This window comes from Chenopodium quinoa, unplaced genomic scaffold, assembly GCF_001683475.1.
Source record: "Chenopodium quinoa cultivar QQ74 unplaced genomic scaffold, ASM168347v1, whole genome shotgun sequence".
Taxonomy (NCBI): domain Eukaryota; kingdom Viridiplantae; phylum Streptophyta; class Magnoliopsida; order Caryophyllales; family Amaranthaceae; genus Chenopodium; species Chenopodium quinoa.
The window spans coordinates 5707300-5851478 of NW_018743212.1; the positions used below are offsets into that span (position 1 = coordinate 5707300).

A 144179-nucleotide genomic window follows, 5' to 3' on the forward strand; every position below is an offset into this window, starting at 1 on the left:
GTATAACAAAATGTCCTTGATCGAAGAAGAGAGAAGAAACAATTGAAGAGCCAAATATCTGAGGGTGCTTCACTAGTGCAAGAATCTTTGTCCCATTTTATGTGGGGTTTTGTGGTGTCCGACACCGCGCGGAAATTAAACAAAACTCCTAAAGGATCACATGCATAATTAATACAACTAAACAACCTAACATGCAATAATTAAAAGCAAAAAACACATAAACACACAAAGAGGGGGAGAGAGAAAGTAAGGACAAGACTTCCTTACCCTAGAATTGTGCTTCTCACAAACCCTGAGCACGAACACGAAAAGCTCTAGACACGCTAGTGCAAATCCTCCTTCTTTGCACACCCACGTGCCCGAACGGGTCCCTACCTCGTATCTTAGACGAGGCTAGACAAAAAAAAACTAGAGTATAACGAACGTAAAGGCTTGCTCACTCTTTTGGGAGATACCTTATTGAGTTCAACTCAAGTGAATAATCCCAACTCCCAAAGTTGGTATTTATAGGCAAAGGCTCCCAAAAACCTCAATCATATTTCCATGTGGGAGAAATGATAAGGTGAGAAAATTAGGTAATTAATTTAATTCTAAATTAAACTAAATTAAACTAAACACAAATCAATTAGCAAACAACAAGTGACAAGAGGAGAGGGAGGGTAGGTGAGGACCACAAGAGGAGGACCACACCTTCCCTGCTCCTTAAGGCAAATCCCCTTTCACAAAATAGGGTCCAACAAGCATGCGCCAGCTGGCGCTCAGCCTTACGCACCAAGGCACGCCTTGCTGGCGGCCCGGTGCTTGGCTGGGCCTGCCAGCAGGCCCATCGCTCGCAAGCGCCCGCAAGTAGGCCTTGCGCGCTGGCAGGCTGTTGCGAGCTGCTTGCTTGCGGCAAGGCCAGCCAACCCAGCAACGTGTGGTGCCTGATGTGCGAGCGGCTGGGCACACCAGCCCGTAAGCATGCCCGACCAGCAGGCCTAGCACGCATATGCATGCTGGCTTGCGGCACAGCCATGCCTTGCCACAGGTGGCCTTGGCTAGCCTAGCCCTTGCATGGCTAGGCTAAGGCGAGCTCAACGTAGATCCCAATATGAAGCTAGTGAAGAAGAAAATAAGAAAATTCGCATTGGAGCGAAACCAGATTATAAACGAAGAAGTGCAAAAGCTGCTAGATACAGGAAAAATAAGAGAAGTCAAGTATTTAAATTGGCTAGCTAACGTGGTTGTCGTTAGCAAGAAGAATGGAACATGGAGAGTCTGCATCGACTTCACAAATTTAAATAAGGCATGCCCCAAAGACCTGTTCCCCCTGCCTTATATTGATTCAATGGTAGATGCTACAGCTGGGCATGAGTTGTTCACATTCATGGACGCGTATTCAGGCTACAACCAGATCCTAATGCATCCAATTGATCAAGAGAAGACCGCCTTCATGATAGATAAAGGAATCTACTGTTACAAGGTGATGTCGTTCGGGTTGAAGAATGCTGGTTCCACCTACCACGAATTAGTCAACAAGATGATCAAAGACCAGCTGGGGGACACCATGGAAGTCTACATCGACGACATGTTGGTGAAGTTCAAGTAAGTAGCTGATCATGTAGACCACCTGAACCAAGCCTTTGACGTGTTGATAAAATACGAGATGAAGCTGAATCCATCTAAGTGCTCGTTTGGAGTATCTATAGGTAAGTTCCTGGGCCATGTAGTAACGCAAAGAGGAATCGAAGCTAGCCCAGACCAGGTTTGTGCTATTGTTAATCTTTAATCACCTAGAAATATCAAAGAAGTTCATAAATTAATAGGCAGAGTAGCTGCATTAAATAGGTTCATCTCGAGGTCATCAGATAAATGTCATCTGTTTTACAATGTTTTAAGGAAGAATAGAGGTTTTGATTGGACTGATGACCATGAGAAGGCCCTCTAGGACTTGAAACTCTATTTAATGTTGCCCCCTCTATTATCTAAACTTGCTGAAGGAGAGTCTTTACAGCTTTATCTTGCAGTTAGCACCTAAGCTGTAAGTGCTGTCTTGGCAAGAGAAGCTGAAAGTTAGAAGTTGCCTGTCTATTATGTTAGTAAAAATCTCCTTAGTGCTGAAACCAAATACTCATCACTTTAAAAACTGGTGTTAGCACTAATAGTAGCTTCACAGAAATTACGTCACTATTTGAAACTTACCCAATAGTGGTGAAAACTAACTATCGTATCAAGGTTGTGCTGCGTAGACCAAAATTGACAGGTCGAATAAGCAAATGGGCTATCGAACTAAGTGGATTTGACATCAAATATGAACCCAGAACAATAATAAAGTCACAAGTCCTAGCTGACTTTGTGAATGACTTCAACCCTGACCTAGAGCAGCAAGCAGAGCAAGAACTAAAGAAGGTTACCCAAGTTACAAATCCAGAAACCTGGAGTATGTACATAGATGGATCATCCAACTTTCGAGGTGCAGGTCTAGGTGTAGTGCTGAAGTTGCCACAGGGGACATGATGGTACAATCTATTTGTTGTGAATTCAAAGCTACTAACAATGAAGTAGAATATGAGGCTTTGATTGCAGGAATGAACCTAGCAAAAGATCTTGGAGCTTCCAGATTGCAGGTGTTCTGTGATTCTTTCCTAGTTGCAAGTCAGATGAACGAAGAACTTGCAGCTAAAGACTCCAAGATGATTCTGTACCTAGACTTAGCCAAATCCTTACCAACCAAATTCGCTACTTTCTCTATTAAACAAATACCTAGAGCCTAGAACACGCAAGGAGATGCCCTAACTAACCTTGGATCAGCTCTAAAGAAGTCCAAATTCTCCTCTATTCCCTTAATCCATCTGCTAGCACCTATCATTAACATAGAAACACATATGCCAAAACCTATCAACCCAAATTTCGCTAAGTCTAAATCCAGCAGTTCAAGCACCCCCAAACCTGTTCAGCCTAAACTTGTCAATGATGAACCTATCGAACCTAACATTGTTGCCTCCATAGTAAAACAAACTAGTTGCATTCAACCTATCTTTAATTACCTAGAGCACAATACCCTACCTTAAAACAAGGCTAAAGCAAGAGCACTCAGATTCAAAGCATCCAAATACATGATCATCCAGGGTGTTCAGTTCAAAAAATCAACCAGGGACGTTCTACAATGCTGCATTGAAAAAGATAAATGCGAGCAGATACTTAAAGATTTTAACGATGGTAAATGCGGAGCCCATTTAGGCGGAAGAACTCTAGCTAACATAATACTAACCTATGGTTACTATTAGCCAACATTGCGCAAATACGCACACAGGTATATAAGTAAGTGTGACAGCTGCGAGCTAACGTCACTCAAGTATCACTCATAGTCTCTTTGAATCTTTGTATCCTACTTTGACTCTATGGCTTTTTAGGAGATGGGGCATGGACATAGTTGGCAAATTGCCACCTGACCCAAGTCAAAAGGTCTATATGTTAGCTTTAACAGATTACTTTTCTAAGTGGATAGAAGCAGATTCATTTCAACAGGTGATAAACAAAGAAGTGATCAACTTCATCTGGACAAATATAAATCTGTAGATTCGGTGTGCCATCTGAAATTGTCTACGACAATGGATCCCAGTTCTTAAGTGCTCCAACCAAACATTTCTGTGATAAATGGAACATCACTCTCATTACTCCAACACCCAGATATACACAAGCAAATGGATAAGCTGAATCTAGCAACAAAGTAATCATTGGTTCTTTGAAGAAAAAGCTGAAAGCAAAGAAAGGCAAGTGGGCAAAGAGATGCCCAGGATCCTATGTGCCAACAGAACTACACCAAGGATAGCTACAGGTCAAAACCCTTTCTCCCTGGTGTATGGGTGCGAAGCTGTATTAACTGCAGAAGTCACCAGTCCAACAACTAGATATGGTCTGCTAACCCTAGAGCGAAACACCGAGGAGCTGTCACATGACCTAGATACAATTGAAGAACGAAGAGACTTGTCATACATAAGGATGGCCACTTATCAGCAAACAGTGGCAAGAAACTTTACCAAGAATGTGAAAGCAAAGATGTTCAAAGTAGGAGACTGGTTTCTTAGAAAAGTATTCCAAAATACAAAAGAGCTCAACGTAGGTAAGATGGGGGAAAACTGGGAAGGTCCATACCAGATAGACAAGGTAATTAACAAAGGAGCCTACAGGTTGGTCACACTAGAAGGTAAGCTGGTACTTAGAAGCTAGAACGCAACGCATCTGAAACCTTATATATATATATATATATATATATATATATATATATATATATATATATATATATATATATATATATAGGGGAGGGATCTAGTTAGGATTAGGTTGAGATGAACGGTTAGGATTAAAACAAAACAAAAACCAATAAAATCTTTTTTAAAAAAAACCAACCCTAACTTTATCTCTCTTCAATAAACGTACGTTCATGACTTTCTCTCTCCTAAAATTAAACTCCCAAAAATCTCCATAGAAGCTGCTGTTGGAGTTTTTGGTAATCCTTGTAATGCAAATCAGAGTGTTGCTAAATGAGTGTGGCTACCTTTGGTGCCAATGTGTGCAAGGATCTAGAAAGAAATAGGTGTAGCAAGCAAGATTAGTGAGCCAAGCAAGGCCGAGCTAGCAAGGGAGCTAGAGCTCGTTGCTAGCAATGGCTTGCGGTAGGTTCGAGCTATAGCTCGCATGCGAGAGAGCTAGAGCTCGCTGCCAGAAAGCCTACGGCAGAGCCGAGTAAGAGCTCTCATGTGAGAGAGGTATAGCTTGCTACCACAAAGCCTACGGTAGGGTCGAGCGAGAGCTCTCATGCGAGCTATAGAGCACTGCCAACAATGCCTGCGGTAGGGCTGAGTAAGAGCTCTCATGCAAGAGAGCTATAGCTTGCTGCCCACAATGCCTGCGGCAAGGCCGAGCGAGAGCTGACATGAGAGTGAGCTATAGCTCGCTGCCCATAATGCCTGCGGCAAGGCTGAGCGATAGCTCACTCGACAGCGAGCGATAACTCTCTCGACCATGGGTTTGGGCTTTGCGTGGAATGCTACCTGCTTTGTTTCTTTTTATTTCTTCTCCCATAAATACTACTCCTTAACTCTTATTTCATACTTACGTTATTTTCATCATTGAAAAGACCTAAACACACAAACACAAACTTACCCTTTGAGGATCTGAACAATTCTTGAGTAATTCCACTCTTCGGGTTTGGGTGCACGAATTACAAGGAGATTTGCGTTAAACTTGCGGGTGTGCGTCACTAGGAAACTTGTACCGGTGGTGGCGTATTTCGCTTCTAAGGCAGTGGATTCTGTTCTGCGTTGCGACTGTGAGTTTGAGATCTTCAATTCAGGAAAGCTCTAATAGTTTACTTATTATTGATTTCAATAGTTATTATACCAAGAATTTAGAAGCGAAATAGTATTTTTTTACTTTTGATAACATGACTAGCAATTCTCAAACTCGTTTATATTTAGATCTGTCTAAGTTGAGTCTCTTGATGGAATTAATTACAAGAGATGGTCACAAAGAATGTTGATTACTTTTGAACAAGTAGAAGTTGATTATGTTTTGTTTAAGGATGCCCCAAAATCTATTGTTCAAACCAATGCTATTATTGAAATTCCTAGTACATCTGTTGCTGGGAATAAGAAATCTGAACCTAGCCAAATTAAAGCACCTCTTCTGTTGTTGTTAATGAATCTGAAATCAAGAAATTAGATCATGATAATAAGTTTATTATGGGTCATCTTTTGAACCACATGAAAAACAACATATTTGATTTGTATGACAATATGAAATCTTGTAAGGAGATGTTGGTGTATTTAGAAAAGAAATTTGATGCTGATGATGCCGGGAAAAAGAAGTATGTGATTGGAAACTGGTTGAACTTTAAGTTGGTTGATTCGAAGCCTATCATAGACCAAGTCCATGTGTATGAAAATTATGTTGCTGAAATTCATGCTCAAGGTATTAAGATGTGTGAGATCGTGCAGGCTAATGTTCTAATTGAGAAATCACCTGATTCCTAGTCTAATTATCAAAATCATCTCAAGCATAAAAAGAAAGACTTAAACCTAGGAGCCACATGAAGATTGAGGAAGCAAACAAGCTTAAGGATGTCTCCTCTAAGCCAAAGAATGAATTAGCAGTTAAAGCTAACCTTGTTGAATCTAATTCTGACTCTGACAAGAAATCAGGTGACAATCGAGCTAAGAAGAGGAATTGAGAAGAAGGGAAGTCTCAAAGCTAAGGGCAAGAATGAAAAGAAGAACTTAGTGCAAGAACAAGAAGAAGAAAAATCTGAAGTCGAATGGAGGGAACAAAAATCAGACTCATCTTGCTGAGAATGAGGATGAAGATGTCATACTTGCGGTTGTCTCTAAAGTTAACTTAGTTGAGAACAACACTAAATGGATTGTGGACACTAGTGCATCTAAACACTTCTGTGCTAACAAAGATTTGTTTGTCAGTATGGAAGAGGCAAAGGAAGGTGCACAAGTCTACATGGGTAATTCAAGCTACTTTAAGGTACATAGGAAAGGTAAGGTGGTTCTGAAGCTGACTTTAGGGAAGACAATGACTCTCCACAATGTGTTGTATGTTCCTTCTCTTCGTAGGAATTTAATTTCTGGTGCTTTGTTGAACAAAGTAGGAGTTAAGTTAGTTTTTGATGATAATAAACTTGTGTTAACCTGTAATGGGGAAATGTTGGAAAATGTTACCTTAGTGGGGCCTATTTGTCTTTGAGATTGTAACCGTTTCTTCAATGAATAAGATTTCTACTTCTGCTTATATTGTTGAGTCCTTTAAATTATATATGGCATTGTAGATTGGTTCATGTTGGTGCAACAAAATTGAAACAAATGAAGAATTTGAATTTCCTCTCAAACATGTCATTAGATGGACTTGAAAAATGTGAAGTGTGTGTGGAGTCTAAATTTGTGAAGAAACTTTACAAAACTTTCACAAAGAGAGAGACCACACCACTTGAGCTGATTCACACAGATTTAGCAGACTTTAAGAAGTTGTAAAGTAGAGGCGGGAAACGCTACTACATCACTTTCGTTGATGATTGTTCGAGGTATAGCAGAGTGTATTTTTTGAGGACAAAGGATGAAGCTGAATCCAAGTTTCTTGTGTATAAGACAGAAGTAGAAAATCAATTGGATCGAAAAATAAAGAGAGTTCGTTCCGATACGGGTGGAGAGTATGGCTCCGATTTCCTCAAAAATCTGTGTTGAAGTGAGGGAATCATTCATGAAGTATCTGCCCTGTTTACTCCACAACACAATGGTGTGGGAGAGAGGAAAAACAGGAATCAAGGAAATGATGAATGCAATGCTCTTGAGTTCTAGGTTGCCAGACAATTTGTGGGGTGAAGGCGGTTTTATAAAAAAACTATGTACAAAACAAAGTGACTCACAAGAAGTTAGATAAGACGCCATATGAGATATGGAAGGGTTATGCTTCAAACTTAAGTTATATGAAAGTGTGGGGGTGTCTAGCAAAGGTGGGTTATCCATCATTTAAGCGTTTAACGATAGGTTCTAGGACCTATGACACAGTGTTCATTGGTTATGCTGAGAATAGTGCCGCATATAGATTTATGAGTGTAGAAACCTGATTGCGTCTCCCCAAAAACCAAACCTGTGATGAGTACCTTTCACGTCTTTGATCATCGAGTTAGGTGAAGAGTTGAGGAATCTTGTGAATTTCCTCTAAATCTTGACCATATTATAACATTTCTTAAAGCATTTTAGACCAAAATCATTCATTTTGTGTCCTTAAAAATCATTCATTTCGTGTCCTCTTTATAAAAAAACGTCCAAACCAGTCCATTTTCGTCCATAATATCGGTCCAATTATTACGTAGCTGGATGGGTCTGAAAAGAGCTTTCCAGCGATATATTATAAGCCCAAATCTGACTTATAACGAAGAAGTTATGGCCAAAACACTAAACTGAACCTTACCTGCGACCCAATGATCATGTGGAGGGTCCATGAACCTTAATCCCATTCCTAAACCAATTAGGATTTATTACAAGCTTCTAGAATCATCTAGAAGGTTGTTTTCAATCTTAATTCCATTAGGATTTATTATGAGCTTCTAGAAATCTTTAGAAGGTTCTAATTTATTCTGTTTTCAAAAAGATAGATTTAAGAATTTTACATCAGATAAAACATCTGTTTTTCAATGATCCTAATCCCGGTTAAATAAGAATACATACGGATATTTGGTTAACCCAATTCGATTGAGAGTCAAAATCCGTACGGATTCTATCCTTTCAAAACCATCGCTGAGCGACAGCACCATCGCGTCGTAGCAAAACTATTGCGCCGCGATGAGGAGAGTTTTACTTTGATTGAAATTCCTTCTCCTTTTCTGATCCTTCGACCCTTTTTTCCCTATAAATAAAGGTTGTATCACCCCGTTTTCATTCACCAACAATCATCATCTAATCCCCTGTCTAATATTCTCTCTCTCCTCTCTCTCTTAATTCTTTTCTTAGCCTAGCCTAAACACATCCCAACAAATCCTTGATACTTTTCCAAACAATCACCATACCTCATTCACGAGCTTTGAATACTCCTAGCCAACCTAGAAGTTGCCTTAGATCTCGACATGAAAGGTTGATAGTTCTGAGGGTTTGGTCCTAAATCTATATTTTAATTATTATTTCATCGGTTTGATTTAATCGTTCTTGAAGTTTACTAACGTGTGTATTGTTTTGATAGAAAGAAGTACAAGGCATCAAAATGAGTAGTGCGATTATTTAATTGTTTTCTTGATAGAGAAGTCATGTTTAGAATGTTATATTAATTCCTAGTATCATGTTAGGATGTTGATTTTGATTCCTAGTATCATGTTTAGGGTGTCAACTAATATTTCTAATATCATGTTTCTAGTATCGTGTTTAGGATAAAGCTTTAATATTGATTACTAGTGACATGCTAGGGTTTGTTATTAATCCGTTTAGTATCATGCCTAGGATCTTGCTAAATATATTTTGATGATATTATTATGACGATTATTGTTGTGTCCATTATGCATTGCTTGATTATTCATAATTGATTGTTATTTCTTGACCACGCTATCTCTTACAAGATTAAAGGGAACTTGTACTTAAAATCACGCCTAATAAGATAATTAATAACTTGAATTCAGGCTAATATAATTTTAATTCAAGTGATCACCAATAATAGATTTGATTGTGCATTAATAATCAACCAACATAGATTAAATATGCTTAGGATTAATTTGATGTATGTATGTTAATAGAAATGCTCACATGAATATCATAAGCATTAAGTCGAGGTCGATTTAGGGCGGGTTCAATCTCTTTTAGGTTGGATTCGTATCATCATCCTCGAACATCCAGTCATGGTTCCGGCCCACTATGGAGTTAGCAATCTCCGTGATTGTGAATTATGGGGTGTAACCTTCACACCCGTGAACGGTTTTTAGGGTTTCATAGTGACCCTCACTACGCGGAATGAAACCCGCCAAGACCTGCCCCCATAATAAATGCAATTAACTAGAAAAACATAATTTAAAGCATAAGAAAGGATAAAATATTATACCTTTGACGCGTGCTTCGCTCAACTATGAGCTCTTACTTGAACCCCGATAATGCGAGGCCTCCGACGGGATCTTACCCTCGAACCCGACCCGATCGTCCTAAGCCTCGAAGGTTAGTCGAGGCCCGGACAAAATAAACTTAGAGTTTTACGAATTTCAAGGTATACTCAACAAGGGAGTTTCCTTTACTTTTCCACTCAAGTGTGTTCTTTCCCAAATACCCAAGCCTTGGTATTTATAGGGAAATGAACCCTTGGATTTCATTCCCCAACCAATGTGGGAGAATGAATAAAATTGATAATTAATTTAATTCTAAATTAAATAATTAATCAACTCAATCACAATGCAACAGTGTCAAGGGGAGAGAGAGAGTTAGGTGAGGACCAAAAGTAAGGGGGGGACCATTGCCTTGCTCCCCAAGGCTTTGCCCAAGGGATTAGTCCCCACTCTCCCAAACCGGCTCCAAGCAATGCTGGGCTGGCAGCCAGCCTTGCTGGCCAGCATGCACTGCCAGGCTGTGCGCAGCTAGCATGGCCAGCACGCACCAGCCAGCACACACCAGCCAGCACAGCTAGCGCATGCGTGCTGCTAGCGAGCCATGCATGCTGCTGGATGTTGGGCGCTGCTAGTGCTGCTGCTGCCTAGCCAACGCACATGCTTGGCTGCTGGGCGCTGCTGCCTGGCCATCGCAAACACACGCACAGCCTTGCTGGCTGGTGCGTAGTGTTGCTGAGCGTGGGCTAGCATTGTGCTGGCGCCTAGGCCACGCACATGCGCATTGCACAGCGTGCTGCTTGGTGCTGCCATGTGAAGGCTAACACGCAAACTAGCACGTATGCTGCTGCGATGCAAGGCAAGCATGCATGCCAGTACTCGGTGCTAGCGATGGTGCTGCCATGCTAGGCACGCACGCATGCTAGCACCTAGTGCTAGCGATGGTGCGCCTAGCACACCTAGTGTGTCTAGGCTTGCGCCTAGCCATGCTAGGTGCATGCTAGCTCGAGCTAGCCTAGCATCCATATGCTTAGACCAATGTGGTGCTACGGCTATGCTCGTACTTGTTGCTTTTGATTTTGCGTCGCTCGGCCTCGACGCCCTAGGCTCGATATCCGACGTCTGTGTTCGTAAAACTTCGACGACTCATTAAATCCTTCGGATTAATTCATCCTCTCGGATCGGTTGTTCGATTGGGTTTGACCCGAAGGGTTCAGTTAAGATTGAGCTGTAATATTAATTGTACCTTAATATTACTGATCGGAAGCGGCCTCCACCTAGGCATTCCAATCACTTGACCTTACTGAAGAATTAGCTCTGTAATAATTCTGAACCCTCTATCGGAATAATACACTTGTTGGAAGGACACCATTCCTTTCAATCTCCCACTTGTCCTTCCGGACAAGTGTGCATATAGTGTATAGCCCATTTCCTATGTCGCTTAATGTTTCTTCGTGAACTATAAGGTAAGATTCATCGTCATCCTTATCACGTTTAGAAGTGTTTCTCGATCTCCGAGTTCGACTGTCAATTAGTAGATGATTTCTAAAATCCATCTGAGCACGACCATGCATTTTCACAGTCTCGCTCTTCGAGCGGCCTTATAAACAACAAAACATCTTCTGTATTGTCAATAGGGGACATTCCTAGTCTTGCATTGTAAGTTTCTCTTACTAAGAGGACTTAGTCTCCCGAGTGTTCCCGTTATGATCCCTAGTTACGACAGACGTTAGGCAACATCAAAGAGACTAGTACTCAAACAAGAAAACTTTACAACACTCATGGTTGAGGAAACAGGTTCCGATAGCTATAATGAGAAATGTACTTATGACAATTTTAAATCTCTTAAAGTACTCTCATAGGTCTTTCCAGTGCAGTTCCAAACTGGCACCTGTGCAAATGATTTATGACTATTACGTCCTTGCAGCACAAGAAACGGTGCTGTAAATCATACTACACACTAATCTCTGGTGGTCATCAATCGTCCATCACTTAGATGACCTCGATTAGGGACAATTTTCGATTCAAATATTCAATGTTTACTTAACAGGTGTTTCTTTATCCAAGACATGGTCTTGATACCCTGTTTTGAATATTTCCATAAATCGAATGGACTCATTATTTAATTCTAAACCACAATTAAATAGCAATGGAGTGAATGATAATTTTGCATAAAAAATTAATTACTCCATAAATGAATGGTTTCAATACAATGTTTTACATTAAAGTATCTAGTTTAATTAAAACACATGTACAGGGAGTTTCAAAGCCAATCTCCAACGTGATTGATTCCCATTGCCTCAAAGTGCTTGTTGTGTTTCACTTGAGGCAGAGGTTTAGTCAAAGGATCAGCCACATTATAATCCTTGCCGATCTTGCAAATTCTGATTTCACCTTCGGATTTCCATTCCCTTATCATGTGAAATCGCCTTTGGACATGTTTGACCTTCTGGTGCTCTCTTGGCTCTCTAGCCTGAGCGATAGCTCCATTGTTGTCACAGTAGAGATCTATCGGACCCTTAATGGAGGGTACAACACCAAGTTCACTAATGAACTTGCGAATCCAAATAGCCTCCTTAGCAGCTTCTGAAGCAGCCAAGTATTCGGCTTCAGTTGTAGAATCTGCAGTGGTGCTCTACTTGACACTCTTCCAGCTAAACGCTCCTCCATTCAGACTGAATATGTATCTTGACTGTGACTTCGAGTCGTCTCTGTCAGTCTGGAAGCTAGCGTCGGTGTAACCTTCAACAACCAAGTCTTTGTGGCCTCCATATACCAGGAATTTATCCTTGTTCCTTTTCAGGTACTTCAGGATATTCTTGGCCGCAGTCCAATGGGCCTCTCCTGCGTCCGATTGGTATCGGCTCGTAGCACTCAGGGCATACGATACATCTGGCCTGGTACATATCATGGCATACATGAGCGATCCAATTAGCGAAGCATATGGGATCTAATTCATTCTCTCTCGCTCAACAGGTGTCTGTGGATATTGTTTCTTGCTGAGAGTTACACCATGGGTCATGGGTAAATGCCCTCTCTTGGCATTCTCCATGTGGAATCATGCCAGTACCTTATCAATGTAAGTACTCTGGCTCAATCCAATCATCCTCATAGATCTATCCCTGTAGATCTTGATGCCCAATATGTACTGTGCCTCTCCTAAGTCCTTCATTGAAAAGCACTTTCCCAACCAGCCCTTTACGGACTCCAGTAATTTTGTGCTGTTTCCAATGAGCAGTATGTCATCGACATATAGGACTAGGAATGCGATGTCACTCCCACTGACCTTCTTGTACACACAAGATTCATTTGGATTTTTGATAAAACCAAACTTGCTGATGGCTTCATCAAATCGCAGATTCCAACTCCTGCTGGCTTGCTTTAGTCCATAAATGGACTTCTTAAGCTTGCAAAGCTTTCCAGCGTTGCTCGGATCGACAAAACCTTCTGGCTGTGTCATGTACACAGTTTCTTCCAAAATCCCATTTAGGAAGGAGGTTTTGACATCCATCTGCCATATTTCATAATCGTAATATGTAGCAATCGCTAGGATAATCCGGACAGATTTTAGCATTGCAACTGGTGAAAAAGTTTCATCATAGTTAATCCCGTGGATTTGTCTATAACCTTTTGCCACCAGTCTAGCCTTGTATATCGATACATTTCCATCCTTGTCCGTCTTCAATTTGAAGATCATTTGCAACCAATGGGCGTGTAACCCTCGGGGAAATTCACCAAGTCCCACACTTGATTTTCAGACATGGAGTCCATCTCGGATCTCATGGCTTCTTGCCATTTAGTAGAGTCGGGGCTCGTCATAGCTTGTTTGTAAGTCGCTGGCTCATCGCCATCGATGACTAGGATATCCTGATCATCAGTTAAGACAATACCGAGGTATCTGTCTGGTTGAGATCTTGACCGTTGCGATCTACGTAGGGTAATAGATTGAGCATTTACATTGTCTGTTTAATCCTGACCAATCTTCACAGCTGCTTCCAAAGCATTTAGATTGTCAGTTTTATCAGGTTGACATTGTTGCTCGTCCTCTCGAACTTCGTCAAGTTTGATTTTCCTCCCACTTGTCATTTTGGAAAGGTGTTCCTTCTCCAAAAAGACACCATCACGAGCAACAAATACTTTGTTCTCGGATTTATTGTAGAAGTAATACCCTTTGGTTTCTTTTGGGTATCCCACAAAGAAACACTTATCCGATTTGGGGTGAAGTTTGTCGAAAATTAATCGTTTGACATATGCTTCGCATCCCCAAATCTTAAGAAAAGACAACCTAGGAGGTTTCTTAGTCCATAATTCATATGGAGTCTTTTCAACAGCTTTTGACGGAGCTCGGTTCAGTGTTAGTGCCGCGGTTTGTAGCGCATGTCCCCAGAAGGAGATAGGAAGTTCACTAAGACCCATCATTGATCGAACCATGTCTAACAAGGTTCGATTCCTCCGTTCGGATACTCCATTCCATTGAGGAGTTCCAGGAGGTGTCAACTCTGAAAGAATACCATTTTCTTTCAAGTGATCTTCGAATTCATGGCTCAAATATTCGTCACCTCGATCCGATCGAAGTGCTTTAATTTTCTTGCCAAGTTGATTCTCAACTTCTTTCTGAAATTCTTTGAATTTGTCAAAAGATTCAGATTTATTCGACATTAAGTAGACATAACCATATCTACAAAAATCGTCAGTGAAAGTGATGAAATATTGGTAACCTTGTCTTGCGGGTGTACTCATTGGTCCACATACATCTGTGTGTATTAGACCTAATAAGTCACTATCCCTTTCTCCCAATTTGGAGAATGGTTGTTTTATCATCTTGCCTAGTAGACATCCTTCGCAATTTTCAAACGACTCTAAGTCGAATGAATCAAGGACACCTTCTTGAAGAAGTTTCTTGATGCGTTTGATGCTAATATGGCCAAGACGACAATGCCACAAGTAGGTTTGATTCGACTCGATGGTCTTAGCCCTTTTTGCTGTATTATCAATGTTATAAACCTGTTTGTCTAGAGAAAGCACATAAAGACCATTTTCTGAATGCGCCTTACCATAAAAAACATTATCAAAATAAATCAAACAACTATTGTTTTTTATTTGAAATTCAAATCCTTTGGCGTCCAACGCCGATATTGAAATAATGTTTTTGGTCACTCTAGGAACATGATAGCAGTTTTCAAGTTCTAGAATAAGCCCTGAGGGCAAAGACAAACTGAAAGTTCCAACGGAGACGGCAGACATCTTTGCTCCATTGCCGACCCGAAGCTCGACCTCTCCCTTCTCTAGCCTCCTACTTATCCTTAGTCCTTGAGAATTGGAACAAAGGTGTGAGCCACATCCGGTATCTAATACCCATGATGTTTTGCTAGCGAAGTTTAAGTCTATAACATAAATACCTGATGAAGAAGCAATGTTGTCGTTCTTCTTATCTTCCTTGAATTTGAGGCAGTCCCGTTTCCAATGTCCCTTCTTCTTGCAGTAGAATCATTCGGAGTCGGATTTGGAAGAGGCTACCTTTTTGTCCTTGCTGCCCTTGGCAGTGTTTGACTTAAGCGGAAAATTTTTCTTTTTCCCTTTAAAGCTCTTCTTCTTGCCCGGCCGCTTGAATGGTTTGCCCTTTCTCACCATGAGCATATCATGCTTTCCCTGATCCTTGAGGGTTTTCTCGGCTTGCTTCAACATACCATGAAGCTCGGTGAGAGTTTTCTCCATGTTGTGCATATTATAGTTCATTTTGAACTGATCATAGCCTTTAAGCAGCGAGTGGAGAATGATGTCAATTGCCATCTCGGTTAAATACCCAGCATCTAGCCTTTCCATGTTCTCAAATAATCCAATCATTTTAAGAACATGTGGGCTAACCGGCTCTCCTTTCTTGAGCTTGCTCTCAAGGATTTGCCTGTGGGTTTCGAACCTCTCAGTTCGGGCCTGCTCTTGAAACATATTCTGAAGCTCGGAAATAATTTCAAAAGTCGTCTCCTTATGAAAGAAGGTATTTTGAAGGTCCGGAGACATGGTGGCCAACATGATGCATTTGACATCCTGATTGGCACTTTGCCATCGGTTAAGGGCAGCCTGGGTGACCTCCTCATTTGGAGCGTCGGGCATTTCCTCATCAAGGACATATTCTTTTTTCTCTTGCATGAGAACAATGCGCAAATTTCTTTGCCAATCAAGAAAATTTGGCCTGCTTAATTTCTCTTTGTCGAGAATTGAGCGTAAAGAGAATTGGTTGTTGTTTGAGTTACTTGCATACATTGTTCTACAATTGAAAGAATTTGAAATGAAAAACCATTCATATAACTAATAACTTTAAATTTAAAAGCGTTCATACATGTTTTCAAACTTATTGAGCATTTTATTCACGCATTAATAAATGTCCCTTTTAGGCGAGAATAAAATGATTCCGAGATCCCAAAGATCAAGAAATGGTTAAGCATGCTTTGGCTTGTCTTAACATTAAATATCTTAAGGTAAGCAATCCAATTGCTAATAGGTCTAAGCTACTCTCGGTTTGATAAAATGCCGCATCTAATGCATTCTTGACATTTTATCTCTTTTGCCACGACATCTAAGGACTCCTTACTGATATCGTTGAGCTTAACCAAGACAACTTGTATACCTAGTATACCTTACGTTCCTAGGGAAGTAGTGATGCTTCGCTTTGGCGTAGCCCATCACATACGCGCATTAGTTCGGTAAGTGTTGTTCTTGGAACGACAAATTTTAGCTCAATATTATTAAGGGACCTAGGGTTTCTATGTTGGTTGATCATTTAAGTGAACTTAACTAATCGTCGCAACATATGAAATCCTAGACATGCATCTAACATTCATATATAACAATAATATATATAAAGCATAAATTGATGCATTTGGCAACTAGCATGACCCCTTGAAATCTTCAAATCTTCAAGGGTCTTCATCATGGCTCGTCTTCATCGAAACGCCGTCTTGAGACATCTTTGCCAAAATAAAATAACTAGCTAGTACGACTAAGATTAATTTAAAGTACAAAAATACTTAACGGTTCGCAGACCGTATTTAGATTTACAAAAATACACAACGGAACGCAGTCTGTATTTTCTATCCTAGTCGGGCCCTACTAGTTGCCTTTTTTCAATAACCTGTTTTGAAAACAATCTTCCATTCACCCATTCACTATTTGTGAATGGCCCATGCATATTACGAAATACACAATTAAACACGCAAAACTAGTAACTAACTTAGGTGGTTAATCCGATTAACGCGCCTAATTAAAACTAGTCAAAGTTGTTTAATTTATTATTTCTAAAATGCAAATTGCTCACGCAATCAAATAAGCTCCCACTAAATTCCGCATCCATACTTAATTAATCCGATTAATTAAGTTGGCTTAACCCTTAATTTGTCAAAATTTTGCAAAAACCGAAAAACGAGGTTTTTACCTTATTAAAATAATTACATAAATATTTTAAAACGGCTAAATTTTGCAAAATACATAGCTCAAGTTTTAAGCAAAATAGCCACCACCATGCATGGTGCATTGCGCACCATGGCTGCTAGGCCGCAGTGGGCTGGCTGGCTGGGGCTTGCTGCCTCGCTACCTAGCAGCAGCACAAGCACGCCAATAGCCTACGCCACACACGCAGCAGCAGCACAATGGCGCTTGGTGCTAGTATGCTGCGCCCAGCACAGCACACTACACTGGCCAGCACCAGCTGCTTGCTACGCATGCTAGCGCCTGCCAGCAAGTGGTGGGCTGGCTGGTGCTTGCTACCACGTTGCCAAGCAGCATCCCAAGCATCCAGCAGCCAACGCCACTGCCCAAGCCTAGTGCACTAGCACCCCTCGCCACACAGCCACGCACCTTCGATGCTCAGCCCATGCGCGCACCATAGGCAGCCTACATGCAGGTTGCTGGGCAGCCCGGCTAGCCTTGGTGACGCTTGCGGTTTTGCATCGATTTGCGAATATATATAGTAAATAGAAAATATATACAAAAGGAAAATAAATTAATTATATACCTGCAACTAAATAAGAAAAAGAAAAATAAAGGTTAGAAATAAAAAAAAAATATGATCGGTTCTGCTTATCAAACACAAAGAAGAGTTAGTAATAACAAAATAAAAATAAAAATAAAAATAAAGAAAGTAATTAAATATGATTTATTTATGTACATGATTAATATCTAATTACTTAAAAAATTATATTAACATGGTTAAAAATCAAATATTTATATGATTAAAGGTTTGAATTATTTACATAATTATAATAATGAATTAAAAAGAATCAAAATAAAGGAAAGAAGGGGAATTATGAGTTATGACCTCATAATTATACATTTGCGCGCAATACCTTTTTTATATCTTGAGCCAAAGAGCCAAAAGTAAGAAAGAAAATGTGTTTTAAGTGGTTTGTGTTTTGTTTTTAAGTGGAAATGAGAGAAAGAATGTGAGTACGAGAGTAAGTACGGAAGTAGAAGGACAATAGAATGTCAAAATTTAGCCAAAATGCTCGTGGGTGGCCTCCTATTTATAACTAGTTTTTCAGTCCGTTCATTTCATGGCCAATATAGTCTTAATAGACCACACCATCGAGGTAAAATACATATTTTAAACTACTACTCGCTATGTTTAGTTTCATGAAATATTATACATTTACAATTTATATGCTTTATAGTTTACATTTTACATCATTTATATCTATAATATTATTATCTGTAAAAATTATAAATATTGAATATTATGATTTACTCAAAAAGACAACCCTAACATGACCCTAGTTTAAAAAATTATCTTTACTCGTATATTGTAAAACCAAAAAAAAAAACAAAAAAAAATAAAAAATAAAGCAATTGGAAATTTCAAGCATAACTCATCACTAATTTTGTTTACATATAGATTTTAATATATAGTATGTGTGCACGAAGCAAAGAAATGAGTTTTAAGAAGAAATAAATTCTTCTCAACAACGGAAGAAAAGACTCATTGTTAGCTGCCTCCAATTTTGCACTTATGCTCTTAGAGGTATAGCTAGGATTGCATGTCCCAGTAGTAGAATTAACTTTCAATTGGAAAAATAAGTCAAATATTTTCAAATTAATAGATTATGATATATGTACTCGTAGTAGAGTCATAGAAAGTAGTTAATAGGTAAAGTTAGACTATATTTAGTTCAATATATGCTTAAATACAACCGAAAAGAAGGAATACAAAGGGATAATAGATTAGTAGATGATGGAAGGTGTAATGATGGTGTGTAATGAAAGAATAGGGCTTGATGAGGGAGGTGGAATGAATGGGGAAAAACATCAAACTTTAGAAAAGACTATTGAGTAGCACTTGAAAAAAGAGGAACAACAAATACGAAATTTAGGTCTGTTTATATAGGTAAATGCAATTAGACATGATATGATATGATGATGCCAAGTTCCTACGCCCCAAATTTTGATCATAATGTAGTTTGATTATGATTTTCATGAAAAATTATGAAGTATGTTATTTAGGAAAATGTACAGTAGGATGTTGATTAATAATGTTTGTATGAAAGAGTAGATGAAGCATCCAAATAAGATAGTCATAAAATGTTAAAAATTTGTAAGTAATGATTGAAGGTTAGCTTACCAATTTTGATGGGAGTAGTAACTTTGGTTCTTGGCTTTTAAATAAGAGTTGTAGGCATTTGCTCCAAATATGATTTATTGTGTGCATTAAGTTGATGAAGTGAATGGGGAAAAATGAAAGGTTGAATATATGTAAGGTAAGATCATATGATTTTGTAACAGCTAGTGGGAAATTGGAGAGACACCGGTAGAAGAAGGTAGATCATTTTTGGTTGTTAGGAATAAATTGTAGCGCCACGTGTCAACCAACAAAAGCATTTAGGAATCATGAGAGATTGAAGGAGAGTATGACACATATGCTTTTAGGGGCCTATTTTTATATTCTAGGTATAGATAGGGAACCCAAGAATAAGCGCCATGGCGTCTAACGAGCACTATAGCGCTCACCAGGGGTAGCGCTATAGCGCGCCTTGGTTGAGCGCTATGGCGCTCGTTGAGCGTCTTGGTGCTCCCTCCTGGATGTTAGCCTTCGCCTCGAATTTTTTGTGGCCTTATCCAAATGAGCGCTATGACGCTCATCTGGATGATTGTCACGTTTGTTGGATAAATTGCGTGTTGGTGACTCACACGCTTATCCTCGTACGCTTGAGAATATTCCAGAATTTTCCATCGATAGTCTTCATCGTGTAACTACGATTATGCCCTGATCATGTTTTTTAAATTATTTTTATAGTAGAAAATTAAACGATTATTGTAGAAAATCCACATCAAATTGGTATCAGAGCCATATGTGGATTTTATTCCACAAATTAGTGTTATAGTTTGATTGTAAAACGAATTGGGAAAGAATAGGATTCCACAAATCCCTTGTGAAGCAACGCTACACTTGTGAAACTTTCGTTCCAGATTTTTGATTGAATAAACAAGATTGATTTTATTGATTATTTCGACCATTATTTATAATACAGCTTATTAGGCTAAAACTAACTTAGGATAAGATATACAAGCCATATCTTATCTAATAACAAACTATATCTAAATCTAACAAACTAAATCTAGATATAACAAACTAAATCTAATTTCGACATAATTAAACTAACTAATAATCTTATTTTATTCGATCATAAATAAAATAATAAAAATAACATCCTAATCTTAATCCATATCAAAAATTGATGAAAACATTAAAGAAGCACGCAAAACTAATAAAGAAACTCAAGAAAGTTTGATAAGCTTGCAAGAACTACAAGAAAGTTTCAAGAAACCTTCCTTGAAGTCTTGAACCTCATCAAAATCAACTTTAATTAATTCTAGAATAAGCTAATTTTGTATTCATTTAAGGTTTTAGTAGGTTGGCTTACTGATCATTGCTAAACCAGTAAATTTAATGTAAAAAAAAAAACCCTTAACCCCCATTTTAACCTTTTGAGTTCTCCTAAACTAATTTCTTTTTTGTGAGAAACAACCTTTTAAATTTCTTTTGGCATCTGACAACTTAAAACAGTTTTTTTCAATTTTTTTTTTTTTTTTTTTTTTGCGAGATTAGACCATGTAACTTATTTTCTGATGTTAATTCTCATTTCTAGGCGTTGATCATGGTATTTTTTTTATGTTTGATCTTTGCATTTAAAGGTGTTGAATGCCTTGACAAACGCTTGTGATCTAAATTTAACGTTGAAATTCTGACCTCGCCAAAATAAATAAAAAAAACAAAAAAAATTGTTTAAGGTTGTTATTGAATGCCAAAAGAAATTTAAAAGGTTGTTTCACATAAAAAGGTGCTTATAAATTGTTGTTTCTCGCATATTTTTCTAAATTATTTTCAAGTCTAATAAGTTCATACAATTCACATCAGGTTGTAAAATTTTATAATTAGGTCCAAAAGAGCCTCATACAGTACCCCAAAATATGTTGAATAAGGACTAATCAAATAAGTTCATATCTACTAAGATGCATGGTCTCCCAACAAAGGTAGTTGCAGAAGATAGCGCTGACAAAAGTTGACACGACACGAACACGACCTGAAAAAAGCGGGTTAGGTTTGAAATTTTTGACACGAAAAGTTAAATGGGTTGACACGAACACGGCCTGAAATTAAATGGGTCAAGTTCAGGTTGAACTTCTCGACACGAAACCGACCTGAAATGACACGAAGCTTAAAAATCCAAAAATAAAAAATATTACTTGGGCTAAAAAACTCAAGCCCAAATAAAAAATAGTGGAAAAAAAAATTGTAGCGCTAGCAAAAGTTGACATGACACAAAAAACACGACACGAACACGACTTGAAAAAAGCATGTTAGGGTTGAGATTTTCGACACGAAAAGTTAAATGGATTGACACGAACACAACCTGAAATTAAAGGGTCAGGTTCAGGTCGGGGGTTTTTGACCCTAAAAAATATGACCCGAACACGACACGACCCGACCCATTTGTAGCGCTAGTTGCAGACTTGCAGTAACATTTTTCTACCAGCTCTTTTTTTTTTTTTTTTTTTTAATTTTTTCATTAACTCTTATCATATTTTGGAATGCACTTCACATCATTTTTCCTCAATGAACGTAAATCATTTAGTGTACAATCGTAAAAATGATAAGATAAGCCAAGAAATGACCACTTGAGCAGCTTAACAATCGAAACAAGTTAGTGTTGGTATAACAGGCCTAACAGTAATACATCTGTTATCTTTCTTTCCAGTGCAAAACAGAACTACAACATCTTACACATATATTCCGAGTCTGACATTACATCATACAAGAACAAAGTGTGAAACAATCAGTGTGATTTGCAAACTCGGGAAATGAACAAATTTAATACCAATGTTTTAGTCATGTTATATAAACTATATTTGCTATCAATCTGTTCCTCAACATCCGTGCAAAATCGTTCATCCTCCAACATATAAATGTGCTATGTAACAATATGGATCAAGCTTTAAAGAGCATGGGGTAGAATGGTTTGCTCAGCAATATCTTCAGAACCATGACTGCAGAAGGGCATAGGAAGAATTAGAACTAGTGGAAAAGCAATATGCAGAAAGAAAATTTGATGGACTCTCATTACCTCAAGTGACTCAGAGCAGACATCCTGTATAGACAAGTGAAAACTAAGACAAGTGAAAACTATGTTGGTGCCGACTAGAAGAAGTAAACATTAAATTTATCGAGTTAGGGAATCATTGTTAGTATGTTTATCCACAAATATATGAAATGGCAATCTAATGTTTGAGAATCGTTGTCAGTATGTTTACAAGTAATGGCAATCTAATGTTTGAAACCAAAAAGATACATACTCATTAAGCAAAATCATTAGCAAATCCCATTATTAATCAAACCCTACATGTCTTCAGAAATCATAAAAGATAGAATTACCTTTTCTAACTTTCAAACTAGAGCAAAAGAGGGTTTTAAGACCCAAGGATAACAATTATGTCATAGTTTGCCATAAACTTTGAAAAAAAAAAAAAAAAAAAAAAAAAAAAACAGTTACAGTTCATTACATTGTTTGTCTAATGTAGTCTAGAACCACGCCTTCAACTTTTTCACACCCTCAACACGTTCCTCCAGCTCCTTTACTGTGGCCTCAGCAAGATACATATATCTATCCTGAAAGAAAACAAACAAACATAAGAACAACATTCCATTTTGGATCTCATCTTAAACTAAATAGAAAGTTGGATGAAGTTGTGTTTTGCAAAAAATTACTTACTTCAGCAGTTTTGAGGTCCACAACATAGTGCCTACCATTGGACTTCCCAGTCTTTGATGAATATTAATATAAGAATGAAACTCATTAACAAATTGATGCTTAAAACAAAACGAAAACCAAAAAAACAAAAAACAGAGGTTTTTCTTACATTCTTCCGACATTCTGCTTTTACGGCATCATTGTAAAGTTGACAAGCCTTGCCCTCCAGCCGGAAGTTATCAAGGAAGTCAATATTCGATTTTTTTTTTTTTTGCTACCCTTTTGGCTGCCACAGCTTTGTCTTCTATGGTATTTCTAAACAATATACTACCTCCATTTCAAGTTAGGCCTCTGATCTGATCTGATCTGAACTTATATTTTCTGATCTGATCTGAACCTATATTTTCTGATCTGATCTGATCTGAACTTATTTTTTCTGATCTGATCTGCTCTGAACTTATTTTTTCTGATCTGATTTAATCTGAATTTATTTTTTCTGATCTGAACTTATTTTTTCTGATCTGATCTAATCTGAACTTATTTTTTCTCATCTGATCTAATTTGAACTTATTTTTTCTGATTTGAACTTATTTTAATTATTTCAATATTCTACTTTTAATGTTAATCAATATTAATGTTTAATTATTATTGTTATGATTATTATTACTATTATTATTATTATTATTATTATTATTATTACTATTATTACTATTATTATTATTATTATTATTATTATTACAGATATTTTAAAGAAACCTATAAGTATTAAAATTACTAGATAGTATAAGATAATAGAATTGGAATAAATGAATTTTTTTTATAAGAAAGTATTAAAATGGGGATCCTAAAAAAACTAAATTACAGATTAAATTTATCATAGCTTTTTTCTACATAGAAAAAAGGAGATTTGACTTGTTTTTAAATACCTTAATTCTTAAATAATAATATGGATTTATGATGTATCGGATTTGATTTTATCGTTTGTTTGAACTAGCAACATTTTCTATGTTACTTTGTACTAATTTTAATTGTAGTAATGCGTAGCTATTATTATTGAAAACCTTGTACGTATACTCCCTTCAATTTTAAATACCTTCTCCATTTTTACATGTAGGGAGTTTTAGGAGAAATTGGTAAACGTAATAATATATGGATGGGGTAAGTGGAAGAATAAAAAATTGTATAAAGCAAAAGTATTTGACAAAATAGGAGGAAAGAAAAAATGGAATTTTAAAAAAATTATTTATGGGAAACGTTAGGCTTGTTATCAAAAATATGAAATTAAAAAACATTAAAATATACATAATATGTTGTACGAAGATATTCATTTTTTTGTATAGGAAACGTTAGGCTTGTTTATTATTGCTTTTTTCTTTTTTTTTGGTAGGAAAAAAAGTAATATTTTGTAAGAAGATATTCAAATATTTTTGTTAAAACCACTTGATCAAGTGCTATTGTTTTGATCTGAAGAGGGTGTTTCTAGAAAAAAGCAAAGTATTATGTTTTCCCTCCGTCCCTTATTGATAGTCCTTTTTGGCTAAATTTTAGTCTCAAAATGTTCATCCCATTTGTTATTTCCCTCCGTCTACTTTTTTTCATATCCAATGTAAATTTATCTTTCCAATGTACTTTACTACTTATTTTTGCTTATTACTTCCCGTGAAAATTTGCATACTTGAACTTTTTAATTATCTTCACTCTTCACTTCGAACAACGATCGAGAGATGTTTTGGACAATTAAAATCTCGATAGAAAATATTGACAATGATGCCAAATATGGACACTAAACATCAATTGGCAATTATGGTTGCTACATTCAAACTTCACAATTTTATTCGATTACATGAGTTGGATATACCCATTGATAGTGGTATAGAAATCGAACCAAGAGCATATTATGATTTCTTTATCGTTTGTGCTATTTATTATTAATAATAATAATAATAATAATAATAATAATAATAATAATAACCATAATAATAATAATAACCATAATAATAATAATAATAATAATAATAATTTTTATAATAATAATAATAATAATAATTTTTATAATAATAATAATAATAATAATAATAATAATAATAATTTCTTATTAGGGATTATAATGAAATTTTAATTATTATCGTTTATAATGAAAATTTAATTATTATCGTTTATCGTTTGGCCCTTTGCTTTTTGCTTTGGTGCTCCATCCGTTGGTTTGTCGTATTAGGGATTCTTTTGACTTATGTTTGCAGGCTTGGTATTTGGATGATGACACTATTATTGGTGACACCTTGGTGGTAGGGAAGGTTATGGAGTTGATTTTGGTGGAGGGACCTCGTCTCGGCCTCCATGTTAACGTTGCGAAAACGGAAGTTTTCTGGCCCTCGGAGGACCCTCGTAGTCGGCTGGCCGGTGTCTTTTCTCCAGATATTGCTCGTCCTGCTCATGGGGTTAAGTTGCTTGGTGGTCCTGTCAGTGCGGATGCCTCTTTCTGTGGTGAGCTTGTTTCGCAGAGAGTGTCGAAGACCATTGTGCTCATGGATGCTGTTGTTAAGCTTGAGGATCCCCAGTGTGAGTTGTTACTACTTCGTGCGTGTACTGGAGTTTCAAAACTCTACTTTTCTATGCGCACTTGTCCTCCTCGTCTTTTTGAAGCGGCCCAGATTTCTTTTGATGTGGCCCTTCGAGGTTCTTTGGAGCGCGTTGTAACTGCTTCGGGGCTAGGTTTTGGTGATTGGCAATGGCGACTTGCCACCTTACCTTTTTCTTATGGAGGGTTGGGTGTCTATTCAGCGGGTGATGTTCGACACTATGTTTTTCTTGCGTCGCGTTTGCAGTCTTCTGGTCTTCAGACTTTGCTTCTTCGCAATTCTAGTATTGTTGGTCCAGGTCCGGCCTTCGACGGCGCTCTTAATCTTTTTAATAGGACTGTGGAGACTGACGTTTTGTGTAACCCTAGTGAGATCGTTGCCCCCAAACTCATGAAGAAATTGGCAGATATATATTTCACGAAGGTCACTGCATCTGCAGAATCCACTTTCTCCTTATCTCTGCGTCAGGTTGCCTTATGGAAGTCCCAGCAGGAGGCACTACTAGAAAACAGTTAATTAACGACGGAAAAAATTCGTCGGAAAACCCAGAAATTCCGTCGGAAAGCGTTGTCGGAAGACCCTTTGTAGGTATTTTACGATATTCCGTCGGAAATTCCGTCGGAAGAGACCTTTCCGACGGAATTTCCGACGGATTTTGTTCTGTCGGCGCTTTTGTTGACTTTAAGTTAAATTCCGTCACAAGGTTCCGACGGAATTTCCCGTCGGACTGGGATATTTTCCGACGGAAATCTCCGTCGGTGGGGAAATGTTCCGACGGAATTTTCCGTCGGAAGAGGTAAATTCCGTCGGAAAAGTGAATAAAAAAAAAAACCACCACAATCCCCACCCAGAACCACCCTGGCCACCAGCCCACACCACCCACCACGTCCTAAACACCCCCACCCCACCCCTGACCTACCTAGAACCAGACCCACCCCACCCCACCCCTAACCCTCCCCCACCCCTGACCCACCCAGAACCAGACCCACCCCCACCCCACCCCTGACCCACCCAGAACCAGACCCACCCCCACCCACACACCCTACCCCCGCCACCACCCACCCACCCATCCCACACAGATCTACAAACCATCCAAACCACCCACCACCCACCTCGCCATTCCACACCCTCCCAAACCACCACCGAATTCGACCCAAAAAACCTAAAAAATCAACCCAAAAAAACCCGAAAATTTCAAAACTAGAAAACCCATAAATTCGAACCACAAAAAATCCAGAAATTAAAAAAAAAAGCGAAAAAATTCGACCCAAAAAATCCCACAAATTCGACCCAAAAAACCCCGAAAATTTCAAAACAAGAAAACCCAGAAATTCGAACCACAAAAAAGCCAGAAATTAAAAAAAACGAACAAATTCGACCCAAAAAACCCCAAAATTTTCAAAACAAAAAAACCCAGAAATTCGAACCACAAAAAACCCAGAAATTAAAAAAAAAACGAACAAATTCGACCCAAAAAACCCTGAAAGTTTCAAAACAAAAAAACCCAGAAATTAAAAAAAATCGAAAAAATTCGACAACTTACCTTAAATTTCATCAAAACCCCTAAATTAGCTTGAATTTGGGTTTTAAAGGTCAAATTCGACCATGAAAACTCTAGATCAAGGGTTTTCATGGTCGAATTCGACATGAAAAACCTTGAGAAGGCGGTGGTAGTGTGGTGGTTGCACAGCGACGGTGGTGCTTGGCGTTGGTTGCGCAAAGGAGGAAGGAGAAACAAAGGAAGGAGAAGGAGAAGAGAGAGAAAGAGAGGGCGAAGGAGAGAGAAATGAAGGAAAGAGAAGGAGAAGGAGAAGAGAGAGAAAGAGAGGCGGATCTAAGAGAAGGAGGGAGGTTAGAGAAGGAGAAGAGAGAGAAAGAGCAGAGGAGAAAGTTCATCAAAGTTCCGGCTTTTTTTTATATATTATAAAGTTATGACGGATAAAAAATCCGTCGGAATGTATGGGTTTTCTGAGGGATTATTCCGCAGGAAAATTCCGACGGATATAAATTCCATAGGAAAACTAACGTTCTGACGGAAAATTCCGTCGGAAGCCTAATATTCCGAGGGAATTAATTTCCGTCGCAAGAATTCCGAGGGATTTTTCCGTCGTAACGACCCGTTTTCGACGGAATGTTCCGACAGACCCGAATTCCGTCAAAAAATACGGATTTTTCGATGGAATTTAGTTCCGTCGGAACGATTCCCTCGGAAAACGACCTATTTCTAGTAGTGAGGATCATACTTCTGCCTGGTTGCGAGCGGTCCCTATATCCGGTCTGGGTCAGACTATGAATGGCAAGACTTACCGTTGTGTTCTTTGCTAACGGTTGGGTGTTCCCTTGTTCTCCGTATCGGCTCCTTGTTCTGCTTGCTCAAGGGTTTTTGATAGGGATATTTTTGGGGATCATGCAGTGTCTTGTGCTGGGATGGTGGGTATTAAACATCGGCAAAACGTTGTTCGTGATACCCTTGTTGATGTTTGTTTCCATTCTGGGATTTCTGCACGAAAGGAGGTCAACGTTGGGTTGTCTGGAGGGGACGACGGGGCTCTTCGGCCAGCAGATGTGTTGCTTTACTCTTAGGATAGAGGCCTAGATGTTTGTGTTGACTTGACGGGGTCTTCTCCATTGACACAATCTGGGTTGTCTGACTTCGTTCCTGGTCGTGTCGTGTCGGCTGCGGCTCAGCGGAAGCGGGACAAGTATGGGGCGCGTTGCAGGGCTATTGGCTATGGTTTTCTTTCTTTCTCCTTTTCTTCATTGGGGCAATTAGAGAAGGATGTTGTTGCATTGCTGAAGCGGGTTCCGGCGTTCGCTAGGACTCAGGATATTGGTGCTCGTGCGGCGGCTCACATCTTCAACAGGATTGGGTTCGCTATAGCTAGAGGGGTGGGGGCCCAGATTGTATCTCGGCTCCCCACTAATTTCTTGTAAATTGTTTGACTTTGTAGGTTTTTGATTATAATAATAATAATAATAATAATAATAATAATAATAATAATAATTTGTATTTGATCTGAACTTTTCTGATCTGATCTGAACTTATTTTTTCTGATCTGATCTGATCTGATCTGAACTTATTTTTTCTGATCTAATCCGATCTGAACTTATTTTTTCTTAACTGATCTGATCTGAACTTATTTTTTCTGATCTGATCTGATCTGAACTTATTTTTTCTGATCTGATTTGAACTTATTTTTTCTGATTTGAACTTATTTTTTCTGAAATAAGTAAAAATAAGGTGAACTAAACAAGGCCTTAGTTGCAACTTTGAGGTCGACATGGATTTTAAGACAAAAATTGATAATGGTTGATTAATGAATTAAAGAATAGTAAATTAAGGGTAGGAGAGAGAAAGGTAAGGTAATTAAATACTAAACCACCACCACCGACAATACCCAACCCACCAACACCGCCAAACAGCAGCCACCCCGAAACCACCCACTCTCAACCCACACACCCCCCGAACAACCATTAAACCACCTCTTCTCAGGTCAAACAACCGTAAAACCACTCTTTCTCAGCCTGAATCACCTCTGAAATCACACCCTCTTAGTTGGAACCACCCCAAAACAACCCTAAAACCACCACCTCTCAACTCGAACCAGCTCGATACCTTCCCCTCTCAGCCCAAACTCGAACAAGCACTAAGCAATATACATAGCTTGTTCTGCAAGAATGTGAAACAAAAAAAACAAACATTTGAGTTTTGGTCTTTACTACTACCTCTTGTAACACCCCATATTTTTGAAACGCATTTCTAATTAATTATTAATTATTTTCTTAAAAAAGGGTATTTAGTAATTTATTTTACTATTTGAATTTTGGACTCAAAATGATATTTGAATTTTGGCGCCAAAAGCATTTTAAAAACTTAAGTATTATTTTTGGATTTTGGATAAGATTTATTATTAATTATTTTATTTAAAAACCGGATTATATAATATATATATTATATATATTTCGAATATTTTAATTAAGCAAAATTATATTTTATTATTTAATCAAGAGGGCCGAAAAGTCCTAATTAGTTAACTATGAATTTCGGATTTTCCTAGTGTGGAAAATATGATTTTATTAGTTAATTTATTTAGTGGATAATTAGTATTTTCTTAATTAATTATTTTATACAATATATATTATTTACACAATCATTTTTATTCCTTAAAAACTAGCAAAGTAATTGCCTAAATATTGAAAGTGAGGTCCGAAAATATGAGCTAAGGAAGACTCAAATTTTGGCCACCATATGACATATTTGAGCAATTTATTTTGGTAATTTTTGTATTTTAATTATCTTCCTTAATTCTATTATTTTCCCTAATTCTTATTTTCCATCTCCCAAATATTTGAGCATCTTATTTCCTTACCTTAAACCATTATTGATTATTCCCCAAGAAAAGTCATTTGTCATATTATTTTTCATGACAACATACTTTCCATAATTAATTATTCCTTAATCACCATAAAACTAAACTTTCCTTAATTCTTTAGCTCTCTTCTCTAAGTAATTCCTTAAACCAAATTACCATAATTCTTCCTACATTTTTCCTACCATAATTCTTGCATGAGCTAGCCTATAAATACCCCTTCAATCATAGCTAAACACTCACACCAAAACTTTATAAATTTCTCTCTTAATTCCTCTCTAAATCTCTTCTCTTTCTCTCAGTTTTTGCACGACCACCACCACCAAACACCACCTCCACCGCCGGCTGCCACCTTCTCCGGCTAGTCGCCGACGCCAGCTGCCACCTCCGGCCACTAGCAGCCATGTGTCGAACGGCTGCTGCCCCTTTGCCGCCACTCTTCTTCTTCTCTTCCTTGGTTTTCTACATCTTCTTCTCTTTTCTTAATTAATTATATTATTATTATTATTAGTATTATTATTATGGGGGTTTTATAAAAAATATTATGAGTGTTTTTAATTAAATAAAATCAGTTTATTATTCAAGTTTATGAAAAATAATTTTATAAGGTTCATGTGCATCTAGTTAGGGGTTTTATTTTAATTGTTGTGATTATTTGTTAGCCTTATATTGATTAAGGTTATATTTATTTGTAGGGAGTGTTTGACAAGAGTTCTTGAAGTTCTTTTTGTGTGTTGCTAAGCAAGGATCAAGGTACGTTTAGGTGGCTATGTTTTGTATGATTTTTATGATGATTGAATTAAATTATGATTTATGAAATAAAACATGTTTAATTAGGGGTTTTAACAAATAATTTTGAAGGAATGATTTTTATATTTTTTTTTTTGAATGATTTGAAATTATTTATCATGTTTAAAGGAATTTGATTTTAAAAATATGTTGGATTGATTTAAAGAGTTTTTAAAAGGTTTGATTTTGAAAGCATGTTGAATCAAATAAAAAGGAGTTTTGAGTTGTTTATTATAAAGATTGAAATTATTGAATTAAAGAGGTTTTATTGAATTATTATTATTTAAGCTTTACAAGCATGATTATAGTAATCTCACTATGCGGATTTGGTTGATAAGACTTTAGACACTAGACGAAAAAGGTAATTTGGCACCGGTTCAACCCCCCCTAATGCACCGGTTTTGAACCGTTGGGGATTTGAGGGATGTCAAATCCCCAAAAATTTGGCACCGGTTCAAAACCGGTGCCAACTAAAGCATTTGGCACCGGTTAACCGGTGCTAACTACACGCTTTGGCAACGGTTAACCGGTGCCAAATGTAAATGCCGCGCTGTTTTTTTTTTAATTTTAACTACAATTGGAACCGGTTAACCGGTGCCAATTATGCCTTCAAACAGTAAAAAAAAAAAAATATTTCAGCATACAATTTATTCATCAATCCAATTTATTCATCAATCCAATTTCAGCATACAATCCAAAACAATAAATCGAACAAGGCTATAATCATTAAATAAATTGTTGTTTTACAATTTATTAAAAAGAAAAACAGAGAAATTGCTGAATTTGTTATTTTACAACCCAGAAACTTCGAACTTCATACTCAGCAAATTCACGACCTTCAAACCGAAAATTAAAAAATCAGAAACTTCAAACCTGCATCAATTAAAAGGATAAAATCAGATAAATTCAACAAAAATCGAACAAATAAACCCACAAAATCGAACAAAAATCGAACAAATAAACCCTAAAAAAATCGAAAATCAATAGAACAAATAAACCCCAAAAAAATCGAAAATCAATAGAACAAATAAACCCAAAAAATCGAACAAAAATCGATCAAAAAAACCCCTTAAAAATGAACGATTAACCCAGATAAATTCAACCAAAAAAACAAAAAATAAATAGAACAAATAAACCCCCAAAAAATCGAAAAGAAATCGAACAAATAAACCCAAAAAATCGAACAAAAATCGATCAAATAAACCCCTTAAAAACGAACGATTTCGCACAAATACACCCACACAGATTCAACCCACAAAACCCAGAAACCTAGAATCGTGAAAAACCCAGAAATCGTGAAAAATCCAGCCAAAATCGTGAAAAACCCAAAACCCAGAAACCCTAACCTCAAATTTTTGATTTTAGGCGGCGGCGATGTTTGTTGTGGTTGACGGCGGCGGCTTGGTTGTTGTGTTGGTTGTTGTGCTTGGTTGGAGAGAGATGAACAGAGATGAGAGATGAGAGATAAGGAATTGAAGGAGAGAGAATGAAAAACGAATTAAAGGAGAAATAAGGAGTTATGTAAAAAAACTCGGCTTTTTGTTGTTTTAAATGGTACCGGTTCGAACCGGAGCTAATTGCAATAATTGCCACCGGTTCGCTCTAAACTGGTGCCAACTCCATTCCCTTCTTTTGTATTTTTTTTTAATGGTTGGCACCGGTTTCAACCGGTGCTAATTAAAGGATTTGGCACCGATTTAGGTTGGAACCAATGCCAACTCTGAAATTTCCAATCCCGCCCATTTATTTTGGCACCGGTTTTCAAGAACCGGTGCTAAAGGGGGGGTGCCTATTTCAAATTTTCTACTGGTGAGACTTTGTATGATCGAGTCTTTCCTTAAGAATAACCTTTCAATATAAAGACACTAACTTGGGGGATGTGCACACTTAGGTGAGAAATTAGGTTTTAAAAGAAGAATCGGCTTTATTAATCATTTTATTGAATTATTGAATTATTGAATTATTGGAATTGGTTTTGAATAATGAGTTTGGAATTATTGGAATTGGTTTTAAAAGCATGTTTGCAAATAAATTGAGTTTACTTATCTTGCACTTATCGTACTTAGCATATTTTGATAATCCGTATTTCCTATTTGTTTTGGTTCGCCCTGTTTACCTTAATGGTAAGCAGTGTTGACTATTTTATGTGGAGTTAATAAATGAGCATTTGGGAGTCCCGGGATATGCTTCACCTAGATCTAGGAATGTTGGTCTTTGTATCTATATTGAGTACTCATGGTAATGGTTTCTATCTATATTAGTTATTAATAAAGAAATAGTTTGAGTTTCCACTCCAAAGTTTTGGTTTGAGTTAGTAGTTTTGAGTAGCCTTGCGTAATCACGCGACGGTAGTACGCCTAAGTCTATCTCTATGGTATAATTATACGTATTATACTGGTATTTTTGTAGAGGGGGATTTGGGGGTGTTACAAAGTGGTATCTGCAAAAAGATTAAAATTGGGAAAAATAAAAATTGTGGGTAGACTTAAGAGGGCATATAAGATAGAGTTTCGCATTTGTGTGTGAAAGTTAAAAGCTTTATTTTATATATAAAAACTATTTTCCTATTTGTGGAAAGATGATTGAGAAAAAAATTCTTGAGTATGATTCTCTATCTAGGCAAGGCTATCCTTGACGCTGTAGGTAACTTACCTGGGAGACGCGTTCTCGACCGTCTAATATCATGATTCAAGTACATTATTATTATTTTCGAAAACAAAAAGAATTGAAACTATTTAAAGCTTGAGTTGTGTGATTATGTGTGCATTAAAGTTGGTGTTAAAACACCTTAGTCTATGGTCATAGGTCCGAATTTTTTTGAGTTATTGCCCATGGTTTAGTAATCTTGAGTTATACTTGGTTGATTGAGATATGAATTGCTTTATGCAAATGGATTTTTGAGTTGAATTGTTTATGTGATTTAGCATTGAATTGATTATTAATAATAATGTATTTTCTCTTATTAAATGTTTTAGATCATAAGTTCTCGTAATGGAGTGAGAATTAATACTTTACATTGCTAACTAGCTTATTTATGTGAGGAAGCAAAAATTAATTAATATGTGTGCTTGACATGGCGCGATGCATGCTATGATTTTCCTAGGAGTTTTAATAATATATATGTAGTATGAATTTATCTTTACTTTTAAATAGTTAGAGAATTTTGTAAGTTGCATTTTGAATGAATATAAATTTTTTATACATTTTACATAATGTTCCCATGCATCACCTTTAATTATCAAACACTAGTACCTGATGTATGTCAAGACTATCAAGTAGCTTATTTGGTTAAAGTCTTAGGGTTGATATTCAAGACTTGAGATTATACCCATCTTCATCACTGCCCTTTGTGGTCCACTTTACACTAAAAAAAAGTAAAATACAAAAATACTAGTACCTCATTGTTGAAATATTGAAGTATAAATTTAATACTTTGTAAAGTATATAAATTATATAGAGATATAAAATAATACCCAATCCAGTCACTCCCCGTCTTCCTCCGCCGGTACTATTCTTAGACTTGTTTAACTTGAGCCCATCCAATTAACTTGAAAAATCCTGTTATTGGGTAGTAAATTATGCCTATTTTTTTTGGGTTGTAGACATGTTTTTATGTCCTAAAAAGTGATATTTAACCTACCTTTGATTTACGCTCAAATAGTTCAACCTTAGCATACATGCTAGATTTTAGTAGGTTTAGACAAAACTGTATATTGCTCAAAAGTCAAGCCCAACACAAAAATGGCAACTATTTTGGGTAGAACTGTAAACTTGACTATTGATCATATCTATACTTCTAAATTCTAATATTCGCTTCGATTTTGCTTTAAGTGCCCTAATTTTACGTTTTACAATGTTACACCGCTTTAACAAAAAATTGATACTTTTATACATAAGATTAAACATAGTTATGTAAGTACTTGTTAGAATTGTCTCGATGTATAGGATTCACATATCAACTTTTATATAATCTATATTGATGGATAATGAAAGATATACGATGAAATACATGGGGCCTTAGAAAAAACTGTAGGGATTGGAAGGAGGTCACTATGACACCCACAATGTTACACACAAGACAGTCAACCAAAAATTCAATTCAATCCAATGAACCCAAAATTCTTACACACTAAAATCATATAACCAAATTAGCAACAATGCAGTAGCAAAACAACAATAACACCGACAATACTAGGAAGAAACGATATTGTAGGGAATTTTTCAAATCTCATTGAGCCCTATCGTGGTTCGTGCTTTTAGGAATGACCGCGTTCTAAGGAAAATAAGCTAGAGATAAAAGAGTCGCCAACAAGTTTTAGGAACTTGTAAACTATTCACAGGTGTGAAGGTTACACCCCATTCACGATCACGGAGATCGCTAACTCCATAGTGACCTGGAACCATGACTGGATGTTTGGGGATGATGGTACAAATCTAACCTAAAAGAGATTGAACCTGCCCTAAATAGGCCTTTACTCAATTCTTATGATATTCATGTGCACTTTTCGATCAAACATACATACATCAAGTTAATCCTGAACCGGTTTAATTTTGATGCCTCAACCTTATTGCTATTAAAACAATACACACATTAGTAAACTTCAAGAAAGTTAAATCAATAAAGTAAATAAATCAAATATGAATTGAAATATAGATTTGGGACCAAACCCTCAGAACTATCAACCTTTCACACCGAGGTCGAAGGCAACGTCGAGGATGGCTTGGAGTATTTGAATCTCATGAATGAGGTATTGTGACTTATTTGAGAGAATATCAAGGATGTGTTTAGGCTAAGGCTAAGAGCATTGGAATTAAGAATTCCGAGTTATGATGATGGGATTTTCAAAGCTCATTATCGATGTTTATGATGATTTTTGATGATCTGAAACGTGGAAAACGACCTCTATTTATAGAGAAAAAAAAAGTCGAAACGATCAGAAAATATCAAATTTTGAATCGGAATAAAATAGCTCGTAACGCGGGGCGATTGACGTATCGCGGCGCGTTAGTGTCCATCGCGACGCAATGGAACTAACGCGGCACGTTGGTTCTGTCGTCCGATAATGATTTCTAAAGATAGAAAAAAAGTCGTACGGAGTTTGATTTCCAATAGAATTGGGTTAAGGAAATATATCCGGACGTCTTCTAATTTGGACGGGATAGGGACTATCATATGAGAAGTTTTATTCAGTTTCGAACTCTTTTGATCTTTATCTTTCGGAAAGGATAAATTAGAACCTTCTAGAGACTTCTAGAAGTTCCTAAAGAATCCTAATTGGTTTAGGATTGGAAATAAGATATTAGACCCTCACATGTTCATTGGGTCGTAGGTAAGGTGGAACTAGGTCCGGTTTGGGCTCGATTTAGTATTTTGGCCATAAATTATTCGTTTTAAATTGAATTTGGGCTTATAATATATCGTTGGAAAGATCTTTTCAAGACCCATCCAACTAAGAAATAATTGGACCAGTATTATGGACCAAAATAATATGGTTTGGACGTTTTTATGAGTTGGACATGAAATGAATGATTTTTAAGGGACACAAAATGAATGATTTTGGGTTCAATGACACGAAATGAATGATTTTGGTTTAAAACATTTTAGGAAAGATTGGGAATATGGTCAAGGCTTAAGGGAACTTCACGAGACTCTTCAACTCTTTACCAAACTCGTTAATCAAAGACGTGAAAGGTACTCATCAGTGGGTTTGGTTTTTTGGGGAAACATAATCAAGTGTCTACAGATATCAATCAACACACAAGAATTATACGTGGAAAACCCCTTTGACATGAAGGATAGAAATCACAGGAATGTTTAAGGAGTCCACTCTAACTTCTCTTATTGATAAATTGAGGGAAAAAGAATCCCAAATCAGTTTACAAAGGATTCACAACCCATCAACAACAACGAACAATATGAGATCAAAATTAGAGAGTGAAAGGAGTAGAATTCACCCAAAAATAGCAGTTCTGTCCTGAGTCAATTCCGAACAAATCAGAGCTCAAAAGACGATCCAATTGTCCAAAATCAGGCTCTTGATGTCAGAATTAAGTTGTCTAAATTTGAGCACGATCCAATGGTTGAATTTTCGGAAACAAGCGATTTTTTGAAAGTTGTGTTGAAAAAAATCTGAAATGGAAGCACCCTTGAAACACTCACTTAGCTCTCTATTTTGTGCGTGTGTTTTATCTCACAATTGCTAAGTATTCTCGAGCAAGATAATTTCATAAAATTTCTCTTAGAAGCTACAAAACTCATGCCAAATATAGACCAAAAAAAGACTTCACAAGTCCATAATAAGAGCCCATAATTCATGTGTCTAAAACCAATATATGGCTAAGGAGCATGCCCGTTGTACACCACGTTATGTGATGCCACATTGCCACTTCCCCTTAACCTTAGCCTTGACGCAGCCCACACCTTCGTGGGTCATGCCCGGCCGCGCTTAGTCGAGCCATAAACTGGTTCATAGCCCAATATATATTTCAAAAAAGGCCCAACAAAAAGGGTCATAATTTCGATAGATGTTACACATACACAATTTCATCAATTAGTGTCAAGGCCAATTTCTGCCAAACTCTGGAATAAACTACAATCTCCTTCTCTATACCCAAATTCACGCTCTGCCGCCGACTTCAGCGAGACAAGCAGAGCTTTGCCGTGCGAAGAAGATGGAGGACATGAAGAAGAGAAAGCTTGATGATGTTGAAAATGGTCAAATTTCTCCTGCTTCTGGTGAAAAGCTTCGTTCTTTGCTTGAACCGCTTGCTAAACCCCAGTTGGTTGATCTCCTTGCTAAGTTGTAAGACACTTTTAACTTAATTTTTTATAATTTCTTTTTATTTTGAGATAATGATTTATGCTATTAATTTTATATAATTTAATGGGTTTTGTTTGGTGTTATTTCTTGTTTCAATGAATATGAATTGTATAGGTTCAAGCTGTTGTTATTGGGTTTTGGTTTTTGTATAAAGAGCCATACATACGTTGATGTGGGTGGAATTTGATTCCGCGGCTTGGGTACTATCCCTAAGCCTTTACCAACTAAGTTAGCTCACATCCATAACGTGACCTGCGGATTAATTGTATTATAGGTTTTTTTTGGGTTGTGAAGGTTGAATGTTAAGGGGCATGATATAATGTGTTGATACATATAACCTTTAAGAGTGTAAGGTTATAAGCTTTAAAATAATTAGGGTTTTAGTGTTTCATGGTTTAACCAGTAGTATTTCTCTAAAGTTGGTCTGAGGCTTATTATGTGTATGTCATATGTGGGTTTATTCAGTGTCTTTAAATGGCGGGTTTTGGTCTATAACTAATGAGCGTTGTAATGTTGGGATGTTATGTAACACTTTAAGCTCTCATCTTGATCATGTTTAAGCTTTTGAAGTGCAAGCCCAACTTTTCGAAGTCAGTAGCTATAATGGGTTAGTAGGGCTAGCTGTCAAGAGCCAAATATAGTATATGCCATTCTTTTTTGTTATGATTTGGTTCCTTTTGTCTCAACTGTCTTTCCATCTTCTCTGTCTTCATAAATAGGAAATATGTTTGGCTTTAAGTGTAATTAAGATTTCATTGTAGCAATACCGTTGTTGATTGTGTATTTAAGATCACATGCAAGCAAAATGTAGTAATATTATGATTATAGATGAGGCAGTGAGCAAAAGTTGGCTAAGAAGTTATGTTAAATGAGCATCACAAGAAGTGGTATGAATGGACCCTTGTGTGATAATATTGCTTGTGGAGTGGATTAAGGGATTTCAGATAAAAGACAAGAAATTTCTTGTTAGTAGGTTGTTGAGAAGTTAATATGGTCTCAAGACATGGATTAAAATGTTTGCATCTTATAGAGTTAATTGTGGTTGGAAGTCTTGAAGAATTTATGTGCATGTAGAGTAGCATTCAAGGGAATAATTCTTAACCTAGTATTTGTCACTTTTGGTGAAGAAGCCTCCAATTTGAGTTATTTGTCACTTTTAAGGTATTTGTCACTTTTGGTCAAGAAGTCTTAGAGAGGGCATTGACTTTTAAGGTATTTTCCACTTTTGGTGAAGAAGCCTTCAATTTGTGTTATCATTGAATTAGCTGATACTTTGAATTTTCATTTTCATTAGTTTGACATGAAGGCAACATATTTCGGGGTGACCTTGAATATTAAATCTATGTGAAGTAGATTAAGGGACTTTAGATAAAAGACAAGAAATTTGTTTTTTGTAGGTTGTCGAGAAGTTAATATGATCTCAAGGCATGAATTTTGGTTACATCTTAATTAGATGTTTGTATCTTATAAAGTCAATTGTGGCTGTATATAGTAAAATATTGATAAGTTAAATTGACTTAGATATTTAGCAATGGATACTTCATTATTAATATGCTATATCTGGATTGTATCGTGGTTCAAACACACGGTTTAGGTCGCAATGCAGGAACGGTCATGGTGTCGCTAAAAATGGAAATGATGTGCTGATCGCGGATCGTGTCATCGTTGTTGTTGTGCGAATTTACTTGCAAAGTATTCTAGGATTTAATAATACCTTTAAGCTATTATAATAGCTAGTGTAGACTAGGAGAGGCTGAAAGCCATTTTTGGGGAGACATGGGGAATCTCGCAACTTCTGAGTGAAACATGGATGTGACGTTCAATGCAAGGTGATATGGGGTTGCAACGTGTGATTTAAACAAGATTGTGGATTTTTGTAAAACAATGCACATAACTGGATGATTTTGGTTAGGTCAATTGAAAATCCTTCACGATATGGCCCAACCGATGTGATGTGGTCGTATCTTTGCACTATGGATGATATGTTTGTTGGTCATTAATCATTATACTTGAAGATAGATAATCTAAAGACAACAATGGAAAAGTTTACGCAATTAGAGATTTTACCTGAACAATGAAGATATTGTTGATGGATGTATATTGAGATAGAGAGGGCATAGTGCATTGGCTCTCACAAATCACGTATATTGTAAATCTGCTTTAGATTCGATGTGGTTGAAAAGTTTTATATAATATTCCTTTTGTAAGCCACTACAGCTTAAATTCCCATTACTGCTCTTTAAAGTAAAAGGGAGAGACAAAATTTAAATGAAGCAGTTTTTGCTTGCATCAACTATCTACAACTTTATGTGTGCTTATATACCAGCCACCGGGCTTGATACTGCCTATGTAGTTTGAGCTATTAATCAGTTTTCTAGATTTCTTCAAATCCTGGTAGAGATACTAAGGAGTAGTATAGGAACAATTGATGTGCTTTGATCTATGCAAGTGTGTGTAGAGAACTCTCAGATGCAGACATGGCTGATGATTTTGATTCGCAAAGTTTATTGATTTATATGATTACGTTTGTTGGGCGAGCTCAGCCATGGAAGTTAAAATTCAAGAGTCTGGCTCCTCAATGGAGACTATAAGAGGAATACTGGCTTGATCTTTCTCTTTTGTGAGCTTTGATAAACACAAAAAATACATCTTTTCTCTTTATAGAATGGATATACATTATGAAGCATAGTTTCTCCCTGACAATCTGACATAGGTTTTTATTACTGGAATTAATTAGTTTTATTTGATACTTATTATGGAATGTGATCAGCTAATGCAAAGACATATGAAGGATTTTCAAGTTTGCATGCCTAGAATGTTCAATCCCTTATCTAGGTGCTTTTATGAGGTTGTATAGGCTTGTAACATATTAAGGGTGGGCATGCATATAATTGTTTTAGAGAATAGGTGGATGATTGATATCCTGGATTGGTTGTATTGAGTTACTGCTTGAGAATTGACTCAATTTATGTCATTGTCCACCTTATTTCCTAGATCCATTTACTGCTACTCCCCCCCCTCCGTTTGTTTAATTAATTTTCTAGCATGGATCAAGGAGTTTTTTTTTTATGGTACAAATTGCACTAGTAACAGCCTATAGGTTCCTTGTTCAATACATTCTCTTAATGCATATCATTTTATAAAATGTGAATCTATGTCAATAAGTCTGATCAAGCAAATCCAAAATTAATTTGTCTGTGACAGTGATGGTAGAACATCTATGCTTATAGTTGTGTGTAATAAATTGACTTTGTGCATGTGTGTTTGCCTGCATGTGTGGCGTGAAGAGGGTCCAAATATTCTCCAGTTGCAGGAGAAATTATGAGTCTTGCAAGTGCTGATCCTGTTCACAGAAAGCTATTTGTTCGTGGCTTGGCATGGAATACTACATCAGAAACCTTGTGTGATGTGAGTGCGTTGTATGATTGCTGATTAGTTTTGCGTGTCATGATGGGTGATAGTTACATGTTTTGGGTGAATTGAAACATTTGAATGAATGCTTTTAGGTACAATTTCCCTTTGATTTAGTTCTGTTGCTTGTGGTTTAGCTAAGCTCAAAATTCTCCCCTTCAGGCATTTGCAGTTCATGGAGATATTGAGGAAGGGGCTGTGATCACTGACAAAGCAACTAGCAAATCTCGTGGTTATGGCTTTATTACTTACAAAAATATGGAGTCAGCTCAGGATGCTCTAAAGGCATCTAGCAAACTAATTGATGTGAGTACAACTGCTACAACTCAGATTCTGTTTTTGGGTTTTTTTGTGATTAATTAACGAAACTAATGCACTAATTAGGAAATTAAGACGGAAAACAAGATTATAAGGGTAGGCTTGCACTGTATTATCTAATCAGTGAAATTAATCAATACACATTAATATCATCGCACTTCGAGGGTGTGATTCCTCCAGGTTGTGTTTTCACTCAATACTTTCTCCAATATACTCCCTTATTATTACAAGCCTTCCCCTATTTATACTCCTACTCCTTGCCGCAATTCCGCTTACTCTTCATCATAAGTCCATTACAGAATCCCCTTAATTTGCGGTAACCACCTAACAACTGAATCAATTACTTGCCACTTGTGGTTAGTTATTGATTGTTGCTGGCTTCCTCTTCAAGTATGTGTGAATAATAGGGGGTCTATTATAAATTCTTGCAACAACCTTCATAGATTACTTTCTTGGCTGATAATGTGTTTGGTGTTGTTGGAGTTCTGGTAATATTCTTTTGATGGTTTGTATTGGAATACATTGTCTTAGCTGCTTTTATATAAACATCTATTGGAACTTTGAAAGACCCACCTTCAGGGAATTGTTTTCAAGTTCTGAGATATAACATATGCTTTCTCCATTCCATTTTCTATTGCAATATATTTTTTTGGTGGCCAAACTTTACAGACTCTGATTGTATATTGTTACAAATGTAATACTTTTTCTAATTTATGTGAGAGTTTTTTAGATTTTTTTCAATGTGTATTTTCTAATATCAATTATTTCATATGTAATTTTAAATTATACGTAAGTAAAGTATTTAATGGCCAAAGTTCGCATAGGAGCCTGTGAAAAATATTTTTTGCTTTTTAAGAATGGAAGAAATATTATGTATCATGTATCATGTATTGAGGATTTCCCTTACCATTTTCAAAGCTGGATTGCTTCTGCCATAGGTCCTGCTCTTCAAGAGTCTTTTACTTGACCATATTAAAAAAAATATAAAATAATTGTATTAAGACTACATAGCATATAATCTTGCCACAGTTGTATTTTCCACTGGCATGTAAAGATTATCAAAATTACTTCAAGCGCCTCAAGGATTCATTCATTTGGTTGGGAGATGGTTACTTTGTTTGAAACATAAGACTTAACAAAAAAGTCCAATTTTGCTAATTTCTTAAAAGTTGTGTCATGTGGAGACTGGAGATGATATATATTTGTATGTTTTCAGTCTCTCATTTGCTCTCCTGCTTGTCATTACTGCAGGGTCGCTTGACTGTCTGCAACCTTGCTTGTGAAGGCTTAAGCAGTGCTAGCACCGCACCTGATCAAGCACAGCGGAAACTTTATATAGGAGGTTTGTCACCAGAAACCACTACCGAGATGTTGCTTAGTTTTTTCAGCAGGCATGGTGAGATAGATGAAGGTTCAGTTGCGTATGACAAAGATACAAACAAGTCTCGGTATTCTTCATCTAAAATTTTTGTTCTTAGCTACTTTTGTGCAGGCTTCAGTTTCTTATGTCTCTAATCATTTTTTTTTTCTTCTGTAGTGGTTTTGGGTTTGTGACATACAAGACAGTTGATTCTGCGAAGAAGGCCTTTGATGACCCTGAGAGAACTCTAGGGGTAATTGATATCTAAAAGTTTCATGTCTTTCTATGTTTGCTTCTATGCTCTAAAATCTAAATGCACGATTATCCAGTGAGGTGTTATTAGCTGAAACCTGCAGGGCTGTAGTAGCATAAATGCATGAGCATTCCACTTGTTTTTCTAAGCTGAAGGCTTTTTTACATTATTCTGGACTTGCCCTTTGAACACCTTCTCATTCTTGGATATAAGATAATGTCAAATTAGATTTATTTAGCTTTTAGCTCAGCAGCCTCAACAGTGACCAAGCCCTTCTCTTTCTGTTTGTTCCTTTAATTTTGTGCAACCATGTTCTTAATATAGTATTGTTGCATGGAACCTGAACTTTTACAGGAATAGAAATTTGTACTTCTTTGTTGTTGAATTGCTCACTGGAAAGAAAGGATGTAGGAATTAGCTTGCATATGTCTCACCGAACTATTGTCAAGAAAAGTGGCACCTTACTATTATCACTGCAATACAAAATTACTTTTCCTTCTCTTTGGGTTCTGTTTCCTGAAGAAGCTATTGTGTTGTGTTGATTTATTTTGGTATATGAAATTTTTAACCCCATGGTCTCCAGTGTTTTTTTCAACTGACAAGTGTTGTGTATAGTTATTACTTATTGGCACTTTAGAGAGAATCAGTGGCAATCAACTGTAATTTGCTTTTGGCAAAAACTTGTATAATGAGACGTAGGGGGCTTTATCTGTTTCTCGGTGCGACATGACTTGTTACAATAAGTTATTGTGAGACTGTCTCGCCCAAGAATTACTCATTGCTCGTTGAGAACTCCATCATTACTTCATTGAATCATTAATTGCCTTTGTTAATTAGAATATTATTGCAGTAATTGGTGATGTTAGTTGATATGTATTTGACTTGAGCAGCATCAAACCCTATTGTGCTTCATTCAATGTTGAATTCTCTCTTGCTAGAAATCAATATGATATTCTGTGCTATATGCAGGGCCGGAACATTACAGTGAAGTATGCTGATACAAAGAACAAAACAACTGCAAACCAATATCCCTCGTCAGCAGCTCCTATGGTCCCTCCTACAGCAGGTGGATACCCACAGCATGGGAAACCACAGGCACCACTTGGATACAGTTACCCTCCACACATGCCATCATACCCACCGGTCTCTTACGCTAGTCCTCCAGCAGCAGCTGCACCTCCACCTGCAATGGCACCAGGGCCATATCCTCAAGGACCACCACCATCCCAGATTTCTTATGCACCACCACCCATGAAAGACACATATGGAATGCCACCTTCTATGCCCGTTGGCATGCAGGGCTACCCATATTACATGGGGAAACAATGATCAAATACAGCTGCAGTGTGGTATTCAAGCTTTGAACATCTCCGTGCTTTCTCTACAGTCTGGTATATGCTTGAGCCGGATTGAGGATTTCTGCATCTATCATCTGCTCTTCTTGACTTCTTCAGTATGTTCGCTTCTGTATCTATAGGCAGTAAGTTATAATTTTGATTCAATCTGAGTATAAATGCCTTTTGCTAATTGAAGCATCGGTGATAATTGCAATTTAGAGAATATAGTGGGGAGTTTTGAGGGCTTTCCTTATAGGTTAGAATCCTAGATTATAATGTATCTTGTACTATTATTAGTTAGACGTCTAGGGGAAGAGTTAAAAGAATTTTTTTTTATATATTGGATTTTGCAATCTAGCATAGTGTTGAAGATGCTCCATGTTTGTGAATTTGTGGTCCAACAATTGAGTGTACTAGTGAAAGCATTATAAAAGGGGCAATTTCTTGTTTTATTTTTCTCTTAATTAGAACAGACTATATATTGCAATAATTATTATTTATTTCTTTTGATTAATTTAATGCTCTCCATTTCTCCAAAAAAAAAAAAAAAAAAAAAAAAAAAAAAAAATTCTTACCTCTGAGGCTCTGATAAATTGTTGTGGGATGGTGGCAGAACATAAATCTAGTACAAAGGTGGGGGTCATGGCAGATAGGTGCAAAGATGCTAAGAATGCAAATGGCAGATAGGGATTGGTGGGAAAATCAGATAATGGCAATATTAATTACAAACAAACAAACAATTTATCATCAAATCATTGAAACCAAAGCATATATTACAGATTATAGTAAAGGTTAAACTGATGACACTTTGACACTTAATCATGTTAGAAATGAACTCCTGATATCATAAAACAAAGAGAGACAATTTATTAACATCATGCAAATGGAGATTATGTGGCTATAACTGAATTTGGATGAAGAATAATTGCAGGTGCAGTAAAGGTTAAACTAATGACAGTCATGTAGATTATCATGATATCATTAGGGAATGACATGTAATCAATTAATATCCAAAAGGGGATGATGGGGTTAGAATGTATAATATAGACAAAAGAAAAATTACATAGAGTAGAAAAGATGCACATTTTTCATGTTGTCAACAAGAGACAAAGAAAACAAATGGAAACTGGATATTAGTGAGATTTATATACGTAGTACGTAGGATAAAAGCTACAAAGTATTAGAATCAACACCATTAACAATCCATTGACACACATAAATCATTCAAACAAATTAAGCATAAAGAATTGCTAATAGAAAGAAACTATTTTAGTGTAAGATTAGAAGTGAGGAAGAAGGTCAAAATGTGTTGGAGAGAACTTGAGTGGGGCTTAAACACCATGTGTCCAAAAGAGAAAAGGTGTATGAACAACCAACTTCCAACTATAAATGGAGGAAGAACTCTCCATAATAAAGAACATAGGTAAACCCTAATTTCACCAAAACGGGAAAAATTGTTGGAAAATTCATCTGATTGAGTATAAACAAATTATCATTTTAAGGAAATTAAAGGTCTAAAGTAAGTTTTGAGGAGGATAAATTAATGGGGAAGGCAGTTTTAGATAAGATTAATCACAGTTTTAGATGAACTAAAAGATTAATCTTCTAAAATCAACGTGTGAGAAGGTGGAGTTATTAGGAAATAGGAATGATCAAGGGATTTGGCAGATTGGCTTCTCCATAAAATTTGAAAGTATTGGTGCTATTTTTGCCAACTTACTTGATTTAAGAGAAGATCATCTCCTCACAAGCTCACAACCTAGGAAAGGAAGATTCAGTTTCTAGAGCTAGAAGCGAATGCTCAAGCCTTCAAATATATGCTTGACAATATTGTAGCTTAAACGGATCATGAACAGCAGAACTGGAAAATATAATAAGAGATGTTGCTGATCTTCTTTGATGGGATTGGTTGGTTATCGTTCATCATGCTGAGAACAATTAACTACTATTTGGCTCATGGCCTCAGAACCAGAAGAAGGACGCAATTTGAGAGAAGACTCTTTTATTTCTTTTTGCTAATGAACTATTTGACACTTAAAGCACTGAGATTCCCTGCGTTATTGTAGATTGATCTTCTTTAGGATAATTATGACTACTACTTAAAAAAAATCTCCCAGTACTATTTGTTATAGTCAATCTTGTGGTCAAATTATGACTGCTAGTTGTTTATTTTACTGAATTTTATTTCTTTCATGTACTATGTTAAACCTCTCTATCTACATAGAGTTTTTTTTTTTTTTTTTGAAACCTAGAGTTTTTTACTTTGATGTACTAACAATTAAATAAAAAAAAATCTCTCTATCTACATAGAATTTTTACATGTACTGACAATAAAATAAAAAACATGCAAAATAGGAGGTAATCGTTGGGTTAATATTGTCATTCAATTTTGGTTGGTGAGGTGACAAATCTCCAATGTCAACCAACAAAAAATGTCATCAATTGTTCCACAAACAAAGGTTTTGACATGAGATTTAATTTTCAAAACTACATGCAAAATTCTTATACGTCTTTGATGACTTTATTGCAAGAATCTTGAGCAAAATTTTTGCTCAAGACTTACAATAAACATACCCTTACGTTGATAAAACATAGAAATTGTCATATAAGAAGTTTACCACTCTATTTTTCTTCAATTCTCTCAATTGATCCTCACTCTCCCAATCTTTTCCTCATTGCTCAAGCCATGAATTTTTATTATTTTTTGTAAAAAATTTTGACAAGAAAATCAATTTTTAAAAAGAAAAAAATGGGGTAAATTGTACTAGTAATAAAACAAAGTAAAAAAAAACTAAAATAAACTAAAAAAACATTTCTAGTTTTTACCAGCGCAACCCCTCCACGTCTCCAGCCTTATGCCCCTATCGCTGTTGACTACCACTCTCCTCCACCGGCGTAGCTGCTTTCTCCTACTCCGACACCTCTGCCATCGCCGCTTTCTCCTCCTCTTTTGCATCCTGTTTTTGGTTGTTATCTCCTGCACTTCAAATTCAGGTAAAAACATCCGCCATTGATGTCTTCTTCGAGCTCCTTATTCTAATTGCTTGTTTTTTCTGAAACACTGTAATACAAATTAACGATGACCAATTATCGTAAACTTAGATTATATCCTATTCTCAGATGGGTTTCTTCTGATTTTTCCCCAAACCCCTTTAAATTACCATCAAAATACCCTATTTTTCCAAGCAATTTCCCATGTTATTGTAATTATAGTGATGTACAGCATTATTCTAGTTTAATTAGTACTATGAATGTTAATTTTGAGCAAAATGAAGGTATTCAAGGGAGTTCAACTTCCAATAGTGGTGATAAAGTTCGTAGAATTTCTAAAAATACTAAGAAGGAGGCTCAAGGTGCATTGTTAGATTATTTGCATTCTACTAGAAACTTACCCTTTTTGGATGCTGAGCATATGAGCAAAAATTCCCCTCAATTTTTGAGGAAGCTGGTAGAAAATGTCAAGAATGAGCCTGATATCGGGCGCTTTGTGGCTCGTTTTTTGCGTTACCATCCTATTAATGAATTCGAACCGTTCTTCGAAAGTATAGGGTTGGAACCTTCTGAGTTTGTTCCTCAACTTCCGCGTGATTTGATGTTTTTGAGTGATGAGGAAGGTTTGTTTGATAACTACTATGTTTTGTGTGAATATGGGGTTAATCGCTTTAATATAGGAAGGATATATAGATGGGCAAGAGAGGTGTTTCGATATGGTAGTGGGGTTTTGATATCGAAGCTACAAGAATTTGAGGAGCTTGGGTTAAGTAAACCTGTTATAGCTAAGGCTGTTGTCTTTAACCCTTGTCTTTTGATTGATGGTGGGGGAAAAGAGTTTTTTGAGGTGGTAGTAAAGTTGCAGTGCCTTGGTTTTGCATATGAATGGGTTGAGCAACATTTATTGGAGAATGCTTCCTACAATTGGAGACAAGTCTTTGAGTTGCTACATATGCTAAATGATATAGGCTGTGAAAACAAGGAATTGGGGAATTTGTTGAGGCGACATCCAGAACTTTTATTTGATCATTCAGGTCAAATGACCTTTTCATTGATTGGGTTTTTGATAAAATTTGGATGCACGAAGAATGACATATGCTCACTGTTTATTCACTTTCCACAAATCAAAGTTGGAAAATTTGTTCAGAATCTTGGACGTGCTTTTAAGTTATTTTGTGAATAGATGGATGCTCTGAATATTGAAAATATTGTTCAAACACATTTCATGTTGCTGGGTTCATGCTCAGTGAAGAAAGCAAACAGTTTAATTTGTAATTTGAACATAGGAAAGAAGCGCTTGTGCGAAATCATTATAGAAAATCCGTTGGTGCTAAAGAATTGGGTTTTGAGAGCAAAAATTAAGCGATTGCCTGAGACTAGAATGTGTCCTCGCAAGGAGAGGATTAAATTCTTATCAAGCATTGGCTTCACAGAACATTCAAAAGAAATGGAAAAGGCACTAAAGCTATTCCGGGGCAAAGGAGAGGAACTCTGTGAAAGATTTGACTGTCTTGTCAAAGCAGGGCTCAGTGAAGAGGATGTTGCACAGATGACAAAAGCGGCACCACAGATTCTCAATCAATCAAAGGAAGTTATAGAGACAAAGATTAGATATCTCGTTAATGATTTAGGCTATCCAGTGTCAAGTTTGAAACCATTCCCAGGGTTCATTGCCTATACAATGGAAAGGGTAAAGCTTAGATTCTCTATGTACAATTGGCTTGTCAATCAAAATGCTGTTTGCGGTACATTGAGTTTGAGTACCATAATTGGATGCACGGACTCATTTTTTGTGAAGAAGTATGTAAATAAACATCCTAGAGGCCTTGATGTGTGGCAGGGGTTGAAGAAGACGATTTATGTGAAATAAGTTTCCCTGCTCATTAGCACAGCTCTCTTGTGCATGCTGAGAAACTGATTCAGATTTTCAGCTATTATTACTCCAAGTCTCAAAGCTTTTGGACTCTAATCAGCATAATCACAAAGTGCATTCAGTATTTGACAGGTACTCCGTAATCACTAAGGGAGCTTACATCATCCATTTGTCTTGTTTATGTTTCGTCTTGGTTCTTGAACATATGTGTTATGTATCAGATTTTGCACTGCTAAATTATACTAATTACACACAATTTACTTTTGATTGATTGAGAATTCGAATTACAGATTACATGCATAAGCATAACTTGAGGTTATGAATCATCTAGTAGCTTTAGGCTACAAATCTCACCATGTGTTTCACTCTAATTTCTGGATTATTTTACTAAGGAATTGACTAACATACTTATACTCAAAGCTTTAGAGAATACATGTGACAAAAGTAGCTAAAATAGAAAAAGCACCAAGGAACATTATTGAAGTAGCTTGCTTTCCTTCCCTAACTTCTCTTTAATTAACTTTGTCTTGTTGCAAATTGTTTCTTCAAGCCTTTGAGCCCTGCGGCCCCCTTTTTGTACGCCTCATGTACACCAAAAGGGGTGGTTGACTTGGCCTATTGACCCCATTGACCCAGTCCATAACAATATGTTGCAGCTGAATATGTGAGTGCATACCTTGTAAGGTTATTCTTTCAATATCTGTAATCTGCCTTAGTTTTAGAGTGAAGTTACTAAGTTAGGTGCCTTGATTGTTTTAACTTGAATTTTTATGCTTAGATCATCAAGAGACTAGAGATGTTCATAGTTTCACCAAGGTTCCTTAAAAGTAATTCCAATTTTCCGAATTACAGCATTTTTGTATAGCTGGGTTGTGCTAATTTTCTTTTCTTTTTTTTTTTTTAATTTTTTTTAATTATTAATATTTGGGATTTTAGGATTTTTAGGTAATATGAAGGACTTTGTGTTTACTTAACAATTCAGCTCAACACAGAGTTGTGTGGTCTTGCTTTGGTACTGTTTAGCTTTACCTTCTGTAGCAACTATATAGGCTACTAATGGAAGTGTATAATTATTGCATAAAGGTAATTGTATCCAAGTCTCTGCCTTGCCATGGCCTACCTGTTGAAAATGTGAGTGTGAAGATGCGGACACATGGCATCATAAATTCTGTATTATGGTTTATATCAGAATAATCTAAAATGTAAAAACACGAAACTCATTTTCAGACATTAAGCTCAATTACCTATCTCCTGGACCCCACCCCCCCTAAGCACAGAGTCTACTAAAATAACTTGGTTTGGTCAATAATCTTAAAAAATGAATCTTTTGATGTCGATTCCTTATCTTCAGAGTGGGCTTGTTTTGCAATATCAGGTGGAAGGAGGGGAATCCTCCAAAAACAAAAGGTGGAAGGAGAGGAAAGGGAAGGAGTTGACTTGCATTTTACTTCCAAAATTTACCATTATCGAGAAACTAATTACTATTCAAGGAAAATGAATCCCTCCAATTCCTTTCTTTTCCTTTTCCCATTTCATACTTGAACAATGGAAATAGATCCTTCATATTCTCTTCCCATCTCTCAAAGTTTCCTCACCCAAACTCATCATGTAGGCTTTCTGGTCCACATTTTAAATACTGTATTATGGCAAGCTCCTACTCCCCTAAATCCGAAACTCCAGAGGAGGGATTTAGTGAAAGAGAGATTTCCTTTCTGTTGTTGCAAAGATAGTAGATGTGCTTCATTCAAGTTTGATGGGTCCTCCCCTCTTCTAGTCTTCTATGTGCTCTTACTGTATTTGAGGTCTTTACTTGTGGAAGTTGTGGTGCATTCCATACTTTGGATTTTTGGAAGCTCAAGTGTCAGGTATGAAAATACCCATATCCTTGCTGTAGCTTGTCTTAGACAAGTGCTGCAGAAAAAATGCTCTAGTCTGTGTACAATTGTACATTTAATTCTGATTCTCTAACAAGCATCAACTCTAGAGTGGTATTATTGATTGTAATCTTATGGCCTTCAGTTTATTCTCTAACTGTGGCTCCTTGTTTTGCCAGAAATTTTTTTGTAGTATACCAACTGAAGAAAAAAAGTTCTGTTTTTAGGCTGTACACTGAAGTATATACCATCAAGCAATGCTGCTTTCTGTGCTAGTTTCCGACTGTTTGGGATTTCATATGTAACTCTGTAAGCACAACTCAACACTTATACTGTTCATCTGATGTTTGAACTGTGTTCTGTTTCCCTGCGTAATATATATTCAAAGCTTGAAGGATTCTCTTACATTTGCATACCCAAATTAGTAAAAAAGAACAAAAAAAAAAAAAAAGAAGATATGGAGACTTCCTCTATCCAACGAAGTGCAGAAAATAGAATGAGATATTTTGAGTTGAGGGGGCTATAATTGAATCAGGTGCCCTTGGTCATTAACACGATCTTTATTTTCCTTTGTTTTGAGAAAGGACAAATAATACCCTTACTGCTTCCTAATATGCTCCCCCAAAGCCCTCTTCTTTTTAACAATTGATCCATTATACAGTATACAATTTTTTTTATTTTTTTATTTTATTTTTTTAAACGCTGTAGTTAATATTCAAATAGCAACCTAGGTTCCCAATTTGGCCATTTCTATCTGTGTCTGTGATGGTAAAATCTTTTTCTGAATTTTTCTTCTTTATCTCTTGTCCTTGTAGATTCAAGCTATAAATCAAGAACTGCTGATCTGAAGTACATTTTCTTTGCTGTTTCCACTTCGAATTTTGCATGTACGACTGTTGTTATTGGCTCTGGTTGGTGCTCTGGTTTCATGGATGAGTTCATGAAGGAAGTAGATGAAGTGGACACTGAATATCGGTTCAAGTTTGAGATTTCATGTCTCTGCTTTTAAAACAAATTCTCTTTTTTGTTAGGAATGTATTTAACTCCATTCAACTGTAATTTTCACCAGTGTAGGCGTGTAGCTAACTGTTTCCACACTAATACATGGGTTTTAATTGCTTCTATTGAGATTTAAAATATGAAGAGGAAAAATGAAAAATAAGAGAAGCAAGGTATTACAAAGAGGTGTCTGATTTGCTGAACCCTCTTGAAAATCTTTGGCAAGGGATAAATGTTTTGAGTTTCACTTACCTATAATTATTGTTTTACTCGTAGAATTTAAGGTTACTAAACTAGAACAAATGAACAACGTACAAAACTATAGCAAATTTAAAGCATACTAATTGGCAAGCTCCGGCTTGTCATGGACAGTCATCGCAGTTGGCTCTCACGATCAATCCTGCCATTTGAAGTGATAATGTAGATGTACGTTGCTATAAGAGTGTAATAATGTAATCAAATAAACCATAAGGGACATGGAAATCAAATAAGACCAAGTTACCTTCAATGAAGTGTCTGGAGTTGAATGAAATGAAACATGCTAGGAAAATACTGTGTTTTGCTTGCTCATTGTTGTTCCTACTTAGTTATTATGATTAGCACGATGGATTTGAAAGTTCAGCATGTAGAGCGAAGGAGCAATTCTCACCATCAGATTGCCTTGTTGCTCATTCTTGTGACTTCATCTTTTTATGCATGAAGTAGAAATCACAGTGTTTTTAGCTGGATAATTTGTGAACAGAAGCATTTCTACGTTGTTATGGAAGAAAGGGGGATGGCTTTGCTTAGACTAACATATGTTATTTCAGAAGTTACAGAAGAACTAATTGGTTTTAGGAGAATGATGTAGGGATGCAGTACAGATCAGGAATATACATCTATGCACCTCAGCAAGAGCAAGCTGCAATTGAATCAAGGGATTGTCAGCAAAAGATTTCTGAACAGGAAGATCGTAACTTGAGATTTTGCGCGCGAAAAAGTTCTACAGAGCTGAGGAGTACCATCTCTATTAGATGTTATGGCTGAGTTCTGGCAAACCTTAGGTACTCAATCCTATTTGGCTTGGAGCCTTTTTCTTGGTTAAAATTGTGTGTATATGCAAGTGGAGCACGCCCAGGTTCATCTCGCAGATAAACCTGAGTCGTTTATCAAGGGTCAATTTCGTCAAATTGTGTAGCGAAAAAGGTGTATCCTTGTAATTTACTATGTATCGGGAATCTTTCCCTTTAACTTCCTACAAACGACGTTACTCAAAAGTGAGTTAACCATGGTTAACTGGAGTTACCTCTCGTGCATTAACTCTTTTCGATTTTGAGGCCATATCAGCGCATAGCAGCTATGGGCATATCAAGTGTATAGGAGGGCATAAGCGTCATTTACCAGGCATTAAAATAAAAAAGTGGAGTGGAAGGCTGGCTGTGTTTTGGTATCCAGTTATTTTTCGAAAACCAATTTCATTACCTTTAAAGCTTATTCTCTCTCCTCTGTTTCTTGTTTTCTCTCCACTCTCTCTCCTCCCTGAAGGTCCTGTACTCTGTTCCAACGAAGACGCTAGGACGGTGATTATCGCCACAGCAAGAGCAGAAGTTTACTGCGGTGTAGTTGGTGTGTAAATTGTAGGTAGCTGCTACTAGGTTCATCGTTTGATTGAAGGTATGGGCGCAAAACACTTCTCGGATTATGAATTTATGTGTAAATGTTGTATTTGTGACTTTTGTTTGTTGTTATGAAGTTTTAGTTTATGTAATCTAGGGTTTTCTAGTGAATTTAGCGATTTAGGGTTTCCTGTGTTGTTCATTTGTTTAATTGGGAATAATTTTAGTGGGCGTGGTTCTAAAACCCTTAATTGGAATGAATTTGTTGTTATGATGTTTTTCTTTATGTGATTTACGGTTATCCGGTGAAATTAGCGAATTAGGGTTTCCTTTGTTGTTCATGTTTATAATTGGAATTAATTTGAGGTTGTGAAACCCGTAATTGGAATGAATTTGTTGTTATGATGATTTAGATTATGTAATGCTTTGTTAGCCACTGAAATTTGCGACCCTTTGTTGTTTAATTGTAATGAACAAGCGAAATTGTTTTGGGTGTGGTGGTGGTAGGAGTGTTGAATTAAAGTACTTAATTTAATTTGAATCCATGTAAATGAGTGATTAATTTTGAGTTTTTGTGGTGGTAGACGTATTGAATTATGAATAAGTGATATTGTTATATTAAGAAATTATGACTGTTGTGGTATGTATATGTGAATATAATGGAGTAATTATATGTGAAGAGTTAAGGGTTTGTTGAAATGGTATTATGTAGTTGGGAAATCCCATTTATTGAGCGTTCATTTGAACTTGGCAAGAGGAAATAAAGCCAAAGAAGAGCAAGGGATCAGGATTGGTGAGTTATTGTTTGTTGAAATTAAAAGATTGTGTGTTTGCTTAGTGATGGTTGTGTGTTGCAGTTGATTTTTTCTGGCAAATATATGTGTATGTGTAGGCGCGGTCGAAAGCCGTGAATGAGGAGGCGCCTAAAAAGAAAGTAGCTAGTAGAGGGAAGAAGAAACTGAAATCTGATCCAGTTTTTTAGGAAGAGTATTTAAATGACTCTGATGAAGCTGGTTCTGATGATGGTGGTTATGATGAATCTCGTGGTGATGAATCTGGTTATGATGATGCTAATTCCGCAGATGGTGATTATGAGGTAGATGAGGATGTGGAGGACGACAGTGAAGGTAGTGAGGAAGAGCTTGAGCAGGACAAAGTGAGCTACCAGGATCTCCTAATCAAGTTATTGCGGGAAAAGGTTGAGAAAGGGAAGCGCAAGCGAGGTCATATTGAGAAAAAGACAGGAAAAAGGGGCAAGCTAAAGGTATCTCATGTTAGATGCAAATGATAAAAGCTTATTTATTGTGTAATACTTGGATGGAGAAATGAAATGTGTAATGTCATGTGTAGGTCGAGAAGACGAAGGGAGAAGTGGCGAAGGAGAAAGGGGTTGTCGTTAAAACCCAATCAAGAAGTACGCAGAAGGTACTCTTTGAACATTTTTTGAAATCCATGACATGGTTATGTTTGTTTGGATTTTTGTGGTTGGGCCTTTGTTTAGGTAGTTGGGAAAATAAACTGAATTACTAAAGATTAATTGTAAATTGTACTTGAGTTGTAAGTTAAGTATGAATATTGTGAGTCCTTAATTGGATGTGCAAGATTAAAATCCCTTATAGAATATTCATAAGTAATTTAATGGGATTGTATAATTAGTGTCTCTTTAGCTGGTTTGTATGGAAGGACAGTTGCTGTAATTTGTTGTAATTTAGTTGGAAATGTAAAAAATTGAGGTAAACTAGAAAGGGATTAGTTAGAATTGAATAATTTGAGTAACCTAGAAGGAATTTAATCGGTTAGTGGTCTTATTTTGTGAGGCTTGGGCCGGTGTCATTTGATTGAAGTTTGTCTTGTTTGAATGTAATTTTGTAGGCCCCAAATTTGCATGGTGTGAAGGCTTTTGCAACTGCAGTGAAGAAGTTTGATGACTCTAGGAAGAAGCTAGTCACAGAAATGGGTTTTGGAGGGTTGTTAAGTATACCCCTAACTTTTGTACCCCGGAAGTTTGTGTACTGGCTGTTGACAAGGGTGATGGGTGATGGTTCAATAACTTTTGGAGATGAGTGTGTGCTTCCTTTGAGTCCTCTTCAGGTCGAGTACGTACTTGGAATTCACATGGGGTCGAAGGCATTGCCGTGTACGATTCCTGAGGATAAGCAGGCAGAGCATAGTAGAATTTTGGAAAAGTTTGGGAAAATGATATAATTTCATTAGTAGCTGCTTTGGGGGCATTGATTCGAAAGGATGAGGAAGGTAATGTGTTGTCGCCGTCGAATGACGAGAAGGCTTATTTCAAGATAGCCTTTCTCATAGCAGCTCTGGGCTACTTATTGTGTGCTACGACAAATACAAGCTATCTTAGGGTGAAGCTTGTACCGTCGTTATTGGTTTACGATGAAGCTGATGAGTATGACTGGTGCACTTATGTATTTAACTGGATGGTTGTAGCAACCAGGAGTTTCCAAATGCTCGTGATGGATATGTTGCAAGTTCTGGGGGTTGTATCCTTTTTTGTTGGTGAGTAAAATTGGGTATTTGCCACCTTACACCAAATGCTTTTTGAGTAATTTTATTAAATTTTGCAGTCTTATCGTTTGTAATGGTTAGTTGAACTAAATCATCCATCCTGTGGATTTTTTGTAGATTTTTTTTATCTAGATCACCTTAGTCGCGTCCCAATGAGGTGGGGTGTCAGACCGAGACTTGAGGCATGGTCCGAAGAAAATTAATGAGGCGGTTGGCGATGATAAAAAAGAATATGAGGATTTTGGAAAATTGCCAGTTAGTATTAGTTTGACTTTCATTTGATGTGAATACTACTGAAGCGGTCGTGTTTGATTCTTTTGCAGTCTCTGGATACTAGCATATGGGGAGGAGCATCCGTTGACTCCTTGAGAGGTTCCAAAGCAAAGGGTGGAAATAGTTGACGTGCAACAGACTACGCAGGAGGTAGACGTGGAAAATATTACGCGGCAGGTATAATGCAAGTCAATGATAGTTTTAGATGTAGCTTTGTATTTTATAAAATAAGTGATATGTCCTATGCCAGTTGTTAATAGTTTGCATTTATGTTTTCCTGAAGGTGTTGGATAGAATTACTTCAAAGTTGATGTCTGCGATAGACTTGAAATTAGGTGACGTTATGAAATCAATGCATCAGTTGATGTCACAGTGTGTTGACGTAGCTAATACCCAAAGAGTGATTAAGGGGAAGCCAATGGAGAGGGGTAAGCCAATGGAGAAGGAAGTTGTTGTGCATGAGAACTTGTCTGGTGAAAAGCATGATGTTGTGAATGGTGCAGATCAGGCTTTGGGCAGTTGTTTGTTGGAGAAGGAACATCTGAAAGAAGGTGGGAAAGGACTTGGTGGGGAAGATGATACAGTTTCAGGTGAAGATGACCTTGACCGTGTGGTTCAAAAGATTTCGGTTGATCCACTGTTTGCAAAGGCTGGGGGTGAGGTCAAGGTGGTTGGGGATGAATCCAAGGTGGATGGGGTTGATGAAGGTGTTGTCTCAGAGTTCCATGGCTGTTGTTCTGATCCTGAAGGGGAAGATGAGAACATGGAGCCTAGACCTGAAATAGTAGTGGGCTTGGTTGGGACGAGGAGAACTACTGTGTTGGTTGATGCTCAGGGCAGTTTGGCAAATTCATCTTCATCTGATTAGGAAGATGAGTCTACTAGGAAGGGGGACGGAACTGCAGATAAGAGGGTGGTGAAACCTACAGAGGCAGCCTTGTCATCCATGTTCACCAATGTGTCAAACACCCGACGCCATACAACGGTCAAGGCACGTGTGCTGCAGTTTGTAAAGCGCTGGAAGGACCTGAAGGATCCACTTAGGTAATTCGAAAACGTGTAGTTGAGTGAAAAGTCTGTTTTGTGCATGCCTTTTGTAAATTTTTGGTTTTAATTGTAAATTCTAATATGTTTATGTGTATACTTAGTGTTATGTTGTTGATTCACTTCATAGCCCTGGTATTGTGTTGATAAAGTGTGACCACATGGAAGCTAACGAGAGGGATTTCTTTGAAGTGGTGCACCATAAATTGCGGGTTTCTAGTGATTATGTTAGAATGGCCAGTGTGCTATACACCAAGCAGTGGGCCACCAAAGACTTTGGGAATAGAAGCAAGCGTATTTTGCTTGACCTAAGCTTTTCGGTAAGTGGTTCGTGGTTCATTTCAGCTTTGGGGTGTCATATTTACGTGCACAATTGATGATCATGCTTGTTATTTTTTTTGTTTGGATCGTAGAATCGATTGTTGTTGAACGACGGAAAAGAAGAACATATTTGTAACAAGTATGCCAAATTTCTTCTGAGCTTTAAGCTGTCGCAGATTCGAGCGGTCAGCTACTTACTCTCATAGTTCAATACTCTAGGTTTAAATGTGTTTCATGTATATACTCTAAATTGTGCTTATGGCGTTGACATTGTCATTTTATCAGGTCTTTGTCCCAGTGCTTGAAGTTCCTAAGGATTCCCCTGACGAGTCGCACTGGTGGTGCTTAGCATTAGATATGAAGGCTCGACAGTTGTGGATGATAGATTCTATGTACCCTGACTCGTTCACCACACATGCCAAAGAGTTTGATCTTCTCATACTAATTCTAATGCTTTTCATTCTAAAAAAACATGGTATTTACTGGGACCCATTTGGTTATGTGTAATGTGTTTGTCAAACTATAGGTTAGTGGTATCGACGTCCTTTTTTGACTTTGTAACCCAGCAAGGAAGACTGGTCAGCTACATTCTTGGACGAGATGCACTGTTGAGATCTTAGAGCCAAGGGATAAGTAAGCACTTGTTTCCTTATTTACTTATTGTGCCAATAACTTTCAGCCTAGCTGACCATTTTAAGGTCAAAAGAACGTACAACTTTTATGTTGATTGTGGTCCTCCAATGTGCAGCTCATACTGTGGTGTTCTTATGCTGGTGTGTATTAAGTTCTTTGCCAGAAGATTCACCACGAGGTTCAGTATGGTAAGTGGTGTATATATCTGTGTTTTGTGTTAAGATCTCTGAAGCGGTTGGCTACAGTATTTGTTCATACATTTATAGGGGAAGATTCCTAGTGCTCGGGCAAATTTGTTCTTAGACGACGTGCAGTGTGGAATGAACGAATTGAAAGATGGTATGGGGGATTTGATTCTGAGTTCTAGGAAAACAACGCGAAAACTGTGATGTGTTATGTTAGTGGCCTGGGCGATGGTGTAATTATTTTCTGGGTTGAACTGTGGTGGCTCTGAGTACTGTGTATTGAACATTTAAACGCTTACTGGAAAACGTACTCCTCCCTGAGGCGGTCAGTCCACTCAGGGGTAACTATTAGGTTGTTTTGGCTGTGGAGGTGGTCTGTCCACTCATGGCTAAGTGTTTGATGTAATGTCTGCATTAGGTGTTTTGTTGCATTTTGCAAATTATGCAGCAAATGTACTTTAATTACTTTTTGCAATCTACACGAACAGGGAAATTTAAACTCAATGTACAGTGCCATAGGTACATTGCAAGTGCCACTGGTGGAATGTAAATGATATTCTTACAATTTAGTTCACAATGGTATAGTACAAGTGCCATTTGTCTTTGCAATGGTACATTAAAATGGTGTGGTTTGTACCATTGATCCGTCAATGTATTCATGAATTAGGATAGAAGTGCAATTCAGTAGAATAACAGCAACGAAATTGAACATTACAATCCATAATTCATAGAATAATGCTAAGGAACACAAATAGTAATCCAACTACAAACACAACATGGAAAGTAATCCAACCACTTTTACAGTTCACCCTTCATTTAGATGACAAGTTTTGGATTGATTGCCCCTTATGAAAGGGTCAGTATTCTCCTACCACTGGTTTTCTAGAGGTACAATTAAAAGTACAAAACGTACCACTTTAATTGCAGTTGTGCATATTGACTTCATGTACACAGCATAGGTACGTAGTATGTACACACGATGCATATGAAAGGTTTATTTTTCATGTACACAACATAGGTACGTAGTATGTACACAACATAGGTACGTACCACTATGATTAAATGTACCAACGTCATTTCAGTGGTGCATTTTCGGAGAATTAAATGTACCACTATCACAATTAAGTGGAATATTCAAGGTTCCCCCTATTCGTAATAACTTTAGAGCTAATACATGCATTAAACAGTCAAGGCATAATCGAACAAAGTGAAGGCATAATCAAACATAGTCTTAGGCATACAGAAAAATGGTGTTAGGGAAAGGCAAATAAAACTACAGTACTAATTAAACAAAGACATAGAGCATGAGTAGTATTTGATCCCTAACATCTTCATCACAGGTCTTTTCCAAATCCCTAGTGGTGGTTGGAGCCATCTAAAGCCAAACCAGAATTGAAGTAGTGACTACCTGGCTCTGCCTCCTCGTCCGAGCTGCATGGGTCATTGTTCAATTCAACTTGTTGTGGAGGCCATGATGGTGGTGGTGGAGCCTGTAATTGCAAACAACATTTAGTTAGCTAACACGGTTGAGAAAATATGCTCTCCTTTATAGCTAACACGGTGGTAGCATTTACGAATGGGCCATCGATGGTTAAGCCTCGGATTAAAGGTATAACCTTCAACCTGGAACCTCAGATGGGTGTTAGTAGTATCGACCGTCATGAGGTGGAGGTATCCGTGAAAGAGCCAACAAATATGTGGCGCTAAAGCGTGGGAAAACTGTAACCAACTATGGAGTCGGTGTTAAGATTGGGCTTCAAGTCAATTGCTTCCTCTATCTCAGGAGGTACTGTAAGCGGGGACGACGAGGAATAGAACCTCTCTATGAGCCAATAAAACATGACACAAGCTCCCTCATCGTAGCAACCAACCAAGTCCTCTAAAAGAGGAAGGTGTCCCAAAACTGGCCTGTCATCTTGTAAAAGCATGCAATTAGTTTGGCAGCACATTGATTGGAGGAGATGTGCTCTAATGGATTGCACAGGCTGGTATATCCCATTATAAAAGTTGTAGGTGTTCCTAAAATACTTTATTAAATTCAGGTTTATTTCGGACACCCCCCTCAGGGTTTTTTGAAAGTACAATATTGGTTGATGTGGGTGGGGTAACATTTGGCGACCTGAACTAGAGTGTTTGAAAATGGTATTTCTAGCCATTTTAGTACCTTATATAACCGGGGAAGGGGATGGAGATGAGATGAAATGAGAAATGGATGGAGATGAGATGAAATGAGAAATGGAAGGCAATGGATGGAGAGTATGGATGGAAACTTAATTTTGTTGTGATGAAATGCTTTGAATTTTTTTAAACCTGGTGTAGAAGTTCCCCAAGGAGTTGTCTTGTCAAATGAAGCATAAAGTCTGGGAAATGGTACAAGATAATCACTCGGTGGTACATTTGACTTTTGTATTCGCTTGAATTAAATGTACCATTGTATGTATTGTTTCAATTTTTACCTTCAGTTATGGTGGTGAATGTTCCCCTTGTTGCAGGCTACATGGCCTAGGTCCAGTACTATGGCACAGAGCTATCGTTTCAAAAGATCCACACATTCATTCCAGTGGAACAATTTATAGTCACAAACATACAGGCACACTTAATGTAAAGATGTAATGGTACAATTTTGGTACCACTAGACGTAACGAAACTAACACAAAGGAGTTTGCATGTTCATAGTTGCGAGTATAATAAAGGGGGCAAGTATTAGTTCATGGTTGTGGCTGGTTTCCTCGGGAAGGAAACTCTCCTCGGAAGGAAACTCTCCTCGGAACAACAGAAGTTGTCCAAAAAAAAGGGTAGCTAAAGAAATAAGAGAGTGGTGGCTGATAAGGGAGTGGTTGGTGATAAGACCCCTAAGCAGCTTATAAAGCGGTTGTAATTCATGAAAAAAAATGGATATCACGACGCAAATGAGAGTTTCTTATTTAGTAATTGGGCTTCGGGCTTCTGAAATAAGGAGTAGCTCTTAAAAATAAGAGCTATGCTGACTAAGCATAAAATGACAAAAATTAGTAATACTATTGCTACATTTTGCATATGAATACATATAAAAAAAAATTAAAAAGTTGTACACAATCTGCAAAACTAACTCTTAGCAAGAACTAGTGCATTTCTTAGATTATATAAAGGGTGACTCTTAGTAGGAGTTGGTGATGATGTGGCACATGAGAGAGATTAAGAACCCCAATTTAAGATGCTTCTCACTATTGATGCTCTAAAGTATACTTAACTTACAAGGACAAATATAAAATCACACAAAGTTGTCTTAAAATAAGTCCAAACAGCTGGCAATGGTACACTTATCATTTACGAAATGTACCATTATGATCTAACATATTGAAATGACGGGTGACGAAAATGGAAATTCCCCAAGGAGTTGTCTTTTCAAAAGAAGCACAAAGTCTGGCTAATAAAGATTATCACTCGTGGTACACTTGATTTTGTATTCGGTTCAATTAAATGTACCATTGTATGTATTGTTTTAATTTTTACCTTCAGTTACCGTGGTGAATGTTCACCCTGTTACATGTTACGAGGCCTAGGTCCAGTACTATGGGACAGAGCTGTCGTTTCAAAAGAAAAAGACATTCATTCCAGTGGAACAATTTATAGTCACAAACATACAGGAACACATAACTTAATGGTACACTTTTTGTACCACAGGAAGTAACGGAACTAACACAAAGTAGTTGGGAGTGAACTTAACGCATGTTGATAGTTACGAGTATAAGAAGAGGGGCAAGTATTAGTTCACGGCTGGTTTCCTTTCCTTGGACTAACAAAAATTGCCAAAAAAAAAATGAAGTCAAAGGAATAAGAGAGTGGTGGTTGATAAGGGAGTGGTTGGTGATAAGAGCCCAAGGCGCCTTATGAAGCGGTTGGAATTCATGAAAAAAAATGGGTATCACGACGCAAATGGTGTTGTTCGAGACTTTTACCTCCCCAAAAGAGGTAAAGAAATGATGTTCGCCCAGCAGTTAGACACAATTGCTCGTGGAGGGCTTGAAAATCCCATCACTGGGATAGATTTCCATCCGGAGTACCCTTTCCTAACTCCTTTTAAAGTAGGAGGTCCCGGGTACTTTCGGATGGAAGCATTCTGTTTCATGCACTACGTTGTTGATGCTTACAAGAATTCTATAAGTGTGAATCTTCGTGAGTTCCTGGAAAACATGATCTAATGGATGCGATATCTATACTATTGCAGACACTTGATAAAATTTTGGGAGCTTTTCCTCCCTATGTGTGATTGGCATCAAAAAGTTGAGTACATGCTCAATAACCACTGTGAGGAAGGTGATAATATTGGTCTTCTACTACTTGGTCATGATTTCACGTCGGAATACGACAAAGATTTGATTCACGTGATGGTAGAGTGGCTGAATTTCTCTCCAGAGGATCATTTTGACATGATCCATACGAGCGAAGAAAAATGCATGTATTTTAGAAGAAAGATGTTGGCTGAAAACGGGTACGATGAGATGCAACCCTTATAAGATCTTATCACCAGGAAGCCATTTCAGTACAACGACTACCCATCTTGGTATGTGCATCGTTTGACCGAGCCGAAGGATAGGTTCAAGAACAAGTCTAATCTTGATTCCGGTGACTTTTGGGATGGTTATGAGCTTGATTATGGTGACTCATATGGGGATCCGTGGGAAGGGAACCATGATTTTGTGTTCGAGTAGTTACGTAGTGTTGTATTGCATTTTCTTTGTTAGTTGCATGTACGCATTACCTTTATTAGTCTTAGTATGTATTACGTACCAGTGGCCAGTTAAATGGTATCATTCTGTACCATTCTCGTTACCACGGTACGCCTTACTATGTTTTATGTACCACTGGCATGTTTAATAGTACTCGGTTATGTTTCTTATCATAAAAAAGTACTTGGGTGTTCTTTTCAGGACTCATCGTCTAATGTACCACTATTGTATTAGGTGGTACATTCACAGCACTAAATCCTGTTATAATTTTGTTCACACTAGTACACAGACTTTTGTGTTTAGGACCAGTGCAAATGTGTTGTTTTCACATGAAATTGAACTAGTTGAACTACATAGATCTGCATATGGAATTTTAGCATACAGTAGCGCAAACAATGTTTTCATAACTGTTAATGAACTATGCTACTATTAACCATAGTTAAACGAAAAAGGGCAATTACAATTTAAAATAAACGAAAACGGCAATTACAAAAATAGTTAGTCCAAATTTTACAAACTTTATGTGTTGGTGCTTTAACACCTCTACCCGTCGAACAACACCGCCAATGTTGGTTGGTGGACTATCCTTAATGAGGTCCGACTGAACAGCCCACTCCCAGTACCAGCAGTGGCGACATTTGTAGTATGAACGCTTCGGATTCTTCTCCAACATTGAGATCCGAAATTCCACGAGGGTTGCGTCATCTCCCAAACAGTTGCAAGTTTTGGCTGATATCCATGAGATGTCTGCAGATGCAAACGGCTAGCGAATTGTTTGACTTCTTGACGATGCAGAGGACATGGTTGACATTGTAAGTAATTTGTGAAGAAAGTGTTTAAGAAGGAGGGACACGTTTTTGGACAAATGATTGTTTTCACTCCAAACCCAAGCATATATAGTGGAGTGAAGTGTTTGATGGTGAAACCACAAAGAGCGGGAAACTTATTGTGTTTAGGCGCCAGTTTTTCACCATGGGCCCTATTTTATACAAAGTATGAATTTGTAAAGACGATTAGTTCATGGCGTACAGTGAATTTGCAATGATACCCTTGCTTGTGACCAAATAAATGTACCCTATGCTCCATAAAATGTACCACTCTGTGTACAATGATACAATCAACACATGAAAAGGTACCACTTTACTAAGGCCTTTACAAATTTCATTGTCATTAGGTTAACGAAGTAAGTGTTATGTCCAATTTCTTAAGGAGGACTACATAAAAAAGCACTGTTCATTACAGGGTAGTTGGTTAAATCATTTAGCAACCGATAACAAGTAAGGCCATGAACGAACCAAGCAACAACTGAATGACTCAAACAAGTAACTGAATTTGTTAATGACGTAAATATCCTGGAGGTTGTGATTACAAATTTTAGGTACATGTAAGGGTTTTGCTTACGAAATCATTAAAAGATTACGAACTAGTTACTGAGGTAACTTGTAGTATTAATACAAGTAGGTCTTATTAACAAAATATTAGTGAAACCGAAGATTGTCATTAAATAATGTCCTACAATGTACTACTATCAACGTAAATCTCCCAAAGGTTGTGATTAACAAATCATTAAAAGATTACGAATTAGTTAATGAGGTCAACTCTAATAATTAGTTATTTGTACAAAAGATATTAGTGAAACCTACGAAGAAGGATATTAGTGATATCAATAAATTATGATTAAACAATGTCCACCTATGAAGGTTTTGTACCACCCTGAACAAGAAACATGCCTTTTCCTTTTCAGTGGTTCTTTTTATAAGGTCATTTGTACCACCCTGACTACAGTGGTACCCTAATTGTCTTAGTGGTACCCTTGATCAGATGACAACGTGTACTCTGACCTTGAAACCCTACATATCCTAAATCATTTAACAATCGATAACGAGTAAGGACATGAACGAACCAAGCAACAAATGAATTACTCAAAGAACGAATTAAAGTAAATGGACGTACATATTGTATTACAAAGTAACTGAATTAGTTGATGAGGTAAATATCCCAAAGGTTGTGATTACGAACTTAAGGTACATATAGGGGTTGTGATTACGACTTCACTAAAAGATTACGAATTAGTTAATGAGGTAAACTCCAGTATTCATACTTGTACGTCTTATTAACAAAATATTAGTGAAGCAACAAAATGTCATTAAATCATGTTCTACAGTGTCCTACTATCAACGTAAGTGTCCCAAAGGTTGTGATTAACAAATTCATTGACAGATTATGAATTAGTTAATGAGGTCAACTCTAGTAATTAGTTATTTGTGACCAACAGTATTAGTGAAACCTAATAAGAAGGATATTAGTGATACCAAAATTGTGATTAAACAATGTCCTCCTATGAAGGTTTTGTACCACCCTGAACAAGAAACATGCCTTTTCCTTTTCAGTGGTTCATTTTATGAGGTTATTTGTAGCATCCTGACTACAGTGGTACCCTAATTGTCTTAGTGGTACCCTCGATCAGATGACAACGTCTACTTCAACCTTGAAGCCCTACATATCCTAAATCATTTAACAATTGATAACGAGTAGATGTATTGCATTTGGAACTTGAAGCTTACTTGATGTATTATACTAAAGTTAAGTTGTTTGAATTAGCACATTATTCAATTATTATTATCCCATACCAAAAATTGTAATTAGTATAAAGTATACTTGACTAACAAGTACAAACATAAAATCACACAAAGATGGCTTAAAATAAGCCCAAACATATTCCAGTGGTACACTTATTGTTCATGACATGTACCATTAATTATTATCTGCATGCGTATAAATGACATATTGAAATGACGGGTCACGGAAATTGCACTTCCCCAGATTTAGCGTGCCTAATTTCTTTAATCTCCCCTAGTAAATCATCATTTTTGCAGAAGATAGATCAACCGTCTTGGAATCTTGATTAACCGTCATCATTACATCTCCCCCACTATATCCACTCATCCAAAATTCGAACTGTCATTTTACACTCCTCCATATATAAGGCAATTCACGGAGTAAGTTACTTATCTTAAACATTTTCATAGATTAATAAAGAGTTAAAAGTAACTCAATTCCTTCTACTTTAAAAAACTGAGTTCTAGATTCCACAAAAACGCAAATATAAACATGGATGTAGTAGCCAAAAGGCAAAAAAATTCAACTTCCATGGTTGACATTCTGCCGTCGGAAGTGTTATTGACCATTCTATCTTGCGTTGCCAAGTCATCTCCCGCTGATTTATTTCGTTGACCATTCTATCTTGTTTTCCATTTACTTATACACAGAGATTTTAATAATGTAATTTCTTGCGTTTGAAATGATAAAAATTGCAAGACCTTCTGAAGGGTATGTGAAGAGAAAAGGGTCCTTCAATAAATTCCCTTCCCTTGGATTGAAACACGAATGTGGCTACACCAATAAGAGGTAAACACATTCTTCATGAAGTGCGTGGAGAATGAACATCCTGAAGCTCTTCTTCTGTTTGGATTTATAAGGCTTCTTTCTTATTATTTATGACTTTTATTAATTATAATATAAAAAAAAAGAATAAAATTTAATTGTTTTAATTTTTCTAATTGACGTTACTGTAGCAACAATACTTCTCTACTATGGTGTTAGACGAAGGGTTAAAGAGTTTGGAAAGAGCAACTGAGTTGCAAATTACAGAGGCAACATATATATTAAGCCTCATATATATATATATATATATACTAGAGAAGAAGAAAAATGTGTTAAGCTTTTGGAGAACACCATCAACATCATCGGATCAACAGGAATCGTCCAGTGCAAAAGGAAGTTACGTGAAATGGCGACGTCAAATTGGATGAGAAATAAGTTTGTTGTAGAAAATATGCCGCAGCCGCAAATATTTTGCAAACAAAAACTACAACACGAGAAGCACTTATCTGCATGGGATGGTCTTTATGACGAAGATGATGAAAATAAAATAGCTTGTTTAACTTGTAAATGCATTAGGGAAATAAGCGTATTTTATACAATATTACATGGTCTAGTCAGAATGTAGGATATATATGATTTGTTTAATGACATTTCTTTTTTTTTTTTACTTGCAGTATATGATTTGTTAAATTTGTGTTTAAATTGTATATAATAATATGTTTTACAGTTCAGAACAACACACACAATAGTTTAGAATATTATGTGTACTGTTCTAAACTACTTGATAATTAAACTTACCTATATTAGTTTGCGTAGTATCAAAGGCAAATATTTAGCACATATAAATAGAACAACAACAATAAAAGTTTAGAACAACAACAATAAAAGTTTAGAACAATGTGAAATTAATTAAACTACTTGAACTACATAGATCTGCATATGGAGTTTCAGCATACGAGAGCGCAAACAATATTTTGATAATTAATATTCAACTATGCGACTAGTTGAACGACTTACATTACAATTTAAATTAAACGACAACGACAATTACAAGTTAATATTGAACTACGCCACTAGTTGAACTAGTGAAGTCAAGTGTTTGACCGAGAAAGTTATTGTGTTTAGGCGCCAATATTTCACCATAGGCCCCATTTTATATAAAGTGTGAATTTGTAAAGACGACTTGCTTGTGATCATATAAATGGTACCCTATGCTGCATAAACTATGTACCACTCTGTGTACAATGATACATTCATGACATGAAAAGGTACCACTGTACTAAGGCCTTTTAGTAATTTCATTGTCATTAGGTAACATCTAAAGGAAGGTAAGTGTTAAGTCTAATTTTATAAGGCGGACTACATAGAACAACACTGTTCATTAAAGGGTTTAATTAATTAAATCATTTAACAATCAGTAACGAGTAAGGACTTAAACAAACCAAGCAACAACCGAATGACTCAAACAACGAATCACAGCAGATAGACGTATATATTGTATTAAAAGGATATTAGAATTCATTACTGAGGTGAATATCCCAAAAGTTGTGATTACAAATTTAAACAAAACAAAGCAAAGGTAACAATGAAAAACCATTGCCTAATATTAAAAAAGTGTTGCCTTGTAGCTAAGGCAACACATATGAGGCGTAGTTTATGCCCCCGTTGTCTATTCATAAGGCAACATTTTTTAGTTCAAAGGCAACATTTTTAAAAGCCAAGGTATAATGATACCTAAGGAAACAATTTTACAAAGGAAACAAATTAAAAGTGTTGCCACCTTAGGAGACAATTTAAAATTGTAACCTTATGTCATAATATACAACCTTTTCACTTGTTGTATTTGTTAGTAATAATACAAAAGTGATGCCAAAAATATTATAAACAACACCTTATAAGCGATTATATGTGAAATTATAAATTGAATGAATAAAGATGAATCAACATGTGAACAACAATAGACATTAATCAATCTAAAAGGAAACAGGACATCAATATAGAAGAAAATTGATTTTATAAAAAAAATTCATGTGAATATACTCATCAAAATCCAAAAATCAAAATCCAATAGAATTTCACTACACAATATATCTATCTACTCTTAAAAATCCTAATAAATAACTTATGATTCATGATCTGGTACATTTCTAATACTAGTAATTGTTTAACTTTTTATATCTGATACAGTACATAAGGGATAGAATGCAACGTTTAAAGAGGCAAATGGGTCAAATGACTATAAACAATCTAAAGTGTTAATTGATCAACTCTTCGTCTTTGTCTTGAATATATATCTTCTTCCATGTACATGTACGTCCTGTATTACCAATCAATTAACAAAGTTAGAACATAATTTTTCAAAAACTAACACTATTAGAAAAAAAGCCCAAGTGTTGCGATTAAAATGGGGGTAGAGGTAGCCAATAACAGGAGTAAAAGACTCCAGTCCATAACCGGAGCAAATAAGGCCCATAAAGGCTTTTTTTTTTGTTTTTTTTTTTTTTTTTTGCAATTTTTTAAAGCAAATTTAATGATGATTTGGATTTTCTAATCAAACAAAAATTTGTATCAATATTGAAAATTTTTGTACGCCACATTTGAATTTGATGATCAAATTAAAAAAGTATCCTAATTACTTATGTACTTGCACTTTTAGATATTTATTATTTTAAATATCAACAGCTCAGTGAACTTAAAGGGAATATGGGGCTATACATACAAATAATATCAAAACTTTGCTCATCTTTGTTAAGTAGCTACTCCCCAAAAAATAAGTTAAGAATCTCTAATCACATAACTCAGGTCTCACCTCTATGAACTAAGTTGCTTTCCTTCATCTTTATTATAGACTAAGAGTCTTTAGAAGCTAACAGTGACAACAAACCCCACACAATCACAACCTTTATCCTTCTTTCTTTATACTCAGCTCCAACCTATTTCAAATTAGTTACCCTTTTAGCATAAACTCATAATCAAAGTCAGCAAAAAACCAAATGCACAACATGCAACTAATTCACTTCAATTATAATTTAGTTTCAAATTTTGATCACAATGCCTTATTATAAAAGTTCAATTGACTATAAATGTCAGATAATTCAGAACATGTGAATCAAGTTTATATATGGTGAAAGATATACATATATATGTATATATATATATATATGTATATATATATATGTATATATATATATATGTATATATATATATATATGTATGTATATATACATATATATGTATATATATATATATATATATATATATATATATGTATATATATATATATATATGTATATATATATATTCTTTAAAACCAATCTAACTCAAACAAATACAATATGTGAGTTGATAATCAATCAAATTGAGTGAGTGACTGACTTATAGTTTCGAGAATTCGTAATTTAGAAACTCTTTTTTTTTTTTTTTGTAAGCAAATCAGTAGTCTGACTTCCTTTTGTTTTGATCACAAAAACATGAGAAGTCAGTTTTATTTAAGAGAAATCAAGAGAACTTCTATCATCCTGCATAAGTGTAAATAAATAATACTAGCATGACTACTCATATTTATTTATGCCTATAGATGCTATCTTAATCCATCATATAAATTCATGCTTCATAGTTCCAAGACATGCCACAAAATAGGATTTAGCTGAGTTGTAATTACTTGAGAAATATCAAGTAATATAGTATATAGACGTATTATACTTATGTAAACTCCTAATAGAAATTAGCCTAATGTTAACTTTGAAATGTAGAAGGTGGCATATAGGATTATAATCATGCATTTTTTGGTTTCTGAATGGAGATTCTTGATTTTTATAACTAGATAATTCGGAAAGTCAACTCAACTAGCTAGTTGTTGTTCATCAATTTGGTATTCTTCATCCTATTTGTGTCCTTGGATTCTGAAAATTTCCAATTTTATCAAACACAAAAGTTATTACCAGTTTTTACAATAATCTGAGTACCAAAAATTATAGCATGATTCTAGAAATTTGATGTCATCCCAATTACAACAAATTCCATACAATTCAACACTCTTAACTCTCGTTTAACACACACCTAGCTTTTACCTTTTTCCGCACAAGGAGCAGTGGTGGATCCAGGATTTAAATAATAGGTTGTCCCATCATCGTCCACCGACCGCATAAAATATCAAAAAATAGTCAAAGCTTGAATAATGAACAAAAAAAAATTCATAAAAAAGTTCATTTCATAAAGTAATGCAAATTCATATTACAACTAAAAAAGTACTAATTTTATTACAATTGCTCTATAACGATGTACAATATCATCCATGCTAACATTGTAAAACAAATCTCTTTCTAGATAAGTAATCAAACAATCATTTAGCATTTGATCTCCCATGCTATTAATGAACACTGTAAGAAATATCATACAAACAACTATCACCCATTTTCATTGGCCCTTCTTTTATAAAGTCAAATTATTAATCCATCACACTCTGTAATTACTTTTTTTCTACCAACAAATCAACTTCAGCAGGTTATAAAACATGCCTAAATCAACAAGTAGTGTAAAGGGTTTGTCACTTGGAGCAAAATATAGGTAAAGTTGGCCTCTTTGATAGCTAATCCCACAACCAATTTCGCCCAATTTCCCTGCACGATGTAGTTTACAGAACTTCTAACAGCAGTTCTAGTGCTAGAATTAACCTAAAAAACACAGAAATTGCATCTCCTTCCAACTGTATTCTTTTCAAACTCAATATACGAGCCACAAGGAGCCTAAACCTTGCTCTGCTGCATATCTGACATGCATCATAAAGTTGTCCACACAATCCTTCCGTCTTGTTTTGAGCCACGACACCCAGTCCGCATAATCACTACCTATTTGCACTAGTTCAGTTTACTAAGACAATAAAAAGGATTATTCCAAAACAGGAAGAATTATAATGGAAGTTGAATTATTATCTCTCCACTAAAAGTTTATGTCTTGTGTAAATAATAAAAAGCCAATTATGCCCCGAATCTTATACTCTAAATATACAGTGATCCCAAGTTCAGGCTATATACACTACAAATTTTATCATAAACGATTACTAATATTAAACGACATAGCACCAGAACAAAAATCTGCAATACCCTTGCCGGCTGCACCACCACCAAAACCACCCTAATTCCCTAAAATAGGTATATACTGAATTACACATATACACAAATTTGACAAATACACAATAGCACTACAATTAAATACACGATTAACAAAAATAAATTACACAAATACACAATAGCAGTACACTACTACACGTCTACACTAGATTGTCAAGAATTCAAGATCTAACCTGTAGGCAAACAGGCAGTAGGCTGCTTCAATGGAGGAGCGAAAGCTCAGAGTCAGAGCCTTTGAAAGTACGAAGCCAATTGCCTTCTTCAAGCCTTCAATGGAGAATTTCGAGTGCCAACTGCCAAACCCTGCAATTATCAACCCACAATCAGTAAAATTCGATTGACTCAATTATCAAAATTCGAACGATTGACTCATTTATCAACCCACAATTATCAAAATTCGAAGAACCCTAAATTGAGTATATTGTGACAAAATCTGACAATTAATTAATTAAATTTGGTCAATAATTACAGAAAAAGAAGATCTAACCTTTGAGATTGCTTCGGTGGAGGAGAGAAAGCTCAAAAGCCCCTTCAATGGAGTTTTTGCGAGTATGCTTGATTCTTTAATGGAGGAGAGAGAGAGAGAGAGGGGAAGCGTGTTCTGTTGTTTTTTCGGGAATTAGGGCTTTCTGGGTCTTTGGGAGGAGAGAGAGGCGTGACTAATTATTTAAGTTTTTTTTTTCAAAAATAATAGTGTGTCACCGGACCCACAATGACTACATGTGGGTCCGCCACTGACAAGGAGGAAAAAAAAATTAGTCTATATATATTCGTTAATTTGGGTTTTTTATATCCAAAATTACTTTTTTCATTCAAACTCCACTAAAAATTGCTTTGTATGCCTAACTTACATCATCTGATGAAAACCCACAAATACAGTGAATAACATTCATATAATACATTCATTATCAATGAGATTTAAAGATGAAAATTTATAATCAAATCCAAAACAAAATAATATGTATTAGTCATTAAAAAAATATCCAGCATCAAAATTAACCAATTATAAAAAATAAAAAAAATTCACTTGAGAGATAAATGGGGCAATGGTGACTTACAAATGGAATTCGGAGAACAACGACGACTTCTCCGACATCAAACCCAACTAGCCAATCTTGAAAACAAAGGAATTAGTTTGATTATATAGCAAATCAACTAATTAATTCCAAAATAATATGTGCTTAATCAACTCGATCTAACATGAGATAAAAATAAAGCTATGTAACGTACCCACGAGAGTAGAGAAAAAGCAGATCAAGAAATAAAAAGTGAATAACTGATTCGTAGTGGTGGGAAAGTGTTGGATGCAGAAAATTTCACCTTGTTGGCGGGTTTGCCGGTTTGGAGATGAATTCAAGAGGTGGTCTTTGTTTTTAGGTTTTTTTTATATGAAAGTAAATGTCTAAGTTCATAGTCCTATCTCGTTTTTTTTTTCTTATGGTTTTGGTCACCTTCATTTTACGTGTGTTAAATTATGTGAGGTCTACTTTTCTTAAATATTACGAAAAAAAATATGTATTGCAAGTACAAAAACGAAGCAAGTATATGTATTTTAAAAAGTAGTACATTGATTTAGTTGATTAGTTTTATATGTTGGTTGAGCGCTTGGGCTCATAGTTGACCATCATTATATTCTTTCAATTTTTATACTTAGACCTAGTATGACTTTTATTATTTATATCCCCTCCTTTGACTATTTTTTTGTGAGTTACAGGCAATTAAGGAAAAATAGATTTATGTGGGATCTTATTCGAATCGATTGTATTAATAAATATTACGAATATCATAATAGTAAATTTTTTATATTTTACTTATTGATAATTAAAGTTATTTATGATTCAAGTTATGCATCGGCAACCATGATAAATGATATAGGTCAAAAGAATGGAGGAAGTACAATATATATACTCGTAATTGTATACATTATGCTTAATATGAATTGTAAAGCTTATTGAATTACTCTTTTATGACTAAATAAAATAAATTTAGTTTCCCTCTTTGAACTAATCATTATAGTGAACATTACTCGAAGTTTTATAATATAAATATTATATTATAGGGTAGGGAACATAGTAAGATTTTAAATACTACTAGTATAAAATATAGCAAATGCGTATATATCTTGTTGTTGATGGGAGAGAATAAAAAAAAATATAAAAAGTTGTGAAAGTAGGTTGGTAAAAGAGTTAAATTATATATATATAAAAAAAAAAAGATATTTGGTGCTCTTGGGTGTTTGCTAAGTTGACTAGTGAAAATTTTAATTACAATAAACATTTATTAACACCTTGAAACAACCTTTTTAAAATAGTTTCATAGGCAACAATTTTATAGTTGTTATCTTTTTAGGGCAACAATTTGAAATAAATGTTGCCTTATGTTAAAAAAAGACTACATTTTACATATTGTTGTCTTACATACTCTATAGAAACACTTTTCAAACCGTTACATTGTAATGTATTATACATTGTTTGAGATCAAAGCAACAAACAAAAATTGTTGCCTTTTACTACAAAAGACAACATTTGTCATATTGTTGCAATTTTGTGTGTTGCCTATTCTCTTTTTTTTTGTAGTGACATGTAAGGGTTGTCATTACGAAATCATTAAAATATTACGAATTAGTTAGCCAGGTAAATCGTAGTATTCATACATGTAGGTCTTATTAACAAAATATTAGTGAAGCAACAAAATGTCATTAAATAATGTTCTACAGTGTCCTACTATCAATGTAAGTGTCCCAAAGGCTGTGATTAACAGATCATTGACAGATTACGAATTACTTAATGAGGTCAATTCTGGTAATTAGTTATTTGTGATCAAAGATATTAGTGAAACCTAATAAGAAGGATATTAGTGATACCAAAATTGTGATTTAACAATGTCCTCCTATGTAGGTTTTGTACCACCCTGAACAAGAAACATGCCTTTTCCTTTTCAGTGGTTTGTTTTATACGGTCATATGTACCACCCTGATTACAGTGGTACCCTAATTGTCTTAGTGGTACCCTCGATCAGATGTACAACGTCTACTCTGACCTTGAAACCTTAGATATGCTGAAAATGTACCACCCTCATTACAGTGGCACTCTGCGAATCATATGGTATACTATTATAGGAACCTATTCATGTAACACTTGTACTTTCAACACATGAAGATAACTGACCAATGGTACAGTTCATGAACAATAAGTGTACCACTGCAAGATGTTTTTAACAAGAAATACAACAAATAAATACCACTGCATTAATAAACTAGTTGAATCGATTACATTACAAGTGATTGCAACCTGATGTACTAGGTACACTTGCAAAAAACCACCAGAATTTGTTCCCCTAACAGAAGTGAAGTACCCTAAGGAACTATCCACATCCCTAATTTGAATCCCTCCAACCGATCGCATATAGTCATTCGTTGACAATGACGTATTGTTCTGTGTCGCCGCAGCTTGCTCCTTTGCTGCATTTTTCGCCCTAGCAGCCTTTTCTTTTCCCTTTTTCTCTGTGCAAGATGGATACCTGGTTGTACGATGGGCCTTCTTCTTGGGCAACGGTGGATCCCTAATCACTGCCGGTACGGATCCATCACAACTCCCCACAAAGGCACTAACTGGTGTAGGGATTGTATTTGGCAACCCAGATGCATGTGTGGCTGGTGTATTTGTACAAACAGGCCCCTTGTTCAAAGCCACAGAAGAAGGCGTCCGAACAACACAATGTACGCCATCATCCTCACATTCGTTTTCATTATCCTTAGCTGCCTATTCCTGTTTTTTGGCAACCATTGCCAACACTTCATCGACTCTGAGGTGCATCAATTGCAACAACTCTGTCACAACCTCAACACTCTCCTTACAAGCTGAAGCCTTTGAGCAAATTGGTTCATACATCCCCATCAATTTGTGATAGTGCTTGGCTTCATTGGTTTTAAGTGGATCATGGTATGCTACTTTCACTAGTGTGTGTTTCCTTTGAATATCCTTCCTCCTATGACGTAGAATATACTTCTCAGGAACAATGGAAACACCGCAATGGTCATACACAAAGATCATATGTCGACAAATAATTCCATGGCACTCAAAGTGTTTACAGTCATAACTAGCTTCATATGTATTACTGTCATAACACATCCTGTAGCATCTCCGAATCTTAGTCACAAATTCTTTCTTTGCATATTTTGGCTTGATCCACACTCGGTCCTCAATAACAAACTCAACTTGATTCTCACAAACTTCATAGTCATCTAGGCGACGCATGTACAACATCCTCTTGCACTCCCGCTGAACTTCTTTGAATTTGGCGTCCGTGTAACACTTTTGGAACACTTCCTCCGCTGGGAAATCGGTAGCTACATGCCTGATGCACAGTAGTGTGTTGGAGTCCGCAATTCTTTCTGACTCGGCCTTATCTGCATTGCATCGCAGTATTGAAGCACAAATTCAGACAACATTGTATGTTTGTCAACATAACCTTTAAAGAAGTGATTAAAAATTTCAGAACGTTGGGTCGTTCTCATCCCAGCCCAGAATAAATGCTTCAAATACGCTGGGATCCACATGTGCCTTTCCTCATACAGCCCTACATTTCAAATAATTGCAATTAATGACTTATCTAAAAACATACAAACTTCATACACCTAGACTCCTGTGAATGGTACATTCACTGTCTCAGAATTGTGCCACAGATAAGAAACTTGCAAAAAAAAAACATTCAGTGGTACAAAAGTTTACCACTAAACTTGCTCCTACTCTAAACCAAAACTGAAACAGCTTCCATTCCCCTGCACACAGACAGCTAAACCTCTGCATATTCTAACAAAAATTAGTAACAATCACAAACAAAAAATAAATAAATAAAGAAGAAATGGAAGTGCAGTACCGTCAAGCCAACTGTTATCTCCTAGTTTGTAATAATCAACTGCGTCCACCCAACGATCTACAAATTCATCAGCATCTAAACTACCATAAATGATATTTTCAAACTCATCATTTACAGCTTCATAGTCCTCATGCTTACCCACATACCTCCCAAACTTCTGAATTATATGCCATATTCACCACCTATGGCAACTCTCAGGCATAGTCAAGCTTACAGCTTTCCTAATCGTTGGATCTTGATCCGTTAGGTTGGAGATAGGAGCTTTACCCCCCATGCAATGTAGCCAAGTCCTCAACACCCACTCATAGGTCTCTGCCGTCTTCCGAGAGATCAATGCACACCCAAACAAAATACTCTGCCCATGATGGTTCACACCGATAAACACAGCAAAGGGAAGGTGAAATTTGTTTGTCAAATACGTACTGTCAAAACACACAACATCTCCAAACTCCTCATATACAGCTCTACTCCTTACGTCTACCCACACAACATCTTTTAATGCTCCGTCATTCCTAAACCGACATAGATGGAAAAAATTCTGATTGTTGGCACTCATTTTGTTGAAGTACTCTATCATGTCATTTGCATCACCCTCAGTAAGCTCAAGTCTGGTTTTCTGAGCCACTGCATTCTCCAAGTCTCTTTGCGTAAATGTCATCTCCTCCACTACATTACGCTCCCGAGCATAACAACTATACATTTGGGATACCTTCACCTTAGACTTCTTCACCGTATGCACCTGCTTGACCAAGTGATTGTTTTTCACCATTAACTCGTGTTTCCGGTACATCGCTACATCCTTTGACTTTCCTGGAGTAACTATGTGACCTTTGTGATCCAAATTTAACCTTCGAACAACCCAGTTCCCTTCCTCATTAACACTAGCATACAACTCCACAAGACACCCGCACTTGAAGCGTAACCATAACAGTCACAAGTCCACTTAGCATTCCTTCTCTACTTACAACACTTCCCCTTTTCCAATTCCTTCTTCACATCCACTCACCCAGAAGCAGCCCTCACTATACCAAAACCCTTTTGCCTAGCATAACTCCAGAAATAGGTATCCAACTCATCCCAACTCCTAAATACCATGCCCAAACTTGGGGGTGGTACTTCCTCTTCCACACCAAACACAGTGTGTGCCATTATCGTGTTCTTCTTTGGGGTTATGAATGAGGAACCTTCTACACCAGCCCCATCAAATTCCCCTTCAACACCAGGCTCAACTTCATCTTCCTCGTAATCTGCCCCTTATTCTCAACCTCAAACCCTTCCCCCTCTTCATCCTCCTGCACCCCACCTTCTCTTAATCCATCATCACTCACTAATCCCACACTCTCTAATCCCTCCTCAAAAACAGATACATCATCCTCCCCACCATCAACATATCCATCAACAACATCCATCTAATTCACATACACAACCATGACTCATTGAAAATACAATATTACAACAAACAATCAATAACCAAAAACAGACACGACAACACCAAACCCAACAAACTATATGATCACATAATTCATAATAAAACTTTTTTTTTACCTTCTTTAACAGCAACTAGTTCGATAAACAAGTTCAAAGCTTTTTGTTTTTTGTACAATTTTTAACACAAACAAGTTCGACAATAACTCATACAATTATTAGCAGTTCATCCTTCACTCCATTCCCATTCTAAAACCAACACATTCCCAAACAATTATAATACATTAATCAAATTTCATCAACTCAACTACAACAATGAATAATCTACATTCATATCAAAGATTATGGCAATTTAACATTACCAATTACCCATTTACTTACTCAATTACATGGATTGAAGTTCATATCAAATTTACAACAAAGGGTCCTAACCATAACAAAGGGTCCTAACCCTAACATCTTCATCATCTAATTAAAAGAGTCTACATTTCATAATTACCCAATTCAAATACTCTTTTATAACCCTCAATTTTCGACTCCTTCATCTTCAACTCCTTCCTCCACTTCTACTTCCTCATAATCTGACTCCCATTCCTCTCCATCATCTTCTGATCCCTGTTCATTCTCCTCTTCATCTCCTTCTCCATACCCATGTTCACTCTCAAATCCCTCTTCATTACCACATACATCATCCTCACGACCAACACCCCCCTATAACAATGACACAACCATAAAACAATCATATACACAACACCACCACAAGTAACAAAGTACAATATCTACATTATACATAACATCATTTTCATGGCTACAGAAACCATCATACCAATGGACAACCATTTTCCAAGTATCAATTTCAAAATTTAAAGACAACCCTCAATATGAATTTCAACCTACTCCAAATTTCAACATACACAACACAGATTAACTACAGTCACCTCAATTGATCAGGTTACAATCAACAATCTAACAATACCAACAACAATTGCTTAAAAAATGACTTACATTTAAACAATATGCCAACTTATTTAAGCACTAACACAATCACTATCAACAACAACTATAAATTGAAACGATACCAATAATTGAGAGACACCAAAAAACACTAACTTTTTAGCTAATTCAATTTTGTTTACTCCCCTAATTCATGCATTACTAACTGTTAACTCAAACAAATACCTCATACACAACAGAACGACCTACATAGGGGTTTCAAATACTTACATTCTCACTATCAAACCGCAACCCCCTTGCGCAACCATGGCCTTCTTCACCACCTTCACGCGATGCTTCCGCTAAATCAACTCCTAATAAATCAGCAGTTAACCGATTTTGCATTGTCAAAATGTAGTTCGGATTCACAAATTAACTGCTAACCATCTATAAACAACTACATCACACTTTTACATTTCCAAAATTAATACCAATTTAAAGACTAAACCCTAAAAATTAAATTCAAATCTACCTTCAAACTGAGTAATTATAATAATGCATGTACCAAACTTACATTTTCACAATCAAATCACAGCTCCCTAGCGCAGCCATGTCCGTCTTCTCTACTGTCACCAAGTGCTTCAGCTAAATCCACGCCAAGAATGTCAGCTAACCTCGTTCTCATCCTCAATTTCCAATGTCAAATTTACGACATTTGAGTGGCTTTAGTGCACTTGGGAAAGGATTTCAATGCCTTCAATTTAATTTCGCTCCATTCGCCATTGAACAGTAACACTTTGCTTTGGGAAGAAAGAGGAATTGAAAGAGGAAAGTTGCTTTGTCAAACTTCATTTTGGTTTCCCGCTTAGATTTTGGTTTCCCCGTTTTCACTATCTTTGCCCCGTTATTTTTTTCTACCAGCTGGCACCTTGTCCCCACACAACTTCAACCTGTTTACAAAGAATGCCATCCTATAGGCATTCCTTGCCAATAAGTCCTATGCGTTGATAGTTATCCTTCGATTTTCAGCTGCTATTCCGTTGAACTAATTTCGAACTTCATTCTTAAAATAAAAAAAATAAAAAAATAAAAAAAAAAAAAAAAAAATTACAAAAATTACAAAAAATTTCAATCTCTTAAATTATTGTTTTAAGGTTTCATTTGTAAATGGTTAGCGTCGATAGTATCGATTTTATTATGAGCAACTTCAAAAAGTCGGGATTGTTTCCACTTCTTTACTTAGTGAATCGGTATATAGACTCGGGATGACAAATTGAGTGTGGCTGAATTTACACAAGTAAGCATTTGACATAGCCTTGTATTGGAATTGCCAATTTTTTTGAAATTTCCAATTGAACAACTGTGTATGACCATGGTTGCATGATATTTCTATGTTATTACCCTGGTTTTTGAATTGAATGTTCTGAAATTCATGTTATTTGATTCGATTATGCAGTTAATGTTATGTGAATCTTGTTATTTGATAATGCTATGAATTGATTGGATTTTGAAATGCGTCATCCGAATTTCATGTTTAATTGATATGAGTATTATTTGAATCATCCGAAGTGCATGTTTTTGTAATTCAATAATGGCATTTAATTGGATGCGTTTAATTGGTAGATTATTAAGTGCTCTTTGATTGTCAAGCTAAAATTACTATTTCCTCTTACCCGGTTTGTGTGATGAGTTGAAATGATCTGAATTGAACCAGAATTGACAGGCGTGGCTATTATTTTAGAACTAATTATGATGAGTATTTGATAATTTGTTTGATGTTGGCAAGGGTGAAAAATGACAAAAACGAAAAAGCAGTCGAAGGTATGAGCTTGAGTTTAGTCAAAAATAATTGTTGACTGGTTGTTTGAGGGAATGCTGATCTAATGTCAATTATGTGGTTATACAATGTAGGCAACTGGTGGTAAGAGGTCACAACATAGAGTTGAAGAGAAGGTATGATTGATTTTTAACTGTATGAGGTTCTGTTACTTGTCTACAATATATGGATGGATGGTTGATTTGGGTGTGGTGCTATTTTTAGGTTGAAACTTCAATGTTTGGTGATACGATACGGGGGCCAAAATTTTTACAACTGCATTCCGCAATCTTTAAGGTTGAAGTTTTAGGTCATCAGTTCTGTTTTTCTGTAGATCACTTGAGCTCCAAATGTGAAAAATGGTAAACAATTATGCAGGACAACCGATTAAGTGTGTGTGTGTGTGGGGGGGGGGGGGGTCAAGTCAAAGAAAAAGGTGAAGTGCTGAAATCTCATTCTTTAAGTCAGACAAAGGTAAGTAACAAATCTTTTGATGGTAGTAGTGTTTTATGCTAATGAAATTGGTTGTAATATGTTATTGATAGTTCATCTATTGTTGTATTATAGGCATCGAATTTGACATGTCGTATTGAGTCTTTTGGTAGAATTTATCAAAAGTTTGATGACAAAAGGAAGAAGTGGGTAGGTGAAATGGGGTTCGGGGGTTTACTAATTCTAGCTTCAGGCATGCATCTTCTAAGACAGTTGGCGTATTGGTTGCTTAGTCGAGTTGATCCAATTAAGAAAATTTTAACATCCCCGGATGGCACAGAGTTCAAATTGTCACATAATCAAGTGTACTAGATTTTTGGCATTCCAAATGGTGGCAAGGTTGTTCCTTCGAAGAGAAGGATAAATGATGATGTGAAGGGTAAGGTCGAGGAATTGTCAAGAAAGGATGGCCAGTCATGGGAGACAAAATGCACCAAGTACGAAGGTCGTGTTTACAATGTCAAAGGAATTCACGTTAACTCTACAATAATGGATAGAGTGGAAGGTGATTGGGAGGATAAGGATGAAGTTAAATTTAAGACATTGTTTCTCCTTCTTTCGCTACACATGGTTCTCTGTCCTTCGCAATCTCCACGAATTTCACCTGATATGTTGCCTGCTCTGGCTTGTGCAAAAGATTATGGTGAATATGACCGGTGCGGGCTTGTTCTATCCAAATTTGTATCCAGTGTCACCTCATTTGCTAGGAAGTTTTATTCAAGAGGATATGTTGGTGGAAGCGGTGGTTGTTTGTTATTCATTGTGGTGTGTACATTGGATTATATTAGTGGTAAAATACTTATTGTGTATGGGGCAACAATGCCATTTCTAAAGCTACTAGGCAGGATTGTGTTACTGGACATGGTGATTTTAGATCTATTGGAGTAAGTCTCTTGAATGCATTCTTTCAATTGTTGTGCTTAGTTATCGCTTTCTTAATTCTTATGTCCACGCCCACAGATGTTGGATGTCGCGTATGGTGAAAGACACCCGTTGGACGCGAGGGATAGCAATGGACCTCCTGACTCAAATACAAATACCCAGGTTGTTCTTGTCTTCATACTACGATGCATATTATTTTCAGCTTATAACTGATCGAACTTCGTTCATAACTTATGCAGAAGATTGATGAATTGTCTATTGTCATTCCATCACCTAAGCCAAGGCGAAGGAGGGCTACGAATGGGGTTGGAGATTCATGGTTCAAGTCCAAGTAATTACCAAGTTTGTGTGGCTTAGGTAATGGATTTCCTGCTTCTCTTGTAACCAGTTTATCTTATCAGTTAATTTTCGTTAAATCAAGTTTGAACAAAGCGTCTTATGATTGTGTTAACTAGTTTGTGGCATGATGTTTCTTTACTATCGTGAATTATATGTCTTCTGTTCGTTTAGCGTCCTTGATGTTGAAGCCCAACCGACTTGGGCTTCCTTATGTTGCCCATTTGAATTGGAAAGGGTTTTGCCGTAATATGAATTGAGAACATTCTTGTTTTGGGTCCATTTCAGTATTTATAATAGTCAGTTGTTGTATTGTTTTGGGCCAACATGCCCATTGTATGATCCATTTACAGCACTATTATCCAATTGCCCAATTGCTTTAACACCTTTGGACAGAAACACTCAACCATTGTTCAACATATGGTCAAAGACACTTTAAGTTTGGCATTGTTGCTACGTTTGATGTTAATAATGTTATAATTTTGATACTACTCTTGTTATTTTCAATTAACAATTTGTACGCCTTTACTATTTTCAACCTAAGCTGCCCTCATAAATAACTTTGCTAAACCCATTGATTCAAGACGAAACATTAAAATACATTACAATAACACGTACACTTAATATCCGAATTACATAAGTCAGAGTACATCCAAACCATTAGAACTACTAGTACTGCAGTATGAATACATAATTTTCTTAACATAACTGATACTAAAACATAAATTAATTTAACCTAATTAAAAATAACTAAAAACAAAGACATAATAATACTCATACTTCTGCTACATACTGTCTGCTTTCAAATCCTCCGTCCTGTGAGTAATGAAATGTTTGCCACTTTGTTTCATTTATCAAGTTAACTGTGAGAAAGCATCCTTAGTTTCAAAAATTACCTGACATTGGGTAAACTCGCACATTAACCTTCCACTGCACACTCAGTATGACAGTACCAACAATGTGGAGATCAATTGAGCTGCTCGTAGCACAACAATCTGAGCTTGAACCCTAGACGGATCCCAGAATATAACCGTCCCTCCAGTTAAAACCTTGCCCTCGTCAACCTTCTAAGCCATGGTTGTTCCGAACCGCCTCTCCCAATTGATGGCTTGTGTCCCGTTCAAGTGACAATCATCAGAATTGGGTTATGGGTGGCCACAATTTCGCGAAAATGGGGCATAAATGATGGTCTCGTGAGGCGACGAGCATTCCATAACACAATGCTCGATCCGATGTCCAATTCTTCCTTTTCCTCCTCTTCTTCAGGCCTTAGTCTGATTTCATGGTAACGACTTGAGGGATCTTCCTCCAGGAATTTGTTTGCTAACACTGCGAAGTAAATGTTGGTCATAGGATCGCGTACCTGCAAGTGAAATATATTACTTTTATCTATTAATGATAAAAAAATAGAAACAAACTTTGAAATATCACAAACACTACTTACTTGGAAAAAAAAGAACTTATCTGTGTAGCATCCAAACCCATAGTCCAAGTTCCGCGGGCCAAGGGAGTAAATTGGGCCAGCACGGGGTAGAATAGGCTTGGGATCTATCCAAGGCATGATATTCTTAGAGATAATTGGATTTGTGCCTTCATACTCAACTGGCTCAACTTCTAAGCGCTCAATTATAGACTGCACCTCACGTAATGCAAGAACATCTGATGTTACTGGTAATTGAGCCGGAGAAATAATACCGGCCTCGTTCACCATCATCATCTTGTTCATAAAGCCCTGCCTTTCCTCTGGTTTTGCAACAATGCATCGGAGGATGTCGAAGTCAACTTCTTTAGTAGTAAAACCCCCGTTGTGACTGTAGAAGTAGATATACTCATTGAAGTTCATTTCAGGCTCGGGGTGGTGGTTGTGCTCTAAAAACCACATAATTTGTCGTTTCTTCCAGTAAATCTAATTGGAGGAATCTTGTTTGGATTGAATTAAACCAAATACACTTTAGCTAAAAGGACACTTTTTAAAAGTTAGTTTTCCGTTATAATATTAGAATAAGACAAAAAATATTCATTTCAGAATCAATTATGTTAAACGATAATTTTTAATAGATAATAACATTTCATTTCACAAATAATTCCGTTAAATAAACCTAATTAGTTTGCAAAGCAAGAAACACCAATTTGTCTAGTGAACTTCAAACACTTGCATACACAAATCACTACAAATATGACGAAACTAAATTTCTAAACATCAAAGCCCATGCGTGTAGATGGGAGTACAGATTATTTGATACTCAACTTTATAGATTGCCCGTCTTGACCTTCTATTCCTACTTTGACCATGTTGGATAGGACCATCACTAGAACGCCCCTAATGATACCACACCTTGATGAACCGTGGATGGACATCTAATTTAGGTTCTTGCATATGAACCTTTCCATGTGAATGGAAACTCTCGTTTCTGTCAATATCACGATATCTGGCATGTGCACATCAACTAACAACCGTAATTCTTCTAGGAATAATTCTCTAGCCATATCTCTGCAGTTCCATATTACGAGTTTAGTTGAACCTTGTTGTGGCATTGGCGTTGCCCATAATATAATTAATGCTTTCTGGCCATCCACAGGATGCTTTCCTAACCAACTTGAGGCAACACATATATGGTTGACTTATATTTTCCCCACTTTACAGCAGCTTCACGTCATCGCTGTAGCAGTTTACAACCATTTCGTGGATGCGTTCAGTTACCTTAAAGGATTCTATTACGGAGGGTAATAATGCAACTGAGTAGAGTATGTTTTTTTTATGGATTTAGGGGTGAGATGCCGTATACTCATTCCCTTTTCTCCTCCATCCTTCAACAGTGCCCATCTTAGAGACAGTTTTAACGCGGCCAAATCAAATAAATATGGAATGTGGGCAGGATATACCTTACCGTTCTGTAGAACAACAACATCTCCTGGTTCATTCTTCCCACTTGCAACCTGGGCAGCGATTGAACTTGCAGACACAATCTCGATAGAAACCATGCCATTGGGAGAGAGCTTGCATGAGCTCATAACTCCAATAAGACCTCTGCCTAGCCTAGAATTTCCACCCACTGGACGGGCTGGTCTGTTGGTCACACCCAGTTGTTGAGTTTCCACTAGGAACTTAAGGACCTTTACACACCTTTTATTCACAACTCTAGTTTTACCCCCGTTGTTTGTTACTCCTAATCTACTTGACTTTTGTGGAGCAAAAACATTTACTGGTATGTTGATGAATTTTTTTTTCCATTGTGGACGGTAATGATCCGCAGTTTGTTCTTGAATTCAAAGGCAGGTTACCATATTCTACCGTACAACACCACTTATATAGTCATTCACTATTGGCGCCAATTTGCCAAACCTAATAGCAAGAATCGTAGTATCGAGCGGACTTGTGTTAGATCTCACGCTCTGTCGTTGGTACAACAAACAATGGTAGTGATTCTGGGTTCACCATCAGTTTCAAGTCGAAAATTGGGACTAGCTCACGTGGCATGTACTTTGGTAGATATGCACAATGGCGCCAATAATACCATTTGACAAACAAAGCCACACCTGGGTGCATATAACCATCCAGATCAGCTACAAGGGGCATGTACGCAGGTTTTACATCCCCATTAGGTAATTTCATAACCCAAAATGGCGTCCCTAAGCAAGCACCATCTTCAGGATTGCTACATAATTCTTCGTGTATCATATCCAAGGGAATGTCAAAAGCTGGACTTGTGTTGGTATCACTATAGAAGTATTTTATTGTGTTGAATTACATTTCCGGCTCATCACTCGGGAAAAAATTGTTGACATACATTGAAGGAATTTGTGGGTGATATGTTATTTTTGGGTTTTTGTTACTTCCAATCCAAATGTTGGCCAAGTCATGGATAATGGATTTCTTAGCTTTGTTAGTGGTGAAGGGTTTCTGAAGAAAAATTGAATAAGCGTGAGAAAAGCAAATGGTAAACGGATGAGAATCTAAAATGGAAAAATGGAAAAATTCGAAAACTCTCTAAGATTATTCACTTATAGTAGGTCATAAAGTAGTACTTTGTTTACAAAATTTTTATGTTCTTTCCCTCCATAAACGATAGAAGTAATAATGATTTTTTTTAAAAATAAAAAACAATAGTCAATTAATGACTACATAATAAGTTAGCACAAGTACATTACTTTTGTTTAAACGTTGTTTAAACGTTGGTGAATACTGTTTCAATCGTTGATAATTTTAGAAAATAAGCAATGATGAATTATCAAATGTTGTTTATGGTGAATCGAAATAGCAGAAAATTTACAGCCAACTGTGAATTAAAGTTGTAGTACCCAACACAAAGTGATAAGAGTCAAACATGAAAATATGGAAAAGTTTGAAGTCTCCCTAACACAATCATCTTAGCCTAGGACATAGGACATAAAGTTGTAGTAGGTGTACATCGTTTGTATTATCTTTTCCTTCATCAACAACACAAGTAATTTACATGACAATATTTGATGATATTAGGTTTGAATCATCATTATTTTAAGAAATTAGTTATATTTTCTAATTGAACGACCTTAATTGAAGCCTTACTAAACCGCAAAAGAAATGACCAAGTAAACGAATTTTGATTACACTACGAATGTAGTTTATGTTTGTCTTGATTATATTTTTTCCAAGCCAAATACCAAACATACATTCCCTAGTTATATTTAAACATCCGATTTCATGTTTAATAAGTTGTAGCTTATGATTACGACAATTCTCAGTACTCTAAATAACGAAAATTTAGTTTCATATTACTTTATTTCTACACACATGACGATATAAACTCCCAAAACCCTAAACCCTAGCACCTAAACCAAACATTTCTTTATCATTACCCCTTAACCCTAAACCATAAACCCTTCAATCCTTAAGCCTAAACCCTAAACCCTAATCTCACAATCCTAAACCCTTAACCCTAAACCATAAATCCTTCAATCCTTAAGCCTAAACCCTAATCTCACAACCCTTAACCCTAAACCATAAACCCTTCAATCCCTAAACCTTAAACCCTAAACCCTTTAATCCGTAAAACCTAAACCCTTAACCCTAAACCGTAAACCCTAAATCCTAAACCATTAACCATTAACCCTTAACCCTTCAATCCTTAACCCTTATGCGTACACCCTTCAATCATTAACTATTAAACCCTAAACCCAACAATCCTTAACCATTACCCCTTTACCCTTCAATCATTAACCATTAAGCCTAAACCCTTCAATCCTTAACCATTAAACCCTTAACCCTTATGCGTACACCCTTCAATCATTAACTATTAAACCCTAAACCCAACAATCCTTAACCATTACCCTTTACCCTTCAATCATTAACCATTAAGCCTAAACCCTTCAATCCTTAACCATTAAACCCTTAACCCTAAAGCCTAAACCCTACAATTAACCATTACCCCTTAACCCTTCAATCCTTTTCTTACGACTTTGAACACTAGTAGTTTGCTATCACACGACTTTCGAAGGCTGCTCCTTTTCTTACGGATTTGGATTCAGTTCATGATGACATTACTTCTTTTTTTTTTATATATTCCGTTGCCCATAACCTCATTAGTTTAGTACCTTTCCGAGTTGAACAAGTATGGAAGTATTTTTGTCGTTATATAAATTCTCCTTTTGTTCTAATGAACAAGTTGTACATTATTTAATAAATTTTAGTACATTCTTCAATAACACAAAATTGAATTATAATCTAAACAATTTTCAAAAAAAAAAAAAAAATTTAACTCTAAACCCTAATCCTTATCCCAAAACCCTCACCCTTAAGTCGTCGTATGTAAAGCGAGTGTTCGTACGTAAATCGTGAAGCAATGTTTGTTTGTCATAACAATGAAGACGAAGTTGTCAACGTCATAGTACACGCTGGTAATATTTAAAGGTATTCTACTTCCGATTGAAACTTGGCATGTCTAACCAATTCGTTTTTCTAATATTTGAATCAAAATCTGACAACAAGTTACTTTTGTGTTGTGTCACTGTTAACAGTACTTTCATGTTTGTTATTATTTTAAATATTTTATGTTCATATTGCAAGGTTCTTATAACTTTTTTAGTAGTGCCTTTGGAGTGGTAACATAGACCTTATTTCTTCAAGAAAACAAAAATTTTAACAAAAATATTACTCACATAAGAACTTGGACTAGGTACCAAAATAACATATCATTAATGTTACATACGATGATAGACTAGACAATGAAGATAAGAACATATTAAGAATCTTAAATAATAACCGGCTAATACAAAACATTTAATAATTCTTATTTTCCATATCCAATTAGAGTTTTCCAAGTAAGTTACTAAGTAGAATGAAAATTGTCTGCATATCGCGTTCATTAAAACCTTCCGCAACAGCTGAACCTTGGTTTTGCCGAACAGATCTTTGCTACCTTCGACTACTGTTCAACCCCCTATGATCGGTATAACACATAGTACACCATGGATTAAAGTTAATCATGTTATTATATTAATGAACAATAACAGAATATTATTTACCTGGACAACAACATTAATCACTTCAGCACCTCGGAACATTGGATTTTGAACTATATTTATCACTTCCTCCTTCCATATAACTGCATATCCACTAGAAAAAGAGCGAATTGGACATGTTAGAACCTTGAAATTACGAGTTAGACGATTAATAACCTCGATAACATTTTCAAGGAAATGCCTCGTCTCTACTAGGATAATCATGGAAGGATTAGCCTCATGATACACAACATTAAAATTTGCAATGAATGATTCCCTCGTAATGCCACGCACATTCCAGGTCAAAATGCGTGTATGCTGAGGGAAATTGGTCAAATTGGGAACCTAAGGAGGGCATGACACCGGATCAAATGCTACGATGTGGTGAGGTGCTCTATGGTCAGACTTAGCCGTAGCGAAAATAGTTAGGATTAGTACAAAGGGTACTCAGGCACCTCCACCACTTGTATAACATCAGTGAAGGTTGCCATACATAAGTACAACGTATCGAACCCAAGCTTAAACACAGGCGGTGTTAAATCTATTATTGGCTCTAGATCAATCAAGTGCTGCATGCAATACAGAACAACGTGGTGCGTAAACAAGAGCCACTTCAAAATAATTATTGTCAACTCCGGCAAGGGGTATCAGTCAGCCATATTAGGCAAGTGAGCTGGTCGAAGTTCAACATGGTGATCCATGGCTCTCATTTTCAAGGTGGAAAACTTACTAGTTACCACCGTCGGTATGACTTGGGATATTGTTTTTTTGGATACATAAGCTGGGCTGTCAGTGGCATCACAGCTAAGGAAAATTTTTGAGTTCATGTTCATGTCTATTTCCGGTTTTAAGCTTTGTGGTGGTTCAAAAAATAAGAGTGTTCGATTACCCTCAGAGGTGATAGCAACTCTAGGCATCTTATTTGTAATTCTTGGATTTAGGATCAATGTATTGTGTTTTGAACTTGTATGGATCAGGTTTATAAGCAAATAATGAGCAATGACACAGGTTGCACAAGGTAACCGTTTACACTTACTCCGTATGGTAATTTTTTACATACCAAAATTAATTTAATAAATCAAAGTTGGAAATGAATTAAACTTTATAAATAAATAAATCAACATAATCTTGGCGTGATCGGAGGTTGATACGATGTGGCCAAGTATTGTCAGGAAGATTTATGATATAATCAAACACATAATCCAACAATTGCATGCCATAATTAATCTAGGTTTAAAGATTTAAAAAATTTCGTCAAAAACGAAAAACCACTCGAAAAACCACTTTGTGGATGCATTTTGACTTCTAGAAGGCCATTTTTAACCACTTTGTACTTTGTGGCTCAAGAATGATTTAGAACGTTGATTCCACCAAAATTCACTAATTTTGAGTCAAAATCGAAGTTCGTAAACCAAAATTAGCATAAATACGATTTAATCCCATTAAAACGAGCTCCTAATCTAATTAGGAAGCAAAACCATAAATTTAAATCCATTTTAAGTCACCTTAATTAATTTTTAGTTGTAAAAATTAAATGCAAGAGGCTCTTATACCGCTGTTGGGTTTTGCGGTGTCCAACACCGCGCGGAAACAAAACCTTGATAACCGGATCACATGCATAATAATTACAACATAAATAAAAGCACGCAAAATAAACATAAACATAAGAGAAGAGAGAGAAGGAATGCTCACCCTTGTAGCGTGCTTCGCTCAACCGTTGAGCTCGGACATGAAAGCTTCAAGTTCCGCAAGTGCGAGAACCTCCAACGGCTCACACTCTCGCTACCGAACCGTAACCAGTCCCTACCCCGTAGCTTAGATGGGGCTAGACCAAAAATAACTTAGAGTTTACGAACAAAGGTTTTCTCGCTTTTGGAGATCCCTTAGAGTTCACCAACTCAAGTGAAATTCCCAATACCCAATGATGGGTATTTATAGGGAAATGTCCCCAAGAGTTCTCATCATCTTTCAATGTGGGATAGTTGGTAAAATGCCAAAAAGAAAATAATTAATTTAATTTTAAATTAAATTAAAAAGGCAAGACAATCATCAAACAACAAGTGGCATAAGGTGAGCAAGGAGTTAGGTGAGGACCACAAGGACAACGCACATGGCCTCCTTGTTCCCCAAGCCACCAAACCCACCAATCATAATAAGGCAAGATCGGTCAATATCCTTGGGCAACAAGGAATGGCCGGTCAAGGCCTTTGTAGCTTCGGCTAGGCCGGCCTACACACACCGCAAGCCCACCGCTAGCTAGCTGGGATGCTATGTGCTGCTGGCTGGCCAGCCGCAAGCCCAACGGCCTTGCCCGCAAGCACCAGGACATGCTGCTAGCAGGCTATGCGGGTACGAGCTTGTGACAGCATTAAGCTTCCTCACACGCTGCGCCTTGCATGGTGCTGGTGGCCTAGTGTTAGCGCCACGTACTCAGCCAACAATCTTAGCTTGTGCGTGCGCACACCAAGCTCGGCTTGCTTTCAGTGGCCTTACGGCATGAACCTCGGCTAGGCATGCTAGCCTACCTAGCCCTCGTATGGTAGGCCGTTGCGAAGCTAGGATTTTCGTGCACGTTGACTTGTTGTTTGACTGATTTTTCCGTCTAGTTGATTCCTAAATCGACTCGACTTTCGACGCTCGGCTATGCTCTAAGCACGAAATCCAACGTCTTAGTTCGTAAAATCTCTATCGACTCATTTAATCTTTCGAATTAATTCGTTGCTTTGATTCGGTTACACGATTGGGTGTGACCCGAAGGGTTCAATCAAGATTAATCTGTAATATTAATTATACATTAATATTACTGATCGGAAACGGCCTCCAGCTAGGCATTCTAATCATTTGACCTCACTGAATAATTAGCTTTCCTAATTAGTTCCAAACCCTCTATCGGAATAACACACTTGTTCGAAGGACACTAATCATTTTAATTGTCTGTTAGGGAGCATCTGAACCCCATTGTCTTCAATGAACTTCTACCTCCTTTCCTTTACTTCAATCCTTAACTTTGACAAGGAAGCAATCACCATCTCAACTGTATCCTCGTCAACAGCTGACGCTTCGTCGCATATTGGTTCAAACTCGGACATAATCTTATTGAATCTCTTCACCTCGGCTGTGTCTGAAGAATCGTGGTATGGAAACTTAACACGAGTATGCTTCCTAACAACATCCTTGTGCCATCGGTCCAAGATGTACTTGTCCGGTATATCGAACACAAGATTTTAATCAAGCACACGAATGCAGTGCTTACAAAAAATTCCGAATGTTTCAAATTTACAACAATCGCAATTGGTAACTCGGTTAAATCTGACACAGTACATTCGCCTTCCTTCCGTTATAACCTCTTCGCTCCTTCCTTCTAGGACAATCCACACTCAATCCTCAAGATAATAATGGACATTGTGTTCATCTATCACTCTTTCCTCCTGCCCATAACAGTACATCATCCTTGACAATTCTTTCTGAATCTCCTGAAATTTTGCATCTGTATATATCTTTTGGTATACTTTCTCCACCTTAAACCCAGTGAATAAGCGCCGCACATACTTTGTTGATTTGGCATCGGCATCATTTTCATCTTTCACCCTTCTAGCCATTGCCCTACTATACTTTTGCTGGAATTCATACAACTTAGTCTTCTAGCTCACAAAACCGTCAAAAAAGCTGTTGATGCTTTCCACATGTTGGGTGGTCTTCATCCCAGCCCAAAAATACTCCTTCATATAGGCCAGAATCCACATGTGACGCTCTTCGAACAGGTCACATAGCCATTCAATTTCTTCCAGTCCATACTTCTTCATAAACTCACACCACCGACTCTCAAATTCCTCAGCTGTTGAGATTTCATAAATGAGAGCTCATAAATGAGAGCTTTAAGAGGACTTTTGAATTCAGCATACCTGACAAAAACATCTAAAACTTATAGGGACTAAATCCCATATCATACTTAATTGGTCACTGCCATATGCACTCAACAGGATTAAAAACACTAGAACATTAGAAAAAATTTGATAGTGCCTAAGCTAACAACAGCAGTATGCATACTTCAACAGCAAAATTTGATAGGGCCTAAGCTAACAACAGCAGTATGCATACTTCAACAGCAGAATTTTTATTCAGTGGCTAAGGTAAGACCAACATCAGATCAAATAAGCATCAGATACATACTAAAGTAATCAATCTCAATTGTACATACTAAAGCAATCAATCTCAATTGTACATCACATACACTACAGCAAATAATTTTTACATAAAAAGGAATATGAGTCCATTTGGAGTAACAGAACAATAAATTGGTATAGTACAGTTAACTAATACTTGAGATATGTACAGCAATTGTCAGTGCAAATGAATATACATCCTAATATCATGATATAACCTCCACATTGACCATAGGCCAGTCATGTTAAAAATCCTTTTTCTAAAACCAAGCATAAAACATTTTTTATAAAGTGAAAGTTTAACAATGCAACAATCATTAAAGCAGATTAGTTCCTGCATGCCATTTGTATAAACAATTTAACATAAAACAAATACCCACAACAAATTTAGTAAATAAATTATGGATTAAGCACTTACAAATCGCATTTCCCAAGCTTTTCAGGAAACTTTCGCATAATATGGCATATGCACCATATATGGCGCGCTGTCGGCATAATTTCAGCAAGCGGCCTCCTCATTGCTGCTGCTTGGTCAGTAAGAATTCCTAAACGGTGCCCAATTCCTCACATGCTAGCCATTGTCTAAACACCCAAGAGTAGGTGTCACAATCTTCACGTGATACAAGGGCATATCCCAAAAGAATTGATTGGCCATCACTAGGCGAAAAATGGTAATGAGCACCGGTTCAAACCCTCCATTTAGCACCGATTTTGAACCGGCCCAGATTTGAGGGATGCCAAAAACCAGAAGATTTCACACCGGTTCAAAACTGGTGCCAATTCTTAGATTGCGCATCGGTTAACCGGTGCTAAAAGTAAGTGCCGTACTTTTTATTTTTTGGTTTTAACTACAATTGGCACCAGTTAACCAATGCCCATTATACCTTCAAAATAATAAAAAAAAAAATTGCAATTTTTTCACTTAAAAATCAGCAGACAATAAAACAAAATACCAAAATCGTAATATACATTAATCATATATATATATATATATATATATATAATATATATATATATATATATTCATCAAATAAATTGTTAAAAAAAATAAAAAATAAAAAAACCGCAACAATGAACAACAAAACACTAAAATCCTTAAATCTTGAATCCTTCTTCTATGTGGAGTCGCTGCAATTGTAATTTTTTTTTTTTTTTGAACGAATACTACCTCCATTAATTAAAACACCAACATTAATAAAACCCACAATAAATTAATATTCCAAAACCAAAAAATTGTAAGTAATTATAATCCTCAGAACAGAGAAAAAACAGAACCCAAAAACTTCGAACTCAAAAAAACCTAGAAAGTTCGTCGAACCCAGAAAAACCCAGAAATTTCGAACCCAGAAAAACCCAAAAAAAACCTAGAAATTTCGAACCCAAAACCTAAAAACCCATAAACTTCGAACAAAGAAAAACCAGAACCCAGAAATACCTAGAAATTTCGAACCCAGAATCCCAAAGAAACCCAGAAACCAAAAAAAAACCAGAAACCAGAAACCTAGAAACCCGCAATTTCGAACATATTACATCAATTAAACCCAAAAAAATCAAGGCAATTTAACATGAATAATTGAACCAAAACGCAAAGATAAAGAACCCAGAAACCCTAACCTCAAATTTTTGATTTTCTAATCGAAAATTCATTCAAGTTTGTTGTGGTTGTGCTTGGTTCCAATGACGGTGGCTGATGCTTGCATGGTTCGAATAATTGACGGCGGCGGCGATGTTTGTTGTGCTTAGTTTCGAAACTTCGACTAAGGTCGGTGGTTGTTGAGAAGAGGAAAAAGAATGAGAGAACAACGAGAGATGAGGAAGAAGAAGATGAGAGAACAACGAGAGATGAGGAAGAAGAAGATGAGAGAACAACGAGAGATGAGGAAGAAGAATGAGAGATCGGAGAAGAACGAGAGATGAGAGAGGAGCGAAGAACGAGAGATGAGAGAGAAGGAGAGAAGAAATAGAGAGGCGGATGAGAGAGAGAGAAGGGCTGAGGGAGTATAAAGGGTTTACAAAATTTAAGGGGCACCGGTTCCTTTTTTTTTTTTTTTTTTGGTTTTCATTTTCTAAAACAAAAGGCACCGCTTAACCGGTGCCATTGTATTTTTGCCCACCGGTTTTTAAAAATCAGTGCTCATTCTTCGATGCTCATTTCTATTTTTCTACTAGTGCATGATGATTCACACCAGCAAAGTTTGCAAAAGGGAGCTCGTACTTGTTAGTCAAGTACGTGGCATCAAAACATACAACATCTACGAAATCTTCGTAGGCCGCTCCACTCCTAACATCCACCCATAACACATCCTTTAGTCGCCCTTCTTCATCCAACCGATGTGCATGATAAAAGTTTTGGTTGTCAGCTTGCATCTTCTCAAAATACTTCATCATCGCTACGGCGTCGCCACCTTCCATTTTCAACCTCCTAGCTTTGTATACCTCGTGTTCTAAGTCCTTCACATTAGGTAGTTTGTCTTTTTCATGGGACAAGCAACCATGAATTTGCTTAACAGGAACACCCTCTTCATAGTAGTTAAGTAGCCTCTTATGTACAGACGAAGTGTAATGCTTCATCCTGTACTATTTTACTAGATTTGCCTAGCTCGGGGTAGGATTGTGGCTGTCATGTTCTAGTTCGGCTGACCGTATAACCCACTCACCCTCAGCATTAACACCTGCATATATGTTTGCAGGACAGAAGCACTTTTTAGACTTTCTCTTCCACTGTTTCAACTCATCCTGCCCTATTACACCGTTAACATTGCCCCCGGTTCCACCAACATCCATTGCTTTTGCCCTCTTCTTCGCCTCCCTTTGGGCCTCATGTCCGGCGCACCCGAGCATTCATTCCTCCACCTAGTACCCCTACGCTCTTTAGTTTTCATAGAAAATGAACCCTGCACTCTACTTACACCGAAACCATGTTGTTCTCCATATAGTTTGAAGTACGCCTCTATGTCCTGCCAGCACTTGAACAACATGCCCTCCTTTGGTGGTTTAACAAAAGGCACAAGCCTATTAGTTGATACAACCGTCTCAACCGTCTAGACAGTGTGGACTGTCTGTATTGGAGATGTGTAGACAACTGGCTGTGACAAAACCAGAGGAGAGCTGGGGTTCAACAACTCCATATTTCCCATGGTACCCCCACAACCAGATTCAAAACACATGTTCGAGCACGGATTCAACTCCATATTTCCCATGCTTCCCCCAGTTCCCCCACACCCAGACTCATCAACACCAGCCACGGAACCAGCAATAGAATCGACACACAATTATGGGCCAACAACGTCATCACCCAAACTAACACAATTAACACCAAGATCAACATCATCATTACCCATATCCATTGTATAAGAGATCTGTGAAACCACAAACACCCACATTTTTTAATCACTGACTTAAAATAAACAAAATTATTGCAACATATTCATAGAACAACAAATAATTTTACCATAAGTAGCAATTATACACACTCATGAGAAAGCTAATACTAAATCAACAATTAAATCAAGGTTCATATTGGGCTGTTCAATTGGCGTCAAACATTTATCAATTTTACGATTGGGGTCAAACATCTATCAATTGTTCAGCTTCATGATCAGTATATGATAGCAATAGCCTAACAAAATTACAACTCAGAAGCAATTATTGTACTGCAAAACCACATAGTCGTAAAATTAGGTATTTCAAACTCATACCTTTCGAACAATACGCTGGAGCTCCACCACTAACCTTGACACGCACGTCACATCAGATCGCCGGCCATAATTAGGACATTAGATCGCCGGCCATAAATAGGACTTAGACCTCAGTATGAAGAATGAAGGAACGCAGGTAAGCAAGTAGGAACCAGAGACACCAGAGTAGAAGGAAGGATCGAATAATAAAGGACAAAAGTACCTTAACTCAAGTTGAGCAAGTTGAGTTAACTCCTAACGTCCCTTTGCAAAATCGTTTATTGCTCTGTCAATTTACTTTTCACGTGCTTTTTCATAAAAAGGGGTACACCTCAGCTAATAACAATTGTTTATTGTTATTTTGATAAACATAAAATGTTTATTAAGGGGATCAACTTGTATTTCCTCTGGAAGTATATTGTCATATTTAAATTATATTCTTTAAATATAAAAATAAAAAATTCACAAAGATTACACTTTTTGTGATTATTTGTTGCCATGTAAAGAAAAAGAAAAAAAAGCCACTAGGGACAAACTAGGCATGTCATACAATAATACGAAGTAACACAATTACAAACTAGGTGGTTGTCGACGAGGATAAGGGAAAAGGAAGAGTCAGCCGACGGTGGAGGTGGGGGGATATGGGCAGCGGGTCCGGTGGGGTAGGCCGGGAGGGAGATGCTGCCAAGGGAGGGGGAAAGGGAGGAGGAAGGGGAGGGGGCAATTGGTTGGTGGTTTTATTAATATATAAATTAAATCTAATTATATAGTAATTTGATGGGTTAGAGGTTAATTAGAAGAAATGGGAGGAAATTAGAGTGTAATTAAGTTAATTAGAGGGTAATTAAGAAAATAGGTTTCCTCTCGAAAAAAAAAAAATGAACGTGGTGGTTTTTTATAAGCAAAAGATTTTAAAAGGTTTTTTTTTTCGCAAAATGGTGGTTTTAAAAAGTTTTTTTGACAAATTTTCCAAAATATTACTAATAGTTTCTAAATAATTATAAGGATCTTTAAGGAGTGAGACCTAGATATTTGGTTTTGATAAGATATTATATTGGTTGCCCACACCATAAATTTGGTGAATGTATGTATAAGCAAAAGTCAAATTAGATCAAGTAAAAAAAAGAACAAGAAGTAATTAAGATTTTTACTTTATATATATTGAATTTATGATAAGACATTACGAAGTAAATATTAATTGACCACACTATGAACAAATGGTATAGATCAGCCACATCATTATATTCTTATTGAATCCATTCAATGTGTAATTTTTAAATATACCAATATAGTTATGTCTTAAATACAAACTCAAGTCAATTTTACCTCATCCAGTGGACATATAAACGAGTTTGGGTACAAATCAAAGGCAAAAAAAAAAAAAAAAAAAAAAAAAAACGGTTATTTCATGAAATGCCATTGAGTAATTGCAAAATTCAACAAATGCCATCCGACTTTTCAAAATTCACCAAATGCCACCGAGTTTTAGCAAAATTTACCAAATGCCATTTTCGTTAGTTGATCGTCAATGTCCGTTAGTTGACCGTTAGATGACCCCACCACTTGCCACGTGTCACCTTCTGATTGGTCCGTTTTTAAAAAAAAATTTACAAAAATTAAAAAAATAACAAAAATAAAAATTAAAAACTTTTAAAAATAGTAAAAAAAAATTTATAAAATTACAAAAAAATTAAAAAAAAAAAAAGAAATTAAGAGGTGGCAGCCACCACCTCCTCCCTAACTGCCCACCCCAAAACCCTAGCCACCACAACCCCTGCCGCCGGGGCTAGCACCGGAAGGCGCGCTGGCCTCTTCCCCTTCCCCTCCCCTACCCCGTCGCGACCCCCTAACCCGCAAAACCCCACCCCCTTTCCTCCACCACCCCGAAACCCCACCCCCCTTCTTTTCCCTCTCCGATTTCAGGCACCCCAAAACCTCACCCCCCTTCTTTTCCCTCTCCGATTTCCGGCACCCCAAAACCCCACCCCCCTTCTTTTCCCTCTCCGATTTCCGGCACCCCAAAACCCCACCCCCCTTCTTTTCCCTCTTCGATTTTCGGCACCCCAAAACCCATCCCCTTCCCCAACAACTTCGTGATTGGTGCGAGATTGGTGGAGGAGTTTGTGGCCATTGATGCGAATGGTGCGAGATTGGTGGAGGAGATCTCGGCGGCGGTTTTTGGGGTCGAGGTTGGTTGTGTGGGTGGTTTTGGGGGTCAGCGGTGGATTAGGTGAGGTGCTAAAGGGCCGGCCGACTGATTTTTGTTGGTTACGAAGGTGGCCGGCCGTTTTCCGGCTATATAAGGGGAGTGGCAGGGTTTTGGGGTGATGGCTGGGGTGGTTCAATGGTTTCTGTTTTTTTTTAAAAAAAAAAATTTTGGTTTTTTTTGTTTTTTTTTTTGTTTTTTTTTAAAAAACGGACCAATCAAAAAGTGACACGTGGCAAGTGGTGGGGTCCACTAACAGTCAACTAACGGCTGTCAGTCATTAATGGCACTTGGCAAATTTTGTTAAAACTCGGTGGCATTTGATGAATTTTGAAAAGTCGGATGACATTTGGTGAATTTTACAATTGCTCAGTGGCATTTCATGAAATAACCGGAAAAAAATACAGTACTGGCCAAATGAGATTGCATAAGTGGGAGGCTGGGAGCTATAAGTCATAGAAATTTAGAAATAGTAGATGATGCAAGAATCAAGATAACTTCCAAACCCAAGTGTACTACACTATCTAATCCAATTTACTATGCAATCTTGTTTACCCTTTCATTTCTTGTTTCCTGAACAACCCACAACTTTTCAATAAAATTAAACTTAATATTGCCTTCCGTTTTATTTTTTCCACTTTCCATCATTTTTTCCTCCTCTTCTCACACTCCCCTCTTTCTTTCAGCCCCTGGTATACTTCAATAGAAAAACCCCTCAAAAAAAATCCACTCCTTTCTTTTTCAAATCACAATATCTTAATCATGTTTTGATCTGGGTCTTTAAATTTTTCTTTACCCAGATCATAATTTTCAACCAACTCTACCAATCTTATTACTTTTTGCCAAAATTAAACTCAATTTTTTTTTTTTCTTGTTGGGTTTTTTAATTAATAACATTTTGATTATCCCCTTTCATTTTAATGATGGTTGTCATCTGTTGAGGTCAGCTTCTTGTAATTATTTTAATTTTTGTTGGGATCAATGCAAAAAATTTAATTAATTTGATTTATTATGTGTGTCTTTCTTCTTTATTTTTGCATGCTTCATTGTTTTAGTTGGATTTCTGTCTTATCGAATTTAGTTATCTTTGAAAATTTGATTTTTATTTGGGTTAGATGATTTTATCTTCTTAACTATAGTTATAATTGAAAGATATAGATTTTTCAATGCTTTTGTATAATGGTATTGAATGAAATTGGTGACCTTTTTTTTCTTTGGTTTATTGATTTTGAATTTATATTTAAAGCTTTAAGTTTTGAGCATGAATTATGGTTGAGATATATATTGATTCTGATCTCATCAAAAAGGATTGTTTGTTTGATAACAGCTTCTGATTGTTCAAGAAAGATCAGGGTTCAACAAATTTTCTGTGAGTTCAAGTGTAATGCTGTTGATATTTCTCTAGATTATAGCTTGCTTTAGTAATGTGTTAAAATACTTTAGTTTTCAGCATTTTGTATTGAAATGAATGAATGTTTTGACTTGCCTGAGTTTGGGGAGTTTAAATCTGTAAATTTTAGAGGACTTGTGGATGTTATGATATAGATTATGTTCCGCCTATTGTAGAATTCTGAGTCTAAATTAACATTATCGAACTTATGAATGTTAATAAGTTATGAAAGGAAATTACGCCATATTGTATAATTTCAAGTCTGAAGTAACATTACAGAATTTTTGAATGTTAATATATTATGATAGAATATATGTTCTGCCCTATTGTAGAACTCTGAGTCTGAAGTAACCTTACAGAACTTGTGAATGTTAATATGTTATGATAGTATCTATGTTCCGCCCTATTGTAGAAGTTCGAGTCTGAAGTCTGTTGGTCATGGAACTTCAACAGGAGGACATATTCATTATTGTATTCTTCCTTTAGAAGTTGTAATAGGTGCTAAGTAGGAGTTGATGTTGTCTATAAACTTGCTAGTTTTTGTTTGCAGGCTTGTTAATCCATCGTCTTGAGCTTTATCCAAGTTTCTTCATCATGGTTAGAGGTAGAGGAAAAGGCAAGAAGCAGACTGCTGTTACAGCTCACAATGATGTAGAGAACGCGAAAGATGAGAACATTCCGGCATCTAAGAGAAGGGGGAGGCCACAGAAGCCACTGAAGGATGAGGTCGAAGATGTGGAGAGTGCAAAGATAGCAAACGGTGAAGAAAATGCTAACAGTTCAATGACAAGTAGAAGCTCAAAAGGTCAATTTACTGCTGTGAGTGGAACAAAAAGGAAGAATTCATCACAAGTGCTGGAGAATTTAGATTCCATCAAGGAGAAAAATGGTGCAGAAGCAAAGTCTATTACGGAGGGTTTTGTGAAATCAGTAGGGTTTAGACAAATTGGAAGCAGGAGAAAAAGCAAGCCTCATCGTGCTGCTGAAGTTGGTGTAAAATGCAAATGAAATGGAAGCGTCTGCTATGACTTTCAGCACCCTCATTTTGTGTTGGCATATGGTTTATGCTGAGGGTCGACCTGTATTGGCTCATTTTTCGTGTTCAGCATTTTCTTAGTTTCAGTTTCTTGTGAATTGTTCAAGCTCAATCCCCCTCCATGGAGATTGTGGTTTTATTTTGATGAACATAATTTGCTGATTTCGAATTTGGAAGAATTTTAAGCAATGTATAGTTTCATTAGTCATTTGGATGACATCTATTACTGTTTAATTCCATTTCCTGTTGCCTAATTTTTAAACAGCCATTCAACTCTATTTTTTTTTTCCTCGTCAGAGCATCTGAGGATAATGTTAAACGTGTCTGTGTAGATATTGCGAGTTGAACACTGAAGCATAAGCAGCAGTTGCTAGAGGTAATTAGCTATCTGAACAAGCTGTGAACAATTGAGCTTTTTTGATGCAGGATGTTGTTTGATAAAAAAAAAGTTTGGTTGGAATTCATCCGACAACAACTGTTGCACAAGCATTTTAGCTCAAGATTTTGCCCAAGGTAGTAAAAATATTTTCTGGATGAACCGATGAAGTAAGTTGCTACCCCCCCACCCCACGCCCCACATCATTATTCTATACTGTCTGACCATTTAGCTGATATTTACTCTATGTCATCTTTTATTTTACTGGTTACCAGGTTTACTTTAAATTACAATGCAAGAACTACTATTTTTTTTTGGTTGTGTGCATAAAACTTACATGGGAGTGGTGGGAGTAAAACCATCCTTGTAGTTAGCTCTTCGATTTTTAATGATATTTTACTGTCGTCCCTGCTCCTTTTTTTACAGGGACTTCCTCTAGCTAAATGCTTTCCTCGCTGAATTAGTGCTCTGTACTTCTGTTTGGCCCTAAGTTTTCGACCTGCCTTTGGCAACACAAGCATGACTCATGAATTATTAATCTCCTACGATTTTCCTCTTTGGATGAATGGTGCTAAGCTGTTAACAATCAACAGAGGTTTGCAATTATTCCATAAAGTCTGCAAGAGGCTTCATTATATGTTTCAACAGTGACACAAGCTTATAGTTCTTGTAAGGCTTGCATATCAAAATAATATTCCATTTCTTATGCTTCAGTTTTCAGGTTAGGTCATCCCGAATTCCAAATCAAGATTCAAGAAGCTAGGTGTGCTACAATGATCGTAATTTGTATTTCTGCTGCATAAAGTGTTTCGCTTGCACAATTATCCTAAGCTTCCCCATTTAGCCTCATCGTTCTACTGTATGATACTATGATCTGTAATTATCAGCAACCCACGCAAGGCAAGCTTTAAATCATTTAAGGTTATGCTCTTACTTTACTCATTTCATCACCTACTGTGAGAACAAATTTCCTCCTTATTCGCTCATTAATATTGTGGCCATTTCATGACGTTATTGTGAAACTACTCAATTATGCAGTGTAGTTGTATAAATTACTTGTGTATGCTAGTTATGATTTTAGAGATTTCCACATTGCTACTCCAATATTATACCTGCAGCAAAACATAGTTTTTGTTTTTGTTTAATAACAATTAATTTTGATCATTGAGGAGCCAAAAGAGCTGTAGAGCAGCTAAAATAATCGAGTTTGGATTAAAGAGTTCAGATTACTAGTGTTTCAGTATAAGGGGAAACTAATCAAATAGGGCGGCATCACTATTCAAAGCATGTCTCTCAGCTTCTTGCTTTGTAGATTGCATAATGCTCTTTATTTACACAAAGAAACCGATTATTTAGGGCTTGTTTGACATTGTTTTTTGTTTTTAGTTTTCTGTTTTTTTGAAAACCAAAAACCAAAAACAGGAAACAAGAAAAAGGTGTTTCCACTTTTTTGTTGTCAGTTTTCTAAATTATCAGGATTTTAATAAGTTTGACTAATTTTTTATTCATTATATAACATATATCATATGATTTTGAAAATCAAAAAACCAAAAAACAGAAAACCACAACAATGTCAAACGAACCCTTTAGTTTCCTTATTGTCCTAAATTTCCTTTTATACTCCTAATATGAAAAAGGGACCAAGCATGGCTTGTGTAGTTGATTATATAATGTTAAGGTCACAAGGTCGAAAGTTCGAAATCTCCCAAGTCCCAACTATAGGTATAGTGTTGTGCGACAGCGGAAGCAAAGGTCGAAAACAAACAAGAAAACAATAAAGAAATTCAATGCAAACAATAAGAACAACACCAAGAATTTACGTGGTTCACTATCGATGTGATAGCTACGTCCACGGGCACCGAGATCGAATGATTTCACTATAAACTGCAAAGATTACAAAGATGATTCTTGTATTTCTCAAGAACGGCTCTCACTCTCTCTCTCTTAACCCTTATACTAATATTAGGGAGGTTTTATATTAATCCCTAAAATAAAAGATACTTGGGCAAAAAGATAACATAAAAGATAACTTTAAATCGTAAAATCCGCGTCTCCGCATTTTTCCTTCTCCGCCCGGTCAGACCGGGCAAGGTCTGCCCGATCGGGCGCGAGAAGAAAACTCCATACGAATGCTTCAACGTATCCAACCCCCACCGCCCGGTCAGACCGGGCAATGTCCGCCCGATCGGGCGGACAAAGCTACGAAGTACGAGTCACCTAATACTTATCAACATATAGTGCTTGGGGTAAGGATTCCTTGCCCTCCCTGGCCCCCTCGAAAGTGTTTGGCCAGAAAAAACTGAACTGAGAGACTTTGAGAGTTGAGGTTTAAATTAGTTAGGCTCATTCCTTACTAAGACAAAATTGCGAATTTGGTGATCTTAGATAATGAATTATTATATTGAAATGCCCTATTACAAGGACAACCTACTAGTATAATCTATCCTTCAACCCTCCTCACCCCTCCTCCCAAGAGTGGTTCGAAGCCTAGATTTCCCCTAAGGAAGGCGGAGAACATATCGATCAATTGAGCTAAGCTCTTTTGGTTCATTCCATTCTAAATGATTGCACAACTACTATAGGTGGTAAAAGGAAAGAGAAGCAATAAAATAAAATAATGTTAGTCTCCTACCAATATAGGAAGTGTTGCAAAAATGAAACCGACAAGAGTTGTGAGTATATACTATATAGACATAGGGAATAATAAAAAACTAAAAATTATACTTTCTCCTTTTTTTTTTTTAATTGCACCATATGCCATTTTACTCTTGTCGATGAAATTATTTGATTATTAATATCTTTAATTATACTGAAGTAAAAATTTATAAAAATTTGATATTTGAAAAGTAGACGTCGAGACGAATCTAACGAGATCCCACATGACTATGGTTTTCTTACGAATAAATCAAAAAAGAGATCAAAAGAGGTTGTGTGAATAGTGTAAAATCCCAAATGGTGCTATTAAAAAAAACGGAGGGAGTAGCTCATATCGTGAAAACATACATTATGAAGCCAACAAGATCACATTTGACTGTGTATTTCTTACGCTCGTGTAGATGTGTAATCAAGAAATATTGTTAAAATAAGAGTTAATGATTAGTGCATAATTAAAGTCGAGGTACGGAATTGAGAAAAATAAATAACATAAACAAACAAAAGGAAGAATAATGAACAAATGACTAAATTGGGAAGAATAAATTTTGAAATAAACACAAAAAAGAATTATCTTAGGCATTTTGAAAAGTTTGTCGGGAAAAAAAAAAAAAAAAATTTGTCTAAATGTCATGTGAGTTTTTTCTTTTTTTTTTTTAAAAAAAAAAAAATATTTTTAACCAAATTGTCTCATGGAGTTAAATTTTTTTTTTTTATATCAAATTATTGTCGGAGTAATTTTTTTTTTTTACCTAATTGTCGCTAGGAGTCTTTTATTTTTAGTAATCTAGTCAATTGGCCACTCATATACACTAACAACATGTGGTAAATTGCAACATATTTTTTGTTTAAATAGATAATTTGCTACAACATTATATTTATAATGTGGTTTTTCACAAATTTTGGATTTTAATACAAATTGATTTTTGACAAATTTTCTTATAAATACATATATATATTTAATCATCAAATATTTTGAGTTTTCCCAATCTTATCCAACTATTCATTTGATATCCTACAAATACCCATTCTTCAACAATTTACTTGTTACATACGTATAGATGGATATATCATTTAGTGAATGAAAATAAAAGGAATAAAAACACACACACAAGCACAACCTCAACTGAAATCACCACAAGAACATAAGTTAAGAGTTAGCATATATATAAGATATTAAATTATTAATTAGGACTAGCTCTAAACCCTCCTTTAGCCTACATCTTCTTAGAACACCATAAACAACCAATAAACCCAGAGTTTAAAAAAAAAAAAATCCTCCACCTCTAAAAATTAATTTTATTTGTGAGAAAATCACTGTTCAAATAGAAAGAACTTTTAAGCAATATATGAGTATTTCAAAAAATGATTAGTAGGGACGGGTGCCAATGTAGTTGCCAGGAGGATCATAGTTGCAAGTAACGAAAACAGCACCGTTATAACAAGTAACCCTAGCACAACCAAGGCGAGTCGATTTCCTCCAAACAATCTGAGTATAATGCCCACAATCCATACCATTAGCACAAGAGTTAGTGTACAAATCATAGTACCTACGCTCCTCCACCCATGTTTTCGTTGCGAAAGCTGCTGAATAACCACCACTACCCCAGAAGAGGTTCTCCCCATAGGGACCATCAGAGTGAACCAAACGACAATCTTTAATACGTTGGTTAGCCCATGATTGAGCAAAGGAAGCTAGCCTGTCATCCCAAGTGAACGGGGGAAGTCCTACGGCTGCCCTAGCGTCGTTGTGGACTTGCATGAAGGCGGCCTTATCGGAGCCAGTGGCACCACCACCGAAGTAGTAGTAAGGGTGGTAGTTGGAGGATGAAGACGACGGTGTGTATGCATTGTACGTCCGGGACTCGGATGCGTAGGATATGGTTGTTGCAAAGGCAGCAACTAGGAGGAGAGAAAATGTTATGGTTTTGGCCTTAGAAGAGGCCATATTTTTTGTTTCTTTTGACGTAGTTGGAATTTTTTTTTTTTTTTTTTATGGCTTGTATTTTTGGTTGATACGTTTTGGGGTTGGGAATTAATATGATATGGTGAAAAGAAAATATAGAAAAGGTCATAGATTTGAGGAACAAGTTTGTGAGATGCATGTTCGATAATGGAGGGCACGATGTTTGAAAAAAAATTAAGAGATTTGATGTAATATAATAATGTTTGAATATGTGATGATATAAGAGTAAGTTGTACTTGCTAAGGTCTATAATTTAATTGATGTATAAGTCATGGGATTAAGTAGTCTTCTCTTTTTTTCTTCTTCTTCTGTTTTTTTTTTTTTTTTTTTTTTTTTTTGGAAAATAAAATATTTATTTCAATTCCTTGAGCATGGAGTTTAAGATGATGTAATTATAACATGAGTGTATGATAGTCAAATATTCTAGCATAATATCAACCAATTGGCCTAGATCGGCTAGATGTATTCCATGGTACAATATACACGTACTTAGTATGTCAATGTATTTAGTGGAGGCAACTTCTTGATTTATTTATTACAATTTTTTTTGGTGCAAAACTTTTGGTTTTAATTAGTTTGTGTGTCATTTTTGTTAGGATTAATATAATGTGTAGGGTGTATATTAGGTGCCTAGGCTTAAGTAAACAAAAAATTAATCCGACCGATTTAGGTGTCGTTTGGTTCACATGAGAATTAAAACTTCTCATGTATTGCAAATTCATGGGAATTAAATTCTTATAATCAAATTTATGGGGATTTCCTAAAATTGTTTGGTTAACTATGAGGGAAGTAACTTCCATGGAATTTCTACTTACCTAGGGGGACTAGATAAGTAAATTCCTACATTTTGTGGGAACTCAAAATTCCTAGGAAATTCCACTTCCCCCATTTCACCAAACTTTTGTCAACCAAACAACACACAAAACTTGCAATTTCTAGAAAGTCTCACTTCCCATGATTTTTTATGTCAACCAAACAATCCCTTAGTTGATTCGATTTGACTCGTATGAGCACAATAATTTAGCATGATCTGAAAATGCGAGCGAGTGAATGTAAAAAGGTGCATAGTTTGATGTAAGAAGGGTAAGATATATAGTAATGTAAGGTGAATATCTCAAATATGGAATAAAGTGAAAGTGTTATAAAATCTAAGAAACAGATGAAAATTAATAGTAATAATTGTGCGTTAAATTTATCTTATGAGAGAGCTCTTATGAATAGTGTGCGTACGTTTATACCCCTTAAAATGTTTGTTGACATATTTGCCCCCATTTATAAGTTTAAGAAGCTCTATTTTTCTTACCTAAAAATGTTTGTTTACATATTTGCCCTTATTTATAAGTTTAGGAAACTCTCTCTCTCTTTTTTTTTATTTTTTATAATTAATCATCAAGCATGTATACACGTCCAACCGAGCGGGGCTCGCTCGATCTGCGAATGAGACAATTTTCAGAAACTTGCTTGTTGCGGGCCCGGCCGGGGAGATCTTGCCCGACCAGGCGACGTGAACCTTGACCGACCGGACAGATGTGCCAAGGTCAATATTCCATTTTCTTCCTTTATTCCAATAATCCCCCACTTAAGGGAGAAAAGAAAAACCAACAAAAGAACTAAGAAACAACATATGGGCATAAGAGGAGATGTAGTACATAACACTTTGATACTACATTAGTAATTTGAAATCTAGTATTTAGTGAAATGAGGCAATGAACTACAAGTCCAAGGGTGGACGAACCTTGAAACCCTTAAACTCTTGATCAAGGAGTGGACGAACCTTAAAACTCCAAGATTTAGCACAAGGCCCCCACAACACATACATCACTCCAAGATCTTTTATGAACTCCGTGAAGAGATATGTTCTTTTATAGCCAAATATATTCACCTTAGGTCTAGTGGGGGCTTTAGGAAATCGGCCTAAGTTTTCCATGGAAGATGGCTAGTCTTCACAACCACATATGTGAATCACAAGCACTTCTCGATAGTACTTGGTCATTGGGATTAAAACATGTTCACAAGAACTCAACAAATGCTACATTGTAGCTATTAACCCCCACAAGACCATGGTTCATTAAGTCACAACAATCATAAACGTCGGTGATTCCAAATATAGTGCGTCCACTTAAAATTTGGATTCATTAAGAGTCTAAAGACTCAACCTCAAACGGTGGATCATTCAAGTGCGTCTTTACTAGCACCAACCTAAATGGTTTATTGATTCATTAAGAGCTCAAAAGAATTCAACATCAGCCAAGCATTACAACACATGCCATGCATAGGGATAGGAAAGTAATGTTTTGATCATTCCATTTGGGCTTAAGGCCTATGCCTCTCGACATATCCACAAACTATCAAGGATCGTTACGTGTTCCAAATTCTCTTACCATAGTGCACAAATCTCTTTGTTATAATTTTTTTCCATAAAGGAAAGCTAGTATGTAATTAAAACCAACATTAACTTGATTGCACAAATGATTAGAAAATTATGTCACGTTCACCTTTACATGAATGAATCAACGAGACATCTTCACAACTTGAAATATGAAAGCTTTACACAATCAAGTACGATCCTTGAAAATAATATAGTTGCGTTAGTGAACTAACTTCATCAACCATCAATCATCGACACTTGTTTTTAGAAAAAATTCAAACAACTTCTTCCAAAAGCAAGTGTATTTCACAACCTTCGTACCTAGCAAGATACTTTGAAAAGATGAAGCAAGGTTAAACGTGTTTAATAGTTCAATTTACTTATAAATTTGTAAAATATCACACCTCAAGTATTTCACAAATAAGATGCCATGTTAAGATAGAATGCAATGCATATCATTATCATATTGCTAAACGTTTTAGCATAATACATTACTCAAGACATGCTTTGAGAACCTTCTTTTAAGTTATAAAGACTTCATGCTAACACAAATGTATACCACAATGACATGAATAATAAATTTCATATCACCAAAATAATCTTCTAAGTCATAAAACATGACATATTGGAAAACCAAACAATAATAATTATTTTCAAAAATATCAAACACGTGTCACTTCTAACGTTGGAAAAAACTTTCACAACAACATTGAGAAGATAGGAAATTCAAATAAGGTTATCAATCACAAATAAACATGTGATGCACAACAACACTAACATATCACTCACATTTTAGAAATAACAACATTCTTATCACCTTGAAAAGAAGTGAGATATAACTTAAATCATAAAGGTGGTAGTATTTGTAGGACTTTAGGTACTATAAGCGAAATTTCATGAATCAGATTCATACGCACCTAAATCAGGATCATAAGCATACCACACAAGAATCACATAATTATACCTTTGAAGCGTGAATTCTACGTAGCTATTCGATTGACAAATCAGGGAGAGAATAGAGCCCCAAGCGTGAATCCTCTACTTAGTCCACGGAATTCGAACAAGCGTCCACCAGTGCTAGATTGATCGAGTGAAAGGGAAAACCGCGATCACCACCTTTCTTGGACAACCGGACACCACACGAACACCACCACCTTGAGCACATCACCGGCGCCTAGGGAGGAGGAGAGAGCCATGAGAGAGAGGGGAGTTTGAGGGTTGGATCTCGTGTTTGCTAATTAAGGTTTTAACTAAACAGTAAATTGTTATGTGTAAAAACCTAGGCACGAAGTCCAATTATAATCCTATTATAATTAGACTAGGTTAGGAAGCCTAAAAACTCTCTAAATCCCTCCATATGGCCGGCCACCTAGGGGAGAAAGCCTATCATGGGACTTTTCCTCTTAAGCTTGATCTAGGCCCTTTGTGTGACCTTATAGGATCCGTCCAATTGGGCTTTGGCCTATTTTACTAGCCCAAAGATCGTTAGTACCTCTGGCTATGATATAACGACGACCCAAATGGACGAACTTAATTATCTCCATAATTTAATCCATTATATATATAGTTTTTGCACTTGATGAAGACATAAATCCTTTGGTATTAAACCACATTAGAACTCAACCATATACTTCATAGAGAAGTTGGACGCGAACAAGTATGCAAGCGTCTTGAAGTTATTGATGCAACCGGCTGGCAGGTTGCCAAACCATCATTGGGCTATGCCCTTCAATGTCGCCTGGAAGCATCGGCACCAGGCAACATCATCCAACCCCTGTAAGTACAAAAGGTTGGTGTAAGCCATTAGGTGGTCTTCCGGGTTAGTGCAGTGGTACCGTCATAAGTACCGACCAACACATTCTTAACCTTGGCCGGCTGAGCCACCTCGGTTATCTCCTTGGAGAACACCGATGGTTGTTCTCCAAGGTTTAGCAGCCGGAGCTGCCAGTCCATAGGCTGGACATTCAGTGCCGCCTGACCCCCGAAGAGGGTCGGCTGCATGTATGGTGATCCATATGGCATGTATGGCTGTTGGGGCACATACGGAGTCGGCTGGGTAATAAAAGGGCCAGTACGTACGGACAAGCCGCGTGACTGATTCTCTCAGTTTGTTTCCGAATACTTCATTGAAGTATTCTTTTGGAAACTGTCTAGGTAAGTCGACGTTGAGGCCGACTCAGACAACTGTTGACTTCTCTTCTGCTGGATTAACATCCAGGCATCTGAGTAAGTCCTTTTTGGTCCATCCGGCTGAACTTGCCGAATGGCCTTCCTTTTCCCTGATTCAGGGAAATAGAGCTTTGAAAGTTCAATCATGGGCCCATCCACCCCCTTTGGTTTAGGGTGAGGAGTAGGCACACGATCCTTAACGTGCTTCTTCCCTGAGGGAAAAGGCTTTTTGGCCGACTGACCCTTGTTGGTGCCAGTTGACTTGTTTATCAAGTCCTTAATTTCCCCTTTGAAACTCGTCATGAATTTCATGAGTTTGTCTCTAGTAACGGGAGCATCACCCTCCGCCGCTTGGGGTAACCCAGCCGGCTTGACGGTTGGGTTGCTTGGACCAGCTTTGTCTTCGCCCCGTTCCCTTGTTTCCTTGGAACGAGTGCGTCTTGCTCTGAGTAACCCTTCTGGGGCCACATAGGTGTCGACTTCGAAGTCGTCACCACTCTCTTGGTCTGTATAGACCTCTACTCCGGCCAAAGGCCGGTTCTCATCAACAGGTGGTACAGACTGCTGTGAAGCCATTTCAGAAGTACTCTCCCCACAGACGGCGCCAAATGTTTCGGGGTTTTTGGAGTCCCTCGGGAGAGTTACAATTCCAAGAATGTGCGTCGATCGTCTGTACCTGCAAAACCACGGAAAACTCCGGTTGGATGGAGTTTTGCCTCCGACGATCAAGTTAGAACGTATCCAGATGTATAAAAGTGCGGAATGTAAAGGTTTTTCTCTCGGATTCCGAGAGAATTATGCAATTAATATTGCTCGGGTTTTGTGTGTATATTTATGAATATGCAATAAATGAGGATTTTCCTCTATTTATAGTGTAAGGGGATCAGTTCCCCTTTCATGGGTTGGAGTGCCACAATATTGAGCAATGGACAATACAAAGCCAATGAGGCAATGATCGATCATATCCTCCAAACTTTAAAAGTCAGGGAGTAGATCAAAAGGCAGCGATATTTCCCTCCTTCAACCCTCTGTACTTTCGTCTACAGACAAAAAAAAATTCAAATTACATATTAACTTTCAGCAATGGAGTTTGGGAAAAAAGGATCCAATCAAAGACAAAGACCACAAGCTAAAAATCGTGAACAACCTCAAAATCAGTCAAATGAAGGTTTTATTAATGTGGAAGAAGAAATTCAACTAGAAAATACAACTACAATTGACCAGAATCCATCACAAAAAAAAATAAAAAACCATTGTTATATGAAGTTACAATGGTGGAAGAAGGATTGAAAAAGAAGAATGCAGGAGGAACAAAAAAAATGGAAATGCAATCATTGTGGCTAAGTAGCAAGCAGCTCATACACACGAATACATCAACATTTTTTTGGTGCACCCCCTGGAGTTAAATCTGAAATTGGGCGTTGTACAGCGATATTTTCAAATATGGTACTCCTTCAACAAATGAGGAAGAAAGTGGAAGACGCAGAGCAAATGTGCTTAGAAGTCCAGAATTTGGAGAGATGTGTAAGGCTCTTAATCATGCTCTAAACTTGATGATTGCAAGAGAGAAATTGAAAAGGAGTGTGCTTATGTGAAATATACTTGGGTGACTCAAGGAACTTCTATAATTTCTGATGGGTGGACAAATGTTAAACATAAACTACTCATCAATGTCATTGCATCCAATAGTTGTGGTTCAATGTTTTTATATGTTGAAGATTTGTTTGGCGTGGAGAAAACAGGGAAAGCAATAGCAGATTTCCTCCTCACGTCGATCGATGAAGTAGGCCCTTCAAATATTCTTCAAGTGGTCACTGATAATGCAGCAAATTGCAAGTTAGCAGGGAAGGAAATCAAAAAGATACATAAGCATATATTTTGGTCCCCTTGTGCTGTACATACCTTGAATTTGATTTTTAAAGACTTTGCTACTGCATTTCCTTTTATTAATGACACTTACACTAAGGGCAAAAACATTGTGAAGTATTTGAGTTGTTAAAAGTAGCAAAAACTAGATTTGCTTCACATTACATCTTACTCAAAAGATTATCAGAATGTAGAGAAGCCTTAGCTACTAATATAGTTGTAAGGGCTTGGAAGGATTGGGTGAACTCTGGAGATGAGCGTACAAAAGCATTAGGAAAGGAAGTGGCATCGACTATAATCCACGATGAATTTTGGGATGAATTTGACAATATTTTGGCCATCACCAAGCCAATATATTTGATGATTAAGTTTGCTGATGGTGAAGGGCATAAAATGGGGGAATTGTATGAAAACATGGACTGCATGATTGGTGAAATTAATGATGTAATAAAGAATAATAAACATCATGCCGATCGGGAAAAAATGAATGAGATTCTTTTGTCTAGGTGGGAGAAGCTGAATATAACAATGCATTGCTTAGGATTTGCTCTCAATCCTTTTTTTTACGATACAAACTACCTACAATCTCCCGCTCCTGGTGGGGAGCCTAGGAGAGCTCCAAAATACGATAGAGAAGTTGTTCAAGGTGTTATTAAGGCTTTTGATAAAATAGCAGAAGATGAAGAGGAAAGAAGAGTGTTGCGTCAACAATTAGCTACCTTCCAAGATAAAGGGGGAATTTTTGGGACACTTTCAGCAAAGGTTGATGATGTGACAATGAGTCCAATTTCATGGTGGTCTACCTATGGGGCTGAAACTCCTGAACTAGTAGAGATTGTTGTTAAGGTGTTATCACAGCCTATAACCAGTAGCTCAGCAGAAAGAGTATGGAGCACATACTCTTATATTCACAACATCAAGAGAAATACACTTAATTCTTTGCGGGCTGACAAGTTGGTGTTTATTCACACAAACATTAGACTTATCTCTCGCTTCACAGCAAGCTACAAAGATGGACCATATAGGAAGTGGGATCTTAACCCTGAGACTACCTATTTAAATGATTCAGCAGTCAGATTCGAGGACTCAAGGTGGAGGGAAGGACTTGATTTTCTTGAAGGAGGAGATGAGATGCATATAAGATACCTGAATCTAAGAGGCAACGATTCCTAGACTCTTAGAGGACCTAGAGTACTCTAATATTTTTATCTGACTTTTGATGTTTTGATTTACTAAAGTATAATGTATATTACTTTGGTCATTTTGGCTTTTGGAACTAAGTGAAGTTTGTATGTAAGAATGTAAGATCATGTGCTGATGTGCTCATGAATTATGTCTTTTGAGTAACTTTTTGCTACAATGATTGTAATGATAAATTCAGAAAATCCATGGAAAAATGTTAGTATTATTCTTGCAATTATAATTTCAGTATTTAATCTAATTATAATATAGAAAAAATTGACTCATCGTACCCATCGTATCGGATTTATACAAGGTAACGTACCAATATCCGTTTCTATACCATGTTTTGAATCGTACCTCGTACCTTGTAACGTTGTAGTGGACATATATTTAATCTAATATTCGCATTCAAAGTCATATAACATGAATTCAATTGCTAATAAAAGCCATAACCAAATAATACATAACCTAAGACTTTGAATCCAACACTATTTCATCATAATACACTTTCCCCCACATTGAACGACAAAAGTCTTCTACTAAGTATTGAATTTAGACATGAAAATTCTATACATTTCACATGGAGCACATAAGAACTAAATTCCTACAAGAAAATTCTATAAACTCATTGAATCATAACCCCTCACGTGCCAAAGTTTAATCTAAAATCAAAACATAATCAAGCTTGGAGGAAAGAAATATGTAAACATACCTCCATGGTACCTTTTAAGATACCTTAGTGATCAATAAGAGCAACCCAATGATCACCACTTGGTTTGTATGTGCATCCATTAAGTACTTCGAGTTCTTAAAGCGCACTTGGACCATTATTCTTCACAAGATTCATATTGGCATCATGTGGAAATTTACTAGATGCAAATCACAAGAGATAAATTTCTTAAGTATTATTCCACATATGAAGAATCCGATATAAATTTCTTCAAACTAATGCCAAAATGAAACAAATTGAATCAAGTATGAGTAATTAAGAGCAAACACATGAAATAATACATATACAGTATTTGAAAACTCTCTATTAAGGTGGGCATGTGAACGCGGGAGAAATTAGGTCGTTGACTAACCTCCTAATGGTCAAACAAATTTATAAATCCTAAACTAACCCCTAAACAAGTATAGTGGTAAGTTCAGAGTTGAACCACAATGTAATACCCCGTATTTTTTTACGTATGTTAATTTAAAATATTATTTTATAAAGTATTTAAATAATTCAAATGAATTATTTATGGTATTTTAATAATTTAAAAAGGTTTATTTTAATTAAAAATCTATTTTTATTTATTTAATTGCTTTAGAAATATTTTATTTTATTATTTAGAAACTTTGGGGCATAATTATTTTATAAAAGGAAGTTTTAAAGTCAATGGAGTTTTAAAAAAAGTCAAATGTCATTTGGAATAGGAGTAAGAATCATTAAGAATTAAAAATGAATTTAAGTTAAGAGAGAGAATATAAATACCCATCATATGAGCAAATTGAACTTTGCCCAAGGTGTAGAATACCCAAAGGTAAAATCTCTTTCTCTCTCTTATTTTTCTTTCCCCTTAATTTTTCCCCCTCTTCTCTTCTCACCTCACACGCAAGCACCACCTTCACCACCGGTGGTCGGCTGCCACCACCACCACAGTCGGCCGCAGCAGCAGTAGTCGTCGCGGGGAGGTGGCGCCGACCGCTCCCCCTCCTTCCCCTTTTTCATGCGCAAGTTTAAAAAATAAAAAAAAAATCTCTTTTGTTTTAATTTAATCCAACCTTGATTAATTATTGTTTTTTGGTGTGTGTGATGATTTTATGATGTTTTGATAATGATTATTATGTATATAATATTCAGATTTGGTTTTTGAATTAAAAAGCCCCAAATTGAAAACCTTAGGTTTCTAAATTAATGTTTATTGATGGAATTTGATTGTAGTTGATTAAAACTATTGAAATTAATGTTTTTTTTAACTAGATTATAGCAAGTTTAAGAGTTTTTATAATGCTGGAATTTTTCTGTAGAGGCTAGAATTATGTTTCTTGAAAGGATTTCTAATTACCCATTAATTGGGAATAAAAGTAGGTGGTTTTAATTAATTTTTAGCTTGTTTTAGAAGGTTTAAAAGTGATTTAAAGAGTGTATATATTGTTGGAAATTTATTATTAATATGTGTTAATGTCTTTTGTAATTTTGGGTTTTAGGAGACTTCCAAGTGAGTGATTTTGTGTAGTCGTGGCGATTTTGAGATCATATTCGAGGTACGTTTGCGTACTCGGTAAGTATTAAAGTGTGTAGAAGCCTGATAGGCTTTATTTAATTAATTCCAAGGTATTATCAATCATGATAGTTATTGGTTGGAATTGCTGATTGAATTGATTTTGAATTGGTGATTGATTTGTGAAGTATGAATTATTTGAGATGAATTGTTGATTGGAATTAATTATGTTGGCATGTTGATTATGAACTACACTTTTATTATTGGCATGACTGAGGGCATGTTTAATTAAACTAAATGTTTAATTGAGTTTGGAATATTGAAAGGGAATTTTATTATGGTTCATATAATTTTTATTGATGCTATAAGTATGGGAAAGAAGCTATTTAAGTGTCTATGTACCCGAGGATTAATTTATATTTTGCCTAAGTGGACTTAAGGTGTTCTAAACACTGAGGGATAGGATTTATGGTGCATTATGCGCTTAAGGTGTTATTTAACGCCGAGGTAGTTTAAAAAGGGTTCAAAATTAAATTAAATGTGGTTACTAATTATTCAAGAATTAAATTGGTATGTTTGATTGCTTGAATGATTGTGTTATGGATTGAGAGTCATCACCAAGGATTGAGAGTCATCACCAAGTCTAAAATATGTAAACAACGTAAAGTGAAAGAGATTATGTACTAAAACTCTTGGAACGTATATACCTCGAGTATGAACATATGGAGGGAGTTATGGGGTTTTATATTTAACCATAGCTTCTACTGGGAGTACAAGACACTGTATTTTCCTTTTTATTATGCGTAGGAATTCTTCCACTTACGAGTGGTTCTTTTATACTGGCACGGTTAGCTCCCATGTTAGTACCCCTTTATTGGGGAAGGTTAGGGGGGAACTTTTAATGTGTAATCAAATTAAATAAGCAATTTATTTATTTATTGGTTGGTTATGTTGTATGCTTGTAAACAGGTGCAACAAGGTAAGTTGTGTGTTGATAGGATGAAAGCATGTTAGTGTATATTGTTTACACTTATGTACTCAGCATTGCTGATTGTGTGTTTGTATGTTTGTTTGGCCTAGTCTTTATTTTGGCCCTACGACGACCCATTTCTAATGGCGAGTAGTGGGGATAAAGTAAAGATAAGTTTTTCAGGTGATGAAACATATTCATGATGGGCATGAGTGAAGAGCAAATCCTGTTTAGTTTCCATAAGAATATGATGTGTTTTATTTGCTTTGATTATTATATAATTGTTTGTGAGACTAACACAAAGGTTTTATTATTCGTTTGGGTTTTGAAAAGGGCCTACAATGGTTCCAAGTTGTTGGTTGATTTTATTTGACTTTGGTTTGACTTTACTTTTGTTTGGTTTGACTTTTTAAGTTGACTTGTTTTGCATGGTTTTTAAAAAGAGTATTCCGCTGTGTGTCTTTGATAGTTGCCTTAGCCATTTTAACGGTGGCGTTAATGTCTTAGATTTTCCTATTTCGTATTTTAAAAAGAGCAAAATAGGTATATTAAAGGAAATGAATTTTTAGGGTGTTACATACAAGGAACAGTAATGCTAGAAAATTCTCGATCTAATGCTTAAGCTAGGTCGAAGTCGCACTAGTGGAAAAATTTTCATTCGTAACGGGCTATTTGTAACGGGCAAAGCTATGCCCGTTACAATAAACATATTCGTAACGGTCAAAATAACAGTCTGTTACAAATACATATTATTCGTAACGGGCACCATGTTACCCGTTAAGAAAACTATGTTATTTGTAACGGGCAAGATAGTGCCCGTTACGAATACTTATTTATTTGTAACGGACAAGATAGTGCCCGTTACAATTGTTTGAATTTGGTCCAGCTGATGAGAAAAGCCTATTCTTTTAACTAGGGTTTCACACTTTCACTCTCCTCAAGCTGTCATACCGACTCCTTTTTCCTCTATCTTCTCTCCTCTCTCATTTTACTCAATCTCTCTCTTCTCCACACTCAATCTTTCTCTTCTCCTCACTCAATCTCTTCCATTTTTATTTCCTCTCAGTGGATATACGAACAACGGAATAAGCACAGGATTCCGACTAAAGGTGTTTGTGCCCTAACTTCTACGTCTGAAGATGCTTCGGTGGTGGTTTCGGGTCCTGTTGGTGAATTGCTCGCGAAGATTCGGTAGATCAAAGCTGGTTCTACTATAGGGTAAGACACTTTTCTACTGCTCAATCAACATTTCAATTGATGTTTTGTTTGTTTCCCTTGCAGCTGAAAAAGTATAATGTTTTGCTATTGCATGGTCTAGACTCCAGGCTTTCTAAGGATCTCCAATCTGATCTTCAGAAGCTTTGTTGTAAGGTATCATGTACCTGTTAAACAATTCCTCAATCCCGCAACTTTCCCTTCTGTTGTTAGCAAGTACTTGTAAATACTTTTGATTGTCTAGTTTAGACTTTATTTTATTAATGGATATTGCTTGTAAGGCTTCATGATAAAGAAAATAATAATAATAAAATCTTTCTCTTAATGTGCTTGTTAAATAAATGTCAAGATTTACCATTTTAGCTTTGATGATTTGATTTGGTAGGATTTATTGCCTATGAGATTGATAGAGCACTTAATGCTCCTTGTGATAAAGTTTATGTTGTTAATTTTGTTTTATTCTTGTGAATTGAACAAACTGATTTTAAGAACTAATATGCAACCACTCATTTTTTTTTTGGCAGCTACTATTAAGTCGTCGATATGGAAAAAGAAAAGGGGTATTTGTAACAAGCACCTCTTGTGCCTGTTATAAATACCCCTAATATTTTGATTCTTTTAGACATTATTTGTAACGGGCAGTCAAAGTGTCTATTACAAATACCTACCTATTTGTAACGGGTAGTCAAAGTGTCTGTTACAAATACCTACCTATTTGTAATGGGTAGTCAAAGTGTCCGTTACAAATACCTAGCTATTTGTAACGGGCACTTCCAATGCCCGTTACAAATAACCTGGTATTTGTAACGGGCGCTTAACCTGCCCGTTACAAATAACCAGTTATTTGTAACGGACAAGTGCCCGTTACAAATAATATTTTTATCCGTAACGGCCATATATGTAACGCTAGCTGCCCGGTACGAAAAGCCTGTTTTTGCCCGTTACGGATAGGCTTTTTTCTACTAGTGTCAGTTTATGAATAGAGGACACTACAACTACACTTAAACACATATAAAGAACAATATACAATAAAGTCTACTAGGGGTAAAGATCCACTTTGTACAATCATTTAACTAACGAGATCCATTTGATAACCAATCATGCAAAGAAAGAATTAAAATGGGAATTAATTACACTCAAGAGCAATCTCTCAAATTCCTAGCCTAGATCCCTCTATGACTAGGTGCATAAAAGAAATTAACCCAAAATGCAATAAAAAAATATCAATTTTAATTCACAATCCCTTGTGAAACTATAATCAATATGCAATTAAGCTTGCTAGCATGAGAGATCAATCCAATCTAAAACAAACAACATGCCACCATCAATTCAATCAATTTAATCACACAATTATCACCAAATTTATCTCAAATAACTCAGTTAATCATTACAAAGCTTCACCCAACACCTAGTAGAAAGAAAACTATTCAAACATAATGAACAAAGCAATTAAAGAAAGCATAAAGAGAAGAGAGAGTAATACATGCTCATTGATATAAAATGGAAATCTTCAAATCATCGAATTCCTCCTTTAATTTGATTATTAAATCCATGAAAATGTGTTTATCACATTCTCTCTCTAAAAATTGAGAGTTTCTCTCTCTAAAAGCTAAACCTAACCTAAAAACTACTGAAAAAATGACTTTTTTTTCCTCTAAAATGAGCAAAAAAGCTATTTATACCCTTACTAAATTGCCTAGGAAGCTTCGCAAAAATTCGAGCAGCGCGTATAGGAGCGGGCGCTCCAAATGTTGTGCGCGGGCGTTCCTAGCTGAAACAAAGGGAGGCGGAATCGTTTTAGAAAATTTAGAGAGGGCGCTCCTCTTAAACTGCACTCCCTTATCGCGCTGGACAAAACTGCTCAGCTTCAAACGAACATATCTCCCTCGTTTTACATCAAATTGGGCATTTGACCTGTCGTTGAAAAGCTCTCGAGATAAGCTTTCATCTCAATTGGAATCACTCTAAATTTTTTGCTGATAAAAAAATATAAGTGTTTGAAGTTCAATCTTTGCAAATCAAGTGCACATTTCTTCATTACTTGTTCAATTATGTTTTATATTTCTTCAATCTTGAGCAATGAACTTATTCAAGTGTTCCTAAACATAAGAATAAACACTATTCAAAAAAATTTCTATTAAAAAAAATAAGAATAACCCAATAAAGTTTATTTTATGCAAGAACAGCCAAAATTGAGCAATAATGACATTTCACAGGAAAACACGACAAATGTAGTAAAACGTTATTAAAACCAAGTAAAAAGATATCAAAACTATGAAAAACTAACTAGAAACTCCAAAAAAAAGTGACATAAATGTCACTTATCAGCATGCACTAGGAGTAATCTAACTTTCGAATTAAGTAAAAAATAATAATTCAAAATATTACACCACAAGGTTTACATAACTTAGTAGTTAATGCACCAAAAATCAAAATAATAGCCACCAAAAGAATTTCAAAATACAATAGAAATTCATAATCATATTTTAGCCAACAAGAGTTTTATAGCACAAATAAGAGTCACAAGAAGTTATATAACTCTTCACAAACCATATTATATTACATCTTCCATTCAAAAGACTTCACTCACTTAAACTTTGATAAATATTACGGAAGTTCATCAAGACACATGAAAATATGTAATGAAAATATTTGAGCATGAACAAAGTTTCCACAAGGCAGAACATATATATCAACATATATGTAATAACACTAATACACTTTGAAATCATACTCATGACAGGCTAAAGTCATATCACCTAATCAAAAGTAATTCATAAGACCACTAATTGATAATAGATAGGGAAGTAGGGTCGAATGCACAGGGAAACAACGTTCTTCTATTCCTAATTAATTATTATAATCTAAATTATTAGGGAAAAAGTAAGATTGTGGGAATTATATTATGACAATAATTAAATAAGGGAACAATCAATAATAAAAGGCCTAGGGTCACAGGTTCACCAATAATTAATACTCCGGGATAAAACATAACAATCAACAATTAATATTGCACATATAACATGATTAACAGGCTCTCGCAATTTATTAATCAACATAGATCTAACAGGGTCTCGCAATTTACTTGATCTAAGTTCCTATTTAAAATAACCTTTAATATCAAATTAACATCTGCTCGATTCATCAATTCAATATTGCTATAATATTATAATCAAATCACATTTGCTCGATTCATAATCCAATTGTAAAGAATTAAAACAATTCAATAAGAAATTATCATGCAATATCAAAAATCAACCAAAACAATTCATCCCTTCATAATAATTATGGATCCCCCAAGAACCCTAGAATTAAACTACTTGCGCATAATTAAAAATAAACTAAACAAAGCAAATAAAAAAAAACATGATTAAAAGTAATAATAATAAACTAAATATGAAAACAATAAATTAAATAAAAGCAAAACAAAAGCATTAATAAACTAAAGCAATGAAAACTATAAAGTTACGAAATCTAACTGATGAAATCTCAAAGAATATTACCGAATACTAATGAAAAATTAAACAAACTAATAATAAATAAAAGAACAAAAGCTAAAACTAAAAACTAAAACTAATCTAATACTACCTACCTAAAAGCCTCTCCTCCTCCTACGTACTACTAATCCTTTTATAAAAACAATTAAGAGGAGTTTTTAGTGGAAGTCAAACTACTATTCCCACTAAAACTATGACAACCGACCAGCTCCCCCATCAGGTGTCAGCAAGGCCAAGAATTTATAGGCCTAATAGCTGAAATAGTCTGACACTGTCATGATGAAGATATCCGTCCGACCGGGGCCAGGCCTCGCCCGATCGAGCCCGGTCAACAACGCAACAAGTTGGACTGCTTTGCTTCTCCTTGGACTTGGGCTTTTAGAATTTAATCATTAGCCCAAGTTTCTTCACATGCTTGATCCGTGATACTCGCTTCTAGAACTTGGATATTTTCACCAATCGGGCCCTTAATCACCGAACTAAATTTAATTAGCTCGGTCTTGGGCTTCAAACATACGATCATAAAATACGATCCAACTCTAATATTTTCGTAGTGGCTCAATAAGCTCGGGAATTGTTATAAATCTGCAAATTCCTACAAAATAATACCAACTCTACAAAAACACTAGAAAACATATATTAGTAATAAAAATAGCTCCGTAGAGCCCAAATAAGCACAAATATGACCATGGGACGATAATAAAAAATATATATAAAATAGAATCATCAACTCAACACAAAAATCATGGTGATACATACGTACACCCTTAATATGTCACAATTGAACCATGAAATATCTAACGTCATTGAAGCATGTAAGCACTACAAATAAATAACTTGCTAATAAAATAGACCTTATTTTAAAAGCAAGAGTCTAATCTTTACCTTCAAAAATACAATGCTTCAAATCCAACCAAATTGATGATTAAATCAATTAGGGGTATCTCCAAATCCTAAGCTCAAGGGCATAAGGAAAGGATAATCTTCCATGTAATGTCACACAAGAATAACATTATACATAAGTCTTTATTCTAACATTCACATTAGCAAATAAACATAGTTGACAAAAATCAATATTTAACACTCATTTGTCAAAAATCACAAACCATATATGTTTCGGATGATAACAATAGGACCTTTAGCAGGCCCCTTTCAAGGGAGAAGACTGGTCTCGGTCCCAGTGACGAATGGGTCGAGGATTTCCTACACAGCAAACATACGTAAACTAGCCTCGGGGGTGGTTGACGAGGAAGGCCCCTCCGATGCTAAAGTCAGTTCAGTGTATTGAGAGCAAATGCTATGCAAGAGAATTAATTGCTTGAGGATAATTGTGAATGAATGTAAAAGGAGACAATTGATGGTTTTTATACCTTTGCTTAATAGAGGAGAATTAAGCCCTTAAAGTCAGATGGGCTTGCCATGCTGACTAGGCTTGTTGACTTAGCATGCTTTTGAAGAGTTGAACCTTGCATTGGGCTTTTGTAATTAAATCATTTGGACCGGTCCAATTAGGGATGACTGAATTGGACCCAAACAACTTGCCCCTAGACTCGATTTGGATGAAAGACGGATCGGGTTTGGACTTGCCAAATGGAGGGAAACAAATGATTGAATTTTAAATTTGGAATTTAGACAGTTAATGATGCTTTAACTGTCATTAGGGAGAATAACTAGGGAAGGTAGAAGGTTTAGAGGGTAGTTTACTTGGGAACGTGTTTAACGGTTGTGTTTAAGTGGAATTTAGTGGGGTTTTTGGCGGTTTAAAACTCTTGGAATCCTTGATTCCAGCGAACTTATATAAACCACCCTCTCCACTCTTTTTCCGATTCATTTCGCAAACACAAACTCACCGCAATTCACAAATACCCTTGCAAATTTGTTGCCTCGCGTCAATATATTGGAAAATCCCGAGTTCAATAGAGGAAATTTCTCCCAAAACTTGTTCGGCTTTTACTGCTTTCCAGAGTTCTCTCTTTTTTCTAGATTTTTTGCAAAACTGGCCCGAGATTTGGGAAAGAGACCTATGGGGGTTGATGATGAGGAAGTCCCTCAGTAAAGTACTAGGCGCACTGAGCCATTAGGGCGAATGTCGCGCCTGAGCAATAGCACCTCTCTTCCGAGACGAGAGGATATTGACTCTTCCGGGGAAACCCCATTGCTGCGATACCACTAGCTTTGGTGCCGTACCGAGGTTGGGAGGAGGCCAGCACCTCCGCCAATGGCTCAGCGCATGGGCCTCGGCGCCTGCCTGCTGGGGCCGAGGAATGGGATACCCCGTCCGAGAACAATGGGTTGGTAAATGCTGCCCCCTATAACTGGTGGGTCAAAGGGGATGCCCTCCATCATTTTGCCGAGCAAATAGAATTATTCTACGGCATTATGAAGGAAGACGGCTACTGGTGTCAGATGCCCGTTGCTGAGGATATAATTCATAAACCCCCGCCTGGTTACATCGGCGTGTATACTAGGCAGCTTCAATCTGACCTTAGATTTCCTCTACACCCATTTGTTGTACAAATATTGAATGGCTATAACATTTTTTTTTGTCAACTGGCCCAAGTTAGTATCCGAAGAGTTATGACATTTTTGTAGGTCAATCTTTTTTACGGCTTTGAGCCGAGTCTGGGCGTGTTCTGAAAATTACATAAGCTGATGTCGAATCAGTAGTTTGATGAACGCCATGGCCCTGGTTGGTGGAGAATTGAAACCAAAGGGGTTTCCTAACCACTTAGCCGAATGACACCTCTAACAAGGACTAGGGGGGTCAGTGGATATGGATTCGGGCCCCAGCCGAAGAAGGGCACCCAAACTATTTTGGTGGGCCAAGGAATTTGAGAAGGCCTGATCCGAAGATGAGAATCCTCGGCCCTGATGAATTCACTGCCGAAGAGAAGGAGTTGATGACTCTCTTCGGAAAGAAGAAGCCAGGGGGGACTGGCCGAGAGATTTATGTGCCAGAGACCTGGGTCCCTTGTTACCATTATATCTTCAAGGAGAAGATATTAGCTGATGTCGGCCTCAGCCGAAAATATCAAGATGGTAAGAAGCCTTTACTTGTCTATTTTACTTATTTTTCTCCTTGTTTATTTTCCTTTTCATGCAGAATAACCTTTTTCTTTCAGTTTTTCAGTGCTGCACGAGGGAAACTACGGCTTGGAGTACAGGAGGCTTGGAATTAGCGCTTCTCGGCAAGTGACGAGGAACGCTCCTATTATTATTGTTCCTTCAGCTAGGGCCTCGTCATTGCGCCCATCACAGCTTGAAGTAGCTAAGCCACAAAGTACTCCCAGCAGAAGCCTTGGTATTTGAAGAGGGACCCCTTTTTTCTCTTGGGCCCCAAGGAACAAGCAGTTGTTGCTGCTGCCGTTGTTGATGCTGGAGTCTTTGTTGTTGGCTTCGAGCAGAACGTTGAGCAAGCAACACCTGTTGCTGAGCCCTACGTCCTAAGCGCCGAAGACGAATTGTTGCTGAAGTCTTCGGTAAGCTTTTAATGCTTTTTTTCAGCTTTCATTTACTCTTAGCTTTGTCCTTTTTACTTAGCATCGAACTTCAACTGCCTCACTCCTTCTACCTAGACCTTTCATCTTGTGAAAATTGTCCAAGTACTAAGCTTCGACTTTGGGTTTTTTTTAATTTTTTTTAATTTGATGATACTGATATCACTCCTTGCCCCCCTTGTTTCTTCTACTGCAGTCTGACGAAGAAGAAGAAAACAAGAAGGATCATGAAAAAGACGACATGGCAGGCCCGAGGAGGAGAAGGTTGAGAAGAGTTGTTGTAAACCCGGGATTATTCCCGATTTCTAAGCCTGCTGCCAAGAGACCTCGGCTGGCTGAGAACCAAGCCGAGGCGGCCAAGGAAAAGACTCCTTTCTCGGGAGGAAGAAGTACAACAGAGGACTCCTCTTATCCTATCACAGTCTCCTCGGCACGTTGCTGAGCATTTTGTTGCCGAGGTTTAGAGAGAGGATGATGCCTTCATCGTGCAGCCCGCCGAGGATGACGATGTACAAGTTTGGCCGGGGAAACTCGATGATTTTAAGGAGGCTAATGAAATAGTTGATGATCCCAAAACTTCTAATATTCCATCATCTGCTGGGAACTCTTTCAGAGCCTTCCAGTCTGCGGATATGGGGTTTGAGTCCACCCCATTGGTGCCAGTTCCAGAAGTTGTGAGGAACAACATGTTGTCTCACCGAAACTCAACTGTTGAGTTTTTTAATGATTTATCTGGCCTTTTAGAACTGGAGAGGGCTAAGCTCTGGTCTCATCAGGCAGCTGCTGGAGCGTCTGAACCATTTGTGAGGGTGCCAGACGCCGTAGCCGAAACTTACAAGCTGCTAATGCAGGTAGCCTTTAATTAAACCTTTACTGTTTTAAGCTTGCATTCATCTAAGTCTTTTTCCTTGGATGCTTCTTTTTCCTTGCCTGACTTGTTTTTCTGAACTTTTCAGGCCATTCACAACAACGTCATCATGGCCGGTTTAAACGATGAGCTGAAGAATAAAGCCGAGGAGGCTGACTGCCAAGCTCGGCTGGCAGAACTTAAAAGAAAAAGGGTAGAAGAGGAGTCTTCTGCTAGCCAGTCTCGGATAAAAGAGATGGAGACAACACTTTGAGACTTCTGCCGAGGGGTTAAGCAAACCATTTTTCCCTGGATTAAAGAGGGTCATGCCTTGATCTAGGAATACGGTGTTGTTGACATTCCGAGCTTCAAGGCTTGGATAGAAGAGAAAATGAAGCAGGAGGCAGAGACTCGGCAAATGCTGGTCGAGGAGCTTAAAATGGAACAGGTTGATCATGAGGCTGAGATTCAGCGGCTTATCAACCAGTTGGATGCCAAGGATTCTAATCTCTCTAGCATGAGGACTGAATTGCAAGGAGTGAAGACTCAGCTAGAGGTCCAGACTTATGAAGCTTCTAAAGCTAAGGCAGATCTCAAGACTGCGCAGAACTTGCTGAAGGTCCAGATCTATACCTTAGAGCAATATGAGGAAGGTTTTGATAATGGATTCAACGTTGCTCAGTGTCTGGCTTTCATGCTAATCCAGACATTTACTTGGATGTAATCGAAGAATGGACATCAGTTCCCAACCATGCCAACTTGCTTACAACTCACCCAGCTGAAGATGCCTGCCTTGCTCGCCTCGTTACAGCTGAAGCTGAAGAAAACGAGAAGGAAGAGGAAGAGGTTGCGACCAAAGAGAATGATGCTGCTCAGCCTACTTCTTCTGCTGCTGAGATCCCAAAGGCTCCCAACTCTAACCCGGCCAATGCCGAAGCATAGGGATTCGGGCAGTCGTCTGCAGAATCTTGCAGGACTACATGTTCTTGATTGATTTAATGTCGCAACTGCTTTTTGCCTTATCTTTTGCTCAGCTAGCCTTGCTCTGTACAAACTTTTTTTTTTTTATGTACATCTTTCGGCAGCTGTGTTTTCCGTTTGTGGGCAGGTGCCGTTTGTAGGATATCTTCTGTTCTTGACATTGAAATCCCTATAAATATGATTTGAATCTTTTCTCAGCTTTGCTTTTTTCAGTGCCTACTTTTCTAATTCTTGCACTTAGTTGCTTAGAACTTCGGCTTGGAGATATTATTGGCTGAGAACTTCTTTATTCGCTGAGAGTGCACTGTTTTTGCTTGCATTCCTTTTACCTTGCTCTTTTTACTCAGATTTTTCAACTTGTGAGAATTTTTCCAAGTACTAAGCTTCGACTAGGAACTTGCCAAATGAGTGCCTCCCGCCCCCTTAGAAATCTGAAGGTGAAGTCTTTAGGTTTTTGAGGTAATTGCTTTGAATTCTTCGGCACAGCCGAGGACTTTGCCTTGGTGAAATTTTTGCAATAATCCAGATTTTGAAGTTTCTGCTCATTTTTCTTTTCACTTCTATTTTTTTCAAAAGGTCTGATTTCTTGCTCAAGAGTCGTAGACTCTGAGAGCAATACTCTTGTGATCTTTTTAATTCATCCGAGGGAACGATATATGAAACACGATGTTGGGGCAATGATCTATCCGAAGTATAGTGCTTCACTTAAGCAATACTTCGAAAATGCAACCATCACCCGGAACTGATTTATCCGAAGTACAGGGTCTCATTAGGCAATACTTCAGGGCTTTATCAGTTCCTATTTTTTAGGCAATGTTTCTGATGCATATATGGTCTCTTTGCCAAGAGGAGCTGAATTGTCCAAAGTACAAGGCCTCATTAGGCAATACTTCGGGATTTTATAATTTATCCTCGTCTCGGAAGTCTTTGAGGCTTGCCGAAGTACAATGCCTAATTAGGCAATACTTCGGACAACACCGGACAAAAACCTTGAATTTGTAAAAACCATGGAAGACAGAAAAAATAGAAACTTTGCTGAATTTGAATAAGTGGTGGCTCAAAGGCCTTTCATTAACGTAAAAAGTGTACTTACATAGAATGTTCTTCCCCCAAAGGGCTTTACACATGATATCTTTTAAGTACATCGGCATTCCAGTGATTTTTCAGCTTGGTACCATCCAACTGTCGAAGTTGGTACGTGCCTGGCTGAAGCTCATCATATATTTCATAGGGTCCCTCCCAAGTGGCTGATAATTTCCCATGGATGCGGCCTTTTTGCACAGCAGCAGCATTCCGAAGAACAAGATCCCCAATTTCGAGAAGTCTTGCACGACCTTGTAAAATTTGCTGATTCTCTGATTATATGCTGCCATTTTATCTCGAGCTGAATCTCTGATCTCGTCTAAGAAGTCAAGGGACTCTTTCAAGAGTTGTTCATTTTCTTCGGCTGAGAAGAGATTCACTTGTAGACTTTCTGAGCCTATTTCCACTGGAAGGACAGCTTCGGATCCATACACCAACTCGGAAGATGAATGTCCTGTTGCGTCTTTTTCGGTTGTTCGAAGTGACCAGAGGGTTCATGGAAGTTCCTCTATCCACTTGGACTTTTGATCTTCGACTATCTTCTTAAGAGCATTAAGGATTTGTTTGTTTACAACTTCGGCTTGACCGTTACTCTGCGGATGACAAACCGCAAAATATGCCAGTTTAATGTCGAACTGATCTGTGTACCGCTTCAGCGGCAGATTATCAAATTGTCTTCCATGATCAAAGACAAAAACTTTCGAAATCCCGAAGCGAGTGATGATGTTTTGCCAGATGAATTTCCTGACAATTTTCTCTGTAATGTTCGAAGCTTCTTCGGCCTCGATCCATTTGCTGAAATAGTCTATTCCGAATATTAGCCATCTTTTTTGATATGGAGCATCAGGAAATGGTCCCAAAATATCCAATCCCTATTGAGCAAATGGGAGGGGATTTAGGATTGGCTGAAGATCTCGCGATGGCCGATGGATGATTGGTGCGAACTTTTGACATTTCTCGCATTTTCTGACCAGCTTCTTTGCATCTATGATCATGGTTGGCCAAAAATATCTAGCCCTTAACGCTTTATGGGCTAAGGCTCTTCCCCCTATGTGGTTTCTGCAGATACCGAGATGAATTTCCCGAAGGATATAATCAGCATTTGTTGGACCCACGCATTTCAATAGTGGGTCTGAAAAGGAATTTTTCAGAAGCTCTCCTCTGAAGACGATGAATCTTGAGCTGATTCTTTTTATCTTAGAGGCTAAGTTTCTGTCCTCGGGAAGTTCTCCCTAAATTTGTAAGCTAGGATAGGGTATATCCAGCTCGACTCATGTGCGACACAACAAACCTCTGGTTCTTGGTCCTGATTTCTTTCTCGGCGCACTTCCACGTATACAAATCAGTTCAGCTCGATTAGAGTTGAACTTGCAAGTTTAGAGAGTGCGTCGGCTTGTGCGTTCTGATCCCTTGGGATCAACTCGATTTTAAAAGTTCTTAGCTTCGCAATGACAATTTTGATTTTTGCGACGTAAGCAATCATTGAGGGCTCTTTGACCTCATATTCACCTCGAATCTGATTTGCGACAAGCTGAGAATCCGTCTTTAAACAGACATGCTCAGCCTCCAATGCCATGCACAACTCTGAACCAGTAATCGTTGCTTCATACTCAGCTTCGTTTTTTGAACCCTTGAACGAGAATTTTTGTGCATATTCAAAGGATTTGCCTTCGGGAGAGGTTATGACGACCCTTGCCCCCGAACCATTCACGGTGGAGGACCTATCTGTGAAAACGGTCCAAATTTTCTTTTCCTCATCAAGTGTCTCTTGATAAGAATACTCGGCTAGGAAGTCTGCTAAGGCTTGCGCCTTGATAACTGCCCTCGCCTAGTAGCTGATACTGAACTTAGTGAGCTCGAAAGCCCACTTTGCTAGTCTACCAGATTTTTCTACCTTGTCAAGGACTTTTTCCAGCGGTTGATCAGTTAAGACCACTATTTGATAGGAATCAAAGTAGGGCCTCAATTTCCGAGCGGCTACCACTACTGCATAAGCAAATTTTTCAAGTAGGGGGTAGCTTGTCTCGGCATCTGTCAGAGTGTGTCTGACAAAATAGATCGATTGCTGAATTTTTTCTTCTTCCCTTAGCAACACTGCGCTTATAGTGGCTAGACCGAACGCCACATATAAGTACAAGGGTTCTCCTTCAACTGGTCTTGCCAATGTTGGGAGGTGAGCCAGGCGCTCATGGAGCTGCTTAAAGGCCTTTTTTTGCTCGTCTTCCCAGATGATCTCTTTTGATTTCGGGAATTTAAGCGCTTTGAAGAAAGACAACTCCTTGTTCGAGGCTCTAGAGATGAACCTGGAGAGGGCAACCATTCTGCCAGTGAGACGCTGAACGTCCCTTTTTTTCGGCTCGGGAAGATCCAGAGTTGCTTGAACTTTGGTGGGATTAGCATCAATCCCCTTTTTGCTGACCATGGAGACGAGGAACTTGCCTGATTTCACGCCGAAGACACACTTCTTCGAATTCAACTTCATTTTATGTTTTCTAAGGGTGGCGAAGGTTTCGGCCAGGTCCGTGACATGGTCTATACCTTTTTTGCTATTGACGATTGAATCGTCAAAATAGGCTTCCATGTTACGGCCCTTTTTGCTAGGTGAAGACCTGATCAACCAGCCTTTGATAAGTTGCCCCCGCATTTTTCAATCCTAAGGGCATCATTCTATAGTTATACACCCCGGCACTTGTAACGAAGGCTGTTTTTGCGCGATCGTCGGGGTGCATGAAGATCTGATGGTACCTTGAGAATGCGTCCATAAAACTGAGCAGAGCATGCCTACTCGTCGAGTCGACTAATTGATCGATCCTCGGCAAGGGATAAAAATACTTCAAACAAGCCCTATTCAGATCTGTGAAGTCAACACACATTCTCCAGGTGCCATTTTCCTTCTGAACCATCACCACATTAGCCAACCATTCTAGATATTGACAAGGCTCAATAAAGCATGCGTCGAGAAGTTTTTTTAATTCAGCTGCAATGTCTTGGTTCTTTTGGGAGGAATAATTCCGCTTCTTTTGCTTAATTGACCGACATGCCGGGTCGACATTAAGCTTATGAAAGACGAGATTCGGATCAAAATCGGACATTTCTACTGCCGAGAACGCGAACACATCTTTGTTATCCCGAAGGAGTTGGACTAGTTCAGCACGAACATTTGTATCAAGTCCCGGTCCAATGCTGACACATCTTTTAGAATTCCCTTCGGTCAACTCTATTGACTCAGTCTGATTGTCCAGCTCCATGGCTTGGGCGCTGGACTCTTCTCGCTCAGGCCTGCTGTCAATATCAGCAGGCTTCCCAAACTTTGGCTGATGCACTGAGTCCTTCGGCTCAGATGAAGAATCAGCTTTTTCCTCCCCCAAAGATTTTTCTTTTGTTGGGGTTTCTTGGGCCAAAGCACCTAAGCCCTTAGGCTTTTTTGTGCAATGGTCCCGCTCTTTTTCCTCCTCATCATCCCGGTCGTTGCGGCGACCTTTGGATGGTTTGAGGTGGTTGCATCTTCGGGCCTCCTTCTGGCTGCCCTTTATTTTTTCGGAGTGTCCATTGCCCGAAACATATATCATTATTTGGTGGTACGTTGAGACGACTCCTTGAATGTCGTGAATGAGGGGTCTCCCCACGATCACGTTATACACACATAGGACATCCACGACCAGAAATTCGGCCATGGTGCTCCGTGCTGCTCGGCCTTTCGATAGTGATAGGAAGAAGGATCTTCCCGTCGCGATATGACGGAGAGCCGTTGAATCCGGATACCGAGTAGGGTATCGAATTTAGGTGCTTGGCGTCCAATCTCAGCTGGTCTAATGCTCCCCGAAAGAGGATATTCGGCCCGCTACGAGGGATCGCCAGACGTTACGGCTTGCAATGCCCATTACGATCACTAACGGGTCATCATGAGGGTACACCACCCCTTCGTAATCTTTGGCTGTGAACCGAATCTTTGGCATCGGAAACTGAGGTGCTCGGAACTCAGCATGATTTACTTGATGGGTTAGACCCCTCCAGTGGCGTTTTAGTGCACTTTGTTTCGGGGTTTTTGGAGTCCCTCGGGAGAGTTACAATTCCAAGAATGCGCGTCGACCGTATGTACCTACAAAACCACGGAGACTCCGGTTGGGTGGAGTTCCGCATCCGACGATCAAGTTAGAACGTTTTTCGGATGTGTAAAAGTGCGAAAAATAAAGGTTTTTCTCTCTGATTCAGAGAGAATTCTGCAATTAATATTGCTCGGATTTTGTGTTTGTATTTATGAATGTCTAATAAATGAGGATTTTCCTCTATTTATAGTGGAAGGGGATCAGTTCCCCTTTTAAAGTTAAGGTGCCACGTGTTAGCAGAGGATTAGATCCCTTTGGGCCTCTTTGAGGCTGACACGTGTTAGCATATCATTGGGCAACGTGGACAGGGTATTTTTACCCTAAACATTTGCCCCTCACAGGTGTGATGTGGCTTGCCACGTGGCACCTGTGACAGGTGTCACATTTTGGGAAGGTGACCGTTCGTCTTCTTCCCCCCCCCCCCTTTTATTTTTTTTGAATTCGAATTTCGAATTTGAATGGGAAGGTGACGATTCATCTTCAAGGTTCTCCTATAAGTAAAATCTCTCATTCTCTTATTTTTACACTTTGCAAATTTTTCGTTTTTGAGGGAATTATGAGAGAACACTCCAATACCGGCTGCTACTGGATTCACAACCATCTTCTCTTTCTTCACTCATCCGGCTTCCATCTGAGTGTTCTTTGCTCAAAACTCTAAGATATCTGATCAGTGGACAATAGGTCGTTAGTTTACTATCCTAGATCAAAATTACAATTTATATCTCCTATCCTAACTCTATCAATTTTTCTTTGGATAGTGGTAAGGTAGGGTCGATTCCCAAGGAAACGGGGGTTTAGCACAATTAATACGAAATCGAGGAGAAATTGCTAGTAACAAAAAAAAGGGTATTTAGATTTGTGTTTGAAGAGTTCTATGGACAAACCAACTACTATTGAGCCTAGAATAAACTAGAAACAAGGGAAATAGATTAAGCATTCTTAAATGCAAATAAATGGACAAGATTAGAGAGATAACAATGACAAAAGCACTAGGGAGAGGGGGATTCAATCATGAACAAGGAGTACTAATGAAAACCGATAGGAAACCGATTCCAGGAGTATAAACTCTACCTAAGATAGTTCATTCTCATGCAACCACTCAAGCAAGTCGATGAAATCATTCACACCTAGATTAAATCATTCTCATGCATTCAATCAAGGGCTAGACTTTTGGGATTAGAGGTGCACACACTCTACTCCAAGCATATTATAGCTCAAATCATCAACTCAAGAATTAATCCCAATCAATAATCAATAGATAGTCAAATACACATGATTTTCACCCCCTTCCCTAGCTAAAAACCTAAGCTAGAAGGAAAGGAGTAGCCATAACAACTAACATAAGCATGTATTCAATACCAACATAACCTAACATGATTCTAACTTGAAAGGAAATCAAAGAAACTAATAAAGCTTGAATATTTATGGAAATAAACTCATGTAAGAACAATAAAACAAAGAAGATCAAAAACTAGAGAAACAAAAGTAAAGATTGATATTATAAAGATGAAATATTACCAAATCATCAAAGTAGTAGCAACAATCTAGAAGAAAGCTTGAATATTTGATTACAAAGATTGATTCTTGAACACTAGTGTTTTCTCTCTCTAGAAACCATGAACTTCTCTCTCTCCAAATGATTTTTGGGCCAATGGAATAGTCCCTCCTTAGAAACTCAAGCAAGAGACTATTTATAGTTTTCTACCAAAAGGAAGAAAAAGGGCAAGGGAGAGGGCTCTCCGAACAGGCAGTCGCGCCCTCTCCAAGCTGGGTAAATAGCCTCGTCAAACCCAGAATGTCGCGCCTGCGGGGGAAAATGCCGCGCCCGCGGGTCTTCTCTGCCGCGCCCGCGGCCCCTATGCTCCGCGCCCGCGGCTCGCCATCTCCACTTTCTTCTGCTGGCTTTAGGGTTTTCCTGTTCGCGCCCGCGGCTTACAAGCCCGCGCCCGCGGCCCATCAGAACAGTGCGCCCTCTCCATATTGGCATCTCCACTCCCTTGGCAAGCTCCTTTGGCATCTCCACTCGAGCTATTAATTCGTGATTCGCACATGAGCGCTGGGAGCTGTCAAAACACACAAAAAGGAGGTAAAAACTAGAAGAAAAGACAAAAGGGGAGGAAAAATACGAGAGGGAGATAAAGTGACTAAAATCAAGATAAAAGGGGTGAAAAGGGGCATAAGAAAGTGACAAATCCGGGGGAAATCGGTAGTGAAAAGGGTTAAATTGGTGGCATAAATGCCACACATCAAAATCCCCCACACTTGCCTCTTGCTTGTCCTCAAGCAAGACAAAGAAAGAAAGATAAATCAAACACCATCAAGACAAACATAACATGGCATGGTTTTGGGAAAAACAACATTAGAGATCAAAAAGGCAAATGCTTTATTTGGACTCAACCATGTCAAAAACGTCAAAGAATATTAGCTATTCTCAACTACGTGATGCATGCACGCCTCAAGATGCTAGAGATTGCAAGAGTCAAGCCTCAACTAAGCATAGAGAACTAGTGAGTCATCTTCCGCCCTAATCCCCTCTAGAACGGTCCGCGGTCTCCCCACTAGCTTCAAATCGTCCCCCTAGATGGCTCCTCATGATTTCACGAAGGAACCGGAAAAAGATTCAATTTGAGGAGGTAAAAGATCATCCCGACATCTCAACTATGCACGTTCTTTCCATAGGGTTGAGAACCATCTCCCTCCACCGGTTGTTGACCACGCACTCTTAAAGTCAAAGGGGCTTCACAAGGGTTGTAATGACACGACTTAAGGTAGAGGTCGGAAGAACAATTTGAAATAGTGGCGGTAATTCCTAAGTGAAGCAAGAGGAAGGGGAATCCTCAAGGTCAAAACTCAAAACACAACCACAACTCAAACGAATATCCAAACATTTTGATTTCATTCGCATCACCACCCTTTATTCAAGTATATACAAAATAAATAAAATTCTCATTTCAACAAATAATTTTATTTATTTATTTATTTATTTATTTTTACATATTCAACTCTAGAATTACAAACCAATTTCGCAAATGACTCATGTTCACATTCATGACGCTCTTTCACACTCACCTCGCAAAGCCATTGCTTCACTAACTAAAAGGGGTTGGTAAACATAGGTCGCTAGACTTGTAATGAGTTTGAGACAAGAATGGGAAAACATTAGGCTCAAATTGGTTGGCAAGAGGGTTGATGCAAAGAGAAAAATCAAATTTGTAACTAAATAAAAGAGAAAATAAACAAAAATGAGAAATGGTGCCCTTTTCCTCCCTCACAAGTCCAAGGTCACGATCTTGGGAGCTAATAGTCAACACAAGGATTCAAACATGCATAGTCGAGGATCCTAATACGCCACTCAACAAGTTGATGAAGGCATGAACAAGTGAACCTCACAAGGGATGAGAAAAGTAAGCAAATTCCAAAACACATCCATATCATCATGCCATAATTATGCTTATCACACAAAAGGAAGTAGAACAAAAGAAAGAGAGAATCAAGAAGGTTCATATGAGAGGCTTAAAGATTCAAATAAATCCCAATCGACATACAAGTGATCGTTCGGTCTCAATACCAACGATCCCAGGTTCCTTGGAACCGCATGCAAACATCCTCGAACCATTCAACTCTTTCCTACGCTAAATCCTAAACTAAACACGACACGAGAAGAGAAAAGAAAAGTAAAGGAAAGATCTCACCAATGTCTCTTGAAGAAAAAATAAAGCAACCAAGCAATTTACCGTGCCTCCACATGTCGCTTTAGATTTCTTCCAAGCTACAAAAGAGAGAAAAACAAAGAAAAACAAGGCAAGCACTACAAAGAAAAGAACATTAGTACTAGAGAAAGAGAGAAAATCCATGAACTTAATTCTTTGGGTATGACATACTACCCAAACATCCCATCATTATGGAATCATCATCATCAAAACATTGTCATCATATCATCATCATCATAGAAACGGACATCATAGACACCAGACAACAACAACGCTACCAACGACACCTACACCCAAAACCCCTAAATAGTCCCTTGAGTCCTAGGTGCCTTCCCCCACACTCACCTCAAGCATTCCCTGACACTCTCCTTTGACTCAAACACCCCCCCACACTAGAGTAAAGCATCGTCCTCGATGCGGCATGAGGACATGTAATAAAGGGGAGGGAAGACAAAGGGAGGGAACAAAAAGAACAAGGGGGAAACTAATGGCCACTAGAGCCGGCACCGTCGTTATCCGCGCTCCCACCGTCATAAGAGAAACCCGAGGGGGGGCATAGGGGTCCCAACCTCCGGAGTAGCCAGGTGGCCACCCATAATGACCTTTGAAGAGGTCAAGCTGGGACGCGAATAACTGGTCATATGGCTCAGGTTAGACAAGGGGGTCGGGGTGAGAGGGATCGAGATAGGGGTAGTTAGGATCACCCCTGTAATCACTCCCACCCGAAACCCGATAATCATAATGACCGAACTCATCAAGGAAATCACGCTTAGGCACAGCAGGGTCCGAGGTCCCTTGCCAATATGGGTACGTAGGTTGGTTGTCACCCCCCCAAGATGGCACGGGCCCTTATTGGGCCGGCACATATGGGTAGTTGACCGGGGGGGTGACATCCCCTCTACGCACACTCAAATCATATAAAGCGTTGGTTTGGTAAGAGAGGTGTTGGTGGGAAGCAAACATACCTTGCATGCCGAGTTGCATGCTTTCCATTTGGGCTCGCATTGCCTCCATTTGTTGTTGGTAGTCGAGTTGATGATGTTGTTGTTGTTGCCTTGATCCTTGTTGTTGTTGTTGTTGGTGGTGGTGGAACTCATCCTCTGTGCCCTCATTGCTTTGGCCGGACCCTTCCCCCGTGACCATCCTCGCACTAGGAAGGACGCCTGAGTCCTTCTTTACCCACCATGGGTAATTGACTCCTTCCCTCGTGAAGGAAGTGAATTCCGGCTTGGGCAGGAAACAGTGGTGCTCGTGGGAGACAAGTAAGCTCCAAGTCTTTCCTCGATCCTCGGTATCTGCGATGAATTTCATGGTTTTTAGCTGGTCGAGGTCGAGCCAAATATCACTCCCATCACTTTTCCCCACGGGGGTGCAAGATTCAAGTTTAGCCAAATGCCCCAGCTTCTCGGCTATCCGAGTGACCATCCCTCTAAAATGAATTTCACCCTTCCTTGTACCCGACAGGAAACCCTCAATGCATTTGGTGAATAGAAACCTGAAGTTCATTCTGTGCCCAATTTTCGGCTGCGTAGCTAGCCATAATATCCGGATTTCCTCGGTTGTAATCTTCCCCAAGTCTTGTTTATTAAAGACCGTGTACCCGAGAATTCGATGCAAAAGTCTGATAGTTGGGTGCATGATCTGGCTGGCTAAAGAGTACTTGGAGTTGAAGGCGTCCATTCTCGAAATGACCTTCCACCAGTGAAGGGGCTCATAGGCATGGAGGCCCGCACGCACGGGGAAGAACATATCGGCATCGGGGTTGAAATCCAGTAGTTGGTTAAATTGGCGGAGGGTGAAGGTTTCTTTTTTGTTAAAGAGTTGGAAGGAGATGGAGAGATCATTATCTCCTGCGGCATGGGTTTTGAAGGAAGCGAGAAACTCTAGGGTAGGCTCTTTGTAGGTTCGATATGCGCTTGACACAAAGGAACCAAGCCCAAGGTTGTTAAACAAGAACCAACAATCCTCATCGATGCCAAGCTTGGTGGTGGTGGAGTGATGGTAATGCTTGGTTGGTCTCAACTTCCTGTTTAGGAGGTTGTCGTAGATGGGTTTGTGGTTTTTGTTGTGGAATTTGAGGGGTGGTAGAGGTGGTGGAGCGGTTTGGGGTGTTGGTTCATTTTGTTGGGGGTTGGAGGAGGATGAACCTTGAAGTTCCTTCCCACTTTTTCTCTTCTTAGAACCAAACATCATGATTATTTACTCAAATTTCAATCACCAAGAAATACTCCCAACAAATCACAACTATAAACACCCACAACAAACTTCCAAAACCAAGCAATCACCACAAAGAACACTTCCAAGAGACACCAAGAACAACCTACAACAAAGCAATCTATACCAAGAGACAACTATAACAAACAACAACTCTAAAATCAATGATGATCAAGATAATAGATGAATACAAAATGGGAGTCCAAACATCAACAATTCCAACATGAAAAATCACAAACATGAAATTTTCTCAAACAACAATATACTTCAAATTCAAAGGAAATATAGAGTAAGGGAGAAATTTATACCAACAATGAGCTCAATCAAGTACTCTTACTAGCCTTTGAAGAAGCAATGAATCCCACCTCCAAGAACTCCTTAATGGTGGAAGCAAATCCCACACAAGAGAAAGTACCGAAAATTTGGGGTTTTTGGGGGTGAAAAATCAGATTTTTGGTGAGAAAAATTGTAGAAAAGTGAGGGAATTGTTGAAATTTGATGGAATTTGATGATTTGGGAAAAGAAATTGAAGAGGAATGGGTTAGGGTTTGGAATGGAGTAAGGTGTAGAGAGAGAAAGGGGGAAAAAGATTGATTTTGAGGCAAAGGAATTTCGGGCATATGGTTGGGATTAATTTAAAAATTCGCAGTTCTGAAGGGCCGCGCCCGCGGGTCTACGGGTCGCGCCCGCGGCATGCCCTGTCCGCGCCCACGGGTTCGTAGGTCGCGCCCGCGGCATTGGGGTTTCAGATTTCTGGTTTTCTGAACTGCAGGATGCCGCGCCCGCGGAGGTGCCTGTCCGCGCCCGCGGTGGTGTACGCCGCGCCCGTGGCTTTTTCTGTCCGCGCCCTCTCTCGGCATCTCTGAGCCATCTCCATTTCTTCAAGAAAAATTAAAATCCCCTGCCGCGCCCGCGGGGCCTTCTGTGCGTGCCTGCTCCACTATTTCCCAAGCATCTCCGCTTAATCATGAAAACAGGAGGGGGGACTGCCGCGCCCGCGGGTGGCCCGTGCATGCCCTCTCCAGGGTTCCTCCTGGGCATCTCCACCTTCTCTTCTTCCAAACTCCTTATCCTCTCCAAACTCAACTTAATAGATCAAACACCCAAAGATCAAGGCACCTAATGAAAGGACAAACACACACAATAAGAGATTGAAGAAAAATCATTCAAAAATAATCAAAGACAAAAAACACAAAATCAAAAGGGTTGAGAACTCGGGTTGCCTCCCGAGAAGCGCTTCTTTATAAGGTCATTAGCTTGACCATTCACATCATCTACAAGAAAGTGACTTAGGATCCGGCGGATCGAGCCTCATGCACTCAATCATGCCAACTTGATCATTGCAATGGTAGAGCTTCAAACGGTGGCCGTTAACCATGAACTTGTTCCCATTCTCTTCTAACTCAAAAGACCCATAAGGAGTTGTTTTCGAAATGGTGAAAGGCCCCGACCATTTTGACTTAAGCTTTCCGGGGAACAAACGGAGCCTAGAATTGAATAACAACACCTTGTCCCCAACCTTAAAGCTCTTGTTCCTTATATGTTGGTCGTGCCACCTCTTGGTCTTCTCCTTGTAGAGTCTTGAGTTCTCAAAGGCATCATAGCGGAGCTCCTCAAGTTCATCGAGCTTAAGTAGCCTTTTCTCGCCCGCTAATGTCATATCCATATTGAGCTCTTTGATCGCCCACCAAGCTTTGTACTCTAACTAAACCGGCAAATGACAAGCTTTTCCATAAAACAATCGGTAAGGAGTAGTACCAATCGGGGTCTTGTAAGCCGTCCTTAGAGCCCAAAGCGTATCATCAAGCTTGAGAGACCAATATTTTCTAGACTTGTTTACCATCCTCTTAAGAAGGTTCTTGATCTCCCTATTTGATACCTCCACTTGTCCTTGAGTTTGGGGGTGGTCTGGTAGGCCGATTTTATGATGAACCCCATATCGTTTGAGGAGAGCTTCAAGTTGTTTCTTGGCGAAGTGAGAACCACCATCACTAATAAGAACTCTTGGAACCCCGAATCTTAGGAAGATGATCTTTTTTAGAAGCTTGAGCACAACTTTGTGGTCATTGGTGGGCGAGGGTACAGCTTCGATCCACTTGGTCACATAGTCCGCCGCCACCAATATATAGAGATTGCCACAAGAGGAAACAAAAGGCCCAATAAAGTCGACCCCCCATACATCAAAGGGTTCAACCTCCAAAATATTTTGTTGAGGCTTTCATCACGCTTGGTTATGCCCCCACTCCTTTGGCACTTATCACATCTAGCTATGAATTTGTGGGCATCCTTGTGCATTGTTGGCCACCAAAGAAGAGATTGAGAAATTTTGGCCACGGTCTTTTCTACTCCTCCATGCCCACCACATGGCAATGAGTGACAATGCTTAAGCACCCCTTCGATCTCATGATCCGGAACACATTTTCTAAAATGCCCATCTCCACATTGCTTGAATAAAAAAGGGTCATTCCAAAAATACCTCCTCACTTCCTTGAAAAACTTTTTCTTTTGTTAAGAAGAGAATTCTGGGGGAACGACACCACATGCTAGGTAATTGGAAATGTCTGCATACCAAGGACTTGATGTTGATGCAATGGCCATAAGAGCCTCAAAACCCACTTCTTCATTGATAGGCACGTCTTCTTTAGTCTCAAAAGGAAGTCTCGATAGATGATCTGCTACATAATTTTCCGCTCCCTTTTTGTCCCTCATCTCCATGTCAAAGTCTTGGAGAGAAAGAACCCAACGAATGAGACGCGGTTTTGCTTCCTTTTTGGTCATAAGGTAGCGGACCGCTATGTGATCCGTGTAGACTATCACCTTTGAACATATGAGGTAAGACCGGAACTTATCCATGGCAAAGACAACCGCTAGCATTTCCTTCTCCGTTGTGGTATAGTTCCTTTGAGCTTCGTCGAGCGTTCTACTTGCATAGTAGATGACAAAAGATCGTCCTTCTTTCTTTTTCCCAAGTACGGCACCTACTGCAAAATCACTTGCATCGCACATTAGCTCAAAAGGCAAGCTCCAATCCGGAGCTTGCACAACAGGAGAGGAGATGAGGGCTTCCTTGAGCTTTTGGAATGCCTCAAGGCAAGCCTCATCAAAATTGAACACAACATCCTTTTTGAGTAACTCGGTTAGGGTTTGGCGATAGATGATTTTTTTTTTTATAAACCTCCGGTAAAAACCGGCATTCCCAAGAAAAACTCTCACCCCCGTGACGGAGGTAGGAGGGGGCAACTTAGCAATCACCGAAACCTTAGCCGAGTCTACTTCAATGCCCTTTTTTGATACTTTATGGCCTAGGACAATACCTTCCTCGACCATAAAGTGGCATTTTTCCCAATTCAACACTAAACTCGTTTCTTGACACCTTTTCAAAACTTTTTCAAGGTTAAAAAGACATGTGTCCAAAGACGATCCACCAACACTAAAATCATACATAAAAACTTCAATTTCATTCTCAAGCATTTCAGAAAAAATGGAAGTCATGCATCGTTGGAAAGTTGAGGGAGCATTGCATAACCCGAATGACATTCTTCGGTATGCAAATGTCCCATATGGACACGTAAAAGTAGTTTTCTCTTGATCATTTGGATGGATAGGAATTTGGAAAAAGCCGGAATATCCATCCAAAAAGCAAAAGAAAGCATGGTGGGAGAGTCTTTCCAACATTTGATCCATGAAGGGGAGAGGAAAATGATCTTTCTTAGTGTTCTTGTTCAACTTCCTATAATCAATGCACATCCTCCACCCGGTCACCGTCCGGGTGGAGATTTCCTCTCCTCCTTCTCCCTTGACAATGGTCATTCCACCTTTTTTGGGAACCACGTGAACCGGGCTAACCCACTTGCTATCGGAGATAGCATAGATTATACCCGCCTCACGCAATTTCAAAATTTCTTTCTTGACAACCTCTTGGAGGTTGGGGTTCAACCTCCTTTGAGGCTCAATGGAGGTGGATTGATCATCCTCAAGGTGAATACGATGCATGCATAAAGAAGGGCTAATACCCTTGATGTCATCAATGCTATACCCTATCACATTTCTATATTTCCTCAAAACAACAATCAATTTTTCCAAATCGAGACCATTAAGGGAAGCATTGACAATAATGGGGTATTCCCCTTCATTTCCAAGATAAGAATATTTCAAAGAAGGGGGAAGGGGTTTGAGTTCTACCTTGGGAGGAGGCTTACAACTCTCCTCCAATTTTTCCTCCTCATGTTCTAGCTCATCATTCTTAGTATCACTCTCTTCCTCCTCTTTGGCTTCTTCAATGGCCATAGCAAATTCCTTTGCTTCTTGGGAGAAGTAATCTTCCTCACATGTGAGAGCTTCAACCATTGGATCTTGAGGACTCATGATAACCCTTCCCAAACGATCTAGCTCTTCATTAACAACATCAACCCTATAGAACTTCTCAACCATGGGGGTCTTGAGTAGCTTAGAGAATTCAAAGACAATTTTTTCATCGGCTACCTCACATGTAATGGTATTGTTCTTGCAATTGATTACCGCCCCCAAGGTTTTAAGACCTTCACGACCCAAAATCAAAGGTGTATCCACATCTTCTTCCATATCCATCACTACAAAGTCACATGGCACATAGATATGACCAACTTGAATAGGGACATCTTCAAGCTCACCACAAGGTAGCTTCACCGAACGATCGGCCAATTGAATGATTTTCCTTGTGGGGATCATCTCAATGTTAAGCTTTTGAGCAATGGATAGAGGGATCAAACTAACACTTGCTCCGAGGTCGGCTAGGGCACCCCTAGCTTCCATGTTCCCAATCTTGACTGGCAAGGTGAAGCTTCCTGGATCCTTTTTCTTCTTGGGCATTTTGTGTTGAACAAGTGCGCTCACTTGATGGGGAAGAGTGATAAGCTCATCATTGAGCTTCCTTTTGTTGGTGAGAATGTCTTTCAAGAACTTGGAGTATGAGGGCATTTGTGTGACAACCTCAATGAAAGGGAGGTTAATGTGTAAGTTTTTCATCACACTTAGAAACTTTGCAAATTTATCGTTCAATTTTCTCTCTGCAAGCCGACCGGAAAAAGGAACCGGTCCATCAAGGTTTCTAGCCTCACTAGAAGTTGAGGATGTCACCACATCCTTAGTCTTCTTTTTCTCCATACTCTTCTCTTTCTCATCAACCTTCTCTTCTTCAACTTTTTTATCTTCACTCATCTTCTCTTCTCCTTCCTTCTTTTCCTTGCCATCCTCTTCCTTGGGACCCTCATAAGATGTACCCGATCTCAATGTGATTGACTTGCAAGAGTCGGGTTTCACAATATTGGAAGGGTTGGTTTGTGATTGTCCGGGCAAAGTGGAAGATGAGTTGAAAGGAACCCTCTCGGCCAATTGTGCTAGTTGTGAATCAACCATCTTGTTATGAGCCTTGACTTCTTGCATTTGTTGATTCATGGCTTGAAGTTGTTGAAGAATTTGAGTTTGAGTAGAATCGGGTTGAGATTCTTGCTCTTGACTTCTTTGAGTTGCTTGGGTTTGATTTTGGTATTGGTGTTGATTATTGTGTTGGTTGTTTCTTGGATAGTTTCCTCTTTGATTTTGGGTTTGGAATGGAGGTGGGTTTTGATATTGGGTGTTGGAGTTGTATGGTTGTTAAGCTTGTTGATTCCATTGTTGAGGTTGCGTTGCAAATCCGGGTGGTGGTTGTCTCCAAGCTACTCCTCCACCATTTCCCCTATACCCTTCTTGCCTTGTGTTGTATGCCGCTACATGCTCCGGGCTTAACCCGCCACAATAGGATGTATCGTGGTTGGTGCCACCACAATTTTGACAAGAGAAAGAGTTGACTTGGGAGGAGCTTGAACCACTAGCAACACTTGTATTCAACTTGGCAAGCCCTTTTTTCAACATCTCGATTTGATGTTGCAATTGATCGACCTTCTCCAACTCATACTTCCCACCTTTCTTTGGCGCATTCCTCCTTCTTCCTCCCCAATAGTAGTTTTTAACTACCTCTTG

At 37.5% G+C, this 144179-nt stretch overlaps 5 protein-coding genes, 4 long non-coding RNA genes and 1 pseudogene across 13 annotated transcripts; 5 read left to right on the forward strand and 5 right to left on the reverse strand.

Moving 5' to 3' along the window:
* Positions 1-21604: 21604 nt before the first annotated feature.
* On the reverse strand, positions 21605-23133 carry LOC110734141. The gene is made up of 2 exons (XR_002513769.1): positions 22813-23133; positions 21605-22709 (listed from the first exon to the last, which is right to left on the reverse strand). It is a non-coding gene; the product is annotated as an uncharacterized LOC110734141 (long non-coding RNA).
* Positions 23134-31151: 8018 nt separating this feature from the next.
* LOC110734142 lies at positions 31152-32318 on the reverse strand. Its single transcript, XR_002513770.1, has 2 exons — positions 31876-32318; positions 31152-31402 (listed from the first exon to the last, which is right to left on the reverse strand). It is a non-coding gene; the product is annotated as an uncharacterized LOC110734142 (long non-coding RNA).
* Positions 32319-37065: 4747 nt separating this feature from the next.
* Positions 37066-44481, forward strand: LOC110734535 (UBP1-associated protein 2A-like). Its single transcript, XM_021914705.1, has 6 exons — positions 37066-37332; positions 40638-40758; positions 40924-41067; positions 42331-42527; positions 42617-42692; positions 43662-44481. The coding sequence occupies exons 1-6, from the start codon at positions 37202-37204 to the stop codon at positions 44019-44021; spliced, it is 1029 nt and encodes a 342-aa protein (XP_021770397.1). The 5' UTR covers positions 37066-37201; the 3' UTR covers positions 44022-44481.
* A 1793-nt stretch (positions 44482-46274) lies between these two features.
* LOC110734534 lies at positions 46275-51987 on the forward strand (annotated as a pseudogene).
* Positions 51988-53890: 1903 nt separating this feature from the next.
* Positions 53891-55353, forward strand: LOC110734143. Its single transcript, XR_002513771.1, has 3 exons — positions 53891-54625; positions 54712-54786; positions 55234-55353. It is a non-coding gene; the product is annotated as an uncharacterized LOC110734143 (long non-coding RNA).
* Positions 55354-79529: 24176 nt separating this feature from the next.
* Positions 79530-82618, forward strand: LOC110734536. Of its 3 annotated transcripts, XR_002513859.1 has the most exons (6): positions 79530-80622; positions 80713-80754; positions 80843-81091; positions 81185-81993; positions 82070-82153; positions 82231-82618. XR_002513859.1 is itself a non-coding variant. In XM_021914706.1 (5 exons), the coding sequence occupies exons 3-5, from the start codon at positions 81599-81601 to the stop codon at positions 82346-82348; spliced, it is 597 nt and encodes a 198-aa protein (XP_021770398.1). In that variant the 5' UTR covers positions 79530-80754; positions 80843-81091; positions 81185-81598; the 3' UTR covers positions 82349-82618. The 3 variants fall into 3 exon arrangements, 2 of the variants coding, with proteins under 2 accessions (XP_021770398.1, XP_021770399.1); XM_021914706.1 differs by having other exon boundaries at positions 79530-80754; XM_021914707.1 differs by having other exon boundaries at positions 79530-80754; positions 80843-81993.
* A 5815-nt stretch (positions 82619-88433) lies between these two features.
* Positions 88434-96908, reverse strand: LOC110734537. 2 transcript variants are annotated; one of them, XR_002513861.1, is made up of 5 exons: positions 96666-96908; positions 94582-96326; positions 93386-93549; positions 88829-88919; positions 88434-88743 (listed from the first exon to the last, which is right to left on the reverse strand). It is a non-coding gene; the product is annotated as an uncharacterized LOC110734537 (long non-coding RNA). The 2 variants fall into 2 exon arrangements; XR_002513860.1 differs by having other exon boundaries at positions 93386-93851.
* A 1780-nt stretch (positions 96909-98688) lies between these two features.
* Positions 98689-102704, forward strand: LOC110734538. 2 transcript variants are annotated; one of them, XR_002513862.1, is made up of 3 exons: positions 98689-99792; positions 100791-102247; positions 102367-102704. XR_002513862.1 is itself a non-coding variant. In XM_021914708.1 (2 exons), exon 2 carries the CDS (start codon positions 100835-100837, stop codon positions 101246-101248), a length of 414 nt encoding a protein of 137 aa, XP_021770400.1. In that variant the 5' UTR covers positions 99262-99792; positions 100791-100834; the 3' UTR covers positions 101249-102704. The 2 variants fall into 2 exon arrangements, 1 of the variants encoding a protein (XP_021770400.1); XM_021914708.1 differs by having other exon boundaries at positions 99262-99792; positions 100791-102704.
* A 2507-nt stretch (positions 102705-105211) lies between these two features.
* Positions 105212-106289, reverse strand: LOC110734539 (pathogenesis-related protein 1C-like). Its single transcript, XM_021914709.1, has one exon. It carries the CDS (start codon positions 106250-106252, stop codon positions 105674-105676), a length of 579 nt encoding a protein of 192 aa, XP_021770401.1. The 5' UTR covers positions 106253-106289; the 3' UTR covers positions 105212-105673.
* Positions 106290-139452: 33163 nt separating this feature from the next.
* Positions 139453-139848, reverse strand: LOC110734172. The gene has a single exon (XM_021914217.1). It carries the CDS (start codon positions 139846-139848, stop codon positions 139453-139455), a length of 396 nt encoding a protein of 131 aa, XP_021769909.1.
* Between the last annotated feature and the right edge of the window lie 4331 nt (positions 139849-144179).

Excerpts from the sequence above, each read along its gene's own strand:
- LOC110734535 (XM_021914705.1), top strand. The coding sequence starts at position 37,202 with ATGGAGGACATGAAGAAGAGAAAGCTTGATGATGTTGAAAATGGTCAA. Across the intron at positions 41,068-42,330 it reads CATCTAGCAAACTAATTGAT|GGTCGCTTGACTGTCTGCAA; the intron begins GTGAGTACAACT and ends TCATTACTGCAG. Across the intron at positions 42,528-42,616 it reads AAAGATACAAACAAGTCTCG|TGGTTTTGGGTTTGTGACAT; the intron begins GTATTCTTCATC and ends TTTCTTCTGTAG.
- LOC110734536 (XM_021914707.1), top strand. The coding sequence starts at position 81,599 with ATGGATAGAGTGGAAGGTGATTGGGAGGATAAGGATGAAGTTAAATTT. Across the intron at positions 81,994-82,069 it reads GTGATTTTAGATCTATTGGA|ATGTTGGATGTCGCGTATGG; the intron begins GTAAGTCTCTTG and ends CCACGCCCACAG. Across the intron at positions 82,154-82,230 it reads ACTCAAATACAAATACCCAG|AAGATTGATGAATTGTCTAT; the intron begins GTTGTTCTTGTC and ends TAACTTATGCAG.
- LOC110734538 (XM_021914708.1), top strand. The coding sequence starts at position 100,835 with ATGGTTAGAGGTAGAGGAAAAGGCAAGAAGCAGACTGCTGTTACAGCT.
- LOC110734539 (XM_021914709.1), bottom strand. The coding sequence starts at position 106,252 with ATGGCCTCTTCTAAGGCCAAAACCATAACATTTTCTCTCCTCCTAGTT.
- LOC110734172 (XM_021914217.1), bottom strand. The coding sequence starts at position 139,848 with ATGGATATGACATTAGCGGGCGAGAAAAGGCTACTTAAGCTCGATGAA.